At 41.2% G+C, this 130,421-nt stretch overlaps 8 protein-coding genes across 9 annotated transcripts in view; 4 read left to right on the top strand and 4 right to left on the bottom strand.

The window, feature by feature from the left end:
• Positions 1–30,170: 30,170 nt before the first annotated feature.
• On the bottom strand, positions 30,171–32,174 carry kcna4 (potassium voltage-gated channel, shaker-related subfamily, member 4). Its single transcript, XM_030794379.1, has one exon. The coding sequence runs from the start codon at positions 32,172–32,174 to the stop codon at positions 30,171–30,173; it is 2,004 nt and encodes a 667-aa protein (XP_030650239.1).
• A 6,821-nt stretch (positions 32,175–38,995) lies between these two features.
• fshb (follicle stimulating hormone subunit beta) lies at positions 38,996–39,979 on the top strand. The gene is made up of 2 exons (XM_030794155.1): positions 38,996–39,163; positions 39,761–39,979. Exons 1-2 carry the CDS (start codon positions 38,996–38,998, stop codon positions 39,977–39,979), a joined length of 387 nt encoding a protein of 128 aa, XP_030650015.1.
• Positions 39,980–40,866: 887 nt separating this feature from the next.
• On the bottom strand, positions 40,867–44,300 carry arl14ep (ADP-ribosylation factor-like 14 effector protein). The gene is made up of 5 exons (XM_030766672.1): positions 44,127–44,300; positions 43,102–43,309; positions 42,128–42,271; positions 41,636–41,697; positions 40,867–41,303 (listed from the first exon to the last, which is right to left on the bottom strand). The coding sequence occupies exons 1-5, from the start codon at positions 44,195–44,197 to the stop codon at positions 41,075–41,077; spliced, it is 714 nt and encodes a 237-aa protein (XP_030622532.1). The 5' UTR covers positions 44,198–44,300; the 3' UTR covers positions 40,867–41,074.
• A 1,076-nt stretch (positions 44,301–45,376) lies between these two features.
• On the top strand, positions 45,377–47,194 carry ccnb2 (cyclin B2). Its single transcript, XM_030794154.1, has 7 exons — positions 45,377–45,502; positions 45,616–45,912; positions 46,051–46,209; positions 46,290–46,526; positions 46,648–46,788; positions 46,884–46,994; positions 47,084–47,194. The coding sequence occupies exons 1-7, from the start codon at positions 45,377–45,379 to the stop codon at positions 47,192–47,194; spliced, it is 1,182 nt and encodes a 393-aa protein (XP_030650014.1).
• A 3,504-nt stretch (positions 47,195–50,698) lies between these two features.
• On the bottom strand, positions 50,699–97,722 carry myo1ea (myosin IEa). 2 transcript variants are annotated; one of them, XM_030766543.1, is made up of 29 exons: positions 97,482–97,722; positions 83,838–83,981; positions 82,524–82,613; positions 81,670–81,764; positions 76,453–76,540; positions 74,209–74,298; positions 73,254–73,385; positions 72,589–72,723; positions 71,871–72,003; positions 70,262–70,458; positions 70,097–70,177; positions 68,869–68,955; positions 68,559–68,645; positions 67,503–67,670; positions 66,680–66,765; positions 64,744–64,825; positions 63,699–63,805; positions 62,667–62,765; positions 61,190–61,334; positions 58,648–58,762; positions 57,573–57,742; positions 57,190–57,335; positions 55,290–55,436; positions 54,999–55,156; positions 54,448–54,537; positions 54,128–54,326; positions 53,701–53,730; positions 52,076–52,245; positions 50,699–51,089 (listed from the first exon to the last, which is right to left on the bottom strand). In XM_030766543.1, the coding sequence occupies exons 1-29, from the start codon at positions 97,482–97,484 to the stop codon at positions 51,013–51,015; spliced, it is 3,351 nt and encodes a 1,116-aa protein (XP_030622403.1). In that variant the 5' UTR covers positions 97,485–97,722; the 3' UTR covers positions 50,699–51,012. The 2 variants fall into 2 exon arrangements, with proteins under 2 accessions (XP_030622403.1, XP_030622404.1); XM_030766544.1 differs by lacking the exon at positions 53,701–53,730.
• A 14,396-nt stretch (positions 97,723–112,118) lies between these two features.
• On the top strand, positions 112,119–121,661 carry gpt2 (glutamic pyruvate transaminase (alanine aminotransferase) 2). Its single transcript, XM_030794153.1, has 11 exons — positions 112,119–112,442; positions 114,122–114,211; positions 116,022–116,130; positions 116,775–116,908; positions 117,356–117,599; positions 118,302–118,381; positions 118,685–118,821; positions 119,332–119,506; positions 119,738–119,893; positions 120,913–121,025; positions 121,550–121,661. The coding sequence occupies exons 1-11, from the start codon at positions 112,119–112,121 to the stop codon at positions 121,659–121,661; spliced, it is 1,674 nt and encodes a 557-aa protein (XP_030650013.1).
• A 3,414-nt stretch (positions 121,662–125,075) lies between these two features.
• Positions 125,076–126,752, top strand: cdca9 (cell division cycle associated 9). Its single transcript, XM_030794152.1, has 9 exons — positions 125,076–125,205; positions 125,292–125,423; positions 125,511–125,551; positions 125,635–125,712; positions 125,959–126,002; positions 126,195–126,281; positions 126,360–126,450; positions 126,523–126,609; positions 126,702–126,752. Exons 1-9 carry the CDS (start codon positions 125,076–125,078, stop codon positions 126,750–126,752), a joined length of 741 nt encoding a protein of 246 aa, XP_030650012.1.
• A 742-nt stretch (positions 126,753–127,494) lies between these two features.
• dnaja2a (DnaJ heat shock protein family (Hsp40) member A2a) overlaps positions 127,495–130,421 on the bottom strand; it is a 7,895-nt gene continuing 4,968 nt past the window's right edge. Inside the window, exons 7-9 of the mRNA XM_030794495.1 lie at positions 129,292–129,436; positions 129,047–129,174; positions 127,495–128,647 (exon numbers count right to left, since the gene is read on the bottom strand). Coding sequence (XP_030650355.1) covers positions 128,459–128,647; positions 129,047–129,174; positions 129,292–129,436 — 462 coding nt within the window. The 3' untranslated portion in view covers positions 127,495–128,458. The remainder of the gene's footprint in view (positions 128,648–129,046; positions 129,175–129,291; positions 129,437–130,421) is intronic.

Here is a 130,421-nt window from a genome sequence, read left to right as displayed (position 1 = left end):
TGCGCGTGTTCGATTGACTGATAGAGTGAATAATGAGAGCGAGGGATAGATAGAGAGAGAGAAAGAGAGAGAGAGAAAGAGAGAGAGAAGAGAGACTTATAGAGAGAATGTTACAATGACTGTGTCTGCAGTCAGTGTCAATGAAATATATTGTGTGTGTGTGTGTGTGTGTGTGTGAGAGAGAGAGAGAGAAAGAGACAGTGAAAGAGACTGCACTGTGTGTGTGTGTGTGTGTGTGTGTGTCCATACACATGGACTCTTTGATGAATGAATTGGTATTCCAGCAGTGTTAGGCTGAAGAGGAGTTGCTCTGATCCCAGAGGATACTACTGTTAGTGTCCCTCTCTCTCTCTCTCCCTCTCTCTCTCTTCCTATCTCTCTCTCCCTCTCTCTCTCTTCCTATCTCTCTCTCTCTCTCTCTCTCTCTCTCTCTCTCCCTATCTCTCTCTCTCTCTCTCTCTCCCCCTCTCTCTCTTCCTATCTCTCTCTCTCCCTCTCTCTCTCTCTCTCTCTCTCTCGCTTTCTTCCTATCTCTCTCTCTCTCTCCTTCTCTCTCCCTATCTCTCTCTCTCTCTCTCTCCCCCCTCTCTCTCTTTCTCTCTCTCTCTCTCTCTCTCTCTCTCTCTCCCCTCGCTCTCCCTACTTCTCTCTCCCTCTATCTCCCTCTCTCCCTCTCTCTCTCTCCCTCTCTCTCTCTCTCTCTCTCCCCCTCTCTCTCTCTCTCTCTCCCTCTCTCTCTCTCTCCCTATCTAGCACTGTTCACATAGCGGGGTACAGAGGGACATAGTTCCCTCAGTAAAGCTCACATAAGAGCACAGCTTCACACAGATCAGCTTAGCACGAGCTTGACAGCTGGGATCCAAACAGCTTTGGGAACACAGTTTAAGTGGCAGTTATACTGGGCTGAGAGAACGCGGTTTCTTGTGTGGTTTGTTTGAACAGCAAACCACAGGCTTGGCAGAACACAACGCATAGCACTGATTAAACTGATAGGCAATATAAAAAATAATAGTGTACACATGTTCCTTAACTTTCTGAAGAACACAGATAACTATGCAAGAACTATAGTTTATGAATGTTTGTTGTCATATGATGTTTTCATATCAGGTTATGCCATTTACTTAAAAAAAAAAAAAAAACTGTTACCATATTAATAGAGTTCCATTGAACCATGAATTCTGATACTTTGTGGCAGCTGTGCAAGGGACATTGTGGCATGTAGACTGTATGAATAGCAAGACAGGCACTGGGAATCGTGCCGTAGATGTTTTAAGCAATGAGATGCTTTGCACCCATCTTCCTATAGGTCCCTGAAGATAAACAAATTCTCCCTTCATAGCACCGCACATGCGCACGCACACACACATGGACGTGAAGTACCGACGGGTATTTTCCACTGACTTCTGTGTCACTGTTACTAAAGATGTATGTGCCTTACCGTAGAACCAGCCATATCCAAGATGAAAAAGAAATTGACGCTTTTGGTTTGAAAAAGAACGAGTATTTTTTGCTTTAAATGAGTTCAACTTCGTTTACAGTGGAGGGACATCCAAAACGTCCTTGCGATGTCAGCTTTTTCACATACCCATTACCTCATCGGGGACACAACCGGGAGCACACAAAAACACGCTCAAAGACACATGCATACCCATACACAGTCACACTCACAATCACATGCACACCAGCTCTGGGTCTCTCTCTTGCGGTCTCTAAAGAATACACTCTTCTTTCCCTCTATCTCTGTTTAATCCATATACACACAAGTGCACGAACACAAACACACACACACATACACATTCTGCCTCTTTCTCTCTCACGCACACACATACACACTCAAAATCATATAGATGCTCACACTCCCGCACACACACATACACACACACACACACACACACACGCACACACGCACACATGCACACACGCACACATGCACACATGCACACACGTACGCGCACATACACTCAAAGGCCCATACACACTCTCTCTCTCTCTCTCTCTCTCTCTGCCTCATAGACACACTCATGCATACACACACCACCCCCAAAGAGGGCAGAGTCAGGTCAGAGGTGTCAGGGCTGAAAATATCAGCTTAGCTCCTGCTGCTCAGGTTCAGCTCAGGGCCTGTGTGAGTGGCAGAGGCCTTTCCAAAAGGACCCGGCTCATTGTACTCTCCAAAGGCCACAACGACCAATGGAAACATCCACACAGCTTGATTGACATGCTCTGACATGTGGATATATCATCCTTCTGCAGCCTCATGAGAAATATTGAAGTTTATTCCTCCATTTCAACTCTCTCTTGCTCTTTCTCTATCTCTCTCCAATAGTCTCCCTCCCTCCTCCCTCTCTCTCTCTCTCTCTCTCTCTCTCTCTCTCTCTCTCTATCTATCTATCTATATCTCAGTGTGTTTGTGTACATGAAAAATAATTTCTCCAAAGGGTATCCAAAGGATTATTCGTCTTGATGCATGTTGATGTTGATGTTTAGGTTCATACATTCCTTATGCAAATGAGTTTTAATGTGTCTAGACATATTCCTTGCAGCATAATTCATTTGCAATTTCTGCTCATTTAATTGTTTACATCTGGATTGCGATGGATTGTACCATCTAAAATTTACCATAAAAAAAATTTATATCATCCAAATTTAATAAGCCTTTGATAAAATAGGTAACAAAACGATTTGTGATTCATACGAAATGCATTACTTCTCCAAACCTTCCACATTCTTTTTTCTCAGAGCTTGTGAAAGAGAATATTTGTCCAATTAAACACTGTCTGTGTTTGGTGACTGAGTGTCTGTCTGGCCTCAGGTGATTGCTTTTCCATTCAGATAAATCTCTCTTTACCATCTCTCTTTCATTCTTTCTCTCTCTCCCTCCTCTCATGTCTAAAATGGAAGGAAGGGTCTCCCTCTTGAAGAGTGTTGGCATCTGCCCCCCCCCTCTCTCTCTCTCTTTCTCTCTCTCTTTTTCCCTCTCTCTGCCACTTGTGTTTTTGCTCCAGACGATTCACACTGGCAGTTTCCATGACAACAAATAGAAATCTCTCTCTACACCTCATGTGAGCGCATTTCACCACCAGAGCACATGCAACCCCCCCCCCCACCCCACCCCCCGTTCCTATTCCTCCTCCTCCTCCTCCACCTCCTCCTCAGTGTCGCACACCGTCTCTCTTTCCGTGCCACCCCTTTCACCCCAACCTCCCCACGCCCAACAACCTCCTCTCACTCCTGGTCTTCCCCAGACCCACCGCTGTGTGGACGGCCCGGACGAAAACGTCCAGTAATATCAGATAGACTTCGTTACGTCACTCCATTTCATTTGTGCATGTCCATAAGGCTTATTAGATATGATGGTCATGCTGGGATGAACCCTGTGGGTGGCCCATGCAGAACAGCGAGTGATGGTAATAATTGGACGGAACAGTTGGAGATGACCACATCTGATGTTTGTGACACTTTGATATGGATAACTGAACACGAACTTTTTTTTTTTTTCCCCTCTCATACATTGACTCTCTTCTGCCTCAATGAGGTTTCTGCGCCTAGTAAGTCTTTCTTTCTTTCTTTCTTTTTTTTTTTATTCACATTCTAGAACACTTTGTTCTTTTTCTCTTTCGTGCAAGTAACGAAACACTTACTTTGTATTTTCACATCTATTTCTTGTTTTCAGAGTCTCGTTTTCTCCCGCTCTCTCGTTCACTCTCTCATATTTCATATCACCCACTGTCACTCTCAACAGTATTTCTTCTCTCTTTTTCTTTTTTTTTTTTTTTTTTTCTCTGTTTTCTCACTCTCGCTGTTTCATTTACAGCTTCACAGCGGCACTAGACGTTTGCGGGAGCAGAAGAGACGTTTCTTCAAGAGGAAGGTTACGATTCCCTTACAGTTTATCTCCACAAATAAAAGGCAGCTGCTCTTGACCCCTGACCTCTCACATCACATTCAGCATCTGTCAAAATGACATGATTTCTCCCCCTTATGACAACGCAGTAATGACATTCACGGAGGTTTCCGGAGAGACATCAACGTTTTAGTCGGTGACCGTAGGAATACAGAGACTTCTTCATATCTGGTGTGAACAATGTACTCACTAAATTTCAGCGTTATCCCTTCAGGAATCAGGGCTAAAGTAATATACACAGATCAGTCTCCACAAACACTCCCAACATCATAGTGCCACTTCATTTTCACATGAGCTCATTGTTTAGAATTTATGGAATATCTTTATAAGATAATTACGTGTGTGGAAGATAGCAGCTTTGTGCTTTTTAATACTTTGGGGTAAAGCTTTCCCTGTAGAGCTTTTTTTACAATTGCACTGATTTTACATAAAAATGATCTTACAAGCATTTAATTAGCCCACTTAAGGCACCCCCTGCTCTTACTGTTACAGTTTTAAAATGCAATGAGAACTGTATTTCAGGTAGAAGAGTCTAACAAGCATAGTGAATTACACCATAATTACACAGATAATTATACTGGAATGAATGAGCAAAACAAATGAATGAAAGAATGAATGAATGAATGATTGAATGAAGAAAGGCAGGAAAAAAGGAGGGAGGGAAGGAAGGAAGGAGTGAGGGAGTGAATGAATGAATGAATGAATGAATGAATGCATGAATGAATGGATGAACGAATCTTTCATCTTTCTTTAAATACATTGAACCAGTTAAAATGGTGGGGATTTTCCTGTGCCACACATTATCCATGTTCTATCCTCTGTGATCCCCCTTTACTTCCATCCAGCATTGTATCAAACCTGTATTTCTCCTATTCTTTTAATATTTAGCGCAAAACTCATTGCTAAACGCTGTTCCTCCTTCATAAGGACTCCCTCCTTCCAGCAAACAGAAGGACATATGAGATATGAGGTAAACCGCATGACTGAAGCATGTGGACATTTTGGTCGGTGAGGTGTGAAAAGCTGAGAAGTTGGGGATTAGGCTGTAAAGACAGAAGGAGGCAGAGAGAAGAGAGAGAGAGAGGGAGAGAACGGAGAGAGAGATGCGTAAAGGCGCACGGAGGTGTAGAGTTTCGAGAGGAGGGGGGTCGACAGTAAGCTGGTTGGCATTGCATTTCCCACATCAGGCAGCGAGGAGGCTTAGGGAGGAGAGCACCACGTTTTCTGGCAGCGCAAAGGCCAGAGAATGCCCAGCATGTGCTGTGCCATTGTTTCATGTCAGGTCTAATGTTACTTTTCTGATTGATGGGAGCTTATTCTTGGAAGAGAGCCGTATTAACGCTTTGACTCCGCCTCTTCTTCTACTCCTTCCTTTATAAACCTTACATAACACTACACAGCGCTACCTAATACCTTCAATGACCACGCACAACCATTTATGTCCGTTCATTTCCAAACGACCTTGCCTCCGAAATGACAGAGACGGTGACGTGTGACTGTCAGACAACAGCCAACCAAAATGAATTTCATCTGCCCCGGTAATGTTGAGATAGTAGCACTTCGACACGGGCACAGCCGTCATTAACATGAATGTGACAGCTGACATGCCGTGTTTCAGATGTTACGTAAGCCTGTTTGTGTCGGGTCCGCTGTTCTGCCCCAAGGTTCAGACTAGTGCAGAGCACAGCACGGACACAGGAGGATGATGATGATGGTGACGATGATAATTTTTTTTTTTTTTATTATTACTATTATTATTTCTTTCTTTCGTTCTTTCTTTCTTTCCTGGGTCCTCCGGCAAGTTCACCCAGTTTTATAGACAGGCGTGATGGGTGCTGCTCTATAAATAAACGTATCCGCCGCTGATTCACACCCCGTGGCCAAGTCCCTGAGTCCGCAGGCACTGACCTTCAAGGTGGAACGCAAACACACAAAGACAACTCTTGTCTCTTTTTCATGCCGTCTTCAGCAGTTTACAGTAAATAAAGCGGCCTGGAGGGAGAAAAAGAATCTATAATTAAAGTCTAAAGGACACTCGCACCTTGCAACCTGTTGACTATGATTGTCCTCTAGCCTCCACATGTTCCCTCACATGTGCCAGGCCCGTTGTGAGATGAGAGATCAGGTTTAATTTTTCACTTATATATATATTATATTTACTCATTACCACTGATGCGTTGTATATATATATACACATTTATATACACACACACACGTGTGTGTGTGTGCTCTGTACTCTATGTGTCCATGTGACCGTGATGTGGCTGAGAGAGAGTGTGTGTATGTATTCCTGTACGTGGCTGTTTTGTTTATGTCACTATGTGAGTGTGTTGGGGGAGGTGGGGGGGCTGATTTTGTTTATGTAACTATATAGTAACTATAAGTGCCTGTGCCTATCAGTATGTATCTGTGCGTGTGTGTGTGTGTGTGTGTGTGTGTGTGTGTGCGTGCGCCTTAGGATAGGCTATTAGGGAATGTGTGCCTGCTTTGTTTGCAGAGAGCAGGTACATTGTCTTTGTTCAGAGCCTGGATGGTGCGTCTGGCCTTAGTCCAGCAGTCCAGTAATTGCTCTATGCAGCACCCATTTTAAATATTTAAACTGCGTCTTACATGAATGACTGGTGGATCAGGTGTCAAAAACAAGCCCAAAGGCCACAGCAAAAGAAAATGTCCCTGTATAGCTGGGCTCTTTGTCCCAGCTGACAGTTCATAGCTGACTGTCACACACTGGGAGCGAGTCACCATCCTAACCTGGCACCGCCTCCATCACGACGGCTCCTACTACTCACACTGCAGAGAGAGCCAGTGAGCAGGCAAACATGTGCTTTCAAAAGACCTTTTGATCTAAAAAGAAATTCGTATGTACGATCTTTTGTCTGATGTCGGAGTCGAAACTTCTTGGACATGGAAGAAACTTAGTGTTGTACAAGTGCAAAATACTGAAATGACCAGACATTTACCTTGTTTTGTTTTTATTTAATATATTATGTTTTTTTTTTTATTTCAACATTGCACATAATTCCATTTTCCATCACATCTCATATTGCTGCCTACAAAATTATATGAATGTAGAAAACCCAGAAGACAAAAAAAAAAAAAAATTAAATTAAAATGAAAAACAAAGAAATAAACAGAGGGTCCCAAATATTACCAAGGAAGCACCCAAAATAAATAACACTAACATGTAACTTTAACTGGGATGCACTTTCTCACAAAAAAAAGCATCAAAGAAAAAGTAAATAAAAATGAAAAAGAAAAAAAAAATATCATGCACAAATAAACAAGACGGTCCTAAACTCATTAGAATAAAGGAACACCTGTGCATTTTGGGGTATTTTATACATAACCTGTTAAGGGAAAACCTCATAGTCTTCAGGGAACAGACCGACCAGGCATGGAACCTCTCGCAGACTTAATGTGAATGGGGGGAAAAAAAAAAAAAAGAAAGAAATAGTGAACACAGTGCACACCCACATCAACACTGAGAGTCCCAAACAGGAAATTAACTGGAAACCACTTCACATATGCCCCATTAAAATGGATCTGGAAGCCTGTTCCCCCCTTCCCCTAATTATAGTCATTATCAGAAAGAAAACACTGAACTCCATCCAAAAAAAACTCCACTTAAAAGCATCCTTCCCCCCAACCAATACGACTGTATTGTTCCTTGTGGTCTTTCTGATCGCAGAAGGGTTTTGTGGTATATGATATCATAGAGACTGTAAAATGATCACTTCACTGAAAAGGATCTTTGCCAGTGTTTTGTTTAGAGCTGGGTTTCATTACACTGAAGACCAGTCAACTATGACCAGACAAGACACAACCGTCCTGCTACAACACATTTTGGACCGGACAAAAATGCCTAATCAGGTCTATAACGCATTTATGCAGGCTGATTAATCGACACGGATACGTGTAGTGTTGCTAAACCATATGAAATATTGCATAAAAACCCACCACTGACATCATAGTATAAATATACACTGTGGTTAGATTAATAGATTATAGTACATAATTTATTGTACATAAAAAGCTTATCTAATTGTGTATGTTGTATTATGTCTAAGTTTCACATTGTTTTTATAGGTTCATTTTTAAACTACACAGTTGTATTTTTTTTTTTCATAATTTCTTTCTTGTATTCAAAGGTGTGAGCTACTCTTCAATGCTTCATGTTGGCCACTACATGACGGAGTTGCAAGCCTGCAAGCGCTAAGGAGTTAGGCAACATGCAGTGTGTGGTTAGCTTCACAACTAGAGGTTTCATTCACCTGAACTCTCAGTGTTGATATAGTGTGATGTGCCATCTCTATGTGGGCTGTCAGAAAGGACTCAGAATTTGTTCAGATCAGTAAATTTTGCATTAGATGAGCAAAATAATATAATTTAGCACATATATCACGTTTCAATCTTGTTTTTGTTTTGTTTTTTTTGTACAAAGGAGGCTATCTTTGAACAAGGCAATCAATTGACGGGCTCCATCTTCAGCGTGTGCTGTGTGAACAATGTTGGTCTTGTGTTGCTGCTCTTCCATACCAGCAGCAGGAGGTCCTCTTCCTCCAAACTTAGCTGACCAATCAGCATTGGCTGACTGTTCTTCAGGTGCATTTCCATGGAAACATAGACCTTCCTCGGCGTTGATTATTCTTGGCTGTTGACTGAATGTGTAATGAAAGTCATGCACGCTGTTATTGTGGGTCAGGAGAGAACTCGCTCGGGCAAGCCGACGTCCCAGTGTCCATCACATGGTAACAGAGAGCAACGCGTCATGATGACATCATATCTTGCTAGCACATATTTATATGTTAGGATCACATGCAACGTTACGACACGTGACTGACGCGTTGCTCCGTGTTAGGTTTTGACTCTGCTGGCCTGGCCATAGTTTTTTTTTTTTTTTTTGAGTAAAATAGAAAGTAAGAGTCTGGGTGGACTTCCTTCTAGAAAAAGTCTGGTCAGCTACCAAAATCACTCGTACACACACACACACACTCAGACACATGCACACACACTCTCTCGCCTTCTCACATACACCCACACACACACCCACACAAACACACCAACACACAAGCACACACACACACAGTCGCACACAAACACACACACATACACACACATAGAGAAAGTCCTTAGATGACTTACGTTTAGCATCCACAAGGTACACAATTATCATCAGGTGTCAGAGGAACAAGTTGAACAAAGGAGATTAGACTAGAGATGACTAACAGTCAAAAAAGTAGAGTCGCCTTATTGACAAATCTGACACTATAGGACACATTAAGATAGACCTCTGCTTATGTACATACGATCTATTCAATATGTGTCTAATTTAATTGTAAATTCAAAAAAAAGGGAAAAAAAAATCCAAACAAAGAATATAGTTTCAGGGTTCAACTTTGGTTATATAATATTCAAGGCTAGGTCTAAAAAAATAGATAATACACTTCCATATTACTTTGCATACAGATGAATTCAATGAATTTTCACAACAACAAAGCAGCTGGGGTCAGTCCATTTTTGTTGGTAAATAGCTCTATCCATAGCTCTTACTATATGTGGTGAAATCCTCAAATGTTTTATTCTTTCCTGACCAGATTCAACCAGGTGTATACTTCTGGATAAAAAAAGAGTGCAAAATACAGAGAAAGAAGGAGAGAGAGACAGAGGAGTGTGCATAAGAGTGCATGCCTGCATGCATGGTTGCATGTGTCAGATACACAGAGAAAGAGTAGAAACGGGGGGGGGGGGAGAGAGACAGAGAGAGAGAGAGAGGGAGAGGGAGAGAAAATGAGAGAGAGGAAGAGGAGGAGGAAGAGGAAAAGAAAGAGAGGAAGAAAGCACATTGCAGGGTATTTTCTAAAATGGTGATTTTACAGAGGGTAAAATATCATGCCATTATGTCTCTCTGTGACTCTCTCCTCCTTACTGAGAGTGCAGTTCGTATTGAGAGGAAGAGATTTGCAGTGCTGTTTGTTCTCTGTGTGGGAGTATTATTGTGCTGTCTTCGTGCGATACTATAATTTGCAGTCTCGCTCTAAGTAACAGAAGCCATTGAAGTGCTATGTGGAAATTTCAATTGCGGGCTATCTGCAAGCATTTCTATACTCTGATCATGTCATTTGCAGTGCTGATGGTGTTTTGCTGGCAGTCAGTGTGTGTGTGTGTCATGTTTACAAAGATGTGATTAGCAGTGTTTGAATGCAGAGGAGGTTACAGTCTATAGTGTTGTGGTGCAACATCGTATTAGATCTAAAGGAAACGCTCATTACTGAAACACCACATAACATAGGACACCGCGGAACAACTGAGCATCGATCCATTAACCTGCTGAGATGCAAGCTCTCAAACCGGCTGTCAGCCCGAGCTTGGCAAGAAGTACGGCACCGACACCGGTATCGCAACACCCCCCCCCCCGGCCGGTCTGACACCGGTTCTGACTGTATCGATGGGCAGTTTTCCTGGGTTCCAAGCCTGCATAAGTACTCTAACGACGCAAGGCCCGACGGCCCCTAAGCAGTCTGCCTGAACCAGCTGAATTTTGGTAGACATAACAGAAAGGGATAAAAATAGTTGGAAGAATGACTGCCAACTGCGTGTGGGCAGAGAGCAGCCCTTTTGTGTTTGGTAATCTTTATCACCTTTTTTTTCTTTTTTTTTTTTACAAAGCAGACCCAACAAAAACAAATTGTCAACATTACAACCAAACAAATATTCTCTATTATATTAAAATATTCACATCTGTTTCTTACAAGACACCGGTTCACACATAAAGAAAAAAGAAAAAAGAAAAAAAAAAAAAAAAAAACAATATGTCAAGCTTTAAGAAGTCTCCAGGTCCATTACTCCATTGAGAGATATAGTGTATGGTTTATATTAAGGCATTCATCTGAACCAGGGCTTGTACAGAGACCAACATCAGGCTAGCAGTGATGGACACATGCTCTTACTCTGGATGGGAAAAATCACAATGTCCATTTTCTCCTTAGATGTCCAGCAATGGTGTCCAGTGCTGGGTCCGTGATCATAGGGTCAACAGCTCCCTCAAAATAATGACCTATAATAACGTTGGATCACTGGATCACACTTTTCATGACCAATCACAGACGTCGCTTTTCCTCTGTGGATGGTTCCAGAACTGATGGGACAATCTCCAATGGCAAGAGACTCATAGCACTGTAATAGAGCAGACACAAAAGGGACAGACTATAACAATTTACCTACTTCGAATACTGAATCTGCATCCTATGTAGCATTGACACATATGGTGCAGTCTCACACACACACACATACTCTCACACACACACACAAAAAAATTTTCCGTTTGGTTTGTTGTTGTTTTTTTTTTTTAGGGACCCACAATGTCCTGTAATGACAGGAATTTGGTTTCAACAAGATACAGAACGAAAAACAGCAACTTCAAAGCTGTCTTTCAAAGCCGTCTGCAACAACTTTGAAAGAATTTCATATCTTTTCGGGTTCCATTCAGCTTTACTGCCCGGGGCTAACCCATGAAAAGAATGATTGTCTTTGTGGAGTAATTAAGGTGTAACTATTCGCCGGTTGATGCAGGCTCATCTGCAGAGAACTTCACTGCCAAAAGTGCAAAGGCTTTTTTTTTCTTTTTTTTTTTTTTTGTGTCTGAGCAAGTCTCGCCACATTCACCTCCCAAGCAGTTTCCTTCATATTAAGGCTAATGAGAGAAGAGCCTTTTTGATGATGTCATGCTGTTGTCCCCAGTAGAGAGAGGAGCCTGAAGAATAAATCACGAAATCTCTATTTCTGCGGCAGCCTTTTTTTTTTTTTTTCTTTTTTTTTAAAAAACATTTTGAGTCATATTTTTGTAATTCGTTCTTTATGAAACACTATGTAACAACAGCAACACAAGGTGAAATTATATGAATCCAATTAATCAAGCACAGCGAGGAAACAGTTGTATAAAATTCCAAAATCAATTTATGTGTACAATAACAACACTGAAAATGAAATGCTTTTTTTTTTTTTAAGCACATCACAAAGCTAACTCGTAGTTAAGCATTAAACTGTCATGAAGTATAAAGTGCCTATCCGCTTATACGTCTGCACACCCCCGGCTGTAAAACCAGTGCTGAAATGAGCCTAAAAGCTAAAGGTAAACACAATATTACCCCTGACATACAGTAAGGCCTGTGGGACAGCACAATCATAGCCTGTGTGAAATAGCACCATGGTACATATTCAAGGTGCTCTAAGATATAATAATAGCACATAAGCACAAAGGCAAGGCAGTGGAGTTGTTATAAACTTGTACCATGTCACAGTTCTTTATATTCCTGGGTGTAAAACACTGTCAGTACAGCAAAATATTTTTTGACATAAAATACAGAATGCCATTTTATATATGTATATATATGTGTGTGTGTGTGTGTGTGTGTGTGTGAGTGTATATATATATATATATATATATATATATATATATATATGAAACTATGCACAAGCTTCTGGAAACAAGAAATGTATCCACCAGAGCAATTTACAACAGATAAAATCACAACGCAACAGATCAAATGATTTCTTTGTTGCAATTGCACCTATTGGTTGGATTAATACGTACTGTACCTACTTCCAAAATTAATGAGATTGTAATTAAAGCTATTTAAAATGTGGGTAAAGCTATTTAAAAAGCATAAATGTCTTGATCCTTAAAAGTAAAATTTATAAAAACACTACTGCATATGGTCTAACGAAGGCAGAATCTTATGAGTCAGCTTGTTTCTGAGCAACCCCACAGCAAACAGTTTTATAGCTTACAGTCCTTTAGTACCAGGCTGCTCCAGGAAAAAAAATCTTAAAGCTCTTTCTCTCCTCTCTCTCTGTGCCTCTCTCTCTCTCCCTCCCTCCCTTTCTATCTTTCTCTCTCCCGCCCCCCCCCTCTCTCTCTCTCTCTCTCTTTCTCTCTCTCTCACTGGCTCGTTGTGTTGAAAGAATATTCATATTTTCTGGAAAAAGCAAAGTCAAAACATGACTCAATAAGGATTTCTGCGGTAATTGCAGCCAATTTTCATTTTTCTGAGGCATTTCATTCCAGGGCTAAATTTAACCTCCCAGCTCTCTGGTGGTGGAGCGTGCTGCTAACAGGATGCTAACTACAACACCACAGTCAATGGACTGCAAAGAAGGACAAGTTACAAAGAGCAGAAGCCATTTCACAGGAGTTGTCTGGCAAAAGCCTTATAGCTCCCAACAGAATCAGTTTGTTGAAAAATGTGCTGGGAAGTGGGGAGGCTGGCAGGGTTGTTTGAGAAAAAGATGTGGGCACACGCCTCTGGGTATCCACAGGATCTGGCAAACTCATACAGACTCAAAAGATCCACAGAGCCTGTTGTAAAAAAAAAAAAAAAGCATCCACTGTTCAGTGTTCATTACATAAACAACATAAACAGGAAGGCTGAGCCAAACATATAAATTCTGTTTGTTTGTGAGGTGCTTGTGTTGAATGAATGCTACCTATTTTTCGAAATCATTTTTCCCCCGCCAGTCATATTCACACTGAGACGCGTAATCGATTTCCGCCATAAAAAAAATGTCAACTCCGACATGAAAGTGACATGATTTCTAGACTTATCCAATCAGACACCAGATTCTGCTTTTAGATTCCACTTTTAGGGAGCCCTGCGGTCACCTAAACAGTCACCTAAACAGTACTATGCAAATTCATGTCCTTTTTTTTTCTTTCTTTCTTTCTTTCTTTCTTTCTTTTTTCCTTAAAGAAGCCTGGCAGGCTGTTCCAGCTCTGACATTGTGTCAACCTAACATGAATAATTTCCATGTCAATAGAGAACAACATTGTCGACTGGATCTCTGAGTAGGGACCTCTGACATACAGTGTTCTTTCCCATTAATATCACTGGTGTAGAACAAACACACAAAAATCAGACGCAGCTTATTTTGGGGAGGTGGAGTGGTATTTCGCAGGAGAAAGGAGTACTTCCGCTAGCACAGCCAATCACCATAAAACCAAAGTAACATTCATATTCAAACCTATTCCAGCCCAAACAGTTCAAGTCATTTTCAGCCTAGTACCACAAAGAAAAGAAAGATACCAGAAGAGTAAGAGATGGGCCAATAAGATTACACAGATGTAGGTGACCAAACACATATCTGAGCCAGACAAATAAACAATGGAGAGATTCAAAATGAACAGCCTAACTCTGTAAGTAAGCAAATAAATAAATACATGACTAATTCAAATTATACAAATATTTTTTTTCTCTTTGTAAAGAAGTTATATGGACAAGATATACAAACAATTGCTTTAGAAGAAAGCTAAGGCCAAGGAACTTTTCTACTCAGATTTAATGAGTTCACATACACACACAGGGAGAGAGAGAGAGAGAGAGAGAGCGAGAGAGAGAGAGAGAAATTGAGATAAACTACGAGCAAAAGACAAATGCATTTTTCACACATTAACAGTAGTCCTGAAAAAGGACAGATTTTCTGCTTCATGATCACATGCACACATACTCACACACATATATATATTCACATACATATGCACACACATATATTCCCTCTGTCTGTCTCCCTTTCTTCTGCTCTCTGCAGAGACTGCTCTGTTTCTGCAATATCTTAAAATTATGCATTCTATATTCACAAAGATATTTATTTGAAATCTAAGATCTAAGATTAACACTTGGCCTTCAAAATACATAACATTCTGACACATAATATGTCTGACACTCATGTCTGTGTGGATAACATATATATAGCAGGGTTTCCATTAGCTGGTAATTACTGGGGTTTTTTTATAAAAAAAAACGATAAATTGAAAACTTGCCAGTAAAAATGTCTGGTAGTAATGCTCATATAAAACATAGCTATGATGAAGGCTATCCCTAAACAGGACATTTGTGCTTTGACAGAGAAACAGCCTATTAACAGCATTGCGAGCTGTAAAGACACTTCGGACATGTTTGATTTCAAGTTGGCAGGTTACAGGTTACAGATGTTTCGTAATAGCCTAGATTTTAGTGGCTAATGTTGAGGTTTTGCTCAATCGTTGCTGTTTGTTTTGCTTAATTGTTATTGTTCATAAAATATAACTGATTTGAGGTTGTTGTCATTCTTTCATCAACCTAGGTCATATTTACATTTGTAACATAGACTGTTACTGAAATGTGACCAGTAAGTTTCAAATTTGTCTGGTAAAATAAATTCTCTCCGGACACTGGACCGGTAAGAAAAAATCCTAAATAAAAAAAAACGCTGACATATATATACTTATTAACTATCCATATCCAATTTCACATATATAAAAGGGCAGTAACTCTCCAAACAGCACGAGGAACATGCTTGCGTGAAACTCCAAAAACGTTCAAAGGGTTCATATGTAAAAAAAGCACACAAATTTGCAGTCGTAGCACATAATTAACACATTATCCTTAGTATTCAACATAATCCAGATCCAGACAGAACAAGCAGCGAAACAGTCACAAAATATCCTCTGTAAAAAAATACATATCATCAGTGTTGATTTGTTTCTGAACTATTAGAGATGCATCCTTCTCTGATACGCTTGAGTGCCCATGCAACTGATGCACGTTTTCTCTCTCTCTTTCCCTCTCTCTCTTTCCCTCTCTCTCTCCCTCTGCCGTTTTGTTCCATCCCCATAGCAGGCCGGGTATGGAGTGTGTGACAGAGCGAGGCGCCAGATTCCCAAGCCTCTACTCGATTCAAAGCGGCAGAGGGGGGGGGGGGGGGGCGCCACTATGGAGGCACATGCACGATGTGCCCCTGAGTCATCTTGACTCTATGACAGACCGTCACTGTGAATTAACAGCATTGGGCAGGCGGGGGCGGTGGCCAGGGAACATCATTAAGGCAAAGTCGCCTCCCCTCTTCACCCCACCCCCTCCCCCCACTCCCCTTCCCCTTCTCCCCTGCAACAAAGCACACAAACACAACAGCCCTGCTCTGGGCAATCTTGACAAAAACAGCTCGTGCTGTAAGGATTGTCTTGATGTGCCGATAAAAAAAAGGAAAATCAATCCACCGATTAAGCCGACAGTAAACCGCAGGTTTGTGTGAGACAGTGAAAAAGGTTTGTGTGAGACAATTGAACTGCCATGCTCTGTGAAACACGTATCGATATTTTTTGGAGGGGGGGGAATAATCCCTCACTGATTCTGTTGAGTAGCGTTTCTTAAAAAGTTAAGTTTCAATAAAAATAGGAGATTCCTTGGGATGGCCATCAACAGGCTAAGTTGTCCCTTGTTACAACAAGAAGTGAGCTATTACTCATACTAACCAACCAATCAATCACCACTGGACAGCAACAATTTTTTGCAGCCCCAGTCTCGGCCTTGATAAAAGCCTCAGGAAGAAAACACTGGAATTAAAGGGATTCTTGTAGGGTGGGAGTTACCCTCTCCATCAATGTGAAGTTGGTCTGGTTCCAACATAACTAATGCATTCTTCCAACACCTATTTATAGTTAATATTTTTACAGAAAACAGGATGGTTCAACATTCTTTATTCAAGTGAATATGCAATGAACATGATTCATGGAAAATAAACATTTGCCCACAGGAGTATATGTTTTCTTTATTTTGTATTGTTTGTTTGGTATGGCCTGTGGTGTACCTCAGGGGTCAATATAAAGACCATCACTTTTTTTCTCTGTGACTCCATGTTTTGCTGGCTCAATGCAACAGTTGATAACCATGGAATGTAACAGAAATGGATATAACATATATCATTTCAATGTGTATTTATGCTGTGCAAAGTCACTAATCTGCTTTCACATTAGGAAAATACAAATATGGGAAATACGTGGCTAGCATACGATAACACAGAAGCGGAAGGCAATTAACAGAAAAATATTCACATTTTCAGTATTAATGTAACAAATCACATGTGAACCTAAATGATCATTATGGAAACTGGCTAATTAAAGACGAGAGACCAGATCAAAGGTGTGTTTTATGCTGAGTAAAAAGGCAATTAGTAACAAAACTACTTGCAGCACATTACCTTACATATTATGGGGTTAGTTTTTACACAAAGTAAGTGGGGGGGGGGGGGGGGCAACATTCTTTCAGTTATAATGAACTGTCATAATTTGATGCTATTTGATGTTAAAAGGTCTTGTAAAAAAAAAGAAAGAAAGAAAGAAAGAAAGAAAGAAAGAAAATGAAGGAAAGAAAAGGAAACAAACAAACAAAAAACATTACTTGAGTGGTTCAGTGCTTAAATTGATGCATTGGGTCATACATTTTTGCAGTAGTCTAGGTTTTGTGAGGCAATTAAAAAAAAATTTAGCCAAAGCTTGAGGCCAATATCACCGACACATCCGAATTGCAGCAAGGCAACACTACAACCAACCTTTTGAATGGCAATAAAAGTCTTTGCTAATGAAGAACATTTGAGCAGTTTGTCCCATAAATGCAACTAGAAACCCAAAAACATATGCAAAATATAAATAATTTTAAACATCTGCACGCAAAAATGTTTCAAGGGCATGTAAAGCTTTAATTGCTTACAGCTCTGGCAAGGAAGTCTTTTTGGTATTGGCAGGATCTCTAGTTATTACCCCTGATCAATGTAATGGTCGTAATTGCAACTTAAGTCATGTGACAAATCAAATACAGTGAATCAATTTGAATTAGGCTGAAATGTCAGGAAAACCACAAAGTGGACTACTGTGGACTGGACTATTTCTTCACATTATTTTGCTGTATATATATATATATATATATGTGTGTATGTATGTATATACATCTTTTCCCCTCACTGAAAAATAGATATGGAATTACTGGAATTACTATGAAATAATATTTTATGCCATCACTGTTAAATGTGACTTCTCGTGCACTGAATGTACGTTCTGTCAGCTGTACAAATACCTAACTGAACAGCATCACTTGACCCAATAACGTAAAGTTTGTGTGCCTCTAAATAATGCACGCTCTAGCTATAGGCATATATTCAGAAGTTGAGATTCTACCACAGTACTGGTAGAGCTGGTAGATGTTTATTGCCTGTGACTTAGAGTCGGTGTTTGTGAAATAAAGGAATGGCATGATATCAAAACGTTAAATGCAATATCTGCCTGCAGCCATGATATTGTAATGACTTTTTATGGACAGTAAAGCGAGTGCATCTGAAACTAATAAAGATACAATGTGCATGCCACTTTGACAAAACATAGCAAGTGTGCCTTCAGATTAGACAAGCATCAGCGAGACTAAGAGAAACAGTGATATGTCATTATTTTTCAAAAAGCTAACATTTCCAAGAGCACTGTCAGATACATCTTTCAGGCTACGGCGCATAGGTGTATTTAAAGTGATATTATCCTTAAATCTTAAGATACCCAACATGTCCAATTTTGAACTGGAGCCCTGCGTCTCGCTGATTTAGTAAAACGTCAATAGGTTTGTGAGTCGGGGCAAAAGCGGGGTGTCAGTGATGTAAAGGGGAAGTACAAGTGTGTCAGTAGCCATGCCGCTGCCCATCGGCCAAATGAAGATTTATGACAAGTTCTCAACGTAATCAATCACAACAACGCATCTCAAAGAGAAATGATATCAGCAGTCATCGGTGTGCCCTTTCCAATCTCTTCTTCCCCTGGCACAATTTATGATGCCAATGACCTTCATCCCTATCAGAGAATAACAGTCCTAATGCCTGTGACAGGCCACAGCTAATACCAATTACACCTCCAAGAACAACACTGAGGAAAGACTCTCGGTTCAACGCCATAGAAACAACAGAGAGCGCGTTATGTACGTTATATAATGGCAGACTAATATAAGAGCTGCAGTCGCCAACATATCTTCTTTGTATTTTGGCTGGTTGGTTCTTTTGCTGGCTTAATTCTGTGTCTTCCACCGCACCTCGTTTGACTTGACATCTGAGAGATAACAATACAGCAGGGGGTGAAGCCCAGCTCTGGAAATGCCTCAATGGAGGAGAATTAATTCAGCTCTGAACAGCTCGGGGAGAAAATGTGGAAAAAAAATGTGGAGAAAAAAAAAAACCCTGATAGATTACTAAAAGAAATAACGCTGTGTTTTTCAGGATCATTAAGCTACCTACATTTCACATGATTTAAATTCCACAACTCGACAGCCTTTGACAGTTCAAAGTCAGTTTTCCTTTTACTAGCTTTAATATTTTAAAATGCTACAAAAGTTATGTCAAAGAGAGGCCAACATGACAGAACAAATATCCCGGTAACTGCACAACATCGTGGTTTTTTGTTGTTGTTGTTGTTGTTGTTGTCTTTTTGTTGCTCTATGCAGATAAGTTGTGAAGTTCTGCACTCAAACAAGTTCAGGTGTTAGCTGTATGATGTGAGCTGATATGAGATAAGGAGAAGGGCATTGTGGGGTTTTATCTGAGTCATCTTGTCAGCTGTGCAGCTTTGTGCATGCATTACCTAGCCTTTGCAGGGTCCTCACCCACAAATAAGCAATAACTTAGCTGTGATTCTAAAGCAATGCCTTTGATATTAATTCACAAACTGAATTTTAAAAGCATTGATTTTTCTCTCCCTCTCTCTCTGCCTTAGCTGTGCGCAATTTGACTGTCAATCACCTCTTGGCCTTATAGGACAAAAAAATCCTTGCATCCCAACCCAACACCATGGCCACATGAAAACCAATATTTCACCTGATACTATTTGTTATGAGGGTAGTCAAAAATATAGTCACATGCAGTTTATGTCATCTTATGTTAGATAAATGAAGGTTTCTAGGGTTATGCTGTCATTTCGATTGGCTGTCAAGCCTCAGATCAAAGCAACCCAGGACCATATACTGTTTTATGCATCCACCACTATATTAAGGAGTAACTGTCTGACACCTGCTTTCACAATCAGTCTAGAAAATAAAGACTCCACAAAAAAAAAACTTATAACAGCTTTAAATTAGAAATCTAATTGAAAATCTAGTGATTATGGTGAAATCTACTAAGTCCATATGTCACCAAATCTTAGCATTAACCACTAACATCCATGTGATGCGAGAATGGGTTCACACTATTACCAACCATTTTAGGCTGTCTAAATTCCTCCTCCTTTGTCACCATACAACAGGGTTTCATGGACTACATATACCAAGCTACACCGCTGCACATACAATACACCTTATCATCACACTTCCTGTTTCACCAAAAAGATTCACTTGTTGACTGTATCCCCTTCAGTGACTTGCCAGTGCTAATGTCCACCTAGTTGAAAAAAAATACAGGACCAAATAAAAGGATCTAGTCTGTATCTCAAATGAGCTTGTGTGGACCCTTCCACCATCAGGAATCAAAGCAGTGCTTTAACTGCAAAACCGAGGAGTCTCACTCATTAGCTTGGCTAATCGGGTGTGGCTGAATAACAAGGGTCATTATGGCATCGTTGTGGTGCTAAAAGTCACAGGAGAGCCGTATTTTCAGCCTTAGACGAAGCCTTCTCTGATCTCATACGGATGAAACGCTGAGTAAGGAGGGACACATTTGAGAAGAAGGTCAAAAAAATCTGTTCTTTAGGAAACCTGCCTCTTTACCTCTTTCTGTCTTTCTCTCTCACTGACACACACACACACACACACACACACACACATTGAGTGGCTGTGGTTAGCCACACTAAGCGTCGGAGTGATGTGAGGCTGTGCATTATTAAAGTGACAGGCGGTGACTCTCCCCAAACATGTGGAAGGAGTGAGCCGCTGCATAATTGAGCGAAGCAATGAAAGCTAAGCTGCAGTGGAGCAGACTGGTGCTGCAAAACACTTAGCCGCACCACATGTAGCGTGTACAGAAACCTCAGGGACCGGCACAGATATCATCAGTTGCCTCAGGGAGTCTCTGCCTAGACAATGAGTTCCGAAGTGCCATGAACGGCACACAGGTGCTGAACTGTGGCTGCGGAGAGTTAGAGATTCCTGTTTTTTTGTAAGAAAACCTGAAGTTACTGGGAGAAATTAAACTCATTTCCCTCTGTCAACACTGACACATATTTTACAACCAGAAAGTGTAAAAAAACAAAAGTCATAGAAAAAGCTTGCTCTAATTATGCAACACCCACCACTCCATCAAGCACGCGCGCGCGCACACACACACTCACACACACACACACAAATTCACAAACATTTAAAAAGACAGGCGTAGACACAAAAACGCAAAATCTCCCATACAGAAACAGTTGAGATCAGGTACACACAAATTGCCTCACACAACAGCTCAAAAACACGTTCAGAACAGGCATACCATCTCAGGGATTTCAGCCTGGTTGCCATGGAAACCTTAACATTTTATCGCAAACAATCGTGCTCTCCCTCTCTCCCAGCTGATGATAGCTGCAGAGCCAAATGTGAGCATTTCCAAGTTTATCTTCAGAAACAGAGTAGTGTGGCAAAGTTAGATTGATGGGGTAAACTATATCGTCCCTTTCTCCTCAGCAGGTGTCTTTTGGCAATGACACCACTGCTGTATGTGTAAGAGAAGGAGAGAGAGAAAGAGAGAGAGACACAGAGAGAGAGAGAGAGAGAGAGAGAGAGAGATGTTTTGGAGAGGAAATTCTCAAATTGCCTTTTAACATCTGGGGGTAACTGTCAATACTAATAGAGATGCGATATTAAACACAGTTTCCTATCGCTTAATGAGGACCTAGAGTGCAAATGATACACTGTTACTATAGTTACTAATGACTGATCCAAGATTTTCCCTTTTCTGAGCAGATCCCTGCTCACCCTGGCTAAGACAGAACACATGTCTGCATTGTTTTCATATCACAACTGAAAACTATAATATTTTATCTTATCACGAGGTAACTGAGTCTTTGCAACCTTCGGTGAAATATTTTCTCACAATTATCTTTCAGAGGATCTGATGTACGTGCATACACTGTTTCTGTTTGCAGCTCCACTCATTCAAATGCATACAGCGTCTACTGGCATCAAGTTTTTAGCCAAACATCTTCATTGATGCATGTGCTGGATTTACATATTATATAGAATCAGAGCCAGATAGCTCCAGTCTAGTGTATTAGTGTGGGGGGCGGGGGGGGGGGGGGGGCTTCACACTGTCCCCGAAGCACAGGAAATTCTGGCTATTTCCAGCCTGAAACATGCAGTTTGTCTCCTTGTTCTCTGGGGGTAACAAAAAGAGCCAATTACATCAGCGGAAACTCGCCAAGGTAAACAACCAAGCCAGAATAATTATTATAATAATACGAGGTTTCCTTGACACAAGAGACGAAGAGACGGTTATCAACCTCTCAAGTCTTATTCCTTCAGTGCATTTTTTTTTCCAAGAAAATCCTCTGTTTCTAAGGCATTAATTATATGTGCTTGGTAGACTATGCATAACAGGGCACATACAAATTATGTGGGAAATTCTGCATCTTGTTAAAAAGAGAAATAGAGCGTCGCTGCATGTACCGTGCTACACTCACACTACAGCTCAGCAGTTCAGTGTATCTGTGTGTGTGTGTGTGTGTGTGTGTGTGTGTGTGTGTGTGTGTGCGTGTGTGCGCGTGTGTGTGTGTGTGTGCGTGTGTGTGTGTGTCTGTGGCAGTGTCAGCCAGAAGGTCACTGTCTCCAGTTCTTTGATTTCCATTGCTGCCTGTCCCTAACCAGCAAACTGAGTCTGAATTACATCTGGGCATATGCAGTCCCACTTGTAATTCATTCATCTTGTTGAGACTGGGCGTGTGTGTGTATGTGTGTGTGTGTGTGTGTCTGTGAGGTCTGTGGCAAGTGAACTGTCTGAAAGGCATAAGTTCAAAGGCATAAGCTCCCTTACCTTCTGCTGAACATTACAATGTCACACAAACTAAAACAAGATTTGTGAAAGCAATTACGGGGCAGTGGTACTCTGCAATGATCTTACACTGAAAGGAAATATGTGTTTGACTTTCATAGTAACACAGTTCTGACATTGCTATAAGCATATTGATTATGATTATTATGCTGTGACATTAGTCATAATCAAATGCATTTTATAACTTCAAATGGATTTGTACTACGATATGACAGCCTCGGTCTGCAAATTCTGACAATCTTTCAGTCTTGTGACGCTGAAGAAAATGTGTTCTAAAGACTATACGTAAACCCCAAGAGGGGTTTGCTTGCACACATTTAATATTGCAATAAACATGTTTCTGCTATCATTATCATAAAAAAAGACAAAAGCTCAAACCTCACAAATAGTTTTGACCCAGGCATGGAATGCAGTAATATTCCGAGTCAATCGTTTCATAGCAGCGTGTGTAATCCGACAGCTCATACATCAATCATACTCTCCAAAACAGCTTGAGAGAACAGCAACGCAAGAATCAATTAAACCTGACAAAAAAATATATATTCTTGTGTTATATCTGCAGTCAACTGCATATTATCAAATCCAGGTCTGTGAGATGAAAATGGTCCAGTAACAGGCTTTACAAATAACAGACCATTTACTATGATGTTGTACGGTAGCGTACATGATATCGCTGTGAATTCATTTTCAGATGAGGTTTCGACATCCCACAACATCTTACTTTGACGACAAAATTATTGTTATTTGTTCTGCATTTCCTGTCTCTTAGACCCATCGCAGCATATTCAAGAACCTTTTGTAAGACTTGTAATTTGGCTGCGACCAAGTCAAGCCAGTCGCAGAGACGGAAGCACAGAGGGCTCGAAGAACTCTGGGCATAGTCAAAGTGCAGAGAAAACCACAGTGCCACATTCTTCAGCGTTTGTGACATGCATGAGAAAGGCGGACTGTCCTCTGACCTCTCCTAGGGTCATGGGGCGGGCATGAGCGTCCCACTGCGTGTATGCAGTGTTTAGTCCCTCATCAGCGGGAGTCAGCCCTGCTCCTCTGAACAACGCTCTCCATCTCCCTTTGGGCAAACAGACGTCAATGTTAGTGAGCAAGACCTCACTGGTCAGCAACACACACTGTCATCTCTCTTGGCCCACAGCACTGTTACTCAGCCCTGGAGAGAATCGTGCGTATTTTTGTGCTGCGTGTGCGTGAGAGAGATGATGGCATGTCCTCAACATACTTTAGACTAAAGGGAAGGATACATAATGATGGGACCGTAGTAAAAGGCGGGGGGGGGGGGGCTAACATGGACAAAAGGAGGGAAGAGAAGAATTTAGTTGTGTTCGAGACCTGGATACACAGTGAGACGATGTGTTTGAAGGAATGTCATGATGTCATTGTAAAAAATGATGGACTGGAATAAACTCTGAGACATGATAGTGAAACAATTCAAACAACTGCAGTTTCTTTTTTTTTCTAATTTCTAAGAATGTGAACAAGGCATATTTCTGCCTTACAAGTTTGGAATGTTTCTTTCTACCATAAAAGCTCATATTCTAGAAACAAGCACAGAGAGGTAAATATCCTATGTTGGTTCTCTACAAAAGGAATGCCATTGAACAATCAATTTCAATCTTAAAAAATCATATTAAATTGTAATCTTGATTGAAATTGAAATTGATATTTAAATGAAATCATTATTCATGAAGAATTGATTCGGTTACTTTTTGTCTGGGGCACAGGCACAAATCTATTCAACTTTACTTGTGGCCTATAACACTATTTCAGACAGATATTATCAGAAAGCAGCTTTATGGTGTATATTAGATATGCTATATAATAGGTGTATGTCATTTTAAAGAGCTCAAGGTACCAACAACCAGTTGTCTTCTTCCCTTTCAACAGTCATCAGCGTGACATGATTTGACCAGACGCATAGCTCTGAGGCTAAATCACACCTATCAGATTTCTCTCAGGATCACCAACATTTAATCATGTCATTGGAAAATAGTGCTCATGTATGCAGGGCTGCGGAGAAAGCCAAGAAATCCAGCTGTGATATCGCTCTGACCACAGACCAGGAAAGTATGAGTGCATAAAACTTTCAGACTTGGCTTGCGGGAGAAAGTTAGGCGCTTTAAATCAGCCTGACAAAAAAAATCTGGCTCGACGTTGTGATATCCAGCTAATTCTACCAAAAAATGCATGACTTTTTCTACCCATTCCTTTCCAGATCAAATACACTAATATTGCAGCGGCCCCCGAGGTTTGGATACACTGCTGTGGGTTTGACGTGGTCTTCTTTCTGAAGTCTCGCTTTTTCAAATGTGACAGTTAAACCAGGGAACTTCCGAAATCACTTAATGGACCTCTGGCTTTGCATTTTTTTTTTTTTTTAGTTTTAATATTTGTGGAGAGACGCCATCATGTTTAACAACTCTGCGCAGAAACCTAATGATGCGTTAGTGGTGAAGTCTCTTTAAAGGCGGGACAGGACGCGAGACATGTCATCGATGAGTACATCTGAGAAAAAGCACTTAACACCAGGTAGAGAGGACCACGAGCCGCGATTATGGTTAGGGAGAATCCATTACGCCTTTTAATAAGTCCTGCAGCATCAGGGACCAGGGCTATCGCTGCAAGCCAAAAAGGGGCGAAAAACGCATTTAGCTCTTAAATCTTCTAATCTCCACTGCCACAACGTGGAACCAGTTAAATATTCAACACATCGCTGGATAGAGGTGTGTAGGAGAGTCTGCTGGAACAAGGAGCTACGACTACATCTCAGTGAATTAAACTACGGAGCTTTAAAGAAAAAGAAGGGAGGGAAAAAAAATAAAGTCTCTGTGTAATCCGCCACTGCCGTTTAAATGAATTCTCTCATTAACCGTTTTGAGTGTTGTAGTTACACAGCTGAACTGTTCGGCCCCTGTGGACTTTCCGCACATCCGCTAATTACAGTAGTGGAATGAGTAATGCAAGCAATACAATGCAAGCCATGCCATCCTTTTTTTTTCCCCTCCAAATTCCAATTTTAGCAGTTCTCACACGATAGTCCAATAAGTGTCAGCCCTTATGTGTCAATCAATGTTGTAATCATGTATCCAAACCATGATAATCCATCAACATGAAAGCATGTCTTCCTTGTTAGTGTCTCTTAACGTTGTGTCCTTTAATATGTTGCTTAATCACGGGGAAGAACCTGGGGGGGGGGGGGGGGGGGGGGGGCGTGATTTGCTGTTAAAAAGTTTGTTACGTCTTTGCGAGGGGTCTTTGTAATTACAAATGACTCCAATTTTCTCTCCTATGAATGACCATCACTGTTTGGACTGGTAATGTTTTATATCATGGGCTATGAATCCAACTGTAAAGTGATTGACTTTCTAAGAAATCAAAGCTGAAAGGATTTTGAAGTACGACGCTACAACGGCAACGGAAAGTGCCAGAAAATGCCTCTTGAATACCCGTTCCAAATCACTGAAATATGGCTCCAATTCACTCACATGTAAGCTTACAGCAAACATCATTTGGACAGTCAGATCTAACAAATATATCACAACAGTAGGGTTACTATGGCATACCGTCAATATGCATTTCAACATATCGAAGGGCAGGGTATAAATGCTTAAAATAATGTGTTAAAGGAAAGAGGAATGAATCATATTTGTTGCCAATATACCTAAAGCTTTTCCCACAATTAAACAGCCTGTAGCAATTACAAAATCACTTCAAATTCTCTTAAGACCAGCATCAGAGTCTAAATGTTTTTCCTCTGTTAAATATTCCTTGTGGTTCAATTGAAACCAGTTTACAACCCACATACCTTGAAAGGCACTAAGGAAAACGGAACAAAGAGAACTGAGGTCCTGCATTTCTGTTTCTTTACTCTCTCTCTGAATGGAAAGGGCCCTGTGAGGCCATTCCACATAGAGTATGCAGGGGCTCATGGTCTTTGTAGTCCAGTGAGCTGATATGTGAGTCATAGCCAAACGGGGAGCTATAGCAGGGTGCACACAGATGGATACACTCAAACCCCGGAGGACTAGAATTAGTCACTCCATATGAACGGAGCCAGTCATTTCAGAGTTGCACAGAGACAAGCAGAAAAGATGGAGAGAGCAAAAAAAGAGATAAAGAGAAGCATTGTAGAGCCTCACAACCATCTGATTTTTTTTTTTTTTTTGGCAGCCATTTTGCCACTGCAACACCTGAGCTGAAGCAAAGCTCCTTCCCTGCTGTTCTGCGAAGGCTTGTTTTCACAGAACCCCATAACCGATACCACGAGTTGACCCAGTCAGGAACACCGTGGGTTGTTCACCTACAAAAAGGTCTCGGCCCTGAAGAAAACACCAGAGATCAGAGTTCTCTAAGAGCACTGTTAGAACACTGAGTTAAACAACAGCAGATGCATGTTCCAGTTACAGCAGAAAGTTACCCTCTCTCCTAACAGGCAATGATAACTCCAGAATACAGCGCGTTTTTGGGGCTTTTTTTAGCTCAAAAGTTTAAGTGTGTCCATTTGGCAAGATTATGTAAGATGCCTAATATGCAACATCTTGAAATGCATCCTCATGACCATGGGAGCATTCGCTCCACTTACTCTTACAACACATTTATGCCAGCGTTCCAAATCATGGATACATTTACTCTCTATACTTTAACTCCTTCTCCTCAAATAGAGGTTCGTTAACTCTGGCAGCACTAATGAAATAGAGAGATATGATGGAATATAAACAGAACATACAAAAATTAGGATTTGTACTCCAAGATTAAATAAAAAAATCTTGTAAATTCAGGAATGAGCAGATTTGTGTTCTCTTCATTTGAACATATGGTATGTACTTATATATTTATTTCTAGCTAAGAGTATATTTATTTGGGGGGATCTACATCTCCAGAATATGAGCTGTGACCAGTGTGTTTCAAGTAATAATACTGGGAGGAGAGAACATAATGGTCCATTCCAAGGCGCTATTCGATTAACAGAGGAGTACATTACCATGGCGATCTAATTACCTTGTATAAATTATCACCATGGATCAACCATGGGGTGAAATGCGATAAGACCTGTAAGCTGATACTGTACCTGTTCAATTTACAGTTTCCAACCAATGTGATTACTCATCTCCCGCAACTAGAGGTTAAATATTTGACAGTGTGCTTAACAGTTTATAAATTAGCAATTGATTATTCACAGTTTTTGGGTAACAATTACCAAAAGAAACCAGTATGAAAGTACTGAAATTCATGTCTCCAGTTAAGCTTTGTTTACATGAATGGTTTTAGGATTTTACAAAAACAAGATTCCAAGACCTCTACATATTAGTGCTGAGAAAGTAAGGTGCAGTGATCTTCAGAATGTATCTGTGGAATAGCATGGGGACTGCATGCTTTATGAATGGGGGAAAGGGGATAAAATGAATGAAAACCACATTCACTTCTCATATCTAACAAGATTATAAAAGTCACACGGACATACCTGAAATACTCGGTATGAGGAACTGTCATGGCAAATTTTTCTAAGAATTAGAGGAACTGACCCTGAGGATCTGTGAGTTCTGAAAATAGCCTGTCAATTCTTGAAACCTTAATTTTGCTCACCGTGTGCTATTGTCTCAAACTTCATATGCAAACTAAAAGCTCTGTACACATCTTATTCTGTAACACAGCACTCATTCAAGATTCCATCTGTCATATTATAATGTTAAATCTAACAGCTATGCTGTCATGAATGCTTTTCTGCCATCCTTATATGCACATGTGGTAGGCCTATACAACACCTGTTTCACTCAGGATACTCTGGAATTCTACCAGTCATGGCAATTACCTGGTCGGTGCGCGCACATGCGTAAATATCTACGCACATGCGTAAGCATCTTGTTATGTCAAACGAATCGGGGAGGGGACACAGAAACAGGGAGAGAAATAGAGAGAGAGAGAGAGAGAGAGAGAGAGAATATTTTCAAGTTAGGCTTTCTCTTAATTTTTTAAACACGCTTACCTTTTACTATGAACTGCTTTTGTTCTGTGGTCCTCGTACACCCCAGGAAGACCAGAAGTTCTCCTCTTGGACAGAGGTGGTTTTGTGAGGGGGAGGTGAATTTTTAGGTTGTTTTTTGTGCATGAAGTCCACCAAACGAGTGAAAACAGTTCATTTTTTTCCATAAGTGCCGTTTTGCTGAATGTTTCCGTCAGCGTTCTTATAAAGGGATGCATTGTCATTCGGTTAAAGGGACGAAGGTTAGGTTATGTAGTTGTATGACGCATTCCCTTCAAAAAGATGTTCCCATGGTAGCACTTGAAGAAAACTGTCAAACTCTTCTGCGCTGGTCTTTGTTCACTTCGATTAAGTAAGACTGGTATTTCAGTCTGAGCTCTATTTAGGGTTTTCTAAACGTTTTAGAGGTTTCTGGAACACGCAGTGGGTAAATTCCATGACATTGTTCCGTCAAAGGCCCGCCCGTGAACTTAAGAATTTGTCGTGATGTTTTGCTGACAGATTGTGTCGTTTAAACTCACAAAAGATTGAAAAGAAAAGTAGTCGCATAAGATCCTGAATTGTAATTAAAATTAAGTCGAACGATTCTTTCACAGCTGGCTAAGTAAACATGGGTGTGTCCTAGCACAAAATATACTGACATGCTGTCGTGTTTCTTTTTTGGGGGGAGGGGGGGGGGGTAATGAATACAGTGATGCCATTCATAACATGTTACCCTTCAGCCGAGAAACCTGTCAAATCGATTTGCTCCCCTGGAATAGCTAAACATCTGAATATGAACCAAATGCTGATTGAACTAATTGTTACACTGAATGTATCCATATGCAACCGTCTTAGCTGCATGCATTTTAGGTGGTGAAGTAATAACAAAGTTACAAAGAAATTATTAAATGAACATCTCCTTTCTCCTATCCAAGGTGCATCTCACTTTTCCCCTGCCCTCTCTCTTTGCCTGTAAGTAGGGATATTAGAAAATGTTGTTGTGATAGTGCAAACGATTTATGCTTTATTGCATAACAGCATTACGATAGGATCACCCTTCATTTCCTCCAATTACTGACAAATGAAACTCATAAAGTGCCTATGCAAAATACTTTCTTCCCTCTCCGTTACATGAACTTTTTTTCCATGGGATTTTTCGTAATTCTGCCAGTTGTATAGTTGGGCCAATGTGGAGTCTTGATATCGCTCCATGTAATGTAAAGCTGGTGATTTTTGCAGTGCCTGTCAGTAGTCTACGGGTATCTCTACAAAATTAGCCACATTGCAAAATTGTTTCACCTTAGTTTCAGGTCCACAAGGAAATTGCGCGCACGTGTGTGTGTGTGTGTGTGTGTGTGTGTCCAAAAGCACGCGTAATGTGCGCACCAGAGCGTGAGAGTGTGCTGCTAAGTAAATGTTGTGCAATCCTCTTCTTGAAAACTTGGAAAGTTGTCAGTGTTGTTGTTTGTTTGTTTGCTTGTTTGTTTATTTGTTTAATAATCATACATCCGTTTGAAGTGTTCTAGAATTAGTACTGCTTTTCCTGCCAATGCCAGTTCCGTTTCCTCTACTGGGGCTTTGCTTGTCTACGCCGCACAAAGATTCAGTTACTCCTTCCTCCATCTCCATGTATTCAGCAGCTTTATCGCCCAGAGAGGATCCCGAGGGAGACCCCTTAAATTTCTTCAGAAAGTCTGGGAAATATGGACAGCCTGGCGGCGGATGCTCGACGATGGGTGTCTGATCCTCATTATCCGTCTCCCGGTGGTAAAAGTAATTAAAGTTGGACACGATTACGGGCACAGGGAGCGCTATGGTGAGGACACCAGCTATGGCGCACAGCGAACCTACTATTTTTCCACCCACCGTTATGGGTTTCATGTCCCCGTATCCAACCGTAGTCATGGTTACTACAGCCCACCAAAAGGCATCTGGGATGCTGGTGAACTGCGATGTGGGCTCGTCTGCCTCTGCGAAGTACACGGCGCTGGAGAACAAGATGACACCAATAACGAGGAAGAAAATGAGCAGCGCAAGCTCTCTCATGCTGGCGCGCAGTGTATGTCCGAGGATCTGAAGTCCTTTGGAGTGCCTGGAGAGTTTGAAGATGCGAAAGACTCTGACAAGTCGGATTATTCTCAGAATTGCAAAACTCATTGCCTGTTGCCCGTTGCCTTGCTGTTGAGCAAGATCTGTGCCAAGAGTTATGAAATAAGGCAAAATGGATACAATGTCAATTGAGTTCATAATGTTTTTAAAGAAAGCAGCTTTGCTCGGGCTGGCAAAAAATCGGACGATTATCTCAAAAGAAAACCAAATGATGCATACCGTTTCCACGATGAAAAATGGATCGTTGAATGGTGTGAACCCACTGTCCGAGTGTGTCGAATTGTTACCTGGGCTGAGAAATTCTTTGTCGTCCCTGAACTCTGGCAATGTTTCTAAACAGAAAATGACAATTGATATGACGATAACCAAAACAGATACAACTGCAATCCCTCTAGCTGGACTTGAGCTTTCAGGATACTCAAACAAGAGCCAAACTTGACGTTTAAATTCGTCCTCTGGAAGGGGTTTCTCTTCCTCTTTCACAAAGCCCTCGTCCTCCCGAAACTTCAGCATTGCCTCTTCCCCGAGTTCGTAGAACTTGACTTCCTCCGAGAAGATGTCAAAAGGTACATTGACGGGTCTCTTTAACCGTCCCCCTGATTGGTAATAGTAAAGAATGGCGTCGAAGCTTGGTCGATTCCTGTCAAAAAAGTATTCGTTCCGGAGAGGGTCGAAGTACCTGATTCTTTTTTCGGGGTCCCCCAAGAGAGTGTCTGGGAACTGTGACAGGGTCTTCAGTTGAGTCTCAAACTTCAAACCCGACACATTAATTACAACTCTCTCGCAACACCCGTACTCACTGTAAACATTTTCATATCCTGATTGGGGGCGTCTGTCCGTTAGAGAGACAGTCTCCTCTTCATCATCCATATTATACAAAAAACTTGATCTCTTGCTTCCCCTGTCCTCCTCTTCCTCTTCGCCTTCTGCCTCCTCTTCCTCAATCATAATGTCCTCCTCGGATCCTAGAAGCGCCAACTCTGAGTGGCGTAGATCCCCACCAAGAGCCGCTCGATTCCGTCTCCAGCGCCCGACGCCTCGCTGCTTTTTTCGCTCTCTGAGAAGTTGCTGTTGTGGCTCGTGGTGTTGCTGCTGCTGTTGCGGGTGTTGAAAGGAGGAGGAGGAGGGGCGCGAGGCGGTCCCGCCGCCACTGTTGTTGGCATTCGTTGAGGAGGCGGTGCGACTCTGATGCTGCTGCTGTTGCTGCTGGTTGTAGGGATAGCCAGAGGACCCACCTCCCTCTCCAACCGATCCAGCCTCAGCAGCCGCCGCTGCTGCCGCTCGCGACTGTCTCTCCCTCTCCCGCTCCCTCTCCCTGGCTCGAGCTTGGGCATATCCATAAGGCAGGTGGCTATTGCATCCACCACTGTCTGCGCCTACCATAGCAAACTCCATTTTGTTCGCCTAAGCTTGTCCCCCAACTCTCCCTTCTAATAGATCAAATATAACTGCACAGTGCGGCTGTATCAAAAATTTAGAAGTGTGGTCTTAATCGACCGCAGTAAAGTCCAGACATAGGCTTCAGTCTCTTGGACTGGCCCTTGCAATACACTGTGTGCTGCGGATGATATGGAAGCAATGGTTATTTTCACTTATATGAAGATTTTGTTCTCAAAGATTCATTTCAAGGAAATTATTCTGTGTTTTTGGTGTATTCAGTTGGTCGTAAATAGGTGAACGTTGATTGCCTTGGTTTTCTTAATGACATCATCAGTGACAGGTGTTGCCGCTCAGTGCGCAAAGCCAATTAAATACGCATCCTTTGGTGAGTCCTCAGGCTCTAGAGATCCAGATTGGTTTTTGGCATACTTCAAACGAAAGAGAGGAAAAAACTTTATAGATGAATTCTCCCACTCAACCAAGCAACTCCATTGAGAATTCACTTCTCACGCATTCTTCAGATGGTTAGGTCATCGGAGGCGCGCACTTGTGAGAATGAGGACTTGCGTGTTTGTTATCTCCTCTGGGTGCCATCTTTAGGGTGAAGGGGAGACCGCTGTCCTCTGCCCTTTCAGTGGAAACGAATGAATCACTGAATTCTTTTGACGCCAGTAACAGCTGCGAATAGCAAAAAAAAAAAAAGGAACAAACGTGTTACAGGGTGCACGCATTCAACAGACTGCTTGCATTCACAAAATGCACTTCAAATAGCCTTCAGATCTGGGCAGTGGTCTAAACGGCACCCTTCACTTAATCAGTGTATGATCACTATGATCAGTACATTTGTTCAAGACATATTAAGAACAACAACGACACTAATGGCAACATACTTACGTATGTACGTAATTATTATCAGTGCAATAATATTTGTATTATTATTATTATTATTATTATTATTATTATTATTATTATTACTGTTATTATTATTATTATTGATTGTTTGTAAGATCATGTTTATAATAACAGGCTAGCATGAAAACATGAAAGAGAGCGTGATCTGTACTCTGCCTCAACATCTCTTGACAATTAATCATAAGCACACGTCGCACGCAATTTTTCAGTCTCTGCACATGAATACCCCACCTTGCCCATCATTAGGGCAATACTTACGTTAGAAAAGGCCAGAGAGTGTGTTTTCTTAGCTTCCCTTTCCAGCACAATATGCTTGAGATAGATGATGACTTAAATCCCAGGTTTCCTTAAAATTTCTCCATTGTTCCGGGAATCTAAATATCCCTCGACGTAACCAACCGGCGAACATGTCACCTTAACAGTCGTGTTCTATCGCATTCGAGGGACGACACTTTTTGGACGCGTCTCGCCGTGTTGTCTCAATTCAACAGGATTTCACATCACCTGCACATCACCCCCTCCCCAAAAACATGCACCGCTGCATCAAGCCCGGACTCACACTCCCCAAAACGGCAGGTGTTGCCACTCGCACTTTACACTTGGATTAGACAGATCAGCATGGTAGCTTTGGAAATGTGATCAATAAAAGTTTGATGATGGCAAGTGCTATAGCCTTAGGTAAGTCGCGCGGCGCGCATCTGTCTGCAGCTCGGTCTTGTCCGTTTACCATTGTGCGTGTGTTATTGAGGAGCTTTGTGCCGCCGCGACGGGCATGCAGCGCAGCGCCGACAGACCTTGATCATCCCCCAGTGGTTACTCCGAGGCACTGCGCCCCCTCTGCCCTGCTGCAATCCCAAATTTGAACCGTACTCCCTACAGCATATGCGTTAAGGAGCCATGCATTTTAGTCTATTTCTTTATCATACCGTACTACCACGATTCCGTTTCATCCCTTTTTCATAGAGGATACAACGAATTTATGAAAAATTATTAAGTTACAGGAATATGAGCTACAGTATTAAGTTACTCCAGTATCACAGATTTTGCTTTGACTGTCTCAGTGGCCGAATAAGGTGTCAAAGAAAAGATACATGTGTGGTTTTTAGGTGTCAAAATTTTGAGGCGCAAGAGTATGCAGATTATTATTTTATTCAGAAATCACTGACTTTTTTAATGATTTTGTCAGAATTACACAATACAATATATTCTATCTACATATATGAGTATGGTTCATTAGAATCTGATAAAACAAGTTTACCATGGGCAGGCTATTCATTAATGTCTATCAAGGGAACAAAGGGGGTTCATTGTTCAGATATTGTATCTAATAGTCTAACCATCTTAATTACTCATCATAGGAGTTATGACAACCAGATTATAGGATTATACAATGAGCTGTATTAATTTGCAGAGCTCTGGGAAACATCTTGGATGACAGTGACAAGGTTGTTTTTTAATCTTAAACCTCAATTTCAATGTCAATTGCACAGAAGGTGTTTAAAAAAAAACAAACACTCTTATTTGTCAAAAACATATACTACACCGGGTTCCATTGGACACCTTTTTTTTTTTTATTATTCAGCGTGGTTCTTGGAATTAAAATGATCTAAAAAAAAAAATCTAAGCAGTCTGAGTGGTGAAGTCGCCTGATACTACTACGCCCTCTGCCTACCCTGGGACACACTCACCAGGATGATGAAACAAGCACCAATATCTGCAGAGTATTCAAGCAACAAATTATTTGCCACTTAAACTGCAACAGTGCAGGATAAACCTCTCACACACAGTCCAAAATAGCAGAATATAATTTGTGTCTACCACCGACACCCAATTAAGATCTGTAAAGCGTATGCGAGGATTTGCTCTTTGCTTACCCGAGGAGGTATAGGTTGGAAGCAGATTGATTTTTTTTTTTTTTTTTTAAAAGGAAAACTGTCTTTCTCTGGTAATTCTGTAGTCATGTATACATTTCAGTGTGTTCAACAGGAATAATTCTATTTTGTCAATCCGTGCTTTTAATATTTGTAGTATTGTTTGCACGAAAGAACACAGGTTTGGTCTGAATCACAAAGGACATTTTTCCTAATTGTAGTCAGTAATAAACAATGTGCAGGACGATAGTCAGTAATAAATAGTGAAATGTCCTGAGTGACAGAGAGGGCCCAGCCTTTCAGCGCTTGGCATTAGATTCTAATAAACGGGTCAGCGGCCGTGAGCAGACAGTGATCTACAACCACCAAAAGAAAGGGTAGAGCAACATAATTCAGATATTCTATTGCTCAAAATGACACATGGTTCTGCTTTTCTAAAATGTACCGTAACAGTTTTCAGAGAGCTCATTACATTTACTGTTCACTATCTCATCTATGATTTAATTTATTCATACAAAGAATTTACACCCATGACTCATGCATATGTATATATGATGAGCTGTATATTTCCCCTGAGGCCATCGTGCACCCAGTGCAACAGCTGCCGGTGGATGAAATTACAGAATTAAAGAACATTGCTTTCCGATTATTATCAAAGAGGATCATAAATGCGAACAGTTGTTCAGCAACCAAAGATTTTAAAATTCTTGCCAGAGAACTTGTTGCGGGAGAAAAATAAAAACCACCCACTGCTTTCTACCTCACAGAGAAAATGTGTCCATGCAATAGGGCGTCTAATACTCAAATACAAAGAAAAACTGAACTCAGACAAGGCAGTCAAGGAAACAGCCCTAAGTCAGGACTCGAAGGACATCCACGAGTTACAGCGTTGTTTGAACCAAGAAACGTTGCAGCTTGCAAAGCTTTCTGCCACAACATTAATGAGTACACTGAAACTGTCACTTCCTACATCAGTTTAGGAGACCTGTAACCAACAGTGACAAGACTATGTACAGCAGGGAGTAAAAAACTGCCTAGACTCACAGTGAGCAAACAACTACCTTGAGTTTAAAACCATCAAAATGTTGAAGAAACCACTGGTAACCAAATTTCTGGTTACCACCATCCTCAACATTCTCACATTGGATGAGAAAATCACCACCGTCACAAAACAGCATGCAGTGGAGGATAGACTCCCCGCACCAGTTGAAAAAAATACGGTGTTATCCAGTCCATCATAGTCCCATTCTGCAGAGACATCATTAAGGGCATTTTCACATTCTCTGCTAGTTTTGCACGGTGTCTGCCTTCTCCAAGGGCAAACTGCAGTGCGTCTGTCTGTTCCGCAGAGAGGACACTGGACTGACATTTTCTCTCTACTGATCATCTATTTGATACCAGAGCCCCTTTTACCTCCTCCTATCAACCATTCTATTATACTGTTCTCACAGCATACAGCAGTAAGTGACTGTACATGTGCAGTGACTAAGCAAATCACAAAGGACCTTGCACTAAAAAAAACTAAGACACTTTCACCTTCCAATTTAGTTGCCTTTTTTGTTATTGGTGAGCTGTGTATATTATACATAGTGTCCACATAAAATATACTGTTTGCATTGCTGAATCCGTTGTCCTGTGTTGTTCATCGTTTCTTTCTGTTAAGTGGGTGTCACACCCTTTACAAGAAGCAACATTTAAATGCCTCGGCAGCAAACACACTAAAGCAAATACCTTGTACATGTAATGCTCTCAAAAAGTAAGTGCAACTCTGATTGTTTTGATAATATTATAACTACCTGTCGCATGAAAAATCAATCAGAAATGATCCAAAATAATGTTATGATCTATGATGGTTGTATAGATCACTTTTTGCAGTTATCAGATTAGAAATGAGACTAAAAACATTATGAAGCCTTCCCTCATTGGTCCAGATGTTGGATTAACTTTCAATGAATATCATTTCTATTGTCATTAAATCAGTCAAAGTTATGTAAGATTCTTACCAAGACTAGAGATTACAAAAATATGGGACTTGAGCGTAATATCATGTCTGTATTCACTGGAAGAGTCACTGATTGTCTCCAAAAATGATTTTAAAATGTTCAAGATGGGATTAAAAGGGAAAGAAGGATAAACTCATGAAATCAGATCTCGTAACTCTTATGGAAGGAAGAAAATCTTGATTTTCAATAAACAAGTTCGCTTGTATCTTTAAGGTGTGAGTTTCCATCTGTTTAATTCATAATATCATCTGAACACACAGAGAGACTTGATAAACATTTGTTGCAACCTAAAATAGATCACATTCATTCATTTCTTTAACAGTCATTTCCAGAGGAACCTACCGTTTTTTGCTATGCAGAAACCTTGGGGTTAAGTACTTTCCTCAAGCATATGTTGGCAATGAGATACCAAGCTCAGGAGTCAGGTCTTCCCAGTTGATTCTCCTCTCTTCATAGATGTATTTAGAGACATGTTTTAGACACTTTTTTAAACTGGACCTCCTTCCACAAAGAATTAGTCTTGCCCCATGACTTGGAATATTTCTGAATATTTCTTTCTTCCTTTCTTTCTTTGCTCTTCTTCTTTTTCTTTGTGGTTGAGTGATTTCATATCTAATCTTACAAGACTCTGGGGGAGTATCTGGCTTGCTTGATATCTGTGTTACTGCCAAGAAAATGTTGGCTCAAATCTGAATTCACGTCTTAGCGTCCCAGACTGTATGGATTAGCGTTGTTTTGGGACATTATTAGGAAGGATTACACAACACAAACACAGGGGTCAAGTCACAGGACCTGAGAGCGGTGGGATGAATTTGGTTTGAATTTTTATTGTGTTTCTCTGTTCTTGCCTTACGATTGATTTACACTGTCATCTAGAAGTCCAGAACTCTCATTTTTTAAAATCCGTTTTAGCTTCATTTTAACAGGGCCCTACTGGGCTCAATTTTTGAAACAGCAAAGACAATATTTGGAATATATAATTCAGCATTGCTCTGAATATTCCAAAAATTCATAGCTTTAAGGAAATACACACCTCTTAGCTGGGCTAAAATTGGATCGAATCAGGATGATATCTAACCTGGTTGATATTTCAAAAGGAAGCTGCTGTTTTCTTACGGTGTAGAAGGACTTGTAGATCTATAAAACAGATTTTTAAACAGCAGCTAGTTCATTACCATTTCATTTTGCTGATCAATGCCATGTCACAGCGTGTTCCTCAGTATAGATGATGATTCATACGATCTGGTCTAATCCTTCAGGTAGGTGTGTATGGGAGTTTTTACCTTGAGGCCTCCCCTTAAAATCTACACCTACAGTCTCCTGCACGAGCTACATCCAGGCAGAACTCCTAATGTCAAGGCTTCAGGGCTTTAGGGCTTAGTACCCACCACTACAAAAGGTGGAAATCACCATGATTAACGTCATAAGGTGATCAGAGACCACCCACTCACACACATTTGTCAGATTTTAAGGCCAGCGAGAAGGGTATAATTAAAGGAGCTCCCTGTGAAGAAGGAGGAACTCAAAGAGAAACTCCTAACAGGTGAGTGTGCCTCAATCTCTCTAATATCAATATCCCTGACTCAGTGTGATTCGGTCAATAGATCTCTCTAATCATTCCTTTTCACTCCTGAGGATTAGATGCAGAGTTTCGTTTTTTGTTTTTTAACTGTGAGTGTTTAGACCAGAGCTGGCGACTTAAATTTGAATCCAGTGATATTTTTTCCCAGATCTCACATTTGCAACATAGCTCTGTATTTAAAGCTGGCATCTGAATTCCAAGGGTTCTTTGTTTTAGTATGAGGTATATATTGCGCTGATCTAACAGTATTTCAGCATCTATACCATGCTAATCTTTTTACTCTTTACTCCGATACATTAATATGCGTTTCCTGCTGTCGCACTGCACGCTCTCTAAGAACGAATCTCAATGCTCAGATGCACGTACTTGTTTTAATTTGCATTCCTATTGCTTTGCTGAATGTTATAACACCACCACCCTCTTTTATTTATTTAATTTTTTTATATAATTCCTCCCGAGAAGTCAAGAATGAGACTACCCATCATGGTTACCCTGTGGGCGGTGACAGTGTTGGCGGGACCATACTGCAGGTATGGTTGTCTCCTCACCAACATCTCCATCACCGTGGAGAACGAGGAGTGTGGCAGTTGCATCACCATTGACACCACGTCCTGTGCAGGCCTGTGCCACACCCAGGTGTGCCCCTTTTTCCACAGAGCATGATATATCACTTTTTAAAACATAACGCAAATGTATAAACCTAAATGTAATCTGTTTGATTAATGAGAGATGTTTAATTGCGTTTATAAAGGTCAACTATTGTGGAACATGCTGACATTGTTTAAAAAAAAAAAAAAGCATGGCTCTTCTAATGGTGGAAACATTTTGTGATTAATTCTTGTGGCTTGTGAAAGCACACTGCCATCTGCGATCTGTATGACGAATTTCAAACTCATCCAAGGTCCAACTCATTTCTAATCATTATCCCTGTTCGCTGTAATGTTTCATTGTAATGCCATTTCAAGCTCTGGCTAAAACCCAGGGAAGGAGCAATGAATTGTGATATACACTCAATCAAGAGGAGTTCCCACCGGAACGGATCATAAAATATAGAAACTTGCTTTGAGTATTGTTCCACATGACTGTATATCGAACTAGACTTTGGGGACATGTAGTCCAAAACGTATGGAATATTTGGCTGCATTTATGTACGAAACAGACTCACTTATTTACCAAAGTATGTTTTTGCTCTGTACCACCCTCTAACTGGTAAAGGCTCTTGTCTATTGACAGGAAAGAGCATACCAGAGCCCCATAGCGCCGACCATCCAGAACACCTGTAACTTCAGGGACTGGACATATGAGACTATTCAGCTCCCTGGCTGCCCGGCTGGGGTGGACTCGCTCTTCACCTACCCTGTGGTTCAAAGCTGTGAGTGCAGCCGTTGCAATACCGACAGCACAGACTGTGGAACATCCAGCATGCAAACAGTGGCCTGCCACGCCAAGTAGACACTGGGAAGAACGCTGAACCTGCTAAACCTCAAAAAAAAAAAAAAAAAAAAGTATCCATCCTAAACCCTAAAACATTCTATCCCAAATAATGTCCTGCTAAACATCATTGTTCTAGAGAAGACATTATGCGTGTTCTGTGCAATCTAAAGGCTATACCTACAGGCAGGCTAGTGTAATGTATCTATAGTGTAGATACACTGTAGTGTAGTGTAGTGTATCTGTCTATAAGCGGGTGGTGCTGTATTCCCTTTGTCTCTCTGGAATGTTCTGTGCTTTGTAAACCCTGCTTGACCTGGCTCATTAGGAGGGGCACTGAGAGGAGCTGTTAAACATCAGCTAACCGTGTAAACACTGCATCATTAAAGTGCTTCTTAAACTGCATTTGCATCTTTAATTTTTCTCCTTTAGCACAACAGCTGCTAGCAGCCCTACATATGTGTGCTTGTGTCCACACAGTATCGTTTTTTCTGTCTATCATTCTCTTTCTCATTCACATGGTTGTTTTTATTACCTGGGAGATCAGAATTTACATGTCTTAATAACTCTTTTGAGACAAGCTGTGGAGTTTTTAAACATATATTTTTTTTTTCATCACAAATTTTTTTGTTGCTTCCAATATCAACATGACTCATCAAATTCCCATGCTTGCACTTCACAGTGCATGCAGATCAAACGGGGAAATCAGACACAAAAGCACAAAAACAAGAATTTTAATGAAGAAATATTTCAGAATACAAAAAAAGAGAATGGAAATAAGAAAGAGCTGTAAAATGCAGCTTCATGAACATCAGGGTTTCTCAAATATCTCACATTCAAAGACAGTGAATATTTTCTTTGAGTCAGAGTAAGAGCATGAAAGAAAAAAAAAAAACAACAAAAAAAATATTTTCTATGAATACTACAGGGTACAGAGTATTCCATATCAGTCCTCTTGAGACGGGAAGGAATGAACTGTTCTCCCAGTAAATGACTGTCTTTCTGGTTTGCCAACACAGTGTCCCAATAACTCCCCTTCTCTCTCCTTCAAAATCAACCAGGAATCAACTGAAAAAAGGTCCACTCCACTCCCCCCTCCATGTTCCTCCTGACTGGTTAGCTGGCATACTTATTTCGGATGATCTCACCCCCTTCCACTTCCACTTGTTCATAGAGCCATTTTCTATCACAGCGGCACTCCACGCCACACTTGCGGGAGCCGCACTCCGGGCAGGGGTAGAAACAGCCCCTGCAATCCACGTCCAGACAGTCACACAGGTCCAGACCACAGGAGATCAGCAGACCGCGGCTGTCGTACACCTTACTTTTAGTCGCGATGGTCTGTCTGTGAGAAAAGAAATGAATTGCACATGAAAACGTCTGACAAATTTTCTTTCGTAAAATTTAAAGACATGATCACCTAAAAAAAACTACCTGATCGCTAAACTTGTTATAGGAAAAGGGCAAAACAGGGAAAGTTTGCTCTAAACTGTGTTTATTATGATTAATAAAACCCAGAGACACAAATAGTACAGGAGTTTCATTTTTAGATTTAAACAACACCAAAATAGTCCCTGAATTTCCTTCACTCTGTTCAACACAGTAGCATAAGTTTTAAAAATGCACTATAGATAAAATCAAAGGAAACTGCAAAGCAACTGATCCATTGTCTCATACCTGTCATTGGATGAATACTTGGCCCCTCCTCTTCTCCTGGATCCATCATTTGAGTTTCTATTCTGTCATAAAAGACAGATGTTGAATGTGAGTGATAAAATTTCAAAGATTATATGCAACTAACATGTAAAAAGACACAAACAGAAAATGGCATAAATTGTTCATATGAAAATTCTGAGTGTTCTGTGGACTACAATGAGAGTACTTCTCTGGTATGACATATGACAGTTTGATCTTCATTTGTGAGCTTCAACAGATCTCAGCAGAACATTTAGCTTTTGATGATCAGAAGTGTGAGATAGTGACATGTAAGGCTTACTTTTATGCTGTTTGGTGCACACTAGGCTGTATGTAAAACAATAAATAGCCTGCATGAATGTTCCAGGGAATGAGTACATAGAGAGGTGTTAGAGCCTTCTTAATGGAATGACTCTTACATACATCACAAACACTGAGGAAAGTCCAGCTTAGGAGAGCTGTGAGTGATTTTACCTTTGAGCTAGTCTCTCTTGTAGTTTGTCTTCTCTCCTTTGCACTTTGTTTAGCTTTGTCTCGTTCATTAAACAAAGTTGACTGGCGGCTGGTCTCATTTGACTCCTTGACCATGATTCCACTTCGGTTTTTCCGCAGTTCAATCTGCAAAAATGTTACAAATAAACATATGATTCCGTTGGAAAAAATAAATAAATAAACAAACAAAAAAAACTCCACCATGACCCGTAAGTTCTTTTTAAGAAGCAAAGCTTAGACCTAGTGGGATAAGGATATGGGATATGGCATGTGGCCTCTTTGTGTCTCAACATCTTATATACACGCATCTTATAATCTGGAACTCTGGTAAGTATTATGAGGCTATGGCATGTCCAGTGATAATGAAATGATGAGAAAAACCAGGACAGTTGCTCATTAAACACAAGGAATGCCATCAGAACTTTTCTTCCGCAGTAATGGGGTCTTGTTACATGCTCCATGAGTTTCTAATTCTTCGTGACACACTCACAAAACACAGTCAAAATCCATGAGGCAGGAGTGGAAGTGATGCGACTGTCATAACAAATAACGAATATGAGAGAAAATGAATTCCTTTATTCTGAGAGTATCAGTGATGAAAATAAGAGGGGAAAGCATGTGAATGTGTGATGTGGGTCCTTTTTGTGGTTCTAACAGCATTTGATTCAAATTTTTTGGCTGAAATTGTGCTTTGAAATAGTAACTGAAAATCAAGAAGACAGAATTATCAAGATGCAGAATACGACTGATCATTCTATCTGTACTATATATCTCAACCTGGCAAACCAAAAGGAGAACAGTAATGAGTTGTAATGAGACATAGTGTACCTCAGTGTGCAGGTTCATACTGAGCAACCTTGCCTGACTGGCAGGCTACTCTAACACCACAGATGGACAAACATGAAAACACTCACAGATATGCACACACACACACAAACACACACACACACACATACTTTTGCAGTATCACCCCCAGAGTTTGGCAAGGTAGAAAATATAGTTGGAACAGCATCTTCTCTCAGGAACTGTTTTCCATTGTAATCGCGGAAACAGTCTGGCTGAAAGTGCTCAGAACACAGGCAGGAGTTGGGAGTTGGAACAAAGGACTTTCTCCCTAGGCTTCGTACCCATTGCTCTGCTAACTGAGGCTTACTGATTGGGAACCTGAGAGAGAGAGAGAGAGAGAGAGAGAGAGAGAGAAGGGCAGGGTTTAGGTCAGTATACATCCCAATGGAAATTCCATTAGGAGTGGCGTTTATTTGTGCATTAAGGGTCTAAGCCACTACACAGAAAAAAAAACTTCCTCCTTTTTAGAAAATTATTAGTGTTTCATTTACACAGACAGCTTTATATTTCATACATGTAAGTGCAGGTACAACATATTTGCAGTAAACATATGAATCTCACCACAAACATCCAGTAAACATCAAGAGCAAATCTCACTGTGAAGTTATAACGCTTCCAAAAAGACTAGGCTTATTTTTGCTATCAGCTCTCCCTTCAAGACAGTTACCTTTTAGATGACATGAACTACTACCACCACCATTTTTCAGTAATCATTACATATGCTAATAATGGACTCTCCGGCAGGCATATACCATTGGGTCTGCAAATGAGAGCCAAATAAGAACTTTGCTAATATCATAAAACAGCGACAATGTAACAGGGCCACATAAACACCCCTAGAAGCATACTCTAGGTAGCACAAATGACCAACCTTCAAAAGTTGACGCCTGGTCAGAATATCCAGATATCCAAAGCTAACACTAAAACAAACGCAAACCACGACAGCTTGTTCAGGTCAACTCAATAGCCCCCTGACTGATGCCTTTTTGTTTTTGCTAAGTGTGGAAGGCCCATAAGTCGCAAAAATAAATATGTAGTAACGTTCTGTAAATGTACGCGATATATAAATAATTCAACCTCAGAGAGACAAACGTATCCGTGTCAGAAGTCATGCGTCTTACAGGCAGTACCTTACCGATAAAACCGAATTTCTGACCCTTTGATGAAACGATTTGTGCACCCAATAGCGGCGCAAGACACGGGCATAATGTCAAACCTCCACAGGTTCCGAGCTATAGACAGAAGTTTGATATGATGCAGTTACACTTAATGTTCTGTATTTGATTGCTCCTTCATTCATGAACAAAGTATTTTCAGTCTGAAAGCTTTGCCTCTGTTTCTTCTTCTTGGGTGTACAAAGGCTTTGGAACAGCGCGGGCCCTTTACCGCCATCTATTGAGCTGGAGTGGGGCATACAAGAATGCATATATGCATAGAAACGAGTGAAAATGCTTCTTGTAAAATGAACGTAGATAAATAATTTGTGACAAGCTTGAATTTAATGGATACCATGGACAGAATGATCTCAAAACAATGAATATATTTAAAAATGTACAGAAGCGTTTGTATACGTTTATAGACTAAACCAATAACACGAATTAAATGCATTCGCGTTTTTCGGCTATTCAGATTAATTAACTGTCTCTTTATACATGGTTCGCTTTCTGGGCTACCTTTGATAATGTATACTCGAGTTGTTAACAAGAACACACACTGGTTTTAAGCAGCTGATTGACAGGCGTAGCCTTCCCATGGCAACCAATGAAATAAATGCATCGTACACCACAGTAACCAATGAGATGAAAGCGTGCGGTATTTGAACGCTCTTTCTAGTCTTTGTGTACCTTTTTTTCAGCGGCGTCGTAGTCAGTGTAGTAATAATAGCAAACGTGGTGAAGCCAGGTGTTTAAACCTCTTCGTTGTATTTCGATCAAGATCTGACCAAACCATTGCCATGGAAGGTCGAACTGTTGTAAGTCTGATAATATCAATCAAGTGTTTGATTCGGGCTATGTAGTGGGCTGGCAAATTCGGTTGTTTGGGTTTTAACATTAACTCAAGGACACGCGATTTCTGGTAGTTGCATTTCTTATATGCACATTAAGCTCGGCACTTGCACGATGGATAGACGCTCCGACGTTTTTAGACGTTCTGCATATAATTTCTGCTGCTTTAGCCAGTTTTCTTCGCAGTTAGCACAACCGATTAGCTTGTTTGCTAAACAGGTTGACTTGAGGCCTAGACTTGGTGAACTACGCAGGCCTGATTAAGTTGGCTGTCGACGCAGTAATATTTGAAGGCGAACTCTGACTGCAAAATATAGCACTTTGTAACTTGATTTTGACCGTTGTGATTTGAACTCTTAACCAGGCAGTTAAAAGTGCAATGTCTTTACAGCGCTGGAAGTTTGAGAATGCAGCCCCAGCAGCCGGCAAAGTTGCTCATAACGGGGCGAAGAGGGCTGTATTAGGAGAGCTCTCAAATTTTCCCAACAAAATGGCACAAGCCAAGGTGGGTATCGTGGCATTTCACGTGCTCGGCTACTTTCCTCAATTACAGCTTTACTGCGTCAAGTTTTTGAATGCCTTAGTTATCCTCACGGCTCGCATGGATTTCCTTTTCAGAAGGTTCAAAGTGGGAAGCCTTCCGTGGTGTCAGCAGGTCAGCCAACTGCTGCGCAGTCAAAAGGTGCACCCGCGTTGCGTAAAGTCCGGTTTGCCTCCCCCAAAGCTGCAGCCGCCCCTAAAACTGTTGTACCCGAGGTCCCTGCTGCTGATGTGTCAATGAAGGAAGAGGAGCTGTGTCAGGCCTTCTCTGATGCCTTGTTTCCCGTTGAAGACATTGATGAGGGTGATGCAGATATGCCTCAGTTGTGCTCTGAATATGTGAAGGACATCTATGCCTACCTACAAACTCTTGAGGTATGAGGGTTTGGTTTTTTTTTGTTGTGTTTTTTTTTTTTTTGTGCGGTTCTGTAAGTTCATTAACTGGACTGGAGCTGTTGTAAATGCAAGACATGGCATTGGGTACAAAATGCAATTAATCCAATTCTGTTACAGATGCAGCAGTCAGTCCGTCCAAAATACATGCAGGGATACGAGATAAATGAACGCATGCGTGCCCTCCTGGTTGACTGGCTTATTCAGGTGCATTCAAGATTCCAGCTGCTTCAAGAAACCCTCTACATGACCGTGGCCATCCTAGACCGCTTTCTACAGGTAAGCTTATGAATGTTGGCGGGTGTTTTAACCACATTTTGTCTTGTTTTAAAACCATACTAAATACTGTACCTGTTTAGGTTCAGCCAGTGTCTCGTGGGAAGCTGCAGCTGGTTGGAGTGACCGCCATGGTTATTGCCTCAAAATATGAGGAGATGTATGTCCCAGAGCTGGGCGATTTTGTGTACATCACAGACAACGCTTTCACTAAGGCCCAGATTCGACAGATGGAGATGATGATGCTGAGGGAGTTGAACTTCGAGCTGGGACGACCTCTGCCCCTTCACTTTCTCAGGAGGGCCTCAAAGGCTGGAAATGTAAGACCATGGTTTTCTTGCCTGCATCGAGTTACAGGTCACTTAATGTTAACCTCACATTGATTGTGTCTGCATCTTATTGCTTTGTGGTAAAGATGGCGGTGACCTTTTTGTTTTTCAGGCTGATGCTGAGAAGCATACGCTAGCCAAGTATTTTCTGGAACTTACTTTGATGGACTATGACATGGTGCACTACCACCCATCTGAAACAGCAGCCGCTGCCCTCTGCCTGGCTCAACTTGTGCTTGATGGACAGAAATGGGTAAGTTGCCCATTTGAGATCTCTCCCACCCCCAGTGTAGTGCGTGTTTGTGCTCTAACCTCTGTGCGCCGCCGCCCCCCCCCCGCATGTTTTAGACTCCAACACAGAAACACTACTCTACCTATGACGAGGCCCACCTGAAGCCAATAATGCAGCAGCTGGCCAAAAATGTAGTCCGAGTGAATGAGGGACTGACCAAGCACATGGTAACTACAATTCCCATAACTGACTAGTGATATTTTAGATGATTTTAAATTTCCGTACTGAGTTTGTTTTGGGTTTTTCCCTTGTCTAGGCAGTGAAGAATAAATATTCTAGCAGCAGGCTGATGAGGATCAGTCTCCTCCCTCAGCTGAAATCTGCCCTCATTAAGGATATGGCTGCCCCTCTACTGGCTAACTCCTGAGACCTCCAGCTGTGGTTGGACTCTTCATTTGCACTTTATTTTTGCATTTCAGTCAGCTGGGAAATGGTCTTCTGGACTGCTGCTTTTAATCTCATGTACATAGTTTTCTGGTTTGTACAAATAAACATGATTTTTATGATTTTTACAAAGGACTTTTTTAGGGTGGTTTTTTTTTTTTTTTTTTTCCTGGAATTTGCCCAGTGCTGTAAACTTGATTTCACTGTTCTTGAAGTCCAGCCATTGTTTACACTCTTAATCAGTGAACTGTCATGACGCCACTTGGGAGTTGAAAGGCTGGCTAGGTTCCTATAAACCAAATGTTCCTATCCGGCCTTGCATTGAATCAGGTCTGGCTTTCTTAATCAGTTTGTTCACATAAAATGGTACAGCTCTAGTAGGTATAGACAACTGGGGGAGTTACTTCAATTGTAAAGAGCAGTCAGTTACAGGAGATTGGGAACACTGTTGAAGCATGAATGAGTGGAGTGAAACATCAGAACACACGTTTGCAAATGCCATTTAGGACCTCAAGCATTTTCATGTTATCCTAATCTTATGCCTTTTGTAATTGTACATGAAAATTAGGCACTGTATGAAGTGTTCTGTGTTGAAGTGGCTATAATTTCTCTCATGAACTACTTCATCTTCTAATCATATGGACAAACTACTAGCTGTAGTTTGTGTCTGCAAAGCTGTTTTTGACTCATCCAATGAGAATGCAACAAACCAAAGCTGAAGCCTTAGTTGTAGTTTCTATTGTTACCATGTTTAGGCAACCCATGGGTAATTTCACAGCGCTAGTCTAGTATTTTATAATTTAAGGGTAAGGACAAGTCAGCAGCTTAAAGTTCAAGCCTGAACTCTGATGTGATTTTCCTGATGCGGTCTTTCAGCAAACCTGTATGTATCAAGCTTTTCTTTAGAACAGTGATTCTCAACTATTGATCAATTAATCATCAAGCCCTTGATAAGCTCAATTAACTGTTTGTTTTAACTCTTCATTATTAACTAAGACATACAGGACAGTGGGCCCCCAGGGCTGGAGTTTAGAATCACTGTTTTAGAATACAGCAAGTCCACAGTGACATTAGCGGAGGTAGCTCCATATCATTCAGACCAATTGATATTGTTTCATTTTGACTCCTGTGAGAAAGGAGAATAGTATCAAGAATATTTCATCACAGAGAACCCAACATCAGCCCGTTTGACGTTAGAAATGTTAATTTGGGAATTCCCAATGAATAGTGTCTTGATTATTACAGAAAATGACCATTGTTGCTGAAAAAAAAAACCCCAAGATTTCAAGCGTTGGGTTGCGCCATCTGAGTTGCCAACAGATGCCGAGACAAATTTTAAAATGAGACTTGGCGTAAATAAAGATTTCTTCTCTCATAGCAAGGCTGGCTTAAACAGCTTCTTTTGTAGGTTCTGGTGCATCACATTTACAAAGCCTGTTTTTCTCTGTAACAGTTTCAACTGTACTGCTCACAAGTGCTGTGTGTCATTTGTACCACAAATATTTATGGGAAAGGAATGCTTGGGAAAATGTTTATGCTGTCTGCCAAATGTCTGGTGACTCTTGACTACTACTTTTAAATGAAGTAAGAAAACGCCTGCAAAAGGATTTGCTAGCGTAAAAACAGCTAATTACTAATACTTCAGGTATTTATGCAACACTCAGATTCATGTTCAATAAAGTGTTGTGGTCTTGGTATGAAGAGTGTGTTTTGCGTAAATAATAATGATTTTCTGTATCCAGACCATTCTTAAAAGCGCGTATTGAAAGTCTTTTGCTCCAAAGATGGTGATGAGTGCTGGCATCATGAGAAACACACAAAGGGGGCCAGGCACAGTGTTACTCCCCAGACAACTTTTGTCAGTTGTTCCTTTAGTTTTGTAGTTTTTACAAAGAAAAGTGGCAGGATTTAAAACCGCTTCCTATTGAAACATACCATTCTGCGCTTGCATTAAGAGTAGAAGGTTATTCCCACACCAAACAGTTAGATGTCCCAAAACATTTTCATGGTCAGTGTACATAATATAACCAAAATGTTATGGGCATTAATAAAAACAAGGCTAACACAGGCAAACCCCCCCCCCCCCCCCCCCCCCCCCAAAAAACCCAATTCAAACTCAGGATGAGATAAGAATGAGATGTAAAAAGACTTGAGAACATTCCAAATAATGTTTTAAAAGCCAAAACAAGTTAATATTAGAAAATACCACTAATGCTTTTATTATATTCAATAAAAATGTTCATCTAATATTAGATATTGCACAAAAAATGCCTGTACACCAAAACAAAAAGAGTGAACGTTACAATAAAGCAAAACTGTGAAGTCTGTGCAGGAAGCTTTGACTGTAACACGCAAATGAAAAGGGTACTGTGAGCATGTCATAGAAAAGGGGAAACTATAAGGAATCAATGTGTAGAGGGAAGTTAAACAACAACCCAAGTGAGACAAATGAAAATGTGCTGATATGCATAACTCTTCATTTAGCCATGATAAGCTATCTCCAGTTGGTAGCTAAAACCAAAAAAAAAAAAAAACGTTACTGTGCACAGGACATACAGGAGTAGAAAAACAACATCCAATTTGTCAGAGGCAGGAAAAGAAAGTGTATATGTAACAAAATTCATCCCTTCAATTTAAAACAAGTAGTACAAAATATTTACTAAACGCTAAGAGATGCATATGTAAAATCCCCATTCTGTATTTCCTCGTAACAAAATAGTTAATTTAACAAAACAGTTTAAATCAGTTCCTTTCAGTGAGTAGCACTTCTTTGGCAAATACATCCTTCATATACATCCTAGGTCAGTTGGTTTTGACCTTGTACATTTCTCTAAGGTCATTCTGATAAAGTGCTTTTAAACCACAGACAGTGCACTCAGTGTACAGTAACGGTGGGCCGGGGTATATTTTGCTTAAAAAAACAAAACAAAAAAAAAACCCAATAATGTAGGGCTTGAATGGGGGTTGGGAGGCAGGAAGGGGTTTCTGATTGGAATGGACCTTTCCTTTCCCAGTAGTCACTGTCAGCTATCATAGTTACATTTGGAATTATCTGGAATGTTTATAACTGCACATGCATGGAGATACAGTATATTACTTTACTGATTTGTAAAGTAAATGAGTCAGACTTGTTGTTCAACTGATTTGTCAACTGAATTTTTTTTTCTATTTATTTTGTTGGAATGTACCAAATTTTACTTCAAGAGGAAACACTACTGTAAAATACAATTAGCAGCAAAATATCCCCACTAAATCAATCAGATATAAACAAAACTACAAGACAATGTAAAATACAGTCAGGAGATGACTTTAAAGGCAAGCACCTTCCATATGTCAAAGTTCCTTTCCTTTCAAAAGCAAAAATTACTACATAAAAAATTAAAAAACCTCCTGTCCCCAGCAACGATGGATACTTCATTTTTTTCCAATAAAATAAAATCACCTTAAATATCATTAAAAGGTGAAAAAAAAACAAAGAGGAAAAAAAAAAAGTTTAAAGCTATAAATACAATAAATAATTTTGATCAGTGCCCACAGGGTTACTTTTGTCCCATTATGCCCTGGAGAAAAGTCTGGTTTTTACCCTCCTATGCACCTGAGAAGACAGCAGAAAACCGCAACACTGGTCCATCTCTAACACAGTTTTACATCAGAGTGCAGTGCCCAGCCAGGCCCAGGTCTGTGTCTTTCTCTTCATCTCACTTTTGCCCTTCTTTCCCTCCATCCGTTCATTAAAAGCGATCATATATGTAGAGCACGCGCACATCTCTCCGTCCGGCCTCTCAGTGGCACTTGAAAGTTCTAGATCTTTGTGACGTAGTTGTTTGGAAACAGGCCCTGCTTTCCCCGAAGCCTCCCTGTCCACCATCCTGAGGCGTCTGGCAAACACGAACACACAAAATAAGGTGACAATCTGATGATATGAGTAATGCAAACTGGGGGCATTTTCCCAAACGAGTCATATTCATTCAGATTTATTCAAAATCTATAAAACAGCGCCAGGCTGTCATAGTGAGCCTCTCCCATCATACTTTGGACCTGAAACCACACCCTTCTGATTGTCAGGAAAATTCCCCTCACTTCTAAGGCTACGTTCGCGCCGTCAGTCCAAATCTGACTTATGTGCATATCCGATTGGAATCCCATCATATGTAGCAAGTCTGAACGGCCGACAATCACATGAGATCCGATTTTTACAAATCCGTTTCAAACCACATTCGTGTGTGGTTTGAAAACCGATTCAAATCGCATTTTTGCAAATCAATTTAGGTCTGACTGCTCTGATCGGATTTCGCGTGTTTTCTTTTTACATTTGTGACCTTTGATGCCAGGTAAAGTTCACGTGCACATCACACGTACAGGAAACATGCTAGTTTCGTGGCGGAGGGAGCCACTGATGAGCGGTTGTAGGTAGTTGGACAGTGATACCGGCAGTGACAGCTGCACGAAATAAAGCGGCAAGCCTCCCCTGTCCCTGACGCTGTCTCATTATTTTTATAAAACTTGAGCCATGGCTCCACATTGCCATGCTGTAAATAGGCAAGCCCATTTCATTACCCTCCACTTTAGTTTGTTTGTATCAGCTACTTCTACTTTCAGGCGCAAGGTCATTACTATAGCAACCAATGTGGATAAGACCGAAAATGAGGATAGCCACCCGGACACACAGATCAGATCTGATCACTTGCAATATATAATGTGAACAGTCAATCAGGAAGATCGGATTCAGAATGGATATGCAAAAAATCGGATTTGGACTGACAATGTGAACCTAGCCTAAGTAACTCTAATAACGTGATAGTTTACGTAATGGGAGTGACTTCATTACTATCCTTGTGTGTGTGTGTGTGTGTGTGTGGCTCACCTTCTTTGATAATGTCAATGACGTCTTCAGCATTGAAGCTGAGTTCATCTGTGTCCTGGGCGTCATAAGCATACAGGGCCTTGCATTGAGGCACCTGAGGTTTGGGCTTTGGAGCAGGTTTGGGTCGGCCTCCGCCCGGAGGTGGCCTGTTGGTTGACTGTCTGTGAGCCCTAAATGATGGAGAAAAAAACAAAAAAAAAAAAAAAAAAAAAAACGAGAAGACAACAGGACATTTACAAGCAGCAGCAGTGGAAGCAGTAGGTAAGTTTTAGATTGTAGGTAAGTTTTAGATTGTAGGTAAGTTTTAGCTCCAGTTTTAGATTGTTGCGCTGTGTTTCTACTTTGTGCCGAAATAAGTGAAGCCATACGGGTAATTCTGGTGAACATTCTGATGAATAATGTGAAGTTAGCGAATATAGCTTCCCTAATTCCAAGTAAACCATTACAATATATATTACGGCTAACAAAGGCTATAAACAGCTTTGTGTTGTTGGTTATTATCTGTAACACCAGGTGGCGACAAACACCAATATTGTTTCCGACACCCTCTACTGCCGTGACCCCACAGGAAAGATTAGACTCTTGAAATAATGCTATTTTTCTCCTAAATGTGGAAGAAAACCAATTTCAGTCTGCATTCCTTACACACTGACCACTTTCCCCACAGCACTTCTGCTAGGGGGAAACTCAGGGTGCATGGGTATGCAAGAAGAATATTAAATATGCGAAGCATCTACTGGTCTCTGACTACACATTTTGAGTGGACTTTTATTTTGTCATGCAACAGCTAGGGAGAAAAGGTCAGAAAGGACCAGCGAAGACCAGTAAACGCCTTTGCTCTCTAAAGGCACATTTCTGTCACCCCTACCACATTCAAATAGGGGTGAGGGAGACAAGTTCATGTTTTTTTTTGGGGGGGGGGGGGGTTCTCTGACTGAAATTGGGCAAAATAAGATGCGCATCACCACAACAGCAAAACCACTGGAGAAATCTCTATTTCACGTCATATATTATTTAATCAAGACATTGTTGACTGCCACTAAACTTTATAAGGAAAAAAAGTAAAAAGCCCAGTAATCTGTCAGTAATAATAATAATAATAATAATAATAATAATAATAATAATAATACATTTTATTTGTAGAGCGCTTTTCATGATACTCAAAGTCGCTTGACAAGCATAAAATAATCAGTAAAAGAAACGTAATCATATGAAAAATAATGAGAGAAAATAAGAAACAATAAAATAGGAAATAAGTGTCAGTAAAATGATTTGGGCAGATTTTAGACTCCACCCATATGTCTAACCATGTGTCATACATCCATGTTTAGAAGGGGAGATAAGGAGATAAGGTTACAACATTACCAGTTAATCTGAGAAGATATTAATGGGCTCATTGACTTTTTTTCACTAGTTCCTTCAGTCAACATGTTTGAATTCCTCTTTGACTGTGAAATAACTTCTCCCACACCACAAAGAGGCTCAGCATAAGAGTGAGAAAAAGAAAGAGAGAGAGAAAGAAAGAAACATCTACTTCTACACTCAGGAAGCTACAAAAAGTGCTAGATCAACCACCAGTGCCAAAACCGTAATCACGCCACCAAAACATTCTGACAAACACTCACGTTGGTCCATTTTCAGCGGGTCGTCGATTTCTGTTGCAGTAAAGAGATATATGAGGTGTGTTATATGTATATAAAAGCAAGTATCATTGCTGGCCCTATATCACAGATTCACTGAGAGTCCATACAACCACAGTTTAAACAAATGGCTAAAACAAGGGCATTGTCTTTGGCAAAGGAAAAACTATCAGTGCTAGAGCTTCCGGCTTATCGCTAAAGATACTGCACTGATTAATGATATTTACCAAATTCCACAATGTGGAGGCCTTAGCTTTGCCAAAGACAACGCTTCCATTCAAGCCATTTCAGTCTATGTCATTATGTATACATATTGTGTATATGTGTGTGTGTGTGTGTGTGTGTGTGTGTGTGTGTTTGTCTGAGAGAGTGTGTATTCACAGGGAAACTGATTCTGCTCTCACACACTCACCCAGCTGCTCCCTGGTCTGGTACCCTGAGGCAGTCCAGGTTAGGCTGTGGTCTGCTGCCTCTGTCCTTGGCTGGATTGATATTGGTTGGCAGGAAGGGGCGGGCAGTGTTGCCTGATGGTCTCTGGTTCGAGTGATGCTGCGAGTTCCTTTGATTGGCTGTGTGGTTGGTATTCTTCAGCCCACCGTTCTGATGTGCCACTGTGTTAAACAAAAAACCCAATATGACTTTAACTTCAAACTGAAAAATCTTTCACATACACTTTGTGGATCTTTAAACCGTATCAAAATAAGGAGCTGTGTGAGATGTTTCATGACTGACCTGGCGGTCCAGGTGCAGCCCGTGAAGGAGTGTGATGGTGGGATCTGGAGTGGTGGGAGCGATTCTGAGTCATATTCTTTTTAGTGGGACCTAGAAAACAACCCTCAAAGATTACACATGCTAAAAAAAAAAAGCAGTCACAAAGACATTAAAACCCTAACCGAGTAGGCGCTGCAATCTTCTCTGCGTTCCTGAAAGCCGTCGCATGTAATTCTGCCTGTTGGCCCAGCCGTTTATTGTCCTAACTCCGACCAGCCGTAACACGGAACACTTCAATGCAAACAACAATTTTACGGTTCACCCAACTCACTTGGACTATTTTAACGGCGGTTACGATCTCAAAAGAAAATCTTAGAAAAAGCCAAAGGATGTTTTTCGAGAAACCGCCTCAGCAGCGACTTCAGACACGATTCCTCCGGGATATCTTTAATTACTACAAATACCACTCTTGACTGAGTCACACAACAGACAGAGCAGCGACTCTGACTCAATACTGGTATGACTAACAGGAAAACGGCCTGGAAAACGCGTTGTCGTGTTAAGATACTCACGGGAGTTCTTGGGGAGGCCAGGCCCGATGCTGACCTGCAGCATCTTGTTGGAGGGCCGCAGCACGGCGACGTCACCCTGACCCTGAATGAACTGCACCTGCCTGGATCCTCCTGCACTCCACGGCCCCCAGCTCTCCTTCTTCAACTTCAGCTCAAGACTACCAGAAAGAGAGAGAGAAAGAGAGAGACACAGAGAGAGACAGAGAGAGAAAGAACAACATGAATGCAGGTGAAAGAGAATAATACAGTATAAAGATGTAAGTGTGGCATGTAGAGTAAGCTACGACTTACGTGTTGCCAAATTTGAGCGGCAGCTTTCTCTGGGTCTTCTCCTCGAACCTGCGAGCCAGCAGGCTGATGAACTCGGTCTTAAAGACACACTCCAGCAGACTGTCATACTCCTGCTCGTGTAGGATCAGAAAGTCATCCTGCATAGTGCTGTGTGTGTGCGCATGTAGGGGGAGAGGGAGAGAGAGAGCGAGAGAGAGAGAAAGAGACAGAGACAGAGGAAGATGTCACAGGAAAATCAGTACACATGTAGGAAGTGAAACAAAGTAGACCGATGAGCTTGAGTGGAGAGGTGGACCGTATAAAATCAGGACCGCTAGAGTACAAAATATCTCCATTGGACATGAAGATGAACCTTCTTAACTCTTACCCAAAATCAATCAAAAAGTATCTGAACACATTAGATGCTTTGGAGCTTACAGATGATACTATGGAAGCAGCACAGAAGCACAGTCACATCAATAACTAGAGTGACCCAGACACACACAGCGATGGTCTGCTTCCCCCAATAAACTTAAGTCTTTTCTAATGAACACTTTACAACAACTCGCTTTTCCCTCCCAACAGCACCTGGTTCAAATTAAATGTAACCCCCCCCCCCCCCCCCACCCCCTCCTCCCCACCCCCCACTCATATAACATCTTTAGCACTCACGCTTGCTCTTCTCCTAGTAAACCCATCGACAACAAAGTTTACCATCACCCATAAACTACGCGTTTTCAGACGGACAATTCAGATACACACTGACTGCATGCACTCGAGTTACTGTTAGTTCACTTTACTGCTCTGTGGCACATAGATAAATATAGGAGATTATAAATAGCCCGACTCAGTTTGGTGGGAAGATATTTCACTCTGTCTTATCAAAACCACCAAAAAGTCCAGCTGGAGGACGTTTCTTTCTTTCTTTTTTTTTTTTTTTTTATTCTGTCATTTCACCGAACCTCCTGCACTACAAAAAAGATGTATGTACCCATCTGGGGTTTTTTTTTTTTTTTTATACAAGCAAGTGCAGACAGACACATATGACCGAGGCTCTGAATGTCTCCCAGATGTCTTTCACTCTGTGTGTGCGTGTGTGACATTTAGAGTTACATGGGACATATGAGGGGGGGGGGGGGGGGGGGGGGGGTTCTAAAAGTCCAGACTGAACCCTTTGAAGTCACTTCATGCATTTTTTGCAGATGGTTTTGCTTGGCTTGCTGTGCATTGTATGGAGAACTAAGTAAAGTCTGTTTGTACAAAGACAAGAGCTTTGAGTGGTATGATCCCACACACAGGTTTTAGTTTGAAACGTTGGGTATAGAGCAGTTTTTTTGGGGGGGGGTTTGGAGATGGGGGCTGTCATTTGAGGGGAGCCGGTTCCTGCAGATATCACGGAAATTTACTTTAATATGTTTGTACTATGTCAAAGGGGAGCAAGACTATTTTGGCAATAATGATTAGTGACTTTGCTTGTTAAAAATCTACCAGTGTGGCGTAAAACATTGGCTGCCTGTAAACAAACAGAACACACACACACACACACACACACACACACGCATGCACACACAGTCCTAGAGTTCTATGTTTGAGGCTTGGGTGAAACTTAAAGAAACATTTTTGAATGTTTTGGCCTTGTCCAAACACAGTAAACTAGCTCCTTTACCTAAATTCTAAATTTAAATCCTAAAATTATAACAGTACTGAATGTGTTGACACAATATCAAACAAATATTAAACACATATACTTATATCACATATATCACATAAATGCCTCACAGAGCCTTTTCATGGTTTCCCTTATGTCACAAAATAAGATGAGAGGCCAAACCAGAAAGACCACACAGAAAGGAGAGCCCTGGAGATCACTGTGATAGTCATTCAAATACGACAAACGCATATTCAATGTGCATGTTCTTACCTCAGAGACACGGCAAGGATCTGTTCCACCTCGATCTTCCGCTTCAGAACCTCCTTCACTTGCCCCTTCTCCGGGCCTTGTTTTACTTTTTCTCTCCCAATCAAGTACACGCACTTAGGGGTAAGAATCAAGTCTCTCTTAATGCTCTGTGCAAACAAAACAGAAAGACAGAAGTGTCAAGATACAGCATGTGACATTCTGTGCATGTTTCGAAGCTCATTCATTTGTAATTAACCAATGACGTCCGAGGAACTGAAGACGGAACTGTTTAGAGTTATAGCTGCCTTTAGTTTAAGGAATAGGAGGTTAATTACTTCACACTGTGACAGAGGTGGGTGTATATGTTTGGGAGAGGGAGGTCAAACCCTGGAGGGGTGAACTACCTTAAAGCGCCGGTCGTATTTAGTGACTTTGTCGGCGAAGTCAATCTTCTCTCTCTTGGCCAAGAACTGTCTGAGCTCTGGCCTGTCATCCATGCCCAGGTAATCACCCACAAAGTTCCTGTTTAAGCTGTGTCTTCTCCTCTCCTTCCTGTTCAGCAGCAGGTCAGAGGCTGGAGGGAGAGAGACAGAAACGAAAAAGCGCGAGAGAGAAAGAGAGAGAGAGAGAGTGTCGGGGGAATGAGTGTACATAAACAGTAGAGTACACCTAACTACGCCGATACGTCCTGTTTCGGCTGACGTTGCAATGGTGTTTGTGGTTACAAATGCAGCTAAATAAGTCCACTCCAAGTACAAAGGATACTCACCAAAAAACCTAATACCAAAAATGACCGCTGAGTACGACTCGACAAACTACTCACTGACGTTGTTTTTGAATTTGGAGGAAATGAGAGTTTTATCTACGCCACAGAGTTGTGTAAATCTGGACATTTCAGTGGAAAAGCCGTAGATGCCATGTTTTTGATGTATATTGTATTGTGATTGAATGAGGACCCAGCTGTGGCTTTCACTTCCCTCTTCTGAAACCATAGATGTGGTCAACGCACATTCTCTCGCACTCAGACCACAACTGAGTCAGTACCAAACACACATAGTCTCTCACACATTAACTGACTTCCATATTAGAGTGACGCACATACACGCTAATTCTAAAACCATGACTGATTAAGTGTCTTTTGCACACACTTATTGCATCTCTCATGCAATCACCATATGAACAGAATTGATATACACTCATTGCATCATACACAAACCGCGTGTGTGTCCTTGTGATTCACAGACGACGACAGTCTCTCACACTTCACCATAATATCTGTTCTCTCTCTTTTTCTCTCCGTCACACAAACACACACACACACACACACGCATTGCATCATACACAAACTGTCTATGTGTCATTGTGATTTACAGACAACAAAAGTCTCAGAGAGAGAGAGAGAAAGAGGGAGAGAGAGAAACACAAAAAGACTGTCACTCAATTTACAGCCATGCAAGTATCGCCCGAGAAGTGACCCACCTTCCTCTCTCATCTGGACGTATTTCTTTCGGGCTATGTACTGACGCCAAGCTCTTTGAATGGCACGAGCATAACCATCGAATTTTCTCTCCCTTGTCTCCTCCAGAAGAAAGAGCTGCAGAGAGAGAGAGGGAAAAAGCCATGTGAAACAAACAGACACGCACGTGAAAAAAATAATACTCAAATTACTCAAATCTGTCATGTCACAACAAACCCTCATTCTGGACAGAGCTACACGTGCATTACAATCAAGGCCGTATCAGCTTAACACACCCAAACGCAGAGGTAAACAGAGAGGTGTGTGAGTAAATGTGTGCTCTGCAGGTGACAGAGACAGAAAGGGAGTTTATATAGCCAGATTCAAAGCAGGGCCCTTTCAGAATATTGCTTATTAAAAACACTTGTCACAGAGGCATAACACATGATGATCATTTCAAAATGATTTATTCGGACATGAATTTATTTTTTTTTATCATTTATTTGTCATGAGTGATTATAAGCAGAAGTTCAGTGAAGCTTATTTCAAATGATTTAAAACAAGCGATTGCACTCTCTCTCTCTCTCTCTCTCTCTCTCTCTCTCCCTCTCTCTCCCTCTCTCTCTCCCTCTCTCTCTCCCTCTCTCTCTCCCTGTCCCTCACCCTCTCTCTCTTCTCTATGTTCCATTAACATAGCCAAAACTAATGAGGCAGAAAGCCCTTTAAATTCCAGTCCATCGCTGAGCTAAAAGGTCATCTCTTCCAGAAGCTTCTTCTCTAAATGAACCGGTTGAGGACGGACGTCAGGACCAATGAGCTGAGTCTGTCTGTTTTGGCATTCCCTCCCGGTCTTTCACACACAGACTCCCCTGAACCGCGCCAATACAGTATGCTGTGAGCATTACGCATGCTTTTACCACGGTAAATACCAAACTACGGTTTCCAAGCTTTTCTCCGTGTGTCCTATGTACGCACACCCTGCTGTCCTACTCTAGGCCTCCCAGACTAAACATCCTCTGCTTTATCACAAGAGAGTGGAAGTTTAGAGTCTCGGCATTGGCGTTAACTATCAGCACCGGGAGTCAAACACACACACACAGATACTAACGCACGCACAAACACACATACGTTACATTTGAATATGGGTTATATGGAAAAACACAACACATGCGCCCACATGCCCTTGAGCATGTTCTGATACACACAAACACACACTCCCACATACATAAATGTGTACACACCGAACTTAAACATAGACCACACATTTGTATATATGACAGAGAGAAAGAAAGATAGATTGTGAGTGAGCAAGTGAGCAAGGGAATGAGAGAGAGAGAGAGAAGGGGGGGGAGCAAGAAAGGACATCTATCTGTATTCTGTCAGATAAGTGAGTCCACAGTGGCAAAGCTGTCCACACAGCTCTGTTACCAGATCCACACACACACACACACACACACACACACACATAGTGTCCAGACAAAAACTCTTCAGTTACAAACTAATCATCAGTGTCAGCGTCTTATCTGAGAGGCAGTTGTGTTTTGAGAAGCCTGCTGGCTGGGCTTGGGGCCCCTCCTACATTTGAACTTTATATTTCATAAGCTCACCTCACACACAGAATCAGGCCTTAGAGCTAAATACTGGAGTTCTTCCAGCATGTAAGTGCCAATACCTCAAACTTCCCTGAGCAAGCTCTGTGTGTGTGCGTGTGTGTGTGTGTGTGTGTGTGTGTGTGTGTGTGTGTGTGTGTGCGTGTGTGCGCGCATGCGTATATGAGTGTGTGTCTGTAAGTGTGTGTGTGTGTGTGTGCATGCGTATGTGAGTGTGTGTCTATGTATACAGTACATATGTGTATCTGAGAAAGTGTGTATAAATATCAAAAGTGAGCTCACAGGCCAGCTACAAGCAGATCTTTCACGAATAATGTGAAAGAGAAGAAAAAAAAAATTGCCATGGCAGCGGAAAAAGCAAAAACAGCCTCCACCAGACCAGCGGCTCTTGTATCACAGTCAGCTCTTGTGTACCAACTCCACAGTGATGTTGACTCAACAGTGCTGACGTGGGTCTAATCCTGTTCCTCCCTACTCCCTGTTCTCAAACTTTCCCTCACATATTCGACCTGAGAGAAACATAACAGTTCCCTGGACTCCTTGTTCAGTTGTTCAGCCACCACAGAACTGGTTCTGGAATTGCTTGACTCTTTTCAATTTGTTACTCAGTTACCAACTCTTCTGGAAATCTGAATTGCGAACAAAGAACATCGGGACATTGTCATGAGGCACACTGTGCAGACTTTTCATGGGTTTGAATGAGTTCCTGTCATACTGGTGAAACAACACTTTGTCTATATCGTGCAGCATTGCCTATGAGGACAGTAAACTTGCGCTGTATGGCGCAAAGCATCTTGCGGGTTCCAGCTGGATCGATAAAAGCAAACTCTTTGTACCAAATCACCCATGATACCTTGCAGTCACTGTTATTGTGGGCTTGTTTACACTGGGCGAGAGAAAGTCTTTATCAGTGCTTGTATTTTTAGCTTTTGCCGAGAGGGAAAGCAGGCCGTACCGATTCAGGGGCTTTGATGAAAATCTTGGATTGACCCAGCTGGTATTGATCTGGGTCCATGTTGACTGATCGCAGGAGATGCAGCACACCCTGTTTTTCATCCCCACGCCATGTTGGCCATGACTCCTTTGTCAAAATGGCGTACCTGAGAGAGAGAGAGAGAGAGAGAGAGAGAGAGAGAGAGAGAGAGAGAGAGAAAGCATGGTCAACTCCCTCCCACCAAAACAGAACACACAACACTGAGACCCTCACTATTGGTTGAGAAAGAGGAAACTGTCTCACTGTCTCTCATTAGGGGGGGAAATATCTACACTTTATAATTATATTGCAAATTCAAATGTCAGAAATAAGGAACTATATGCCTTCCACATTTCGCATTAAAGGGACAATGTCTTTGCTGTAATCAGCAAAGTATTAGTTCAGCTTTCAGACTGAATACTAAAGCAGACTGAGCAACCCGACAAATACAACACAGCTCTTAAAGCACATACAATACAAACATGTGTATCTGTCACTATCTGCTTATCTTAAAACAACGCTGGCATAATTACACAGGGAAAGCCAAAATCTTTATAAGACTTTTCAGACACGAGGCATAGTTTTCAGCTTTTGTGTTTGTTTATACATGAAACAAGCTGTTCCAGCAGGGGGTCCGTTTGTGCGGTTGTGTGTGTGTGTGTGTGTATTCATGTGTGCAGAAGTTTATATTCTGTGCATGACAAAGAAAGGCCTGATCTGTGTGTGTGTGTGTGTGTGTGTGTGTGTGTGTGTGTGTGTGTGTGTATTTGCAGGGAGGGCCCACAGTAACAGGGTGGACCAGACTTACATATCCAGGTCATCTGGACAGCAACGAGACGCCAGCACACAGTAACACATCAAAAGCACAAAGGAGTAAAACTCCTGTTGCTCTTACAGCTACATCAACAAACGCACAATCCGTTCATTCAGGGGCCTGAACACAGTATGACTGTGTGACATACAGCGAGGGTGGCAATAACTCTGTGTTTGGTCCCTGTGCTTTAGCTGTGCACAGCACTGCTGCGCTGGGCTATGTCTGCCAACAATAACAGCACCAAAGTGAGAACTTCCTGATCACATCCGAATACTGACCCTGTCCCCTCACTCACAGAGGGAGGCAGACAGAGAGAGATAGGGAGGGAGAGAAAAAGAGAAAGAGAGAGAGAGAGACAGACAGAGAGAGAAAGAGAGAATTAAACGTATACTTAAAAGGAAGTGGGGTTTTCATCAGTCATTCTCTCTTTTTCTCTCTTTCATTCTCTTTCATGCACAACTCTCTCACCCTTAAGCCATATCTCTTCCTTCCTCTCTGTATTCCCTTTCCTTCTCACGATGCTGCATCTTTTCATCTCAGGCCAAGAATGTAACATGTGATTATTTTCACAGTCCCTCTCTTCACCTTACGGCTCCGTGCCGTTCTCAACCTGGTCATAAGCCTGCAGACGACAGCTCTCTTTACCTGTTTAGAAACTTCCGGAAGACTCTGCGGTAAGCATAGCCGGCACGCCTCACGCGGATATTCTCCTTCAGACCGAGATATTCCACCTGGTGTTTCACTCTGCAAAGAGAGAGACGAGGAGGATGAGTCAGATTCAGATCCAAGTACATTCTCTGGGAATGTGCTTGAGTGTGTGTGTGTGTGTGTGTGTGTGTGTGTGTGTGTCTACCCACATGCTTGTAACAAGTTTCTTCCATTGTCAAAAAAAAAAAAGCCATTTTTCAATACTCATTCCCTAAAAATATGATTAAAACACGCTTTACCGGTCTTGTTTTAAAAACAACCAGATACTCAGTGGCCTTAAAAGGACATTAGGATAAGCACACACACACACACACACACGCACACGCACACGCACACACACACACACACACACACACACACACACACACACACACACACACACTTCCTAGGAATGCAACTTTCCCGGTGCTCATTAAACAGCCAATCGTGGCTCTAGTTTGCGCTACCGTTCACAACAGGAAGAACATTAGGCTCTGAACAATACAGCAGACAAGTTTAGTACATCTTGTACAAAATCCCACCTCTCCATCCACAGAAGAAATGGTATGAAAAGAAAAAGAAAAGGAATAGGAGGAAAAAAACCCACAGCACAGTGCCAATGACCTCCTCCTAAAAAAAGTACTTTAGCAGTTTTCTCAGGAGTTTCAATCATCTCATATGGTTGGAGGCTCCAAAACATACAAGTTGATAATCAAATAATTTCAAGAGAACCAGTCCATGTGTGTATCCACAGTTCCGAAATAAACACTTATTTATAATCATTTTCTTTAAGCATATTTTGGTGTTTTAAAAACGACTGATTCCCGTGATTCTAACGTGGAGGTAAAAACTATCCCGCCGAAGAAGCAGTAAAAGAAAAATCCAACTTGAATGTTTTGAAAACTGTATAGACAATGAGAGGGTTTTTTGATAAATTGTTGTCGTGGGTTAACATCTGTGTGTGTGTGTGTGTGTCCTCAAATTCTTCACCTCCCCTCCTCCCAGTCTTTGGGCTTCTTTGTCTCGTTGGGTTTGATGCAGCGGATGTAGTGGGGTGTGCACTTCATCAGAGTGCTCACCAGGTCATTCGCTTGTCTCTACAACAAAAGCATGAGAAGAACAATAAAAGGTGTAATAAGAGGATTAGAAAAAAAGAAAACGTCAGAAAAACAGCTGCAAAATGTTTAGTTCACTGTATCCTTCGTACTAGTATGGAAGTCCTAATGTGTGGCATCTCGCCCTCTCTCTCTCTCTTTTTATCTTCCATCCAATATGTAGGTCCATTGTCTACAATATCTAAACTATTATACAGTAAACATTATTAAATGTTTACAGCTGCAAAATGCTCAGGTCTCTGTGGTCTTTGTATTGTTACAGACATCTTAATGCGTGGTATCTGGTTCTTTCCCTCTTTCTTTCTCTCCCTCTCTCTGTCTGTATCTCTGTGTTTAGTTCCACGAACAGTTGTCGCCATACTGCCTGCACCGATCCGCTACGAAAAAAATCTACATTACGTGTCCACTGACAGGACTTTTTCGTTGGACCTCTCTTAACCCGACAGACACCGCTTGTGCAAGTGGCACTGTGAAGCTGTTGTAGCTACAAAAGTCATCAGAGCAGAAACTTTGATGACTGAACACACAGATAAGGCAGTAAAACAACACCCGGGTGAAAGAGGCTTTCATCAGACTGTGCACCTGGCCAGTAGGGTGAGTGAGACCATCACGGGCGGGAGAAAAGGCCAGATGTTCCCATTCTCATCATAGCTTTGATATAGAGGATGAATGCTACATCACTGAAGCTCTTCTCAACATTCCTGGAACTAGACTACATTCTCCTCAACTGATCATGTGTGTAATTATTTCTGTTATATTGTTTATAAGTGTACAATAAGCATACTTCTCATACCACAGTGAGACAAGAGCCTTGGAATCAGGAATCTTGTATTTTGTTGATCGTTGTAAGTTCTGCTCTGGTAAGGAACCTTGTATGAGAGCGTCTGCTAAAAGCGGAAAATGCAAACATGAGTATTCACCTTGATCTTGCTGCCTGCCGTGGTAGGTCGACCTTTCTTCTCGGCGTTCAGGTTTTCTGGGAACAGGGCCCGTATGAACGCTCTGGAGAGGAGAACCAAAACCCAGGAGCAGAGGAGTTAAGGAAAGAAAGAGGGAGAAGCAGCAAAAGGTTACAATATTCGCGATGGTCTGGCACCCGTAAGCAAATAAAACTCACAGGACACGCCGCAACTCCGGACCGGAATGAAAAGCATTTCTCTACTGCCGTGCTACTGTTGCTTTGCATGAGCAGAATTTTTTTCTTTTTTTTTTTTTTTTTTTAATTTGAATCTCTTCTCAATAAACTGCGGTCAGTTTAATTCAAGAATGCCACAGCACAGATCGTTCTGAAACTTGAGGTACAAGGCTAGACTATGAATAACTGTGGCTTTAAGCTTGTGCTTTGCCAAAACTGTGACTTTTACGTCTTTGAAAATGGGCTTTTGACTGAACTAGGAATCCTACCAATATGCTCCGAGTTACCGCATTCCTTTAAATGACATTAGCGTGTCGCGGTAGAGAAGGGCGGTTGCATGCTAGTCTGACTGTGGCACATACCTGTGAGAAATTCCAGAAACTCTAAGCGTGTAATATCTTTTTTTCAATCTTAGCATGCCTGAGAAATGCGTTTCACAAATACTTATCAACTCTTGATATCCCCAGCGGAATCAGATGAGATCTCTTATAGTTTTGTCACGGGGTAAAAAGCATGTGATTTTTAAATATACTCACACTTTCAGAAGAGGCTGACGAATAAGCAATGGTTGAATGAGCAATGGATAATCGGTTTATTTCTTTAACATCTATGACATTTGCAAATGGCCTATTCACTCAGGGGTCATCTGAATACAGAATGAAAGCCTGAGAGCAAAGATGTGTTGAAAAGAATATCAGATTTTTGTGAATAAAGAGGCTCTTGTTTTGCAAATTAAATTGGCAGAATCGTGATGAATATCAATTCTGAAAATGGCATATGCATCATTAGGTCACAGGTTTTTTAATCAGGGTCAAATGTCATGGAGTCAGCCTGCAGCTGGACCAGGGCCTCTCTAACCATTCATAGCTGACAAGAGTGATTTTTTCCTTCTTTTCTCTAAAAAGAACCTGCTCCTCTGAGGAAATACAAATTTACCTCTGCGTTTTCCTCAAACGAGGGCGTGCATATACATGTGCATGTTTGTGTCTGAGTATGTGTGTGTGCACGCGTGTGTGTGTGTTTGTGCGTGTGCGAGTGTGTATGTTTGTGTGTTTGAGTGTGTGTGTGTGTGTGTGTGTGCGTGCATGTGTGTGTCTGTCATATACATGTGCATGTTTGTGTCTGAGTATGTGTGTGCACGCGTGTGTGTGTGTGTGTTTGTGCGTGTGCGAGTGTGTATGTTTGTGTGTTTGAGTGTGAGTGTGTGTGTGTGTGTGTGTGTGTAAGTGTGTGTGCGTGCATGTGTGTGTGTGTGTGTCTGTCTGTCTGTCTGTCAGCACGTGTCTGAGTGTGCTGTAGACATGGTCCCCCAGCAGACCTCAAACACAATAGAGTGAGGAGGCAGCGTGAGGCTGTTTGCACAGATGGCTGCTGGGACTCCAAAAAAGGAGGCTGAAGAATGCATTAGATTGGCAAGCGTTCTCTATAGCTCTGCTCCCCAGGGAGAAGCGGAGCTCTGTGAATCTGAAAAGAGCCCCAAAAGTTCAGACAGCATACAAGGACACAGAGCCTAGCACACTTCCATTGTCTCCGGCCACACTCCAGCTGGACTTATTATCACTGTCATTTACATACATTTAAAGGAGTCTGCCTGGATGTGGGCTAGACAGACGAACAGACAGATAGATAGGTCGATAGATAGATAGATAGATAGAGAGAGAGAGAGAGAGAGAGAGAGAGATAGAGTGAGAGAGAGAGAATGCCAGATGGCTGTCACTCACATTTCACTGCTCTGCATCAGTTCAATCAGGTCAGTGAACAGAACATCCCGATTCCTCTCACAGAAACCCTCCACATCATACGACACCTGGAGACAAAAGCAAGACTCACATGAGTGTATGTGTGTATGTGTGTGTGTGTGTGTCCACGTGTTATGCACACACAGCAAGAACTGTCTGTTAAAGCTATCAGAACAGGTGCTTAATCAAAATGTCACATCAGTATGTTAAGATCATTGAAGAGGAGGAGAAGAGAGAGGAAAGGAATGTTATAAGTTCTCTGTATGAGCCCTGACTGATGTGGAAGTCTATTTCTGACTGCGGTGGCAGTTATCTGCGGAATGCATTCGTTATTTTTCTAATCGCTTTCTGAGGCCAGGGGTAAGAACGGCTCCCCCACTCAGCGTCGCTTCGCGGCTCATTAAACGCACGGCATGAGGAGGGTCCCTGCCCCTTCCCCAAAACACACACAGGAGAACACGGTCCTTAACACACGGGACAGAGAGAGAGAGAGAAAGAAAGAAAGAAAGAAAGAAAGAAAGAAAGAAAGAAGGCACTTAAAAAAGTGGAGGGTGCAGTAGTTTCATAGTAAATGTGGTCAAATGATGGTCAATGACAGATGACCACAAAGGGTAAGAGTGAAAGAGCGAGGAGAAGTGAAAGAAAGACTGAGATAAAAATCGAAAGTCGTGCTACCGCGAGAGAGACCGAGGAAGTGAGGGTGAAAGTGTAAAAGACAGCGGTAAAAGTTAAAAAGAGCATTAAAACAACAACAACAACAACAACAAAAACAAGAGCCAGAGGGCGGCTTGGCTGAGGTGCAGACCTTGCCGGCGTAGTGGTGGATAATAAAACCCTGATTCCAGCTGTTGAAGTGCTCATGGGAGTTGATCTGCATTCGAAGCTTCTGCAACATGGTCTGATCTGCACCTTCTCCCTTTGCGTGCATGGTAGCGCACACATCATCCAGAATACTCATGATGCCTGGAGGATTCTGGGAAGACATACAAAAATGAAAACATTAAAAAAAAAACAAAAAAAATTCATCAAGAACTAGCCTACGGCATTCCATAAAAGGACAAATGCATTAGACGACAGAACTGTCATCGGCACGTGCAGTCTTCTAGCTTTTATCACGTCAGCGTTGTTTATGAGCAAAATGTCATGTCATCAAATCAGCAGTGGGCTGAGAGTGACTTACTGTTCACTGTCTGCATTATTGGGGTGGGATTTCAAACAGCTATCAGCGTGCATGTCCGCGCCATGACACCCACATCTCCACACGCACACACACACCCACACACACACACACACACACAGACAGACAATGCATACACAGCTGCCCGACAGCTGTCTGCACTGAGTGTGTTGCTCCAACTGCCTCATCTCTAAGCAGTTGAGAACAGGCCAACCCGGTCTCTGGGTCTCTGGGTCTCTGGCCACGTAGCCAGCCCTGCAGAAGCCGGTCGTCTCCCCAGCTTCAGGGGAACAGCTAGTAAATTTTGCACGGATATTAAACAGCCTGGCTCTGGACGGCTTTCCAAGGCCAAAGAACAGAACCCTCACACAATGAGAGACACTCCCAATACACATCTCTCCTGGCTACAGTCCACACTGGTTCCGGATTTCATGGATTAAGTCTATCCTTGGGCTCCGTGGGATGTTTAAATCAAATTAAGAGGTGAATTAAGCCGTTTGAGGCTATTAGAGACGGACTGTCATGGGAAGACAGGGAGGGTTTGTGTGGCCTCGGAATACGAAAGGCTCATTTTGCATGCCGCTCAAGTTTTATTTGGTTAAATGCTGGCGGGAGGAGAGCACACATCCTGTTTTTTGCAGAAGAATGTTTTTGACTGCCAATAAGGACACGCTTAGAACTTACTATTTTACTCTCAATGAGGTCGCAGACGATTTTGTTATTGAAGTACTCGATTGGAGTCCATCTGATTCCTTCCTGGACATACTCTTCCTAAAGAAAGACATCACACAGGAACATTCATTTGACAATAAATAAATAAAATATTGAGCATGTACTAATCTGCGGTCAAGCTTACTACGAGTACACGAAACTGAGATAGGAAGAGAGCCGTTATTTGCGTGACCTCAAGGATCAGGACATTTTCTGCGTGTTTGGTTTTTCAGACATGCAAATTTGAGACGCAAGCAAAAGCTGTGCAAACGTGTCAGTTTACCTGTTCGGCTTTCAGCGTCAGCTCAATGAAGATCTGCTGCAGTTTCTCATTCACAAAGTTGATGCAAAACTGTTCAAATCCGTTTTTCTAAAGAGGAAAATAAAAGGAGTCGTTATAGATCAATTATCAAGAAAAAAAAACGCCATGAAAAACCTGTGAAAAAACAAACAAACAAAAAAAAAAACCAGTAATGTTATATTCAGTTTGCAATACCAGTGATGGTCCAATACACGTCCTGTTTTGAGTTATCATTAGAGAAGATGTTGACTACCGTTCTGAGAACAAACATGCGAGCACAACTAAGACAGAAGTCTTTTTTAAATGTCCAGCTAATCAATGGCTCTGTGTGTCATGTAGAAATTCATACTGTGGCCAGAAAAAAAAGGAATGACCCTGTCAAACCAGGCTAACTACACCATCTCTATAAGGCCTTTACAGCAGGCACGAGCAAAGACAAATATACAATATAAAGTCTTAACACTATGAACATGTAATTGTTTACCTCTTTAAATCGGCACCTAATTAAACTTAATATCACTGATTTAGTGGCAATTACACATTCTGACAATTGATACAGCACAAAAATGAATTACCATAACACTTTCCCCCCTTACACAGCAGAAGAAGTGAAACTCAAAAAGGAGGGAATCCACTCAAATGTCATTGGCTACTAACACTGACACGTTGTTTGGACATGGGCCATATTGTAGTGCTTTGCCAGCAGATACTGTCAGCACACAGGGTTTGATTAAATGGATTGAGAGGTCAGCACTGCATCCAATCAATGGTGTGCATGAGTAGGAAGAGGTACAGACAGGGATTAGGAAAAAGCTTAATTCCAGTACGGAAAACATACGGATAATCAGCTTTATTTGTCTGAAACAAGAGGAGGGTCTTAATCCAGACCAATTCAGAGCATCATTAAATAGATCAAAGTATTTCTACTTTTGCTTTATTGAAGATCACAGATCCTTTCGATCGTCTCGACCCAGCCCAAACAAAACATACTTTTACAAAAACATACTTGCGTATTATTCACTCAAAGGAATATGATGTGTACAGTCAGTGACATTTACACAAAAGCTGAACGTCTAATATTTTCCCTTTGAAACCTTTCCATTCCAGTCTCTTCCCTTTCTTGTGAAAACACTTTGAGGTCGAGCTATTTGCATTTGTCATCTGGCAAAGACAACACGTCGCGCTCAAACTGAGAGACAATTGTACGTACCTGGAAAATTTCAAATCCGTAAATATCAAGCACTCCGATATTCAGCTCCTGGTGATCCTTCACCATGGCTTTGTTGATCGACTACATTAAAAGAAGAACAATTTTTTATCCATAATCATTTTGAGAAGGAGGGGATAAAGTGAATAGATTGGTGATGACTCTTACCTCCACCAGGAAGTCAAAGACACGGGCGTGCAGGGCTTTGGTCAGAGCATCGCGCGTGAAACACGCCTGTTCGACGTTCAGCGTCACATCGATGGACTCTGACTTGCCCCCCCACTTTCCATCCATCTTTCTGCTGGTCAGTTTTTCTTTCAAACGGTTCTGGTCAATACCTAACAGAAAGGAGGGGAAGGCCAGAACTGTCCAGTGGGAAAGGGGGGGGGGGGAGAGAAACAGAGAGAGAGAGACATTATAAATGGACAGAAGCTTCCGTCAGCAAAAAAAGTAAAAGACATAACATCCGCTGCTGCAGCCAAAATGACAACACAACACTAAGCCCAGGTCATCTCTCGGAAGAATAATAACAAGACAGAAATTTTAAACAGAAAATTTGTCACGAATCCAATTAGAACTGTGATTCATATGGCCACGTGTAGCCTCTCTGCTGCAACGCTGGCTTTCCCATTAAGCAGGCACGGGTGAGACACCAGCCATTAGCTCCAATCTCCACTCCCCCCCCCCCCCCAACCCTTTCCTTGCACCACAATGCTGAATCACTTCCCTCAGAGATAAATGACTCCAAGTCAGCCTCAGAGCATCCGCCAAGACATCAGACTGCTCAAATGAAGTCCATTTGGGAAATCAGGGAGTGGTGGTACATTACAAGCCAGACTAATACACTCTGCGTTATAACACTATGTCTGTCTGCTGACCACTTAAGCCCAGAGACCTTTGATTCAATTTATCTTGCCTAAATCAGCACTCGCAGCATTAACCAAGTTACCAAAAGCAATTCAGTACTGATGTGCAAGCAGTATCGTCTATTTCTGCTTATATTCTGAGAAATGAAATTCTCTGCTTGTAAAAATGTCATTTTTGCGGTGTTACTGAATGCAGAGATAAGAAGGGTTAAGCTTAGGGCTAGTTGCACATCTGTGGCTTTGTAGCTATCAGCATTTTTCTGGATGGAACCTGAAGGCAGGCAGACGGGAAATGGAACTGGAGAACAGGAGAAGCAGAGATTAGGCCAGCTCCTGCCCCTCCAGTTTGATGGAGCACAACACGGCATTTGTACCCTGGCAACACCGCCGAGGGGCTCAAACGCGTCGTTCAGACAGGAGGGGTGGGATAGAAACGGGGGAGAGACGGAGGAAGGGAGGGAGGGAGTGCAACAGGAAGTGCCGAAATTCTTCGTGTAATTTTAGGCTGTGATGTCATACGCCCAGACCCTGAAATCACAATTTATTTTCTTGGGTAATTCAGCGTGGCTAGACGTGTTGGCTGGGGCCCTGTGTTAACACAATGAGACTTTGGGAGAAAGAGAGAAAAAAAGTAACGACAGGAGGCAGAAAAAATTGGCTCCTTCTAGCCCTGTAAGGGCAGCTGGGGACAGCAGAGAGAACCCTAATGAAAAAGGAGTGAGGCTTACAGAGAGAGAGAGAGAGAGAGTGAGAGAGAGGGAGAGAGAGGGAGAGGTAGAGAGAGAGAGAGAGAGAGAGAGAGAGAGAGAGAGAGAGAGAGAGAGAGAGAGAAGATGGTCTTTGTGCTACAGTCGCAGTTTGAAAATAAGGTGAGAAGACTGCACTTTTATATGGTCATATACGGTACGTACACTCCTCACTCTCCACGGCAGCATAGTTGCCAGCTTCTCTGAAGTTGATGTTTCCAAGGTGAAGAATTCCAGCTACAATCTGAAGGACTTGGGTGCGGTCCTCTGCTGAGATTCCAATCACCTCCATGGCATGCTATAAAGAGAGAGAGAGAGAGAGAGAGAGAGAGAGAGAGAGAGAGAAGGATAAATCAATTGAGGATATTTGGTTGATGTGATGCTAGAAAAGATGAAAAGAGAAAGACCTGAGAGGACTGGGAGAATGTAAGGATCCACGGTGCAGGTTCCTGTCTGAGCTCAAACACCATGAGAGGAAACAAGGCTTACTCAGAGCTCACATTAACAGAGTCCACACAGTGCATTCACAACCTTGTCCTCTAATTACCCATGGTGTGGTTTCACTGGTAAAGAGAAACAGGTGTACCTTAAGAAGTGGAAACACAGGAAGGGTAGGTGAAAGAAAGAAAGAAAGAAAGAGAGAAAGAAAGAAAGAAAGAAAGAAAGAAAGAAAGAAAGAGAGAGAAAGAAAGAAAGAAAGAAAGAGAGAGAGAGAGAGAGAGAGAGAGAAATATAAACAGACAGGGAGAGGTAAATGAGGCTTTTATTGAAAGAAGAAAGGACACCTCTGCATCTAAGAGGAAAGAACCTCACATCCAAATGGAATTCACGAGACGTGAGGAAAAATCCAGGACGAATTCCAACCCTCAAAGATCAGACTCACCATCGTCTCCTGGAAATCGTTCTTGTCGTTGATGTCATCCACTTTGTAGGCCCCTGACTGGTTGAGGTAATTGTAGTAATCCAAACTAGTGATTCCCAGATCTCTTTTCTGATCGCTAGTGGCCCCCTCAATCAGCTACACACACACACACACACACAAACGAACGAGAGAGAGAGAGAGAGAGAGCAAGAGAGAGAGAGAGAGAGAGAGAAAGAGAGAGAGGCTATTTAGCTTTACCCCACAGCAAGCATTAAACTAGCATTACTTCCACACTTAAACATCACAACACTTCTCAGTCTGTAGGCTCACACAGACGTGTTTTTCATTCAAGACAAGATGGGAACACACAGCAGGCACAGCAAAGATACTTATTCTTGATCCAACAGACAGATGGTTTGTGGCCGAGCGTCAGGCCAGTGTGACCTGGGTATGAAGCCCAGGCATATGGAGACTATTGGAGGAGACATTATTATGGGAAGAATAGTCGTTTTCTTCCAGAGACCTCAAGCAGTAAGCAGAAGAAAAGCTGGAGCTGATTTACACTGCCAAATACTGTTCTAGAATTTACTACAGTTAACATTTTGTGGTAAAAACACACAATCCCACATACTAACCACACACTCGAAGGTATGAAACACTTTTAACGTGTTTTTTTTGTTTCTCACCTGATAGAAGATATGGAAGCTCCTCTCTCCTGGGTTTCTCATGACCACGCGAGATTTTTCCAGAAGGAAGTTGGAGATTTTTCCTCCGTCTGGCTCGCCACCGGAGCTGAACTGAATCTCAAAGTATTTCCCCTGCAGAAGGAGAAGGGTACATTAGAATCACACACACACACACACACACACACACAAACGGGCTCTCTCTTCTTTTTCACTCACTCTGTCTTTCCGAATACACACACTCACCCACTTTCTAATAACCTCCCTCAAACACATACACACAAAACCCCCTTTTTTTTTCCTGTCGCAAACATACACGCATTCTGTCTAACAGCGTACGCAGACACACACCTGCAGCCCATCAGTTTGGTTGGTCAGGACTGACCCCAGTCCCCAGACACAGCCTGCGCTGTGTAATGACAATTCCAGCACTCCTCTAGGCCCCGGGACACACAAAACCCTATTCATCAGGACAGACTCCCCCCTACATGCCTGTTCTCAGCCCCCCCCCCCCCCCCCCCCCCGTCTCTTCAAATCCATTTTATGGCCATCACATCATAAACACAACCAGAGCAAGAGAGAGAGAAGCCCACATTCGCTCACACGGCTGTAGAGCAGCAGAACCGATGATATTGAGCTAAAACTCTATACTTCATAATTTACGTGTGCTGCTCATTCTGCATTCCTTTCTCTCTTTTCTTTCTTTCTTTCTTTCTTTCTTTCTTTCTTTCTTTCTTTCTTTCTTTCTTTCTTTCTGTGTTTCTCTCTTTCCTCCCTCCCACTTAGTGTCGGAACTGTTTGAACTGGCCATCCCTCTGTTTTCTTTGGTTCCAAAACGCCACTGCAATCATTTCAAATTTATCTACAGGAGGAGATGCAGTAGACCACATGACTACAGGCGCCTGGTTTCCTACAGAAAACTGGGATGAGAGAAGACGAGAAGATGTGGGGCCCTTACGAATCGGCTGGAGTTGTTGTTCCTCACTGTCTTTGCGTTGCCAAAGGCCTCCAGTAGAGGATTGGACTGAAGGATGATGTCTTTGACATGCTGGGAAAAAACACAGACAGAAAAGCAAGCAGGTTACATGTGCAAACTGTTCATATGTTCAGTTACAGAAACCCCTGCAGGTAGACATGTGCAGGCGGAAAGGACAGTACACACGCCCGCACAGTCACACACGCACACGAGCAAATACACAAATGCAAACACATACATAGATAAAGACATACACATATGTGTGCATTCCCCCAACACACATGCATTCATACACAGTGATAAATAGATAAATACAAATACACAAATGCACACATGATTCAAGTCATATGCACACACAGACAGATACGTTCACACACACACACACACACAGAAACACACACACACACAAACATTCCAAACATCGCCTGAATTGTATTATCAATGCTAACCATCTGTACATCAGGAGTACATCAGTTTTAAATGAGCATGTTGGCAGAGACAGAGACAGACAGAGAGAGAGAGAGAGAGAGAGAGAGAGAGAGATCTGCTCAGTCATCCTTTATTGTGTGCTGAAGTTGCATGGTTGCATTTCTGAGAATCCTGTCTGGTCCCTGAACTAAAGCCACATGGAGAACAAAACATTACAGGCATGTTGGTTTCCATCTGTCCCCTATCTGTCCAAGACACACATATCATTCAAACTGCCATGTTATGTCAAATCATCATTCTTAATGAAGCTGTCTAAACATGGAAAATCCTATGACACATTCTACAAATATGTTCTCAGCATTTATAATGGCCATCAATAATGCACCACGAAACCTTACATTAACGCTAAAGACGGCTTTTCAATACTTCTCTCAATATTCGTGTGGCATTATAATACTTATAACGTTTTTTCACTGTCAAATATGTTATAACGATAGGACAGAAATTTCATGTGCGCCCTCAGAGCAGTCTCACAGATTCGCAAATTGAGTTCTTGTGGTTTTTCTACCTTCAGTGAGCTGTGTCATATATACAGCGTCTAAATAATTAGAGTGGTGATTACATTTTGCTGTGACTGGAGCATTTATAAGATCCAATAATAATCCTAACAACCCTAATGCTGTTACAGACCGGGGCTTAGACTCATTTGCATGCGGGTATTCCGGAATAAGGAGGCATGACGCAAGCCGATTTGCATAGAACACAGAAATGCCAATCAGGACATGGTAACCTGGGTAAAAAGAAAGACTTACGTGAGTCGAATAACAGAGGCGCAAAGGAGATTAAAGGAAAGAGGAGGTCACATGATCCAAGGGCCATTGTGACAGCACCATGATCAAACAAAGCAAGGGGGGGGGGAATGAGAGCAGAGAGAAACGGAGAAGGTTTGTCTTTCGACAATGGGCCGCTTTGTGAAAGAAAAAATAACTGAACATTCAAGGGCAATTACTCAGGAAGGCCGGGCCACAGTATTTCACGAAAACACCGACACGATCCCACCAAAACGACACACAAAACGCAGGATTAGCGGGTCTTGGAATAAATTAAAAGCCCTCTAAACAGCAATTCTGGGAAGCGACTCAATTATAAAACAATAGAAAACAATAGTAAACAGTGCAAAGAATTAGCATAAAAATTAAACTCATCAGAGGAAATGACGTCAATGCAATCAACAAGTGTAAAAGCCAGTGGCGTAATAGCACTGAAATATAGAGAACTGGACAGACATAAAACAAAACTGGATTGAGGAGGGGGGGGGGGTGTTCTTAAATGAGACTGGGAAATGACTAACGTCATATTCACGTCTCCCCAAAGAAAACTCGTGATTCAACGTGATCAAGCTTTAGACCTCCAAATCCGTGGAATATCATATGACTAAGGAGGGTGCACTCTAAGAGGGTGAGACATCTGCGGGACAAGAAGGGGACCAGATGGCTGCTGGTAGTTGGGGGAGTGGGGTGGGGTGCTGAGTGGATGATGGAATGATGGGGAGATAAAGAGAGAGGGGGGGGGGGGGGGTGAATGGGAAGAGTGTGGTATCTAAGGTAAAAATGAAGGTCAGGTGTGTCTAATGAAAACAAGTTTTTGGCCAAGCCAAAATTTATACTCTGTAACACACGCACGCACACACAAAAACTTCATCAAGAAGATTTGATCAAGCAGTTTGTTTGAAGTTTTGGTTGATTGACAGTTTGGGGGGGGGGGGGGGGGAGTAGCAGTACAGTTCTGCACACTCACCTGAACTCTGGGTCCACCTCCCGAGACTCTGGAGATGTAGCTCATGATGTACTTTGCAGCCACTGTTTTGCCAGCGCCACTCTCTCCACTGTGGATAAATAAACAAACAAACAAACACCATGAGCAACACAATCTACGGCATTTCATCGTAGCTGGGCGTGAACATCATTAATCTGACATCAAACATACACAATACTTTCATTTATCTTTGACTGCACGGAATCCTCCGGAACTTTGTGGTTTATGAGTGCCAAGCCTTCTCTGATGCTGCAGAGTGTTCCATATAGTTTATTGCTCTAGATTGGCCACATAATCTTGAATAGATATTGGACCGGCTGATTGAAAGGAATCATAAAGCTTAAAAATAACCTTATGCTATGGTATAAGTCACACGAAACTGTAAACTGTCTCACACATGATTCCAAAAATTCAAATGACCTTAATCTTTGCTCTAAAATGATTATTAGAGAATGTAGTACCAGAGAAAGCACACTGAGATGGTAATGGATGGAGCGGTTGCTCAGAAAATATTCTTTCCCGCAATGGGTCATAGAGTTCTCATTTACAGTATGAAACAGTCTAAGAAAACACACTGAGGAAGGTTTATGGTTGTTTTTTCTTCTTCTTTTCTTTTCTTTTCTTTTCCTAGAGCCAGGCCCCAGAGTGTTCAACATCATTCTGTAAATCTCAGTTAATCCTGTTTTTAAGAGGGTCAGAGAGGGTTTACCAAAATACCACACTGTAGATTCTTGTCTCCAATTAACACTAATGAAGTGGGGCAGCACAGCTCAAGGCATTTCTTGACTGAATGCATTTGGTCCATTTACTGTACCATTGCCGCAAGAAGACAGGGTAGAAAGCAGAAACGTTTCCTATGTGTGTGTGTGTGTGTGTGTGTGTGTGTGTGTGCCTTTCTAAACTGCAGCTTATGTCCTATATTTAGTTAGGGCACCACATGTTCTGAACACAGCAACTTTACAAACCTTTGCTGACTTCATCTTGTCAGTGTTTGTTTACATTTCAAAATCTATCTACTTGCTCTATCTTTGTCCCTCTCTCTCTCTCTCTCTCTCTCTCTCTCTCTCTCTCTCTCTCTCTGTGTGTGTGTGTGTGTGTGTGTGTATCAGTAGACCTTCAGAGACCTCTTATCTTTGAGAATGACGTTTGGCCGTTGGTCAAAGCGATACTCTCCACGATGTCACAGTAACAGTAACCAGGGACAGCTTTAAAGCTTCCTGAATTACCAGGTGAAATACCACATCCTGTCTTCCTTTATCCTGCCAGAAGTCGTCCTGTACAACCTCTCATCCATCCTCTCTATGTTTTACAGGATTTTTATGTCAGTAGACGCAGCAGCAGCAGCAGCAGCAGTCCTCAGTGCGGTGGGAATATTTAGAGCAAGGCGAAATAATGACATTCATTAATCCCGTTTGGTTCATTTTGGAACGCTCTCTTTTCTTCTTCCTTCTCTTTCCTCACTCTTTACTCGCCTCCTTCCTGTTGCCCTTTATATTTGGCAGGGTCGTACTTATTCAGACATATGCGGTTTTGGCAGTAGATGACAGAGGTGTCTGTTTTTTATTTCATTTCATAGTTTTGTTGGTAATGCCCTTTTAAGAGCGCGCAGCTGTGGAGTGTTAAAGGAAGCCCAAGCAAGTCGTCAAAGCCGTTACGTTACACAGCAGAAACCCTATCCACCTATTTCGCTTAGCTCAGTACCAATGCGTTTTCTACCAGGTAACCTAGCCACGGGACACTTCAAGATAGCAGAGCCTCCGGCAATGAAACCCAATGTCCCAGATAAGACCTTGGTCTCCTTTGACACAGTCCAAGTCAAAACAAAGCTGAGTGTTCCTGCCACAAAGCCTTATGGACCCTCCCTGAGAACTTTCGCCGGCTTTCTACCTTAAAGAAAACAGCTCTATATGGCATAGTGCGTAGAAGCCCTGGCACGACTAGTTATTGTCTACAGACCAAATTAGAGTTAAGTAAAGGGCTTGAGTTTCAAATCTATTCCTATTTTTAGCCTTCTGCAGGGTGTTCCCTATTGTATATTGTAATTACACAGCAAGAGAACAGTGTTCGCTTCCTGCGCGAATTCGCTGGCCAAACATGGGCAGAGTGAGGGAAAGAGAAGCGTGTCAGATGAGATTGTTCTTCCTGTACATTCGTATTTAGACTCCGCATCAAGTCGTGAATCTGATTGTTATGTTATGGGGAGAAAACTCTTGCTTGTAACTACTGAATTTGATGCAAGGCTTATTCACAGATGGCTGAGTATTGTTGTCTGGCCATGATGTGTTTCCGGTCCAGGAGAGCAAGCGATGCATGACACTAATGAGGTGATGAAAGTTTGTATAACTCTTATAAATTCTCCATCCCCCCCCTCTGTCTCCCCTTCTCCCTCTCTTATTGTCTGCCCTCCCCCAAAACCTTATTCTCATTTCCTCTCAAAGTGGTTTCCTTCATCAAGTTAGATGGATTGTTTAGCTGGGAAGGATTCCCCATCTTCCGCTGCTATTGTTCCAGTGAAACAATGGCTCTTTAGCATAAATGTGTAAAGAGACATGATTAAAACCATACACTATGTGTTTTCAACCTATGCCCTACTCCCTGCTCACCTTTATTGAATTTCTACATTAGCACAGCTGATTCAAATCATTCACGGCTTCATAATTGTCTGATTAGTTGAATCAAATGTGTTCATGTACAGGTGGGACAAAAAGGCACAGGCCTTGAAGACCAATTTGAGCAACACTTCTGATAAAGAATATTAAGCTCTACAAGGCCAAACTGAGTTGTCAACAATTCAGTAATGAAGTCATACACATACCATTTTGAAAATGCATACACCTGAAATAATGAATGCATCACAGCGGTCACATGATCAGGCAAATATGTTCTCTTGAACATCTAGAAGATCAGGTGATTTTTAATGGAATGCACAACGCAGCTTCAGGTTCGGGCGTTGGCCATTTCTTGCCTGGACTACAGCAATGTTCTTCTGTCTAGCCTTCCTGCATGTTTCAATCCATTCACTGGAGGATTGAAAATCAGGCAGCTCATTTAGTTTTTAACCTGCCAAAATGGTCACATCACTCCTCACTTTGATTACCTCCGTTGGAACTGCCCCCGTCTACATCCAATCTGCAATAAAACCATAAATCCCAGTGCATCTGCTCAGGTCTGCTTCAGTAAGATGCACAGTACTACAAACTAGGCAGGGGTTAAGGTCTCATTCTCAAATCTTTTCAACTCTAGCTTCAAACTAGAAAGGCACACGGAGAGCGCAGACCTCCACCAAGGCCAAATGCCCTATCTCACAATGTTAACGAAAGTGGAAAATTATACATGGATCCACCCTGTGACTCGGATCCGCTCCAATATTTAATGAGTTCTTCCTTGGCCCACACTACACCCTTCCAACAAGTTTTCATGAGAACCGGCCCGGTAGTTTTTCTGTAATCTTGCTGACAAACAGACAGACAAACAAACCACACCAAAAAAAATAACCTCCTTGGTAGAGGTAACCAGCAGAACAAGTTGCCTCTCTCCAACCAAAGCTTAGACACACCAGGTACATTATATATTTCTGAGATCTTAACCAGTAACATCACTATACTTGTATGTACTTTAAGCACGAGATGTATATTTTAAAAAATTTGACTTAATTAAGCACTAAATCCATACACAGTCCTTGGAGTGGTTCTTGGTCCTGGCTTTTATGTACTGAGACTGTTGAATTAAGCTCATAAACTGTGTTCTTTGGTAAATGGCTTTGGGCAAAGGCAATTGAAATGACTAAATGTTAATGTAAACATAATTCCAAAGGATGAGAACACTCAGCAATCCCTATGATCCCCTGCCCCCACTCCAAAAAATCAGCCAATCAGCAATTTTCACCTGTCAGACAGCTGAGGTGCTGGATCTTATAAACTGGAAAGAACAAACAACTTGGTCAGAAAATTAGGTGAAGTAAGACATTCACAGAAAGCAGAGTTAACTAAAAATCCAACCACAAATCTCAAATGACTCATGTCATGATGTGTAGCAGATTCTTGTTCATCGTGGACCTAGGGGGAAACGGTCTAACACAGAACTCTGCTGACCACATTGCCTGGGCAAGCAATTTTAATGGAAGACTTTGTTTGCTAATCTGGCCCATCACAATTCCTCTTCCATGCCTTTTATGTGGTCAAACTGAGCTGGCAACAGCTCTCTGTGTAAACAAAGATGGGCGAAAGTGCTGAACTAGGGGGACTTATCATCATGAGGTAAGCATTGCGGTCACTGGCCTCAGGTGGGAAAAGCACAGTAACAGTCATGAGAAAACAGCAATCCCCTGAACAGCAGTGTTTCGTTGGAACCAAAATCCCCAACAATAAGAACCACGGGACAGACTCTATGACATTACATCATCTCCATGTAGATGCGAGATAAAAATGCTACCTGCCAGGTTTGGCATGGTTTTAAGAGACACAGCACACAAGGATCCGCCCTTTGCACTAGCTCCATGGAAACCGCATGTACAGTAGAGCAGTTCTCACAGGATTGTTCCTTAATGGGAATCTGCAGGTGGCTTTCCTGCGTTAAGGAAGCAGGAAGTCAGATATAAACAGCTGTTGGTCTTTGTTTTCATTTCACTACCTGCTGCACTTTGCTTATAAACTTTTAAAAAAAAGTTTAAAAAATCCCAGATATCAGATCCGGTTTTTACACAACCTTAAATAAAACAAAACTTTAATCATTATTTGACTAGTATAATCATTATTGAGTCTCAAGACACACGCACACAAACACATACACTCACACGCACATACACACCAGTCCACGGGCGGCAGGGCTTGTCGGATGGGTTCTACTCCCAATTTTTAAAGCAGTCATTTTACTTTTCAACCTCATCCGCGTCATCACCGCATTCGTATAAAGATCTGCACATTTAACATGCTAAGGGATTTTCCCATTAAGCTACACACTGTTTATGCTCCAATCCTGTTAGCATGGCCTCCACCATCACCTGCACAAACGTCAACAGCAAAAGCATAGTGGTAACCACAAGCCACACGGGTCACATGCTAAGTGGCTTACAAGCTGAGAGAGACAAATCTGCCATGTAGTTAACAGGCTAAATTGTTAACAACACAGAAGTCGCAGCTGATTATCCGATTTCTTTTTAGTAATGCAAAAAGTTACAGTGCTGCAGGAAATCGTTCTCACCTGATGATGACACACTGATTTTCACGGTCGATCATCATGTTTCTGTACATGTTATCAGCCAGTGCATAGATATGGGGTGGATTCTCATACTGGGCCTATTAAAAAACAACAACAAAAAAACAAACAAACACATGATGTAGAGAAAAGATACCGTGACATAACTTTCGAAATCAGGAGTGTCCGGAACGCGATTCGCCTACAACATACTGAGAAGCAGTTAAGACTATTTAATGCAATCATGTAATAAATCCTACTGACTAACGGTTTTAAAGGCATTTGGAGTTTGTGAAACGTATAATGGAGAGCCAAGACTTAACGCTGGCCAAGAGCAGTTAAACCATACAGACTTGAACATGTTGTTCTGTGAATGTGCTGCCAGACAGCATAAGAGTTAAGACAGGTTTCTGCAACATTGTTGACATCCAAGAATGAACTTGTTAAAAGTGTTACTGCCACACCTATTCCTTTTAAAAAGTCCTCTTTATATACTGCTAAAATCATCATGAAAGTCATTACTTACGTAACGAAATTACTGCCCTTCATTTCTACTGCTTGAGTAATCGTAAATTCACAGTTTCAAAGCCGTCAAGGACAATAGCCGAGAACAATTTGCCTGACACTTATCACTGAAACACATCCTCAGGCTCAGATTATGCTTTCTTTGAAACTGAAATTTTGATTTTCAAAACAGACAACTCAAGACAGACAATATAACAGACAAGACAGTGTTATTGACTTGATATATCCTACCACGAAATGTAACGTCTAGGTCATCGTGGCAAAGTCAGATAAAGTGCAACCTACGTAATATTAAAAATGTACGAATGACCTCATACGGCATTGATTTTACTCACCGCTCCTTGATACATCTCCACCTCCTTCTCCCCAAAGTATGGCATCTGTTTGAAGGGATTGACAGAGATGAGCACTGGTCCGATGTAGGTCTGTGGGCAGGAGTTCGGAAGTGAAGGAAAATACACCGAACAAGCTGGGCGCCCATACTTTTAAGTAGCCCACAAAAATCCGACAGCGTGGAGCTAACCAGAAGTTTACATGGAGTGCTACAGATGATTTCATTGACCCTGTCTTATATATATATATTTTTTTTATGGAGGTTAATTTTCAGAACATATTTATAAATCTTTGCCCATTTGGCATTTAGTAATGATGAATGACCTAATTGTGCGTAATAGGGAATGACGTCAGTGTGCTGTATTTCCATGTGGTGGCAGATTTTGGCCTCATGCGTCAGCATTGTAAGGACGCAAACACACACACACACACTATGGGGAACATGCTTGAATGTGGTGATTGGGATGGTTGGATCCCAACCCAAAGCCGTTCATTGGAAATAAAGGAAGTATTGAGATCGAGCAACAGTGACCTCAATCCAGTGTGTCTGTGACTGGAATACTTCTCTGTTTATGCTATTTTCTGTCCACAGTCAGTGGACAGATTCAAAGTTGAGTTGAAAATGGGTCGTGTGTGCTAAGCCTCCGTAATTCAAAGAAGGTCAGAAAGAGTATGCTTATGACTAATGGGGTCTCTCTGAGAACTTTCGACATTTCTTTCAAGAAGGTCATTCAGAGAAATAATGAATTTCATCGAATGTGAGGGTTATAAGGAAAGAAATATTGCCACCACACCATTTACTGGACAGACCTGAACCAGAACTCTCTGGCTACACCGTAAACTCCTATGGCCCAGTGGCTTTAATGATTTCTCCCTTCACTTCTCCCTATAGCTCCTCAGAAGAACATATGGCTTTGATCAAAGGCAGTCATTGCAATTGTGCAGAAAAAAAAATCTATGGTTGTAATTACTGTGCAAGACATCATAGACACAATATTTTATACACCCTGATTACTCTCCTATGCCTACAATTCCCTAAAATATCAAAGTTAAAAGACAGCAAGGGTCGATAAACCAAATCAACATCTTATCTACATTGAGGGAGGATGAGTCCCGAGAGAGAACCACGCAGGGGTACAGGAAGGCATTTGTCTGCCTAGACCTCCTCACAACTAGCAAGCATCCAGCACTAAGGGCAGTTTGACACAGAGTTTCCCAAAAATCAACCTATAAATAATGACTGCTCATAATTTATCAGTAACATTTTGTGCAAGGCACTGGTTTGAGGACTCTGCGAGTGTGTCTCTGAAGGATACAAAGATGAAGTCGTCCATGTAGCGCTTCTTGAGGTTTTCCACGATGGCATCTTCGTTAATCTTGGTGAGCAGGACCATGTCATCCACACCACTCTGTTTAACATTGTGGCTCTGCCAATGGTACCGGTAGTGTCCCCGGCTCCCCTGTTTCAAAAATACATTCACATCTTTTAGAATTCATGCACTGCAGAACGCGTTGCTTAAACAGTCAGTGGTAAACCAAACATTATAAAACAATACTGATTCATTTTTAAAAATATAAAATAAAATCCGGCTTAACTGTGTTTTGATTAGACCAACAAACCAAACGCTAACAATTGTCAGCACTAGTAAATGGTCTTCTCATGAAAATGACTGCAAGCAATTTACAGACTCACACATTTTTCAGACAGCCTGTTTTCTTTCATTACTGCAGATGTTCGTTTGTTTTCAAATAATGAAAAAGTGCAAGGTCAGGAGTCTCAAGAGCGTCTCCCTGAGCTCTGCAAATACTTTTTTTTGATAGCAACGCCTGTCAGATCTTTCCACATGTCTCCCCCTACTCACTCTCCTTCACCACCCCCCACCACCCCCCCGGCTCTCCCTCGCCCCCACCTCCACCCGCTCCCAGCACAACCCACTTCTCCCTTGGCTTCCGTTCTTGTTTTGTTTTTTCAGAGGGTGCGTCTCTGGAGAGCTTAGGTCATACATCATGAGCTATGAGTCAATGTCATTTGGCTACTGTGAAAAGGGGTACAAAGGAGAACAAGTTCCAGCTTCTTTCTTCTGGACAGAGGTCCTATCACAGCACCAGATTAGTAATCAGTATGACTCAGATGACTATGACCATGAGGGAATATGTAGACAGCTATTTCTATGTATAGAAAGCCTGTGATGGCAAATGTCTTTTGTACTTATCTTCAGTCATATGAGGAACTCTTTCTGTTACATTGTTCCTCCTTCGGACAGAATGGCTAACAGCTTGTTCAGTTAGGTTTGTTCTGTTTTTTGACCTCAGGGCTGTGGAATATGAATCAGAACAGACAGAATTTCCAGAGTACGGCGTTCTAAATTCTACAGACTTATATAACTCAATGGGGAAGAATAACTTCTGATGTAGCAACACACCAAGTGAGGAAGAGTTGTCACCAAAGCCACATGAACTAACCAGCGCAAAGAAACAAGATGAGCAAGACTGGTAAATGATAGGAAAGATAAATCACACAATAAATAAAGCACACCAGTGACAACAAGGATGTGTTTCAGTGGTGCACAATTAGCAAGGGAGATTACACAAACGAACTCTTAACGTTTACAGGGGTGGCTACATTTTCCGGCATGAACAGAACAAATGACTCTCTCTCTTTACAGACTCCATATTTGCATGGAGCACACTAAGGAATGTTAATGGCCTTCAAACGTTTTTTTTTTTCCTTCCACGGTAAGTATGTTGTAAATTACTAGTCAATTAATTTTCCAGACGGTAGCCATTATCATGTTTTACAAAGTGGTTTTTTTTTTTTTTTAAGGCGAAATAACCAAACTCTCTGTTCTTCTCTCCTTCCCTCCTTAAGCTGTATTTTTGAGTGCTGTCATACCACAAGATCCTCATAAACACCTTCATGACAATGAGCTATATATGAAAAAAAAAGATATTCAAAGAAACTAGGGAAAAAGAGAGGCAAATAATATTTGTGCTCTACACTTCTACATTGTCATAAGTTTTTCACCCTACGGGAACATCAAAGGGGCGAGTGAGTTTAACTTTCTCCTCAAAACTGTCTGGAATTCTGATGCACTAGGTAACAGTTCCCACTGCATGTCCTTTATAAAAAGCCGAGCCAAACTGGTGGTTTTCAGGGAACGCAGCAGCGCAACGGTGGGTTGTGAGTCAGGCAAATACTACCAAAAAAAAAACCTCTCATAGACACTCATCTCCAGTGAATTCTATGGCTGTCCAATTTCTGTTCATGCAAATGAAATGAATGCCTTACCTCTCCTCTTAACCATGTTTTTCGAGTCATTCAATTCTCAGATTTCAGTCAATGAACATCCCTACAGAACATAACCCGTCAAACACGATATCTAAAAGAATCAGTCATACAATTCCATACCATAATAGTTCACTGCTCTCTATTCAGGGTTTGAATATACACTCACAAAAATCACAAAATTCACATACTTGAACTAACCCTCAGTCCAAGAATGAACATTAAGCTCCACACTGGGTCAACCACTAAGCAGAGCTTAACAAAGTTGCCCATTTTAAAGCCCTATATTCGTCTCTCAATTGCTTAGTTTGGAATGATAATATTCTGCTTCCAGAGGGAGAGGTTGAACTTCAAAAACATGGGTGGCACCTAGCATACTCTGTGGTTCTTGGAGGAACACCCTGGGCGTTGACCGTCACATTAGGTCTGTTCTAACGCTCTAACAAACACGAGCTGCTAATAGTTCAGGAGAAGATGACCCATCGAGAGGACTGCCCTCAACACCTCTGATACGCCACACTTGAAATAAGACTCAGAGGATTGAGAACCTGTGGATTTACCTACGGATTAGCCCAAACCATACTGAACCAACTGGGTTAAGGCAAGTCAGGCTGAAGGTAGAGCTGAAGTGTGCTGGTGTGTCCTGTAGGAGATGTTAAAAAAGCCAAACTCTGTTGAAGAACTGCAAAGCAAACCTTAAATAATACATATGTCCGTGAAAGAAGCACAGACAGACTTTACTAAAAGCACAGTCCTACAACATAAACACTCTCACAGACATCTGGGTTTCAGTTTTTACACAACTGATGGCATTCTTCATGTCTGTAGAGTGTCTTTCCTTTACCTGCACAATCAGTGCCAACAAATGTCAGAGCTAACATGGGTGACACAATACACTTCCAAAAGACTGAAACGACTGAAACCAACTTCTTCAATGCAGAGAAGGGGGTGTCGGGGAGAGGTGAGGAATTCTTTGCCAAATTTTCATCCCCTTAACGTTTGAAACAGACTGTTTCCCCAAATTTAATTCTACAGCATTTGAGGAATTTCAGAAAGAGTTCCAGATCCATACAGTCAGGCTTCTCCTTCATGCAAATACCATTGCCTTATATGGAGAGTTCAGAGCTGAGCCCAGCACAGGGCACAGGAAATGGCTGGGTTTGATTCAGGATCATAGCCTCTACTCCCCCCCCCCCCCCTTCTTTCTATTCTTCCACTCCCCCTCCCCCTTTTTCCTCTCTTTCTCTCTCTTGCTCCCCTCTCCTTCATGCTCCAACATCTGGATTTGACACTAGTTCTATGACTAAGGTATGTTAGAAGTTGCTCTCTCTTTCCTGAGGTTTGTTATTAGTGAATGAAGTGTGTATGAGCCTCTCTGTGCTTTGTTTGTCATGCATACGCTCCGATACACATTCCCACAACAGTCTCTTTGTATGGGATAAACACAAGTTAAGTGTTGCAGTAAAATATCAAGAACACAGAGCACTGGATTCGTAGCCCTTTCCCTGTTTTCCTTAGTCCTGGAGAAACTCTGCAGAAAGCCAGTCCAGCACACTGTGGTTTGGCTGGAGATCCTGCTCAGACCCCGAAGAGTTATTAACACATTAAAGGAAGAACCGTTAACGAAACGGTCATTTTTCTCTGATAGAGGAATGAGAGGTAACAAGAAATATGGAGACTTTTCACTCAAAACAGTACGCTTTTCAGTCATGTGGTTCTTTTTCTTTACAACTTTACGGCTAACAATCACAAATTAAATTAGCGACAGACAACCTAGACCAAAAAGTTTGGATTGAGATTAAAAAAAAAAATACAGCAATATTTGGTTTTTTTTGTTTGTTTGTTTTTTTGGGGGGGGGGGTCTATTCTTCTCTCCTCGGTTCCCTTTAGAAGAGTAGACCACATGATTCCTACAACAACATAGGTCACCAATGGCCACAAGTTTTGACTGACATTTCCAGCCTCACCCCCACAAAAACCAGGAGAAATTCCACTATGGATTTCATCCACCTGGGCTCCATTACTGTTAGCGAGAAACTGCTGATCCAGCAGTCCATGAGAGCACTCAGCTAGAGAAAGAGAGATCATCGTAAAGGTATAACTCCACAGCAAGGAACAAAAAGAGGCACTTCAAACATTTCAAATGGAAACAAACATCGCCATTCTTCTGAAGTACTGTGAAACGCGGAAAGGGAGCGGTGAGATCGTGTGGAAGCTTATGAGTATTCAAGGAAACGGGATACTCATCAGACTCAAACCCCTACACCAGCGACACAACACTTTCAGGCTTAAGTGGTCCTGGAAAATGTCTGACAGAAATAGCCCCAGAAACTGCCCCATCGTCCCGATGGTGAAGACAGTCTCGATGGCTGAATGGTAGTGGTGCCTGCCCTGGCTCAGATACAGCAGGCTAAGTCTCGTCCATGCCAGTAAAGAAGGTACCAAGCGATGCCAGCGCTGGCAAACAATCCAGACTGGGACCAACCATTGTCTCGCCACAGTAAGTTAAAAAACAGAAGATTGGTCTGAGACCAGTGACATTCATGAAATAAATTAACAGCTCCAGCAGACTCCTATGAGGCAGACTGGTTAGAGATTGCAAAAGTTACAGTATACACACTCACACATATACACACACGCACACACATTCACACGCACACACACACATTTTTACAAAAAATGCAATACAATAGATCACGTTTTTGTGAATGTGTTTGTGCACCCCCTGCACCTGCAGTACAGGACACCGTTTCCTTCTGCAGCACAGGTTACAAGGAAACTGTCGGACTAAAACAGAAGAACTGACATTAATTATGTAAGAACCTGAACAAGTGACATAAAGATCCACATGACTAGTCACTTGTGCTAGTCCATAACATAACTGAACAGATGCACCTATAAACAACATTTATATATACGGAGCTGCAGTTCTAGATCATTCTACTGATCTCTTTTTACATCAGCATCTCCGCTCTCCGGCTGTGTCAATAATGAAGGCGAAGAATCAATCTTTAACACTATAGGCCCACTGAATTTCAGCATCGCATCTACACGTTGGCACCTACTGAACTTTCTGAAGGCTTGTGAGGAACATGAGAAACTGAGGAGCTGAAGGCTAAAGAGCTAGGGTGTGGTGCCTGAGGTGCTCCTGCAGTCTCTAGAGACAATACAAACAGGGAGCAAAAACGTAAGCTGAGATAGGAGGGGCTCTGAAACGTCTGGCTACTGCTTGGAAAATCTGGCATCAAAGTTCTAAACTCAGCCCTTCCCTATTATTTCAGTTCACTTTTTAAGCAGTGGAAAAATATGTATCATATCACATCTAATGAGGAACTTCGTTTTTAGCCCCGAAGGGGTGTGAAGTCATGTTTTAGATTACATTTCGAAAAAAAGCATTACAAGCTATTATCATAGACTGTGAGGTAACAGCACATGGAGAATACAGAGTGCCATTTTAGAGTCAAGGATCGCAATTTTTCTTGCCGCCAGAATGGGCTCATTTTATCCGTATTCGTGATTTCTTGGGGCCAAATAACAGTCCTTGTTTATACAGGCTTCATTTCAGACACAGAGTCTTCTCTCTCTGGCCGTACATAAGGAAGGTCCTGTACGTACATTCATCAATTACGGCGATTCAGGGGGTCCTTTTTTTTCCTCCTCAAAGGACTCAATCCAAACCCCCCGAAACCAGCATATTCTTCATGAACTACCACACTATGAAAGACGCGTTTCTAAATGCCGTCAGTGTTCGTGCGGTAATTGCGTACGACGGCTGGTTTCTGATTGACAAACGTGAATTTAAAAGAGGATACTGTTGCATTGTAATACACCCCCACAGCAACTTGCCACAGTAGGGAAACTGGTCACCACAGGTTTCGTATTACTGCCGCACGCTGGCCCATTAATGCTTTTTAACATTTCATTTAGATTCTGGTTTGCTCTTTGGACTTGAATGAGCACATGTCTGGGTGGTCCTGGACTCGTGTCCATTGCTGGAAAAAGGTAGAACACATCTGTGACTTAGCAGGGTTTGTTTTTCCAGAATAAATTACCACACTCGATCATGTTTTCTTAGAGAAAACTCTGTAATTGAAAGATAAAACCAACATTTAAAACTAGTCACCTGTCATGCCATAGAAGAACAACACCAGTGATCAAGATTGCTTCAGAAATACACCAGCAGTCATAGAGTGACAGTCATAGAGCAGAATAATCAAGACAAAACCATACTGCTGTTATGAATGAGCAGTAAAAGAGATCCACTTGTGTGTAATAGTGCAATCAGCATTGGCAGCCTAGTATTTTTAATAGGATGTTGCTTGCAGGTGGAAAGTCAATTGGCAAATTGCTTTGAAGATTACCCCATTCTGCCTGTGGTGAGAGCCATGCCCTAAGGCAGCCATGGTTTGTGGTCCATGCATTTTAATAGACTTTTACAGATACACATGAAAAGGAGGCCGCCTCTGCCAAAAGCAACCAGGACCTGATTGAGAGCAAGGAGGCTGAAAAACACATTGGGGTGCCCAGAATAGGGTCTTTTTTCACAACACACACACACACACACACACACACACACACCAAAAGTCTGCCTGTGTCTCCAAAATAGAAAGGTACTTGACAGGAGCAGGGAGAGCCTGAAGTTATTGTGGGACTGGTCATGAAAGGGCAGATTAACTGCTAATAGTGTGCTTGAAAGCGAGCAATGAATGTGATTTTTCCAGAACACTCTAGGTACTTTCAGCACCAACACTTTTATAGGCACAGTGGATGGTGTGAGAGATATCTTAGACAGACACAGACAGAGAAAGGAGGGCGCTATGAAGGGAGGGAGACTGACAGAGAAAAGAGAAAGAGAAGTCGGTCATCAAAGGCAGCATAAACAGCATAAACAAGAGGATGTTCGGGTAAATGTCCTTTCGTGTCATAAATTTGAAATAAGAGGAAATCGCTTGTTTGAAATAAAATGTTATGTGCTTATATGTTATGTGTTTGCACTTTGTGTTCCTCTACAAGCTCTGGTTTGCTCATTACTACCAATTATGGACAAAACCAAGAGTTTGAAGAATAGAATATAAAGGTGCAGAAAGGTCACTCCTTATTTAACGCAAACGAGGAGAGGAGTCTGATCTGAGAAGGCCCTTAACAAAGAAGAACAAACAAAAGAGATACAGAATTAGTGGTATCCTTTGCTTATGTACTCAAACAACAGAAACGTATAAACAAATCAATATTTGCTTTGGTGTTATAACTGCTGGCAGGGAAACACAAATCTAGGTGCCTACTTTAGCTCACTGCAAGTCAACTTAAGAGCATAAATTACCACGGTCCATAAAAAGGCTCTGTCTAAACAAATTTCCATGGATTAATAGACATATACAACAACGTTAAAGAGATATTTGCAACCCACATTAGAGGGGCATTACAGAGCGGTTAATCAAAGACAGACGTATGTGTGGAAACTTGATTAAACACAACACAGACCTAGGCCTTGCCGTCGAGCTTGTTTATTTTCGGCCTGATTTTTAAAAGGATGCAGCGCGCACCACATCAACGTGCAACGGGAGCGGAGCGGAGCGGAGACGCCCATGATTCAGACGACTCGGGATGGAAGTGCCAGTCTGACAGGTCGGCCGACTGCAGCGACGGGCTGGAATGTGTTAGGAGGAGGATTGCGCTGAGGTGGGAGATCCTGGCAATGACACGAGCCAAGGAAAAACAAACAAGGCCGGCGCAGGAATGCTGCCGGGCAGTCTTCTTACTCACAGTCGATGGGAACGGAGTGTGTGTGTGTGTGTGTGTGTGTGTGTGTGTGTGTGTGTGTGTGTGTGTGGGGGGGGGGGGGGCGGGGGGGGGTCCTTGAGGATGACTAAGAAGCTCATCTCTCGGTTTTGGTGGCGAGAGTAGCAATCAGGAGACTGCAAGTAGCACCTACTACCTACTATGTCCAAATGCCACTACAGGTCTGAAAACATCTACTTAGCTGGGCCCTGAGGATATTTTTTTTTTCCTTAAGTAAACAATCCTTAAGAACATATTGCTACTTATTAGTATACATCACCATTTTAAAACTATGTTAAACGAATCAGTGAGCAGTAGGTTCCATGTGGACTGAAATGTTGGTGACTAACAGAATGTGTTAATACATCTGTTTTGTCAGCCTGTAAATGATTAAATGTTTGTTGAACTGAACAGCAGCTTACAACAGAGCGCTCCCAAAATGCCATCTAGGATACAACCTGCAGTTAAACGTTGTGTATCTAAGCAAAGAAAGCGGAAAAATTATAGCGTGTCTATATCACCGTTTACAAACTGAGAGCTATTTGGCTGAGCAGAAAGTCTACATGGGGCCAAACTGTAGCCCGACTGCAGAGAACGCACCTTGGTCAGCGTCTGGGATTTTCTGACTCAGTCGGAAGGTTAAAGGTCTTTTTGCAGACTGGACTGTGGCTGACAACTTTTGGGTGTTGTATTTTTGAGAGCTGCAGATGGAAAACCTGCAGGTCAAACATTCACCCCGTACACCAACTGCCCAGCTGTATGGCCCATTTACTCAATTCAAATATAAACATTTACATTCTTCTCTGAGACAGCCAGACAGCGTTATTGCATCTTCTACGTGTCCAGCTGTCAAATCACCATGAGCCACGTACCAGACTTCACTGACGTCACTTCTCGAATAAACCTTTCCATCTCACAGACTTTGCCAGCCACTACAAAATGGGAGACATAATCAAATGAAGACACAGGCAGCTGTCAGAGCATATGTTTTTTGTTTTTGTTTTGTTTTGGGTTTTTTACCCCCCCTGGGCCTTCAAAGTATGAGTGATTTCCGAGTGTCTTGATCTCTTCATTTTCTGCCACCAGTGAAATAATGTTTGAAAACAATCCATGATACCGTTCTCTACTGCAAGGTCCCCTTTTAAAGTGATGCAGTATACAGGCTGGTGGAGAAAGCAATGCTTAAGGTAATTTACACGCATCCTTTTCTGTACGCTTTACCTGGAACATTTAGCCACCAATGGCTGCTCAGGTAGAGTTTCAAGATGCCATTTCATGAACTTTTCTTTGGGGAACAATTGAATGACTAGACGTCCTCCGAGAAGCGATGAAAAATGAAAACTTTGTGACTTACCGCACTATGAGGTAAACCGAGATTGATAAAGTTTCTCTATAGCTGTTATAGAACTCGATCTGACCACGAAAGCCCATGCATCTTCAATAAAATTTTACGCTAGAATAATCCACTTTGAGAGTACAGATTATCTCAGTATAAAAAATTAAGGCATTTCTGGGTCATTAGCTAATTTTGACATATGCTTCGGCAAACAGTTTTCTTTTTTAAACTGCAGGCATGTGGTAAAGCAGTACTAACATTAAGAAAGTTGGCTGACATGTAAATGTGTTATCAGAAATCTAATTTTATGGGGAGGAAGTACGACACATTTCACAGTAAGTGATGAGTGATTTTTGATAGCACTAATTATTGTGGTCAAAAACCTTTTTTAACGCATACTGTCTGTTTAAAAGTGGAATGAACGTTGCCCGGGGATAAGAAACTCAAATGAACAGGTAGCCATATCTCTTTTTCAGTTGTCAATAAAACAGATAAAACAGTGACAGTCAGACCTTAATCATATACTGAGCAGATATTGGCTCGGACTGCAGGGTGCCTGTCCTGATTGACAAGACAGGCCTGTAGACTTAAAACAGTTCATCATCAGAAACAGACAAGATATTTATCAACATGAAATCTGAAAACTTAGAAAAGCATAGAAAAGTCATAAAAAGGAGACAGTGAGTTTGCCTCCCGTGGAACATACTCACAGCACATTCAGTAAACACAAACCTCTTAGCCCTATTCTACATCACAGACAATACAAAACACGAACACAGACAGCCAGCTTTATTCACCTTCAAAACTGATGTCTTTGTCCGCTATACTACAAAGATACAATGAACCTTGACCATATTTGCATGAACACTCCTAAAGTATTATAAAAGCTCTCTTTAATGCAATTAAAAGTCAATATTTGCTTGCATGCAAAGTCACGCTTCGTGCAAAGTGGCCTAAACAATACTTGGGATTGAAGAGCATAAGCCATTCTTTGCTTAGAGAACCATCTCTGCTCCCTCTCCATTTGTCTGAGCGGAGCCCAAAGTCTTTCAGCTCCTCTGTGCACAGCGTGCTATCAGAATCCACGGGTAAAGGAAACGCACTGGTCACCATGGGAACACTCCATCTTAGGCTAATGTATGGGTAAGAAACAGGAGAAGAGACTTGAGAAGAAGTGACCGCAAGCTGACAGGGACACAGACAATGATCCTGCTTCCCATCTGAAAACCCATCTCCATTCTCTCCAAAGCCACTATTCCCCAATGAGACTGAATTAGTTACACTGTTCTGTGTTAAGACAAAACCAAAATCAGCTATGCTTTGAAGCCCTCTTAAAAAATATGGGTGAAAAGTTTAGAGGACGCAAGCACTAGAAGGACCGGAATAAAGCCCATAATATGCAGCACACACTTTCTCTGACGAGAAATACAAAAGCTTGTGGGTGACAGAAGGGAGTGAAGAAACACGTGTTAGCCAGCAAAGAACAGTAGAGTTTTCAGTTTGGCCAAAAAAACAAAACAAAAAAAAAACCCCTCCAACCATGATCAAATCCAGAAAATGGTTAGATTTTCAGAAAACAGGGCCAGGGCCAAGAGTAACAGTCTGAATGCTATGAATGCGCCTGAATGCCATGAACCAGGATTCTGAGGGGATGTAGCAAGCAAACACCTCTAAACTTATCTTGGCAGGAGGCAGAATCATACGGTGCACGTCACCACAGAGAAAGGTCAACGGCTGCTGTTCCTTTAAGCAGTGAACACGTTCAGATGGTCAGTAAAATGAACTACATGATTAAAATGCTTCAATTAGACAGTTAGACTGTTCCGCGGGTCCTTTTATACATCTAATTTACGTAAACAAACCACGAAGACATGAAAGAAATCTGTAAAAAGCATCATCCACAATAGCAGCTGTGAGAACTCCATTACCTCTCCTATCAGACGGGGCTAAATTCAGCTCAGCACGGTCAGCAACACTTTCTCACATCTTGCTCCAGCTTTGATGTACCGTATCCATGGGCTAAACTACCGTAAATCTTATTTAAAAAAAAAAAAAAAAAAAAAAAAGGTTACTTGTATCTATTATGAGGGACTTCCAATGCTTTTCAAACATGCAGATACAATCCGAAGTCAAAAACAGTGGTCAGTACAAGGAAAGATAGAACAGGGTGTCTGAGTTTCTTAGACTTTGGCACCCGTCCCATGGTTTATTGGTTCTCTGTCTCTGTATTTGCCAAACCATTTTAAAAAATGACATTCTGAATTCCTCTGCAGTCTCCCAGTAGTACAGGACAGAAAGAGGGAAGAAGATTTAAAAAAAAAAAAAAGAGAGAGCGAAGATCATGCATTGAATTGGAAGGATGTCAATGAGCATGCACCTCCCTGTAGGAGCTGTTAATGTAAACCATATGCTGTCATACTGACCTACTATTGAGAATCTGGCAGAGAGAGCCAATGAGCAAAGCTACTGTCTGAGAGAGTCCAGACAGATGATCAGAGAGACAGACAGGGGGAATTATTGTCTTCATCTGAGATAACTCTGTGTATATAGTGGAGAAGCGAAGAGAGCTTTCTCTCTCAGCATTCTCAACGCTTAGAGAGGAACTCTCAGTCTGTACATAGTTTTAAAACCCAAGGATTAGAAACTGAAATATGTTGAGGATGGTAAATTTTTGGTACCCTGGGACGATGCATTTGTGGTAATGCAAGACTAAAGGAACCATGAAAAACATACAGACAATACCAACGACAAGTCCACCCACTGTATATGACTGATGCCCTTTGCATGTTTTCTATAAGAGGCTTGTTCCCTTGAGGGGAAAAAAAAAACTTGTTTTACAGGTGACATTTTTTCGCTCATCTCTTTCACTGCAGTGATGAGACTGTGGAACCAGCCTGACCTGTCTCTTTACATTGTGGAAAGTGACAATGAGTGAAATTCTGAATTAGGGATGGTTTGCATCGACCAAACCCACCCAGAAAGACAGGAACGGGTAAAATGATTAAAGAAAGAGCAATGACGTGGGGCATGCAAGTTGACATGCCCAAATATAACCAAAATTATATAATGTCTAACTATATAAACTGACATTTTGATCAAATTCTAGTCATATTAAAACGCGTAACACACTTGCCACGAAACTCAAGGAGTAATCAAAAGAACACTGTCTTTATTACCAATGTGTCAACAAATCAGTATTAAGATTTTTACAGATTTAAGCCAAAAGAAGAACATGCATTTAATGCATTTGGTTGAGATTTGAGTTTGTAAACTGCTTGGAAGAGTAATAGGCTGCCAGACACGCAAGCAAACACACAACATGTTTTATTCAAAACAGGGCTGTGCCTGTTTCACACATCAAGGTGAGACAGATCACGTGTGACTACCTGCGTGCGCCGCCTTGTTTGGTAGCCATAGGTACGAGTGCCATCACCAATAGAATACTGCTCACGTGTTATTGTGGCCTGTGAACCTTCCCAGCAAGCAGCTAGAGGAAATTTTATAAATAAATCAGTCTAAGCACCGTCACTTAATTTGTAAGACTGAGACTCGGAACACTAAGCGTACAATCAAATGAGTTACTTACCTCCCTAAACTCAGTAACATCGCCTTTTACACCTCTGATATCTCTAACTGGCGTTGATTTTGGCAGAAAACAAAAGTACGCTTTGCTAAGGCATTCCAGCTATGTGTTCTGATAGCTGTGTGTCTAACCAAGAATAATTCGATGTAAGCGTTACAGTGTAAACTAAAGTGAAGCCAAGTTTTCAGCAAAAGCCAAGTACCAACAACAGACAACTTTGACAAATGCAAATGGAACACTAATAGCAGAAACTTTTTTATTGTGGACTATCCTCTACAGGACGATATCCAATTAACTGGCGACAGACAGACAAATATTATACGTTAATGGTCGAGGTTCACTTCAAATGCGAGTTCGTGCATAACCTGTTGGTTGAGAAGAAGAAAGCGACTGACTGGAACAGTGCCTACTATACAAAGCATAGGATAGGCAAATCAATAAGTAACCTGACTCTGCCCCTGATACAGTCTGAATTTTAGTATTTAAAAATGTGAGTTCAATCAAAGCGCATCTTGGAGAAAAGCCACTGCATTCCCTTGAGCCTTAAATCATATTATTGATAAGTGAGAGAAGGAGCAGTATCTGTCAGCAGTCAAAATTGATCCTAAAAACTTCAATGAGCTAGATTTGAAAGTGACTGTAGAAAGCTCATCAAAAGGAAAAAGCGCGTCTTAATATCACTCTTTGAATAAGTCTACACAACATCAAACGCAATTTATTAAATATTTCGGAACAAATTAGTTTATTCATGCATAGGTCTGCGTCAGATACGATAAAGGAGAGCCAACTGCCACTCTCTATCCTTTGATATACCCTACATAACTTTTGATCATCTTAGAGTTTTATTAAGTGCTCTTGTTCTGTTGGATATATTTTGGTTGTAATACATATTCTAAAATGTCGAAGAAAAGCCAGTGTTTATAACGTAAAATATGAGATTGTTACAGTTTACCATTTACTGAGAACTTTTCACTCACCATTCTGTTTAGTATCACACTGCAATAACTCGTCTGATGTATTCCGTTTTGAGAGAGTGGTTGAGTATCAACCGCAAAAAAAGCTTTTCCTAAATTTAACAGAGGAACCGATGTTAAGGTTAAATAACACAGACTCCTGTAGACGATAAGCAGCCAACTGTCTACTTGTAAGACTCTCAGATCCTCCGCAGGGCTGATTCCCTCACTCCATAATGAGGCGCGATGTACCGTGATATACGCGAAGCGGCGGCATATGCTACACTGACTGTAGTCAACTGTTTGTCTGCATTGTAAAATTGAACTTCGAGGCTGGTGGTTGACGGAACAGACCAGGAAAACAATCCATAAATGGTGAAATCGTGTTTTCCCTCTAGCCAATAGGAGCGGCCTTCCATCGCGTCATTCCGAAGGGAATCCCACCAGATTATTTTGGTCGTGTTAGTTAGCGTCAAACACCCGCAGTCTGTGCTGCGTAACGCAATAGTAGAAGTAGCCCGTTCTTTTGCAAAAGAAAACAAGTCTGCGTAAGAAACAACCAACCACAATAGATCTATTTCGTAAACGATTTTTCGATCTGAATTTATCGTATCCCTAAAGCAGTCTGGACCAGTTTGTTTTCTTATTAAAATTATTTAATAGTAATTTCTTATTGGTTATGAAAAGGAGTTTGTTTTGTCATTTCCAAAAAAGGGGATACAATTTTCCTCTGCGTTATTCTCATGAAATAAATAAGTTGTTGAAAATGATACCTTGCTTTGTACTGAATGGGGTCACTGATCTTGACACTGTTGTTTCATATTCATATCTTTGTGACACATGCAAATGTTAACGACAAACCTCATCAACCCCCTGTACATGCCAAGAGGACATAGTACCCTTGGCATTTTTAGAGGAATTAATGCCCACCAGTAGTTGACAACACACGTAATACGTGGTGTATTCATGTAGGTTTCATGTCAACATCTGTAGTGTAACTGCACATAATAATTGTTAATTTCACGGTCATGTAAACTGTGGTGAAAAACTCTAATTACAAGTATGCACAGCCCTCACAGGGTATGCTATCATGTCGAGATTAACTGTCGTTAGAGATCCACTTGTATTCTGGAAGAGTTGTGTTGGGGAAGAAAAACAGCCAAGTGAAAAAGAAGAGAAAAGAAAAGAGAAGAGAAGAAATGAAAAGAATATGGTGCTGCTCTCAGGTTCCCTACTCTGTGTGCACAAAGGTCAATTTGTGAGAGGCTTCTGTCTGACTCAGAACATCATTTTATTTGTTTCTTTGTTTCTTTGTTTTGTTTTGTTTTTCTCTAACCATCCGTGAATGGCTTTGTTCCTTTTCTAAAATGAACAGTTATCACAGGTGAAATTTTCAAAGATAAAATGCGTTACATTGAAAAGTTGTTGCAGTACATAATACCAAAATAAATAATCGTGTTAACAGGAAGGTAAAACAAAAATAAATGTATTAGCACTCCACATAAACACGAAGTGACCAGTCACGCAATATGTGTTGGTTTTTAGTAGTGTGATAAAAAGCATCTGTCACGTTCACTTTAACAGGGGCCTTAAAACAGGAAGAACGTATGCGATGCTATGTTGCCATCTGCAGGTTCTATTCGGTACTACACTGAGGATAAGTGACGGTTTCCAAGTGGAGAATAAAAGTCGCTTCAGTTACAGATCTGTTTTTTTCCAGATATATGCAGAAACATGGAAAGACTGCATAAGTTCTTTGCCAGTCTCATTCTCTTTCAAACAATATACTTTAATCCAAAGGTAAGAATACTGTATTTTAAAATGGAGAAAACAAGTAATTTTAAGTAAAAAAGTAAAACTTAAATAAATAAATAACAGTCCAAGAGATGTTCTGTAACTATCAAACAACTTGAAAGAGTAGGTATTGTACCACATTTTCAGCAAAGATTATGAATGTTGTCACATGACCAGCTGTGGCTCAACTCCACCTTATAAAAGCCTTTCACTTTCTGAACCGCGGAGTTCCTCTCGTCCATCGCAGAGCTACGCTTAGTGATGGATGTACAGGGTCTTGTTTTTCTGTTCATTTTCCTGCAAAAATGTCATGGTAAGTTTTGTCATTGCTGTTGTTGTTGTTGTTACAAATGAACACTATCTTATTAAATATGTTCAAATGATGATTATTTCTTGTTTTAATAGTGGGTATATTTTGCGTTACTAAAACAGCCGTCATAAATTTAAGACATTCTTGTCTTTAGGGCTCACTGAATTCATCTATAAAAGAGATGATGAGGAAACAACATTGCCCTGTTGTGAGAGTTATGAATGGCAAATTGACTGTGATTATGACAACATAATTGACATCCGCTGTTCATGTAGCAGTCTTAAGTGTGAGTATGTTAAGCATGAGCACATGGGGTCTAAGGATGAAAGGGATCTTGATGACCTCTCAGACAGTTGCAACAGAAAGGAAAAGGATTTCACTGGTAAAGTCAAAGTGAAGAGTGGATTCTACGCATGTGTTCCAGATTTTGATTCAAAATTCATCTATCCATTTATACCAACTAAACCAGACCTGACGACCTCTTACATTGTTGTTCTTGAAAATCCAAAGAGTAAGTGTAGATTACAAATATCCATCAAGTACACATTGATAGCAATGACATTAGACAAGTGTAGCTTTTGAACAACAACTAATGAATTTCTCTTTTGTTCAGTTTTAACCAAACCTGGAATCAGTTCTTCAGTACATTCAGTTGAAGGAGAATCAGTGTCTCTCAGCTGTACTTTCAGGAAAAACAAAGATTATTCAGATTTCCCTTATGTGGTCTACTGGATTAAGACAACCAACAGTGGCAGCACATGTGTTTATTCTCATGATTGGGACTCCACTGGAATTAAATATGACCACCACTGTCCCACTGATGACCCTCTACATCAGAGACTTGCAAATATTACTATATCCAGCACCACAGAATCCAGTGTCCATAACCTTACAATCCATGATGCCATACCCTCAGATAGTGGACAATATCTGTGTGTTATACATGTGAAAAAGAGGAAAAACAAACACTGGGCAGTAATAAACAACATTACTCTCACTGTAGCTGAGGGCAAAACATCAACTACAGGCACACCTGGTAAGTTGCAGAAAACTGTTTCGAGCACATCATCCACATGAATGTGTAGTAAAGATGTATGATTAAGCTAGCTTCACTACTTTTTATTTTTGTTCTGTTGTTGTTGCTGTTGTTATTCTGTTTTTTTTAACTTGCTAATCCCCTCATAAACATCTGGAAAAGCAGTATATCAAACAGTGATGAGTGATAGCACTGTTATTGGTGTGACTGACAACAAAACACCAACCACAGGTGATAGTACTGTTACTGGTGTGACTAACGATACTGATATTGGTGTGACTGACAACAAAACATCTACATCTACAAAACACCTACAACACAAAACAACTACAGGTATATTAATGTTCAGAATATTATTGTGTAATGTCAGTACCAACTATATTATAATGGAGGTATGTATAAAAAAGCTGAGTGATGTTTTTTGATGTTTTGATATAGGTCCTTTCATAGCCTTGTATGTGGCACTGACCTTCTTGTCATTGTGCCTACTGGTCACTGTTTTCATCGTGTTCAAGAAGAGAAGAACCAAGATGACAGAGAGTAAAATCAACCATAATATATTTAGAAATTGTTTAAAGTATTGATCAAGTATCCTTCGTTTGTTTGCAAATTCAACCGTTAATAACTTTGAGTTGTGCTGGTGATGTGTTTCTGATGCTATTGTATTTGTTGTGGTTCTGATGCCGGAGTTTTTTTTTTTTTCATTTCATTACAGAATCAAAACACTTACAGATGCAAAGGTACTGACATAAACCTATCAACCCATTTTCTTCTTCATATTTATATCGAAATGTGCATATTTTAATCATTTCATGAATCATTCCCCAGCACTGATCAAAACAGACGCAAAAACGAAGAAGAAACTTCTGATCTGGACTGTGAGTCATTCTTCCCTTGTATGTCACACTAATTTCAAAGTGTTAATCATGCAGTTAAATGACGACCTCTCATCACATGTCCAGGTTCACCATACGCAGTGGGCAGAGGAGAACAGGATCCTTATTCTGTCGTTCAGAACCCCACGGTGGCCCAGAAGGACACTTCAGCCAAAGCTGAAACGGAGACTAAAGCATCTGCTGACTTCTACTCTGTCGTCAGGATCAACTCGCTTTATGATGCGTCATCTTCCACATAATTCTCTAACAGCTCTAGACCTCAACACAAACATAACACGTGTTTGCTCTGAACCAGTTTTAGCGTTTCCAAGAACAGGACAGAATAATTTGTTAAACGTGGTTGTGCTTCAAGCTGTCTCAGTGGTAAGCACTGTTGCCTCACAGCAAGAAGGCCCTGGGTTTGAATCTTGGCTGTCCGAGATGCTTTGCTGCGTGGAGTTTGCATGTTCTCTCCGTGTTTGCGTGTGTTTCCTCCGGGTGCTCTGGTTTCCTCCCACCACAAAGGCATGTATGCTAGGATTAGCACTCCTGTCTTGACCAAGGCGCTGTCAAAGGGACATGCAGCTGCCCACTGCTCCTAGCTCATAGTGTGTGTGCTCACTGTTCTAGTGTGTGTGTGATCACTGGTGGGGTTAAATGCGGAGGCATTTGATCGCAAAAAAGTACTTCTTCTTCTTTAATCCATCAGTGAGACCTGATCCAAAGACTGAGACTTGTATTTCGATTACTTTTCCCATTCCTGTGTTTTTTTAGTGACTGTTTTAGTGCTTTAAGTATTGGTTGTATCATGGTAATATTTGTAGCCGGAGCTATATTAAACATTGTGATTTGTGTTTATGAGTGTCTACATCAATTTGATAATATTTTTGGCAAGGCAAAGTGTTAATGTAAATTACCAATGTTAAATTCTCTTGTCATTAATACCCCAAGTTCCTCATTCTCTGTAAGAGAGGAAATGAAGAAACTGTTGTTGAGGAAGTTTCACTTCGTTTATTTGCTCAGTGGTGGGCTGATTTTTTCTTGCGTAAGATTCAGTGAACTTTGCATCAACGTTTTATTATTAGGATCAATATTTGGCCCATTACACAGCTGCATTTGCTGTTCACTGAATTTATTAAATGTGTTTGTGTGGCATCGTTTCAGCCTCAAAAACATTATGCGTCAGTGACAAATAGTTTGTACATAAGTGGTCAAACTGTTGCGGTGGTTCACAACTGTAGCATAATAACCACAAACGTCCTTATGACTATTTCAAAAGCATTTCAACACAGTGGCTGTGCAGGGTAGTTTTTTTTTTTTTTTTTTCCTGAGGCACAGTCTGTGAAAATACCATGATAAGTGATAAACCATACCGAGCTGGCATATAAGGATCATACTTTAATTATAAAACAAGCTTATATTGGTTTCAAGCTATTTACAGATTGTTCTAGAAGTTGCATTCTTTTTGCACATCACGTGATAAAGTATAGTCGACCCGTTAGAACAGTATAAAAGCAGTATCTTTATTACACTGTCGAACTATCAGTATTATGTATTTGCTTGTGATAATGATGAATTGTAAACAATTTAACCAAAAGACAGCACTCTCTTGCTTATACATAAAAAGACCACATATTTGTTGATAACTAATTAAGAAATTGCTGTCCTCTGTAGGGAACTTTTTTTTTTTTTTCTATTTAAGTCTTCTAAAATCTTTTGAAGACACAGGATCCTGCAGGCGTTTGCAAGCAGAATTTTGTAGGATAGCTACAGAGACTGGTTTTGTCTTGACTTTGATATTGTAGGACTGTGCCTGATTAGCCATGACCATGAAATAATCCATTAAGGATGTTTAAAATTCTCATTCCAAGACTTGGAAGGATCCACACAAGATTGTGATATGACTGCAAAAAAAAAAAAAAATTTACCACACATGTTGACTTCAGTAAATCCACTAACTGTCTTGAGCACTGGTAGAATGTATGTGCGCACAACCACTAGTCGTGCCTGTGCTTGAATTTGAAGAAGCTGCGGTCAGTGACACCTGCAAACAGGAAGCTAAGCAAATTTTTCCTGTCTATCACTGCCAGTCTAAATTAAAATATGAACCATTTTAATATCTGTTGTGACACAAGTGAGCTATTTGCGCACTTCATACAGAGACGTGTTTCAAAGAAGTCGGGCCATCTCTCACCTGTTTGCTTGTTGTCACCTTATATTTAGGCCTGAAGTATTACACTACATCAGGAAATCGTGCAGTAGCATAGTAGCCAGTCAGCAGTCTGATTCTGTAGGTCACATTTTAGGCTAGTTAGTTCTCTGATCGTTTGGCGAGTTTGGACAGCATGTGAGACACCAGCAGCGAGAAATAAGATACGAAACCACAGCATGTTAAATGAGATAAGTAAGTACGTAAGTTTCTGTGATCGCACGCACACACACACTGTGAACAGTGATTTGTCCTCTGCATTTAACCCATCCAACACACCAGTAGTGAACACACACACACCAGACACAGCATTCCTTGGGGAGTGCCTGGGGAGTTAAGTGCCTTGCTCAAGGGCACACAGCCGTGGAGGTTGGGCCTGGGAATTGAAACGGCAACCCTCCAGTCACAAGCCTGGTTCTCTAACCTTTAGACTACGGCTGCCTATGAGAATTCTGGTAAGCTGTAGATCAGAAACCAGATCATGTTAGATGAAAATACTAGCAAGCTGTAGCTAAGAAACCAGTGAGTGTTATTTGTTATTAGTATTATTTTTGTGTCTATTTCAATATTAAATTACAGCTAAAATATATTATTGATTTGTATTTTCTTCATTATACATTACATACACAGTACAGATTCATACCTGAACAGCCTTACACATTCCCAGCCTTATCTAACTTATCTGGGACTGTTCTGTGCACAACAGTGCTTTCTGGTATGCATTCCTGTCTGCTTACAGCCTCAGCAGACAAGGAGCAGCAATATCCAGGTCCACCAGCTGATCATGTCCTCTAACAGCCTGAGAGCAGTCTGCAACTGAGTAGTCTTCAAATAATAATTACAATAATACATTTTGATAAATGCCAAACCCTTCTAAGGTGTAATCATGAAGTATGGTGCGGTTTGTCATGCAATTCCATTTTACATTCTCTTTGAATACTGGTTGCTGTAGTTTGGTACGTTACGCTGTGGTTGGTGTTTTAACACCATGAGTGGTGTTCTAACACCATTGATCTATGTTCCCCTTTTTGAATCTGAGCACCTGCCCCTCTAAAGGTCTCTGCACAGCCCTGCGCATACCTTATCGTTTTCAAAATCAGCCGCTTTCGTGACAGCGCTCTGTCTGGAGTGACCTCACCTGTTCATCTCCCATTTAACTGCAGGATTTTTGTCCTCATTCTCTGTGAGATCAATGAAGTATTAGGGGAAATTTACTCAACAGTCACATCTATCTCTGGGAAAGTGTGTCTGCCAAAGTGTGTGTTACTGGAAGGCTGATGAATGCCAAAGAAAAGCCAAATAAGCAACGGTAACCCTGCATTTTAGAAATATGAGGAAAAAGGAAAAACAAATGTAAAAAAAAATCATCTGTGAAGAAATGTCAAAATTTTGGTGGTGTATCTATTCTGTACAATAATAACAGGAAACAAACATCTGCAACGTGATCACATGACCACCCGCGGCTCAGCTCTATGTTAACACTCCATCATCTTCTAAAACACCAAGTTCCTCTTGCCTTTCACAGGGCTACATTTAGTGATGGATGTACAGGGCATCGTTTTTCTGTTCATTATACTGCAAAAATGTCATGGTAAGTTTTTGTTATTGCTGCTGTTAAAAATGAACACTACTATATATGGTCCAGTGATGAATATTTCTTTTTTTTAATAATATGGAGTAATATAAGCTTCTGTTTCAACTTTAGATGTTCACAAAGGGCAAATAATAATAAGGAGTAGACGGCTCTAATTCAAACCTCAGACATATACTTGTAGGTTTATTTCACAAGTGAACATAATGTCTTACATTATTGTAACACCACCTATGACCATAAAACAAGATGAAACTTTTTGCCTTCGTGACTGTCATCATGAATTTAAGACATTCTTGTCTTTAGGGCTCACTGAATTCATCTATAAAAGTGATGAAGTGATGAAGAAACAACATTGCCCTGTTGTAAGAGTTATAAATGGCAAATTGACAGTGATTATGACAACATAATTGACACCAACTGCTCAGTTAAGAGTAAGGATGTTAAGCTTGAGGATACGGAGTGTAAGGATGAAATGGATCTTGACTACCTCTTAGAAATTTGCAAAAGCAACAGGCAGAAAATGGATTTCAAAATCAAAATGAAGAGTGGATTCTACGCATGTGTTCCAGATTTTGATTCAAAATTCATCTATCCATTTAAACCAACTAATCCAGACCTGACAACCTCTTACATTGTTGCTCTTGAAAATCCAAAGAGTAAGTGTAGATTACAAATATCCATCAAGTACACATTGATAGCAATGTAAAATTTAATATGAATGACATTACACAAGTGTACTTTCTGAACAACAACTAATACTTTTCTCTTTTGTTCAGTTTTATCCAAACCTGGAATCAGTTCTTCAGTACATTCAGCTGAAGGAGAATCAGTGTCTCTCAACTGTACTTTCAGGGAAAACAAAGATTATTCAAATTTCCCTTATGTGGTCTACTGGATTAAGACAACCAACAGTGGCAGCACATGTGTTTATTCTTATGATTGGGACTCCAGTGGAGAAATCTATAACCACCACTGTCCCACTGATGACCCTCTACACCAGAGACTTACAAATATTACTATATCCAGCACCACAGAATCCAGTGTCCATAACCTTACAATCCATGATGCCATACCCTTAGATAGTGGACAATATCTGTGTGTTATACATGTGAAAAAGAGGAAAAACAAACAGTGGGCAGTAATAAACAACATTACTCTCACTGTAGTTGAGGGCAAAACACCGACTACAGATACTCCTGTACAATACTGCTTCAAGAACATAATCAAAATGTACGTGTAATTAAGTCACTGACTTTTCATTTCTATTTTATTATTTTACCTGCTAAACATTTGGGGAAAGAGGATATCAGTCAGCAACAAATAATATAATTGTTGTAATGCCAAGATTCTCACTACCTCCCACTGGTGGTCAGTTTGAGTTCTGTTTTCAATCGGTTTCTTGTTTCAGTTAATTATTCAGTATTGATCTTCACCTGCTTTGGTTAATCAGGCCTGCTTTGCTCCTTGTATAAATGTGACTGGTGTTCCTTAGTTTCTTCAGTCAGGTCTTTGTCTGATATTGTCTGACATTGTAACACTACCTTAGTGTATGTCTAGTAAGTCTATGAGTTATATTAAATCTTGTGTTTATCCTGCTGTGTTCCTGGTCTGTGCTCCTGTGCAGTGGCAGACTCAGGCTGTTTGAAGGGCAGGGGCAAAAAAATAAAAAGGGCACCTACTGCATGTCATGAGTCCCCACCAGCATGCAAAAAGCTGCGATGCATCATGTATGATGAAATAGTCTTTGTCCTTGATTAAGATTAACATTATGTTACTAGGCATCCAGGTTAAAAGTATAACCACACGTCTATGATAACCTACCAGGCCACAAGAGGCTCCGCCCCATCATACCTTCAGTCCCTAATAACTCCGTATACCCCTAATAGAACCCTCCGCTCTACAACCTCTGGTCAGCTGACGGTCCCCTCACTTCGGGAACCCGGCAGCCGCTCCTCCCGACCACGCCTCTTCTCCACCATCGCCCCACGGTGGTGGAACGACCTCCCTCATACAGTTAGGACTGCGGAATCTCTTACCATCTTCCGCAAGAAACTGAAAACCCACCTCTTCAGAGCCCACCTGTCCCCCAATGCGTAACCTCCCTTCCTTAAAAAGAAAAAAAAAACAAAACAACCTTGTCTTGTATCTATGTTTGTCAAACAATTCCAGGGGCGCAATACGAAGGGGTAAATTGACGCACAGTCTTATCGCGATGTCTGCTTATGAGATATTAGGAATCCGACCGATGCACTGATTGTAAGTCGCTTTGGCTAAAAGCGTCTGCCAAATGCTAAATTGTAAATTGTAAATTGTAAGTCTGCCAGTGCTCCTGTGCCGTGGCTCTCTCAGTTTTAAAAAAAAAAAAAAAAACCCTGGTTCCAGTCTCCTATCCAGTTTGTGACATGAGTTGATAGGACTGACCCCAGAACAGCAACTACCTGTAAAATTGGTAATTATATTATTATTGTGTAAAAATCTTGTTATATTTCTTTGTGTTGACTGTGCTTGTGTAATTTATGGTTTTCTCACACATTTGCATGTAGCAGTGCCTGTTTTGACGGTTTGTCTACCGGTCACTCATCTCCGTGATGACAAATCTAACTGATTTATGAGATTACCCCATATTTTCATTTAAGCTAAACTTTTTTTTACTTTGCACGAACATATCTTCATGTAAGTCTTCTATCTTATGACTTCTCAAAACATGGTGTATTTTTGGGGTGCTCTGAAAATTGAATGGTTCAATGCAGCTAAGCCAGGGGGCACTTTTATTCGCTAAATAAATTAGCCATTGTTTATTGTGCATTTAAAATTTTTTGTTAAATCTTAATACAAAACTAATGCAACCGATTATTCAAGGATAATTCCGCTTTGTTACTCAACAAACAGTAATAAAATATTTTCAGTGTAACACATTCACAGGACCTAAGCCCTGCCCTCTTACAGCCAAGTTCCTGTCCTCCCTCATGGCAGTCTTAAGACAACTGAGCACAGCAGTATGAAATATCAATTAAAAGTAAAGACTGGGGTTTTTTTTGCCTGTATTGATGCTTTTGTTTCAGAACAGTTCTCTACATTACAGCCTTTTAAACTTTTCTGTAATATCTTTTTCAAGTCTACTTTACTTTTTGGGCTGCATATGAAAATCCAGATTAAAAGTACATTTAACCGCACAAGTATTATGTGCTGTGTTCAGACCTCAGGTTGAAACTTCAGAATAATGCCAGTTCATGGTCTTTCACTTCTGTTGCTTTTTTCTCCAAGCACACGTGTTAAAGTAACAGAGATCGTACCATAATGCAGCTCATTATGTTTTAAGTACTTCTGCACTACACAATGTAATATGATGAAACATGCAGTTTTTTTTTTACAGCTTATATAATCATTATCTTCCCCATTTCACAGAAGCCTTTCACAGTTTGTTTGTTGCAAACACTTTTCTACTGAACAAACCATAGTGACAAGAATCTACAGAGGACGTTATAAGTGAATTCTCCTTCATTCTCCTACACTGCAGATGCAGAGTTCTCCGTAATGTTGGGGGCTGCGGTATCTGGCTTTAACTGAATTTTTAAAATTCTGTCTCTTGTTCATTATGAGTAATTAACAGCACGTGACTTGGCCTGTCCGCTTGGATATTACATCGTTTTGGGTTTTTTTATGTGTTGTAAATATTGCCTTGTCACTGGGAGAGAATTATTCTTCCCCCACAGTACCTTTCAGCTCTGTGTGCTCTTCTGTGTTGTTTGGCCTTTCACAATCCATTTCACTTTCATGCTTGTTGTAAAGCTCATTTCTGGATGAATCTGCATGGGTTGGAAAACCAATACAGTGACTCAGAATAAATGATTGTCTTTTTTTTTCACTCAGGAGTCTATGCACATATTCAAACTGATCCATATATAATCCAAGACATTTTCTGAGTTCTTTTTTTCCAACTGGAAAATAAAATTACTTCTGAGTCTAGGACTTACTGTATCTGTAAGAAGTTTATCATTTCATACTATAGTTGAGTGGTGAGATATTAGGACAGTAAGCCTATCAAACATCAGAAAATACGAAGAGTAAATCTATCTGTCTGAAAATGATACTGTTCTCAGTAATGTTGAGCAGGGAAATATGAACACCATCTAGCTGTATCATTGTGGGTATGTGAAAGATGAACTGTGCTGAATTCTTCGTTCTGCTAACCACAGCCCAATCATAAACAGATCATCCAAATATTCATTTAATTTCCTTCAAAAGTAAAGCGTGAAGTCCAGTGACTGCCTCGAAAAGAGATGCAGAAACCTGAGTGAACTCAGTCAAGAATCAATTTCGCTCAGTTTTTGGCCTCTTCTAAATGATGGGGGAAAATGGAGAGAAAAAGACATATAAGAAGATGTTTGATGGACTGAAGCTCCTCTGGATCTGTGAAGGTTCTAGTGACAGTAAACCATCTGGGTGAAAAAGAAGATGCTTTTCTGTACCGTACTTTGGGCTCCTAATATAAAAATAAAAGCCAGCCCTAACATATTACTTACCAAATTTAGACTTTCAAAATTTGTACCATATTACAGTAATCTCAGTTAAGGACTAGACAACAGTAAAAATACACACTGATTTTACCACAGCCAATCAAGGAAAAGCAGCAGAATAACATCCAAGATTAGAAAGGAAATAGAAATGTAAACATTGAGGTAGTGGTGTATTTTGTCCAGCAGGTGCCAGTATTTGAGTTGAGTGATGTTATTCATTACAAAATTCAGAGTAGAATTACTTAGTGTATATACTTTAAATATGTTTTCATTTCTACTGACTATATTCTTATCATTCATTTATATTTTATAAAAAAATTTTTATAAAAATTCAAATTGGATCATTTTGCAGTTTTATTTATCATAGTGTCTTTTTAGTGTTCGCGACTGAAGCTTATTGTCCTCGATGGAAAATGTGGCTTCTAGCAAAGAGTTATAAATAAATAGAAAACAGGACAGGCCTCAAGGTACAGCTTAACATCAACTTCCAAGACAAGCCACACCAATTCATTTTTTTTACCTGCTTGCAGCAAGGAGTTTCAAAGAATACAAGACGGCACATGATACAATTCAACACACTGAATAAATGAACTAAATACTCACATGAATTCAGGCTATAGAACACTGCATCATATTTCCCCGTTCCCAGTATTCAGTGAAAGACAAAGACAAGTAAGAACTGACATTATAGCTAGGGCTCCCCAGGAGCTTCTGCCTGAGAAGTTAGAGTCAGTGGATTTATACGTTTTTCACTGGATGTCTTGGCTAAATGTGATTCAGAAATGTGCCCCCTGTTCCCTGAGTATTGTCTTGACCAAGGGTTTTTTAACCGGGGGCTTGTGAACCCATAGGGGTTTGTGCGAATACTGTAGGGGGTTCGTGAGACTGTGATGGAAACATCAAGGTCAAATTAAATTCACTTTGTTCTAAAGGGGGTACACGAGGACAGTAATTTGGGTTGAAGGGCTCAGCCAGCAAAAAATGTTGAGGACTTCTGCTCTACATAAAGATAACTTTGACATTGCTGTGCTAAAATCTATATATAAAAAAACATGCAGTGTCAGACCCTTCTGAATATACAACACTGATTTTATTAGGTCTCTTTAGAAAATATACTACTTAACTCTCTTCATACTGTTTGAATAATATCTCTTAAATAGCAGATGATATTGTAACACTAAATACCTGCCCAGGACAGGGATCCGCTCCACAAAAACTTTCTCTAGTTTGCAATGCTGTTACTCATTACTGTCTATATCCTCAGACAGCAAAACTGTCATTATACATTCATACACACACACACACACACACACATACATATATAAAATATCCGCCAACCTGATTTGGAGAAAATCAAAATTCACATTGGATAAGAAACTCGTCAAAATGTATTTATTTAATGCTACATTACCAGGGCTTACATTCTGAGACATATCACTTCTGTGAGTGTGCTAATTCTTGACTGTTGGAACGACCTGCTGCATGTTTTTCCATCTGGTGACACGTCTCGGGTCACATAAATCTCTGTATCGGCCCAAGGTGCGGAAACGGAACATAAAACATCTGTTTCGCAGATGTCAGCCAAGGCAGAGAGATCCTAGTAGATATTGCGCCGATTTGCCAATCTGGGAGCATCCCCCCATCAAAATGCTTGATCATTTAAGGACGAAATAGTAAAAGTGGTGTTAGATTTATGTTAATGGAATGCTTCCACTTTATGGTACGTTTGCCCAACGCGACACAAATAGCCTACACTAAGATAGCGGTGATGATGCTTTACGGACGAATTTCCACCTTCATATCTTTCCTCTCGCCCCTCCCCTCCTCCCCTCCAGTATCCGCAAGAAATATTGGTATTGTAGTTCTGGTGTGGAGACGGATTCCCCTGAATTACTACGTCACTAAGCGCAGCGTCACAGGAATACACACTACAACACCCAGCAATCCGAGGAGAAGAAATGACATAAGACGATAAAATAAAGCCCACTGGCGGGTGTGTAGCCTATATTAGGCTACCTATCAAAACTAGTCCTGAGTGAAGGAGCGTCAAACTGAGAAGCTTGTAGTGCTTGATGGTCTCACTTCAACTTCACACTTACTCGTGGAATTATGAAACGTAATTATTGCAGACAGATTTAAATAGAGAAGTAGACAACGTCTACAAATTTCAGCCTCAGCCCGACCGGGTAGCACTGCTAAATTGGAATAATTAAAAGAATTTTTTTGACGAATTGCCAAAGGGAAACATAACTGCCACGGAAGAATCTGTAACCGTAGATATTTTCTTTCAATTCCTGTGCTTTAGTCTCTAGCGTTATCTTTAAAAATGCATCGCATTAAGCCCCTAGCAAATCGCTCATTGATTGCTGGAGCATTTGATCAGTACTCTGCGTCGGTGAAGACAAAGTCTCTCAAGACACCACCATGCCGGATAGGGACCGTCAGACACAAAACGGGATCGGTTGAGAAGTACGGTCTAAAACGGTTCAGCACAGCAGAAGCAACCGTAGCAGCGACTAGAGGACAGGAAAAGATGAGAGAAAAGACCCTTACGATGGAGACCCTCAACCCGCAGGTGAAAGCAGTGGAGTACGCTGTGAGAGGACCTATAGTGATCAAAGCCGGAGAAATTGAAAGATGCTTACAAGAGGTAAGTATTTTCCTCGGCAGTTTATGTAAATAAACAGCAAATCATTCATTCATTCATTCATTCATTCATTTATTCGCTTGTGTGTTTTATCACCTCTGAATATTTTCCTTGTATCCGGTTCAATTTGTTTCCTGTCTGTTTCCTTAGTTGTATAAAGCTATGATAGCTTCCTGGTATGATGGTTAACAGATGGGCTACAGTGATGTGTGTACATGTGTCGGCCGTTAATGGTTTCGAGATCTCCGTATTTTATTAAATGAATCTCTTTACATTACACTACACTGACATTATAAAGTAGCTTGAATGTGTGCTCTGTTTTAGTTTGGCTGAGCTCCTCTTTCGTTACATCTCGAGTATTGCATCATGCCATCCACGTCTCATCCCCGCAGTTGAACCTATGCGTGATGACGCTGGATCAGCATCGTCGATTTGAAATCACTTAAGACTTACTTACCGCTTTTAATGCATATATGGTTTCCACTACGAATTATGTTTTGCATCAGAACCAGTACATCTCATGGCGTACACACATTACCTGCACCTGTATTTTTTTTAGACTACTTACATTTGTTTCATGTTAAATATTCTTACATTTTATCTCCTTCACCGTCGGCATAATACCAGAGATACTGCCGCGCTGCACACGGCCTACGATCATTGTCCGTTTGTGTCGATATTTTAGGGCTGTATTTGACCATGATGCTTCCAATAGTCCTATCATCTTTTACAGTATAACCAATAATGACTAGTTCTTATAGTTCACACATACTATCGTATACATCCCCAGCCAGGAGTTTCACATCATTTCACAAACAAGAGGGCAGGACTTGGGCAGAAACTTTTTTTTTTTCTTCCCCATCATATCTAGCAGACATGTGCCCATAGAAATGCCCAGATGCTTGTTTAAACATGATATGCTTCACAGAACATGAATGGGTTTTCTTGGCATAGGAAGGAACTGAGGGCATGAACAGTGGACTCAATCCACAGGAAAGTAATTGCTTGTTCTCTGACCTACATTGAGCCTTAGACACTCTGGAGCTGAAGGCCTTCATACCCTGGTTTTGCTATGTGTCAAATTTGAATTCATCTATTCTCAGCAGTCCTTTCTTTAAAAATATGATTGTGTCACCTGAGCAGGCCTAAGCATGACTTGTGCAGTTTTGCTGCCTAAAGCTGAGGTCTAATTATAGTGTCACAACAGATTCAGTTCCTAAGACCTCTGACAAGGTCATGAATTCTCTCTTTCACACTGTCAGATGTTACACAGCTGTCTCAGGCTGTCATGCACTCATTGTTCTGATGTTAGTCCAATCTGCTGAGACAAATATGTGCTATCAACAGAGTGATATCAGTGAATGTCTGCCATGTTTACAACTGATGTGTCAATGGTGGAGGTAGAGAAGACTTATTGGATGTGCAGTGTGTTACACTTGATGCTGTCTCACACTGACTGCATCGAGTGTAGAGTGAAACAATGAAATGCCTTTGCTTTTATCTAACCGTTCATATAAGTCAAATACCTTTATATAGGATAACTCAGAGCCGCAGAACAGATGTCCTTTTTTTCCCGCTGAACCAAATGCTAACAGTGTTTCCAAAGTGTGTGCCGATGCATTTTTCTAAAGAACATTTGAGGTTGCTTATTACTGATAACCTCACTCTCTCTGCTCCTACAGGGGGAGAAGAAGCCCTTCACAGAGGTCATCAAGGCTAACATTGGGGATGCGCACGCCATGGGACAACAGCCAATCACGTTCCTTCGACAGGTGAGGGTGGCCATGACCCTAAAAATGCAGGACACGACCTTGCTTAAAGTGAAATTTGAGTCTCCCAGTCCTCTGTGCATGTCCTTAACTGCAGCACGAGAACTCATCACAGGCAGGGACGCCATTTCATTTACCATCTATGAAATTATCCTGGAAAAGCTCCTTTATCGAGCCACGAGACAGACTATTTTTGACCACCGGGGCTCACCGGTTCTGCCCACAGGTCTTTGGCTTTGCCATCAGTGTGGACAGATGATCTGTGGATCAGACTGCGTTATAAACCCAACACACTTCATCTGAAATCTTACATTTACATTTTACATTTATTCATGTAGAATATGCTTTTATTTACATTTATACATTTAGCAGATGACCTCCAAGTGAGGCAGAATACAAACCATGCATCTAGTAATTAAGGAGCTGTCTGTTGCATAAGTGCGACTTCTAAGTCCACCGTTAGACCAGAATCAGGTGCAAGAAGAGTTAATGGGGGGGGGGAGTAAGAGAGTGAACTACAGACAGATACAGTTGGGTCTATAGCCCCATAATCTAAAGCGATTGCACACCTTCTGACATAAAGTATCTCAAAAACAAGTGCAAGGACGGTTCACAGGTCTATCATTTGAACTTGACCCAGCCCACACCATAGGTGTCAATCATTGCTAATGTCTTTGAAACAGAACCTACAACAAAAATTAGGTTGATTGGAAACAGCGATCCGTACTGTGGAGATGCTGTTGAGTTATGTGAGACGTGCCCGCCAGTCATGCTAACTCTGAAATTTCAGCCTGGACCATGGGATGGAATTATCTTTTGTTGGTCAACAGCTCGTTCAGAGGGCAGTTCAAATTCCTGTGGAGGAAGCCCTATTATGATTGGGCCTGTGTGGTCAGAGTTGCCATGGGGACGGGCACAGTTCCAGAGTGGATCTGGTTGTACAGTGCCAGCCGAAACAAAAGACCTCGACGGAATAAGCATGTTCTCTGTCCCCTCACGCTGCGACGGGCATGTGACGGAGGAAAAAATGTGGCACGGATGCCAAACATGGATATGCACGCGAATAAGGACGTTTTAACGTCCTCCGACTACAGTCATCTGATTCTTAAAGCTCGCCAAGCAGCTGTCCTCTACGCGTGTGGGTCAACTGTTGTCAGAGGCAGAGTCATGCCTGTTAAAGGTGTTACGTTTTGTGCCTCTTCAGATTTAAGAGTGGCATGACTGGGTGGAAAATTTTGGAGAGTTGCGTAACTCTGGCATCGACTCTCTGTCAAGTTTTAATATGTTCATTCAAGTAATTATTTTGGCATTATGAAAGCTGATTCATAACGTCCCACCTCAAAACACACACACACACACATGCACACACACTTAACAGACTGAAGATAAACATTATAACCCAGAGTATTATAACCCAGGCTGCATGAGTAATATGCCGACGCAGCGAGATGATCAAGAAGGTAATGAAGTGTAAACTTAACAGGAGCTTTCATTGGAACTTCTTTTGTGTATGTTTAATAGCTTTTTAAAGAATCAGCTTGCAATGTTTAGATTAGTCTGAATCTTTGTATCGTGCACAAAAAGTGTGTGATGACGATGAAGGGAACCCATCAGATTCCTCATTGAATTGTCTCGAAACCAATCATCCATAATTATGTTTAATGGTTAAAACCAGTTCTGGCAAGTCAAATGCACAGGCCAAATTCCGTTAAGTTGATATGCTGCCTGTAGTAACTTGGGACCAAATAAACATGTCTTTATATCTCTGGAGGGGTCTAATGTAACAGCTGTGCTTGTTTTTCTTGGTGTTTAGGTGGTGGCTCTCTGCACATTCCCTGAGCTGATGGAAAGTCCTGCTTTCCCAGATGATGCCAAGCAAAGAGCACACCGAATCCTACAGGGCTGCGGGGGATTCAGCCTCGGTGTGTATGAGTGTGTGTGTGTGTGTTTCCTGCAGCAGGATGATACATGTGCCAGGGCTGATGTGTTGACCACTTTTTAAGTCTAATACAAAAAACAAAACCAAAAAAAAAAAAACGCCTTCCTCTAAAACAGAACATAGCTGTAAAACGCCAAACGAATTTGAAAAGGTTAACTGTTTCTAAAATGCGATGGTTTGGGTTGAATTGTCTTTATCAACACCCCCTCTCCCCCCCACTCAGGGGTAGACATAAACAATAGACACAACAGAGAGACTAGAACAAAGCACATGTATTTTTCCACTTAAGTGCATGACCAAAAGTTGCGCAACTTTCAAGAATCAGCCATGAGAGGTTAGCACCAAAAAACCCCCCCATCGAGCATTTTTAAACAGAGCTCTTATTTTCTATGGATTTCTACAGAAATCTGAATTCTGTTTTTTTTTTTTTTTTTTTTTTTTTACGTATTTTTCCTTTCACTTGACCATCATGAAGAAATAACAGAATCATCAGTCTTTCACTTCAAGTGCGTGTTTTCAGGAAGCCGAAGAACAATTTAAACAAAGTTGAAGAACAGTTTGACTGGGTCGTGTAGACTTTCATTGCTAAGCGTTTTCCTAGTGCTGACAAAGGGATGTGTGTTTCAGGGTCCTATAGTGCGAGCCAAGGGGTGGAGTGTATCCGACGGGATGTCGCTGCATACGTTGAGCAAAGGGACCAAGGCGTGCCTGCCAACTGGGACGACATTTATCTCACCACTGGTGCCAGTGATGGCATTGCTGTGAGTGAAGTTATGCAGAAAAATGACAACATGGAGTTGTTATAGCTCTAGAAACCCTGCAAAATAATGCAAACAGGACCTTTTTTTTATTATTCATTCGTTATTTAATTTAATCTAGTCTCACTGAGGAGAAAAATCAGTTTCAGAGAGGATCTGACAGAGAAACAGCATGTTATAGTTTGAATATTATACTATCTCCTATTAAATTTTAATGTTGAGTGTGTGGATTGTAGTTGAGCTATCTTGTAGGTATGCTATAACTTTTCCTCCAATCCCTCACCTAGATGTTAGTCAGTGAACACTTTCAGTTACACAAAGGAAGGTGTTTATGACTTGTTTTTTTCCATCATAATGCAATGGTCAACAACATTGAATTGGAGACATGAATAAATCAGTATCTTATGACGTGCAACCTAACTCCCTGACCCAAATTCGTTTACTGTCCAGAGCGTTCTCCGGTTGCTGGTGTCAGGTCACGGGTCTTCTCGAACAGGGGTCATGATCCCCATTCCTCAGTACCCCCTCTATTCGGCTGCGATCGCTGAGATGGGTGCCGTGCAGGTCAACTACTACCTGGACGAAGACAACTGCTGGGCCTTAGACATCGCTGAGCTCCACAGAGCCTATCAGAAAGCCAAAGAGCACTGCCAACCCAGAGTCATCTGCATTATCAACCCCGGCAACCCTACTGGTACGAGTTTCTGCTTCTCAATTCAAGCTTCTTCTCTATCTTTGGGGGGGGGGGAACAAAATTACCATTTGTCTTTCATAAGTGCTGCGTCAATGTTTGCATTTCAGGGTATGATATTATGAACTAAAGAAAGTTTCGATGTGCAAAGAGGTGTCATATTTTAGTCGAACGGGACTCTTTGTTCAGTAAACCCTGAAACCCTAAGATAAATGCAGGCTCGGTTCTTTAGGATGTAGTCAATGTTTTGGGATGCGATTTAGCAGGTTTTGAAGAACACGATTCATGTTCATCGTTATGCATAGCTTTGTGTTGGACAGTTACATAAGTAGAGGCAACTCGTGCGTCTTTGGTTATTTATAAATCTGGATGTTCAGTGCCAGGGGAGAGCTGAGGTTCAGGCTTAAACAGCTGACATCATGGTAAAGGAATACTATGCCAGTGTAACTGCATCTGAAGAGGGATTCGGAACCCAGCCTGAGGGATTACAGTCCTTTTCTCTCTGTCTCTCTCCAGGAGAGTCTCTGTCCGTAGCATTGCTTTTGCGGTGAAGGACCTTCCTGAAGTGATTTTAGTGTTGAATGTGAAAACTCTTTTTTTTTTTTTTTTTTCCCCCCCACACTCTGTCTGTCTTTCTTTCCCTTTTCCCCACCTCCACTTCTCTTCCCATGTCCTTCCTTTTCTCTGTATTACCCTGCTGAGCAGGCCAGGTCCAGAGTAAGAAATGCATTGAGGAAGTCCTGCACTTTGCTTATGAAGAGAATCTCTTTGTCATGTCTGATGAGGTAAATGTGATTTTTGTTGATGTTGGTCAGCTTGAGTAAGTAGCTAAACCACAGGAATGAAACTTATGCAAGAGAAATGTATAAACATCTTCTCACCATTCCTTTTAATTATTGTTTAAGACCACTAACCGTCAGATCAGTAATGTGATCTGTCACGAATGAGTTGTGCCTACATTTGCCTAAAATCCCATTTAATCCCTCTTGACTGTGTTTATGTCAGAAGTGTCAATTTCACGTTCTCTGAGTCACCTGACCTCTAAGGATGACCATATTTGTCACGTCCTTTGCCCTCATCACGAGCAGGTTTATCAGGACAATGTGTATGCTCCAGACTGTCAGTTCCACTCCTTCAAGAAGGTTCTGTATGAAATGGGCCCAGAATACTTCAACAGTGTTGAGCTGGCCTCCTTCCACTCCACCTCCAAAGGGTACACCGGAGAGTGAGTATCCCTGACCTAGGGCCTGTTTTGTGGTTCAGCATGTCCCTGAAACCTCAGCTAGCTCACTGACCCTTGGTTTCATATTATAGACCTGGGAATTCTGACATGTGAGGTCACTTACCTAAGTGATCTCACGTGACAGAACTTCTCACCTCTTGCACTGCACTGGTGTTTAGTGAAAATGAGCCTGGGTCCATCTTGTGAGATGTTTACAGCACAAATGGGGCTAAACTTACTATGAGTATTAAGTTTTGTTGTTGTTGTTGTCGTTGTGGACATGAGGTTTTATGTGGTGAGCAAATTCTTGTGTAACTCTGCACTTATCATATTCACATATTAAGTGAACAGTTAGGTTCCTCTTTGGAATTACAGAATGTTGACTGTAGTAAAAATCTTTCGGAACTGATTTTATTAGTGGTGTTTGTTGATTGTGATGGAACTCGGAAGGGGAGATGTTTGGATCAGGGTTACGACTTTCTCCCACCACGCTGACACTTCTCTGGTCTGCAGGTGTGGCTTCAGAGGGGGCTACATGGAAGTAATTAACCTGGATCCAGAAGTAAAGGCCCAGCTTGTGAAACTGCTGTCCGTCAGGCTGTGTCCCCCAGTGTCTGGCCAAGCTGCCATGGATGTCATAGTTAATCCTCCCCTGCCAACAGAGCCTTCCTTCAACCAGTTCCAAAAGGTTGGTTTCATCTAGGATGGTTTTTCGATCATGGATTTTAATAAAGATGCTCAAGTTATTTTAAAGGGCCAGCGGAAAGCATTCCAAAGCTAAGCAGAGAAAGAGTTCATCTAACCAATTCACTGATGAATTTATTTGTGAGATACATTTTGCTGTGTTCACATCAAAGCGTCAGCTTTGACTTGGTGTTTTTCCATATAACCTGTTAATCCATATGTGATCTGTTTACAGGAGAAGGCTGCAGTGCTGGGGGCTTTGGCAGAAAAGGCCAAGATGACTGAGCAGATTCTGAATTGTGTCCCTGGTATCAAGTGTAACCCAGTTCAGGGTGCCATGTATGCCTTTCCCCAGATATTCATCCCCCCCAGAGCTGTGGAGGAGGCCAAGGTTAGTCTGACCCTTTTAGCTGTGAGACACTCCTATCTTATATCCAGCAGTTAACAAGAAACTATTTTTTACTCACCATTTATCTATTCAGTGATTAGCAACCTGTTCTTTTTGAGACGCTAAGCCAATTCGTGACTGTTCAACAGCAATGTTTCTCAGTTCTAGTCCTGTCAACCCATTAAAGTGCACATTTTGCTTAATGCCTGCTGCCAGAAAACGTTGTCCAGGAAGCCAAGGGCTCATAATCAGAGGATGAGTTGAATCAAACGTGATAATGCTATGCTAGCGCAAAACTGGGTTTCTTTTGCCACTAGAATCTCCATCTATGTCAGATAGTTCAGAGCTTTTTACACCATTGCAGAAATGCTGGTTCGGATGGGATCTTTTTATGCTGAGTATTATAAATCCGCACTGTCTGCACATTGTCTTCTAATCTTTGTTCTGAACCACTTGGCCCAGTAAAGCAGGTTTCACGACTCATGACACATTTCAGTTTGAACTGATCGGTTCCCTATTCAAATGCTTATGCAAATAGCTGTGTGTGGCAACAGGGAAAAATAGCACAGATAGCACAATCTCCTCAAAGGCGGCAGAGTATTTACAATCTCTGACCTCCAGTTTTTTGTTTTAGCGACTACGGGGACAGGCTCTGATCATGCAGTTCAAGAAATACAAATCCAAAAACAACTCCCTTGCTTACTTTTATGGCAGGTCATAATTTCACCACACGAGGGATAACCATGACAATTTATTTTCCCGAAACACCATAAATATTCCATATTAAATGGATTTAAAAACATACGGGAGTTAAACGAGAGATTTAAGAGTTAAGCACACATTGCCACTTAAATAAGTAATTTATGAATGCGGCTACCGTCTTGACGGAAATATCTCCGAGAAGGTTCTAGAACATGGTAGTAAGTGCATTGGATGGGTTGCATATGTTGGAGGTTTGCCTCAAGAGTTATTTGGAATCCTTTAATGAGACTAACAGAAGTAATATTATGATCTACTACCAGGCTTTGGGAATGCAGCCAGACATGCTCTACTGCCTGAGGCTTCTGGAAGAAACTGGCATTTGTGTCGTCCCTGGCAGTGGATTTGGGCAGAGGGAGGGGACTTACCATTTCAGGTAATCTTCCTTTTCATACCGAATGCAAGGAAAGAGACTTGACTTTGTGTAAACCTACCCATCAGTACGTGTCAGTAAGTAATGTTTGTACGAATACAGACTTTAACTAAATCTTTTTTTTTAAATGGTGCATATGCTGAGCTGAAACAGTGACGGTGTTTCATTGAATTGGTTAATATGTGAGCCAAGATAATTCATCAAGCTGAAAACTTTAACTCATCAACCCTCGCAGACACTCAAAGACACCATTTATAACCTGTTGACCGTCTAGCGGCTATGCTGAGTTGTAGCAGTGTGAACGTGTGATTTCAAAGATGTGTTACAGAAAGGAGACTTGCAGGATTATGTGAAAAGTAAATCTTGGTCCTGCTTGATGGTCAAAAAACTGAACCACTTACATCCAAGCAAATCTCCAAGTCCTTCAACCTCGGACAGCTCTATTGAAACCATAGCTCACTAGTCATCGTCTTCTTGTGTATGTGTGTGTGTGTGTGTGTGTGTGTGTGTGTCTGTGTGTGTTTTAGAATGACCATCCTGCCATCCACAGAGAAGCTGAAGGTGCTTTTGGACAAAGTCAGAGACTTTCACGTCAGGTTTCTGAAGGAATACTCAGCCCTGGATGAGCCCTCGAGATGAATGCTACACACTTTGCCAAGGGTCACAGAGCCTAATTAGACTCCAGCTCATAAATTACCTAATACACTAACTGTTGATTAAGGCTTTTTTTTTAAATGTTAGTGTTGAGTAAATAGTTACATTCTATCCTCCTTTTAAAGGTGAATGAAATTAAAGGGATTGTTCGCATGACAACTGGTTTCAAGACAGGAATTCTTGTTTGAGAGAATCTTATGCCTTTGCACACAAGAGGGAAAGTCTGGTTCAGCTATTTCATTTGTAGAACACTAAAGCATGGATACCATAAGGCTGCTTTCAGAGGATAGTCGAGAAAACAGAACGCACGCGCACACTGGGGGGCTGTGGTGCGTCTGGTTTCTTTAAGATCTGTTGTTCAACACACGTTTCATCTGTCAGAGTCACATTTCATCCTGAAGCGTCAAACGTTTGTTTTGATCTTATCCTAGTCTTCAGAGTCTTGTTTTTGTTTTTGTTTTGTTTTCTCACTAATGTGTATCATGCGTAGGATGAGAGTGAAAAGCAGTGGTCAGCTCTCCATAGTGTTGTACAAAGTAGATTTCTACTGGAAATCCCAAAAGACCGTATCTGTGCTTTTCAACCGGGGGAATGGCTATGAGGAATCTCCAGTGTTGGCTTTGATAGGACTTTAACAGTGAAGAGATCTAAATGTTTTCTCTTCTAATTTGACATGCTTTTTTTTAGCAACAGTCTGCTGCACACTTTGTTTTTACTTATCTTTATTGCGGTTGAAAGCTGTGCTTTTGTTAGGAGATGTAGGGATGTGATGCAATCGGAAATCCTTAATTACCATTGTAGTGTCATAAGAGGGGGAACTTGGTAGACTTTGGACATGCATTGTTTGCCTTTTTATTATCTAAGGAAAAGTTTACACAATAATTATGATTCTGCCAGGCAGCAGGACTCAATGCAGTATCTCAGTTCTCTTCAGTTTGAGGTTTTTAACATTGTGCTCTTACACCATCTGCAGTTTATGATTAGAAGCGCACAAAAGAGCCAAAATTTGATTGCACACAGACATTTTTTTTTCCCCTCCACTCCTGGCTACAAAGGAGGTGGATGACATTTTTATAGTTGAGCACAGAGGCAAATGAGCAGAAATGAAGGACAGGAAGTAGATTGTGTATGTCCAAATCCTGACAAACACTGCTCTCGAATCTTGCCATTTTTGCTTGATTCAAATACGCGATTTTTAACTTTTGAATGGAGCCAACGATGTTTGTTACACGCCCTGAAAACCAATTTTCGACCATGAAGTGACCAGACCATTCATCACAGCGGAGCAGGCTGAGATGCACTTTGCTTTTCAGTTATCGTTGACTAGTTTTTAACAGGTGTCATCAGATATGGAGAGCACTCATGCCTCATTTGTGTCAAAGTCCACACAGGAATCTGCCTGGGGGACATATCTATTAATGCAGCTTTATCCTTATCTATTTTTCTATTGAATTAATTTATAAAACTGAATGAAATTGGAAAACTGAAGTGTATAGTCATCAAAATTCCCATTGCTTAATTTTGAGGTGCCTTCCCTACTGATAGCGGTGTGGAGATGGTTGACTTATATCGCATTAATCTACTCATGTCTATCTGAAAAACAATGTAAAGAGTATTTTTATTTCTTGTGTGTTTACATTACTATTTGTACGATTGGTTTGTTTTTCTTACATGTTTTCTATGTTTTCTTTTCTGAATGAAATGGTTTTGAGGTTCAGTATTAACATGCTTATGTAAATACTAACTTACATTTTTCATTTACAAAGATAATGACTGTTAAGCTGAGTTTTACCTGTCTGTTTTAACATTTTAAGATGTTTTTGTTGACTAGTATTTCCTCTGTTTTGTAAAATAAAGGGAAATTGTAGCCAAATTTTAAGACTTCACGTTTTGTCCATAATGAGTGGGTGACAATTTATGTTTGGTCTAGAATCAGTGTTTCTTGAAAGGGAATTTACTGGGATTTATGATTTCATCACAGCCATTCTCTGACCTCTCATTTTTAGCCCAGCATGTTTGAGATTTTAGTGTGGAATACTTCAAATTGGCACATAGGCCCACTGTCAGAATGGTTAAAGTACACACATTCAGGGTTCTCTCCAGTGTTATATATGTCTAAGGCATGTTAAACTGGAATAGTTAATATTGAAAATACCCAAATATATCTGGTGCCTGTTGCTCTGTCATTAGCTTAGCTGCAGTTTCAGGGTTTAAGACAAGTTTAGAACAGAATAAGAGAGAGCTATAGTTTAAACACATCTCCTCCTCAGATATTTTCAGTAATTCGAGCTTTAATAAGTCTCGCCATGTATTGTTATGTAGGCTACTCTGACTTAATATTACCCTCGGTTCAAACTTGTATAAACCAATACATTTCAAATTATCAAAGCACCTGTACCTTGGCCCTTCAGAGGTGTGCCCTGAGGAATCGGGTATAGAGCGCTCCATTTTAAGCCCCTTCCTCAAACCCTGCCTTAAAACAGGTGCTGACGACCATAGGTGCGGCAGCACTACCGCCTGGTGACTTTGCGACAATGCTTATTTTATCGCCAAAATTCTCAACTCTCGTCATGATTAGTCCGATTCATTTCTCCCAGTTGATTTTGTAGGTGTGTCAGTTACTGAGGCAGGTGAGCTTTACGCGATGAATTCAGTCGTCACCTAAAACTATTTCATGCAACAAGTTTGGTCAGATCTTTGGATGATTGCTTGTTTTTTTTGAGACGTTAAAGCTATACAGAACTGTACACAAACACTGCAGACAGCTGTCATAGTAAAGAAGAAAAGAGATTGTGGATGTAACAATTATGTCCTAAGACTAAAATAAATTATTTTATTGAATGTTGTAGGCCTAACTGTAAGTGGATTGTGAGAAGACAGAATCAAACATTCTATTTTTGTTTTATTGTAGGGGAAATGCCCATAATTGTTTGAGGCTATGTTAATAACTATTTAAATTAGTATATATCAATAATATATTTACGAAAATTGAAAGTGCAGTGTAGTAGCGTATAAGCAATGAAACTAGTCAATATTATGCCATGTTACTTGTATTAGGTAGATCTCACATAACTTACTACCCCTGAAGTGACCTGTTTAGCAGAATCTGTTTTAAACAGCAGCGAAAAATGACAAAGCAGTTGCCCCCTGGTGTCATAAACATCTTCGCTAACGAAGCTCAAAGCCGGTCAATATGCACGTCAGTGTAAATCGGGCACAATTCAGCCCAGCCGAGAGCATTTTTTACGTTTCTATCGACGAACAGATGCTGTAGCACGTGCAACAGGATCTATAGTACTGACTGCTAATCAAGTCAATTGCATTAACACCTGATCAATTTCAATAACATTTTAAATCAACAGGCTTGATGTGGGTGTTGAGTTCAGATGTTGTTTCAGAATGGCTTTGCGGAGGACGAGAAAAGTGAGCAAAAATTCAGGCGAACACTCCGACGGGCAGTTGAACAATGATCACGAGCAGCTGATACGCAAAAAAAGGGAGCTCTTTATTCAACATTTTGAGAAAGAAGGTAAGATCATCATAATTTGGGAATGTTTTTCGTTACTGAACTTGTCAAATTAAATTCTTAACAAGTTGCTCACCGTATGCCAACAGCCCAGGAAAGGATAAATGAAATGGAAGAGAATCTCGAGAAGTTATTGTCAACTGTCGACCGAGTGTTTAAAGTAAAGAGGATGACCATGCATCAGTCACTCCATACGACGTTGATAAAAGATCTTATGAATAGTAAGGCTGTATCTTAGAACTTCAGTGCATGTTAATACAGAGTAGCCTGTGGCCTGATCTTTCCTTTCCACCTGAAACTTTTCACAGCAGACGAAGCTTCTGCTGGAGAGGTCACAATTGCTATCAAGGTATGATCCACTTCTTTTACAGTGTACTACCACCCGGTGGTCGGCCTCCGTAATTACAGTTTATGAATTGCTTCTTTTCCCAGACAAAGTCTCCTGAGATGCCCGCGCCTCTTACACGGAAACCTAGCAAAAAGGGTTTGAGTAACTTGATGCATTCTGAAGTCTAAAATGCACCATTATTGACAAATATGACTAACTCATTTTTACACACACCCCCCCCCCCCTTTCCCCCAGTGAAGAGAAGTAACTCAGCCTCTCAACAGAAAACTAGCCAAAGCAGCAGGACCACAGTGGGTGGACAAAAGGTGCATTATTTTTCTTTTCTTTTCTTTTCTTTTTTTACCGCATACGTGAAGTTCTTTCTTTTTATGGAGCGTAATAGTCTTCCTATTGGGCCATCTTTACAGCAACGCAACAAAAGGGTGTCCAGTAACAGCACTGGAAATCTTAGGTAATGTACAACGACCTTCCGTTACCTGCAGTGTTTTTATTACAAGATTTATTTTTAGCCATGACAACCTGCTGTGAGCACTGGCTCTTAATGTGTTCCTGTCCTGCTGTGCTCAGGGATTCTTGTGGCTGCTAAATTTAAAAATGTGTGCCTTTTAATACCCCCCAGACACCTGCAAACCCCTCTAAATAGGTGTGCAACAAGTGTCAGTACAAAAAGGATTCAAGGTCGCGTGATCAAACTGAGTGACCAAGCGCTGTCCTCTGGGTTTGAATCCAGGTAATTTCTCAACATTGGGCATTTGCAATACCAGTCTTGTGTTTGGTACTCCTGTATGTCATCTCCACACTCTCCCAGGTGTTTGAAGCGACACATCAGTGATAGCCTTCTTGAATCAAAAGTGTTTGGATCCATGGCATCTGCCACAATATCAACTTCTCTTGGAGAGGTGAGGTCATCTCTGATTGCACCTAATATAATCGTATATGGATCATGGATCAAATTCTCCTTTTGGTTTCAGACCCTGCTCATCTCTGAAGATAACAAAGATGAAATCAACATTGATCTCCTGGATGATTCAGCGCTTGTCCAAATGCAGAAAATCAAGGTCAGTACTTTGAATAATGAGGTCTATTCAAATCCCTTGTAACTTGCCTAATTATTGACGAACCCCCCCCCCCCCCCCCTCCTCCCTCTCAGGAATTAATGGAGTACCTTTGCAACAAAGTAAAGATGAACCACACTCATTAAAGGGGGGGAGGGGGGGGGGGGGTGTAAAGCTCATGTGCTGTAAAATTTTATAATAAATGTTATTCTTAATAAATTCTAACTTTTATATGCTTTGACTCTAGATGTTTTTTTTTTTTGGGGGGGGGGGGGATTAATGTATATGACCTTCAAATGAAGTCTGGGTTTTTTTTAATCTTGATACGGTTTACACATCACTTGAGCACCTCTCAAGTATGGACACTTTTCCCCATGACCTTTCTTATTTATCAGGGAGGGAGGTTCAAAACCTGGCTTATGATCACATCCGAATGTTCAAAACCCCAACTAACTTTTTCATTCTTGGAAGCACTTGACAACCTTTCACTTGTACAATAAAATAAAGAAAATACAATTCATTGATTTTATAGGCAAGGTTATTGACTCAAGTGTGAGGTTTTTAAATAAATAAAATCCAACTCTGCCCATGGATCTTGGTGTCTGTTTAGACCATAGCAAATCAGAAATTTTGCATTTAGGAACTGATGTGAATATGCCAACTGCTGTTGACCTTCCAAAACAAAATTAATTCTATAGCATATAAGGAATTGTTCTTCTGAAGTGCCGTTCCTCTCTAAGTGTTTTACATTTCTATTTCATCTAATGCATAAGTGTAAGCAATGCATGTTCCAGAAAATTACATCACCATGTGGTCTGCAAGTGGCCATTTAAAAACCAGTGCGCAGGAAGCCTTAAGATTACAGCATATAAGAAATACCAGCTTGAACAAGTTTACAATCAGCTTTAATACACAAGACCAGACAAAAAAAAATGCAGTTCTGCTATTGAAGAGATATTCAAGAACATTTTATTTAACAACTTCATAAAGTTTTTTTTTTCAACCGAAGTTATATACCTACAGCTGCTCACTGTTGCCCCCTGCTTTTCTGATGTCAGATTTCACTTGTTTAATTTGGATGTTATTCAGAGCAGGGACCAGAGCGTTCGACATGCACCTGGGTTGACAGATTAAATCCTAAATTGCTTGTATCTAAGTTTATAAATCACACTATTGTGTGTGACAGCAGCTGATAAAGCTTAAATGACAATCATTTTATACACAATGTTGTACTCTTTTGTTCCAATTCTTAAAATATAATAGAAGGAAAAAAAAACAAAGTAAAAATCTACAAAGAAAATAAAGTGGTAAAAATCAAGCACAGATACATTACAAACCTAAAAATGTGATGGTGAACAAGTCCTGTGTTGTATCATTCAGGTTTTCCCTCTTTCGCACTCATTCTTTTTTGTCTCTCTTTTTCACAGACTCACTCCCCTCATAAAACAGAGTCTAGAGTCCCAGGCCAAAACTGTATTGTATGGTTAGTTTTAAATTAACTCTTGTAAATACTATGACAACAGAAAAAATGCAAGTCACACACCAAGTAAAAGAAAAATTACCTTTATCTGTCTCGTGGGGTTGCCTTTAGCTGTGGTAGGAAGTGGTTGGGGTGGGAGCGGGGAGGGGGAGGGGGTTTGGGGTTCAGGACAGGAAAGTGGGGCGGATTAATCCGTGCGTTTACTAAGAGGACAGTGGATGATGGAGGAGGGAGGGGACGGATAATTGTTTCTCATCGTTTAAAGCAGACCCCCAATCAGATTTGAAATCATAACCCCTTTCTGATACTGTGCAACTGATACATTTTTCCCCCTCACTCTGACAGAGCTGGGCAGAGCTGGACAGTGCCAGGCTACTGGTGAGCGCACTGCACCCCGGGGCCGTGGTGCCCGCCTTCATCGTCAGAACTGTCGTTGTAGGCCTCGCGACGGTGCCCGCTAGATGAGCTCTGGCTGATGTCGAAATCTTGCAGATCCACCTCCTCCGCGTCAGCGGAGATGATAGGTGCCTCAGGCCGTGTGGGCAACAAGTCTTCCAGCTCCTGCGGGAGGGGGGAGAGAGAGAGAGGGAGAAACAGAAGTAAGAAACCATGAATACAACAGCTTGTGTGTTTGATTAATTCATAGTTATCGAATACACATGCTGTTGATGGCTCTTTATCATTTTAGCCTACCATTTACTTTAGGAAGAAATGTCTCTTATGGACGCAATTCTCATTCATGTTTTTTACTAAAGACAGTACACTGATAGTCTTTCAAAAGTTCTACGTAGATATTCAGAAAACCATTTTAAGTAACATTCTTTTAAGTAACATTCTAAGTGATATTCTTGCAAACAGCAAGAATATCACAACACTGGAAAGTGTCCTCAGACAGTGGAGAAAAGAACTCCAGCTGCTTCTGAGGCAGTAAAAATGGGTCATTTCTTTTCAGTGACTTACTGAGAGCTTCTCTGGGTTAATCCAGTTGTTATCAGGGAACTGCACATCAAACTTGATAAACAGGTCTCCTTTCTCGAAGGGGTTACGGTACTGTGGCATGCCCTCTCCTCTTACAACTCTGACTGAACCTGAAACATCACACAACAAACCACATTTAACCTGTGCTATCCACACATGAATGTGGGGGACAAAAGAAAAAAAAAAAAAAGAATGACCAGGTTGTTACGCTTTACACATTGACTCACCAGGCTCTATGACCTTCCCGGCCGGGTATTTGACCACAATCTGTCTGCCATCTAAGTGTTTCAATGTGAACTGGAATCCGCAAAGGGCTTCAACAAGGCCAATCTTATGGATCATGTGCAAGTCGTTGCCATCTCTTTTGAAAGTCTTTGGAAGAAGTATGAAAATAAGATTAGAATTCTGTGAGTCCCTGGGGGGAAAAAAACTCAACAAATGCAAATGCAGCACCAGAGAAAAGACAACTGTGAAGGTCTGATGGGGGCCAAATGTTATCTGTTCAAAAGTGATCAGTTTTGAAACTGTCACAATCTCCTGACCTGGGTGTGTAATGTAGCAATTTGCCTATATTTAACTGAATCGCTGTGAGAGATAATTGCCATCTGAATATCCAGAAAAGACAGCATAAAACTTTTTTTTTTTAAAAAATAGGTCAAGCTTGCAGTTCTGAGGAATCAATAGAAAATAAAAAGACTGCCACAAGAAATTGAAGATATCCATCAGTTGTAGCCTTGGACTTGCAGCTCACAGCAGAATGTAGGACAGATGGCTTGTTACCATACTTTCTCCGTTAAACTCATGGAAGGCTAATCATACAAATGTTGCCGTGGTGATACTGCTTATCGGTAAGATTCTGCTTGAGTTCCTCTGGCCCCTCCCATATCTGAGCAGTGAGCCCTCCTCACTATATCAGTGTGTCAGGCACATACTCTGTCCTTGGCTATTTTGAGGAAGCTTCTTCAAAAGATTTCCAGTCTGGAGGTGACACAGGGCAGCAGAGTCTAAAGTTCCACTGCTTGAAGGCCGGAAGACCATCCATTACCTAAATATGCCATCTATCAAAATAATCTCTCTCAGAACGTGTTGTCTTACATTTAAAAAAAAAAAAAAAATTGGACTTGCTTTCATACAACTTTTCCCTTTTCCCTCTGCAAACTGAATATCTACATTATGATATCAACTTATGCTAGACTGAATTCAGTACCGTTTCATATCATGCTGCAGTACAGTTCTCTCTTTGAACCTTTTGTTTGTTTTGGCTTTTTCTGTACTGTAAGTCTGGTTGTGGGCTTTTGTCATAGATTTCGGTATAAGGCACCAGTGAATGCTCAGAGATCATGTTAGCTGCTAGACT

This window comes from Chanos chanos, chromosome 2 (genome assembly GCF_902362185.1).
Source record: "Chanos chanos chromosome 2, fChaCha1.1, whole genome shotgun sequence".
Taxonomy (NCBI): domain Eukaryota; kingdom Metazoa; phylum Chordata; class Actinopteri; order Gonorynchiformes; family Chanidae; genus Chanos; species Chanos chanos.
This window is presented reverse-complemented; position numbering and strand designations above follow the sequence as displayed.

Coding starts and splice junctions, on each gene's coding strand:
- fshb (XM_030794155.1), top strand. CDS start 38,996: ATGAGACTACCCATCATGGTTACCCTGTGGGCGGTGACAGTGTTGGCG. Junction 39,164..39,760: donor CAGGCCTGTGCCACACCCAG/GTGTGCCCCTTT, acceptor GTCTATTGACAG/GAAAGAGCATACCAGAGCCC.
- arl14ep (XM_030766672.1), bottom strand. CDS start 44,197: ATGCCCGTGTCTTGCGCCGCTATTGGGTGCACAAATCGTTTCATCAAA. Junction 43,310..44,126: donor TCAGAAATTCGGTTTTATCG/GTAAGGTACTGC, acceptor TCTCTCTCTCAG/GTTCCCAATCAGTAAGCCTC. Junction 42,272..43,101: donor CTGGGGGTGATACTGCAAAA/GTATGTGTGTGT, acceptor ACATTTTTGCAG/ATTGAACTGCGGAAAAACCG.
- gpt2 (XM_030794153.1), top strand. CDS start 112,119: ATGCATCGCATTAAGCCCCTAGCAAATCGCTCATTGATTGCTGGAGCA. Junction 116,131..116,774: donor CTGCGGGGGATTCAGCCTCG/GTGTGTATGAGT, acceptor TGTGTGTTTCAG/GGTCCTATAGTGCGAGCCAA. Junction 119,507..119,737: donor CCTTCAACCAGTTCCAAAAG/GTTGGTTTCATC, acceptor ATCTGTTTACAG/GAGAAGGCTGCAGTGCTGGG.
- cdca9 (XM_030794152.1), top strand. CDS start 125,076: ATGGCTTTGCGGAGGACGAGAAAAGTGAGCAAAAATTCAGGCGAACAC. Junction 125,206..125,291: donor TCAACATTTTGAGAAAGAAG/GTAAGATCATCA, acceptor GTATGCCAACAG/CCCAGGAAAGGATAAATGAA. Junction 126,282..126,359: donor TCCTCTGGGTTTGAATCCAG/GTAATTTCTCAA, acceptor ACACTCTCCCAG/GTGTTTGAAGCGACACATCA.
- myo1ea (XM_030766543.1), bottom strand. Junction 72,724..73,253: donor GCTTCCATATCTTCTATCAG/GTGAGAAACAAA, acceptor GTGTGTGTGTAG/CTGATTGAGGGGGCCACTAG. Junction 61,335..62,666: donor TTCCGGAAGTTTCTAAACAG/GTAAAGAGAGCT, acceptor TCTCTCTCTCAG/GTACGCCATTTTGACAAAGG.
- ccnb2 (XM_030794154.1), top strand. CDS start 45,377: ATGTCTTTACAGCGCTGGAAGTTTGAGAATGCAGCCCCAGCAGCCGGC. Junction 46,210..46,289: donor TCCTAGACCGCTTTCTACAG/GTAAGCTTATGA, acceptor GTACCTGTTTAG/GTTCAGCCAGTGTCTCGTGG. Junction 46,789..46,883: donor TGCTTGATGGACAGAAATGG/GTAAGTTGCCCA, acceptor CGCATGTTTTAG/ACTCCAACACAGAAACACTA.
- kcna4 (XM_030794379.1), bottom strand. CDS start 32,174: ATGGAGTTTGCTATGGTAGGCGCAGACAGTGGTGGATGCAATAGCCAC.